The sequence below is a fragment of the Crinia signifera genome, chromosome 5 (assembly GCF_055691185.1).
Source record: "Crinia signifera chromosome 5, ASM5569118v1, whole genome shotgun sequence".
Classification (NCBI taxonomy): Eukaryota; Metazoa; Chordata; class Amphibia; order Anura; family Myobatrachidae; genus Crinia; species Crinia signifera.
The window spans coordinates 91,524,209-91,668,387 of NC_139221.1; the positions used below are offsets into that span (position 1 = coordinate 91,524,209).

The window sequence follows — 144,179 nt, forward strand, 5'->3', positions numbered from 1 at the left end:
TCATTCGCAATGCTTAAATCATTAGTTCCTGTCTCTTGAAACTTCTAACTAAACCTGATGTGTAATATTTAATTTCATAATCAACATTGCTGAAGCTTGCCCGATCTTTAAAATAAGGGAGATCTCGATAGTGGAAAAAAAAGTTATTGGTGAAATGATGTCAGTGAGTGTGTGCCCTGCTTAACTTTTATATACACACTTTAAAATCATTGTTGATATTTTATTAGATTCTCCAAATACTTTTTTGAGATGACACTTATTTTCTAAAATAAAATTGACATTCACAACTTTAATAAGTTATCTTTCTTTAGTACTTTGCTTATGGCTGCTAACAACCATGTACACTGTCCTATCTTATTTGCAATTTTTTGGGGGTTGATTTTTTTTTCCCCCCATTATTTCTTGCAATTTAACGAAGCTGCACCTAGTTGAGTTAACGGGTGACAATGGCGCAATGCTGTTCCTAATTGATTTTCAAAGGAATTCATAGCACGTTTCAAGAAAATATCCCATGAAGCGCTTGTTAATGTAATGTGTAAATTCACACTTTAAATTAGCTGCAAGCTAGGTCTTGAAATGGTTTACAAATTGGTGAAATCATCAAAAAAGTGACTGTGGTTGTTGGACTAACCCAGTTGTTGGAGAGTGAATTTAGGAATACTATTTGCCAAATAAAGGATTAATATAATAAGAAATATAAGATAAGTGAAATTAAAAGTATATGAAATTAAAATCCCATAGACTATCTATCGATCTATCGATCTATCGATCTAGATCTATCGATCTATCTAGAGAAAAGGGGCTCTCCATGGTGCATGTAAATGACCTTTAATAAGGAGATATACGCTCCAATATAACACACAAAAGCAGTTGCTCGTACCAATAAAATATGCACTGTGGACTGGTTACCACATGACACCATAAAATACCCGGGGCAAGCTGCTCCAATATGCTCCTCCACGATGATCAGGACCACGGGAACCACACACGCTGGATTGCGCTAGCAGATCTCTGATACCAGAAGCCGGGGAGGACGCCAGTAGGAGACAGCGCCGGGTCACAGAAAGCACAGGTATCACTAGCCACGCCCTAACGCGTTAAGTCAGAGACTTTGTCAAGCCTATTAAGTGCCTCTCACACAGTGCCGGTAACCACCAGATCCCCTGTGCTGGCTGGCACTGGTGGAGAGGCGCTCCATCTGCCTGAGACGCACAAGCGTCTCATACACTTGTGCGTCTCAGTAATTCTTGTGGCAGGGTACGGCAACCCTGCCCGTGTCCTCTTCAGGGAGACAGGGTTAGGGGTTCGGTAGCGCGTGCGTCTCCTGCACAAAGGGGAGCTGCGGTGCGCAAGTGCATCTCATGCACAATAAAGGACACATTTGCCAGTGCTCAATGTTACATACTGGCAAATGCCTCCATTTCAAACCCCCACTATCCACGTCAGCTGAAAGTGTGGCGAGGGGATGCGGTACGTGTCCTCCCAACCTGTTCACACCCCCACTATCCATGTCACCGTGAAGTTGATTTTATAAAGTGTGGTGAGCGGATGTGGATTACTTGACGTGTAATCCGCGTCCGTTCACCACGCTTTGGACTCGGTGGCTTGCTTCGCACCCCACACTTAATAAATTCAACTCCATGCCGACGTGGATAGTGGGGGTATGAACAGGTTGGGAGGATGCGTACAGCGGGTCTTGCCACGTTTGGGGCAGATGTGGATAGTGGGGGTGTTTTAAGGAACACATTCACACCTGTCATGTCAGGCAGGTCAAAATGGTCAATGGTTCCCACACAATGTAATAAGCGCTGAGACTACGATAACTGCGTAACGCTGACTGAATAACTACGTAAGCTCCGGCTAGCCGTGAACGTACTGGCTGCGGGTACTTGCATAGTTACAAAGTAGGTTACATAGTAGGTAGGCTGAAAAAAGACTTGCGTCCATCTAATTTAACCTGGTATAGATATCCATTGCTGATTTGGTAGGTTCTGGTATTTTACTGACAAATTATATTTCTTATTTGTACCCATGGATGTTTTTCTCCAGTAAATGTTTGTCCAACTTTGCCTTGAACGCATTTAATGAGCCAGCCGTTACCACCTCTCTGGGAAGAGAGTTCCAGAGTTTGAATGTTCTGACCGTAAAGAAATTCTTTCTACTAGCTGAATGAAATCTTTTTTCTTCTAATCTATACTCATGCCCTCATGTCCTAGATTCCTTTCTACTTGATGATGATACTGACAGGGACACTATGCTAACTACGTAATGGGCACCGAGATAATACACAAGTACCAAAAATATATTCCACAAAATTGCCTTAATGTGGGATATTTGTATAACCTTCTACAGGACATGTCAAATAGTGTTTATATTCATATGTTTAAACTAGATTTATTACAGTAGTCTTTTTATGTGGGATTTTAGAAATTAAACATGATCATGTTATATTGTAGTTTGTGTAAGTTGATTGATCCAACTCCAGAATTAATGAGGGAACTCAGGGCCTTATTTTGGTTCATTCTTTCTGACAAAATCCTTCTTAGATGGGCAAAACCATGTGCACTGCAGGTGGGGCAGTTGTAACTTGTGCAGAGAGAATTAGATTTGGGTGGGGTTTTACTTCAAAGTGAGATCTATATTGCAGTGTAAAAATAAAGCAGTCAGTATTTTACCTGCACAGAAACAAAATTACTCACCCAAATCTAATTCTCTCTGCACATGTAACATCTGCCACCCCTGCAGTGCACATGGTTTTGTCCATCTAAGAAGGATTTTGTCAGAAAGAATGAACCAAAATAAGGCCCTCAGTGAGGTGGAAATGGCGAGTGCAGGGAGGTCTGTTGTATATTGACCTGTGGGGTGTGATGGCAAGCTATCGGCACAGCTCGCCATAGGCATTGAATAGACCCCATGGTGTGATTATTGCATGCATTTTGAACTTTGTTTTATTTTATTTTTTTCAAACTGTTTTATTGAAAGGAAAAATGTAACGATCAAAAAAGTACATTAAATACCATTCAAGACCGTAAAATAAAACGCAACAGGATGGTAAATTTGATTACAATGACAGAGTATAAGTACAATAATATAGCCGGGGTTAACTAAAATCAGGCAGTCTCCATATAGTGCTAAAATGGTGGATCAGTACTCAATGATTCTGGAAGGTACCACGAGGTACAGTATGTGAAAAAATTATTTGTAAGGGCCATTTTCAAGGGAGGGGATAAGGTTCGAACATATGGCAACCATGTGCCAAACTTTGACGTCCGTTCCTCTTTATGAAGTGATGTTTCTGTCCAGTCCATCGTCAACAGATGGGAAATTCTGGGAAAAGCTAAGGTCATAGGGGATGGATCGGGTGAAATCCATCGGGATAGGATCGTTTTTTTGGTACTTGTATGTTAGTTCGGCTATTCTGCATAGTGAAATCGCATCGCATCGCATCGGCCATTTTAGAGCCAATGCGATGTGATATTCATTTGTAATTTATTCACTGCTCTGTCAGCCCCGGGCCATCGCATCGCATCTGCTGCAAAATCGCATGCAATTTTAAGATTTTATAGGGTGTGCAATGCCATGACATTAGGTATACAATAATATATTATGTCCTAATAATAGCTTTTACGAACCCCCCCACTATCCACGCCACCCCGAAGCGTGGCTAGCGCAGCGGAATGCGTCCTCCGTCTTTTTCATTACCCCACTATCCACGTCGGCGTGGAGTTTTTTTATATAGTGTGGCGAGCCACCGAGCCCGAAGCGTGGCGAGCGGATGCAGAATACATTTAGAGTAATCCACGGGGGTCGCTACGCTCGCCGCGCTTCGGGCTCGCTGCGCTTGCCACACTATATAAAAAAAAGTCCACGCCGCTCATTTGAATAGTACATTTTGAACTTTGTGGTTCAAAACACATCATGTGTAGATCACATCGCAAAGTGTTTTTGGTACTTGCGTAGTTTCACGGCTGTCAGCATAGCCCACCGGCAGCCTAGCGTAGTGTCCCAACAGCTGCCCTGTGTAGTCAGCTTCGTGTCCCAGGCAGGCATAGTAGTCACTGTACTGTCCCCGCGAGCTGCAGATCTGTACCTGGCAAGCCTAGTCGGACACAATGTAATAAGCGCTGAGCACTGACACAATGCTGACTGACTATGCTAACTGTGTAAGCTCCGGTTAGGCGTGAACATACAGTCGCAGACACAAGCTGACTACACGCTGGCTGCGGGAACATGACACTGATGCTGACAGGGACGCTGACTATGCTGGCCACGGGAAAGTATATACAGACAGTACTTTTTGTTGTAGATGGCATCTAGTTCAAATCGCACGCTGTTTTGGCGCATTGCATGCAATTTGAACAAGATGCGGTCTAGCACAAAACGCATTGAGGGCAAAATGTACGATGTGTGCACACCTTAAGATTTCAGGATATCAAGGTTTTAGAAAACTGCTCAAAAATTTCACACGCCTCATTTTGATTAACACCTGCAGAGCTCTCCCTAAAAAATCAAAAAAATACACCACTGAAGTGGTTAATCAAAATGAGGCGTGTGAAATTTTTTAGCAGTTTTCTAAAACCTTGATATCCTGAAATCTTAAGGTGTGCACACATCGTACATTTTGCCCTCAATGCGTTTTGTGCTAGATCGCATCTTGCAATGCGCCAAAACAGCTGAGTGGCCTGGCCTCGGGTGACATCGTGGAGGGAATACTCACCATAAAAAAAACCTCACCCAATGGGGAGCCCATCTGGTGAGGTTTTTTTATGGGGAGTATTCCCACCACGCTGTCTCCCGAGACCAGGCAGCGCCGCTGAGCACTTTGTCAGTTGCTGCTCGGCAACCTGCCTCTGATTCTGGCGGGACATTTCAGTTCGTCGCAGACTGTAATACAACAGCCAGGGGGGCCGGAGAGGAGGAGGCATGTCCGAGCAGAGGGAGCCGGCTAGCGATGAAGCTAGCTGATTTCAGCTCAGCAGCGCTGTTTGGCTCTAAGCAGTGGCAATCTAGAGAGTTTTCCAGGCTAGCCAGTCTGGACTCTGAAGCATAGTCCGGAAAATTATCGGGATTACCACTGAAGGGGTTAATGCTCTCTATTTGGAAATGCTTGAAAAGCAGGAAAATATTGCCATCTCTTAAAGCTTCTTGTAGGTAGTTAATATCTAGTTCTATGAGCCATATTCATATGTCGTCAAATCGCACTCAATCTCCCTTCTAAAGATAGCCTGGCCAACCTGCGGTTCTTCTGTGGTTGTAAAAACTGTTGCAAGGCATGCTGGGAGTGGTAGTTTAACGCAGTTGTAGAGCCACGGGTTGGCCTATCCTGCTCTAAAGCAACAGGTAATCGTGCAACAGATCATGCTCATTAAGGTTGGATTTAGCCACACATCGTCAAAAATAGATCACACTGTTGCGCATGCAACGAAAAGTCCTATTTGAAGGTCCAATTTCAGACGCAGCTCGCCACCCCTCGCAAACATTTGAATACAGCCCTATGTTTTGCTCATAGATAAATTTTTGTTCTGGTGCTTTTAAAAAACCTCCTTTTTGATTTTATTACCATTCACCAGAAAACGAGATATGTAATTGCATCGTAGGTGTTTCAATTTTATAATTTATTTCTTTTAAATTAGGATGCACATTTGGACACCTCATAAGTGAAGCTACAAAATTGTGTGTTCTCCTTTTTTTGCTTGGTCTGTGGGCTATGTCATGTTATTCGATGGACTCTCTAGTGCACAAATAACCCTCTCGAAGGATTATGTTTAGAGATTGTACAGCAAAGTCAAGATTGCCGCCAAGTGTCACAAGACCTTGTAATCAGAGGTCCATATATTCATTATACTTTTTTTTCTCCTTTGGATAAAAATGCTTTTTTTGAGATTAGACCGGAACCAACACACTTGTATCCCATTATCAGTCATGGGGCTGCTGAAACACGGAACACAGAATACAGTATATACTCATTCACCTTTCCTGCCAGCAAATGCTCCTTTCTTTCTATATACTGTGGAAGGTTTTTGATCTGCACACCAGCCTGATGCTCCCAAAAATTTGTGCTTAATCACAGAACTTAGTGGCAGTAGAATTTTGCCCGGCTGACTGCCTGACAAATATAGCAGGGACGAACACTCCTTAATGTTACTGCTGAATTCCAATATAGTGAAATGGTTCCCCAAAATGAAATTTACTGCAGGTTAATAATTATTAGGTACAGTACTTAGTTTATTATATACAGCGGTTACAATATATTTAGGGTACTGTACAGTACATTGCTTTAGTGTTTATTCTCCAGAAAGACAGCCATACATCTTTTTCTTTTTAACCCTTTGAGTGCCAAGTGAATTTGTCAAAATAGGTGTGAAAATTGCTAAGCAAACCTTTCTATTTTTCATAATGACCTGTAATGTTTACCATATATATATATATATATATATATATATATATATATATATATATATATATATATATATATATATATATATATATATATATATATATATATATATATATATTTATATTTATTTTCTTTGTAGGAAGTCCAGCACATAGTGTGGTTTACCAAAATGAAGAAGGCAAGTGGGTCACTGATCTTGCATACTATAAATCCTTTCAAAATGAACAAGGTGTGAGTTTTGCTGGAGAAGTTAATGAGCTGCTGAGTAATGAAGACTTTGTTGTTGGAAGTAAGTGATGGAAAATTCTAAGCTTAAAAAATTTTTAAAGTACAGTAATGCTTAAAGATAACTTATTGTGTATGTTGACTTTTCCGCGTTACTGCAGAAGTATAGTACAGTGGGTACGGGTCATAGGGTCGACACTATGAAGGTAGACATACATTCGAGTGACCACTAAAGGTCAACAGGGCTTAGGTCAACACATGAAATAGGTTGACATGGCTAAGGTTGGAAGGTCGACACAAGCATTGGCTTGATAATGGGAAGGTATAAAGGTCGATATGAGGGACTTTTTTTCTCCTCCCCTCTCAATTTCAACTTAAGTCGACATGGACACCGTATCGGTGTACCGCGTCCCCTCCCAGGGCTTGCTATTATAACATGCTTGTGGTGGTGTGATAATAAAAAAATATATATCTATCAACCTAGATGGAGTTTAGTGTGGCCTGCTGCATTGGTAACCAATAAAAAGTACAATATCCAAATGGATTGCTGGTTAAAGTGGAAGCAGCATATGCAAAGTGTAATTGTACAGGCGGCAGAGGTTGCATCATAAAATGTTAGACATCCTTTTTTATGCTCTATCTCATGACTGTAAAGTAGGTTCTGCTAGTTGTGTTTTTTTTTTTTTTTGAAATATAATGATGGATTAAAGGCCGTTACTAATAGGTTCTGTGATAATAAGGCGTAGTGCATAACATTATTAATTTTGCATGTTTACTGTTTTTATTCTTGGTATCTTGCGAGTTAATTTTTTGTTTTGTTTTGTAGTGACCATAAACAAATTGGTAGGTTGAATGAACCCTCTTAAGGTGCCCATACACTACTAATATTTATCTTCAGATCTGGCTGGTTGGAACAAAAACATGGTTATGGATGAGTGACAGTTTGTCAGTTTTCCAGCATTTCCAAGCAAATGGTCAACTGTCATTTGCTCTCATCCATAACCATGTCTTTGTTCCAACCAGCCAGATCTGAAGATAAATCTGCGTGTGTATGGCCACCTTTAAAATTACTGTGCCACTATTAAACCTCCCAGATAAAGATCGATGGCCAGTGTAAAGGCCCCCATACACTAGGGCGACTTGTCCTTAGGACAAGTCGCCCCCGACTTCCCCCTGAGCTTCCCCGGCTGCTTCCCGGGGGAGCTTGATTAGACTGGCACTTGATGTGCCATTTTTTACATGTGATAAATCGTCTCGATTTATCACATGTAAAAAAACCCGGGGAGCAGGGGGGGGGGGGCTGGGGACTCTGTGTCCCCCGCTGCTGGGGACGCTGCGGGGAACAGCGTCTGTGTCCCCCCAGCGTCTGTGCGGCGAGGCGGTAGAGGGAGCAGGGGGGCTGGGGACGCTGCGGGTGACACGTCTGTGTCCCCCCAGCGTCTGTGCGGCGAGGCGGTAGAGGGAGCAGGGGGGCTGGGGACGCTGCGGGTGACACGTCTGTGTCCCCCCAGCGTCTGTGCGGCGAGGCGGGAGCAGGGGGGCTGGGGACGCTGCGGGTGACACGTCTGTGTCCCCCCAGCGTCTGTGCGGCGAGGCGGTAGAGGGAGCGGGGGTGGCTGGGGACGCTGCGGGGGACACAGGCGGCATAGAGCCGGGCAGGGGGAGCCGGCGGGAGCTGTCAATGGTAGAAAAAAAAAGCCTATACAATGAATGGGCTGCCTGTGATTGGCTGAGCGCTCTCTCAGCCAATTGCTGACTGGCTGAGAGAGCGCTCAGCCAATCACAGGCCGCCCATGCATTGTATGGGCTTTTTTTTTTTTATTCAATACTGACAGCTCCCGCCGTCTCCCCCTGCGCGGCTCTATGCCGCCTGTGTCCCCCGCAGCGTCCCCAGCCCCCCCTGCTCCCTCTACCGCCGCACTAGGTCCCAAGTCGGGTGGTCGGACGTGCAGCAGGTCCGACCACCCGACGCAGATCCGATGCGCACGGGACCGCGCATCGGATCTGAGGGGACATCCAAACTAGCCGATTTTGGTCCGATTTCTGCCAGATCCGACTGATCTGGCAGAAATCTGACCAAAATCGGCTAGTGTATGGGGGCCATAAGACCCGTAGGGAGCAGCAAGTCAGAGGCATTATGCATACCTGTTCTGTAAAGGCCTGGTTATGGGTGAAAGCACTGCATGCCACCTTTTTAGTACCAGAAGTTCATTGTAAGCGGGTGGCCTCTCGGAAAGCATCTCCTGATCCTTTCCATAGGACACTAGAGGTTTGCACCCTACTTTGTTTTATAAATAGAGCTTGCTAACTTTATTTCTTTTTACATGATCCATAGGAGAGCATATGCAATTTATTTTAATGATTAGGAGCGATTAATTTTGACAGCATATCTACTTTCTGTCAGTCTGGGGATAAATGAAACCGAATTGCAGGCTATTCAGTGATGAGCTGAAGCAGAGTTCAGGCAGATCTCTTGCACCAAGGATAGTGTAGGCGCAAACACGTGCTGAAAGTGATGCTGTCCACTTTGGAACTAAATGATCTTTGGGTATATTCAAACACAGCTTGCATGCTACTTGGAATGCTCTATGAATGTTAATTAAAAGTTTTTAATTAACTTTCATAGATCATTTAATTGAAAACACGACTAATCATGGGTTTGTCCATTGAGGAATCTGCATAATCCTGACCTATTCCACTAAATATAATAATCTGAATGCAGATAAACATGGCAGTATATTTTAGTGATTATTTAGGTAGTGTAACTGAAAAAAAAAATATTAATGCTATATCTAATCTCTGAAAGAAATATGCCAACTGAAATGTGGCCATCAGCAGTAATACGTGTGTACATGTAAGGTATTGCTAAAGGTTCTGGAAGAACCATAACACATACATTGCTAGGTGTGATCTAGATCTTCAAAGTAAAAGTCCAAGCAGAAATGAGCTCTTGTAACTTACCATTTTACTGTACTTTTTTTTTTTTTTTTATTAGCTAATGCTATGGTTATGCTTGATGAAGACCAGAAAGAATTTGAACAAGAGCATCGATTTATTCAGGTAAACCTGCACTCTGTCTCCTAGCTACCAGAGACTTTGTTATTTAAACCCACAAACTAATTCAGAAATAATTGTGTGTGCATATTTTTATTCATTTTAGAGCTGTTGAATTCCCAGTGACTAATTGATGCATCCTTTCTTTTATTGAAGTTTTTGATTTGGTTTGGCTCCAAAAGTAAATCTGTAGCTTGCATCCATTAAAATATTTTTAACTTGTCATTCAGCCCTGCAGCGAGAAAGCATCAAATCCCATTCAGTATTGTTTTCCTTTTGGATGTAAATGAGGGGGAGTTGCATTTCAACTGGAATGTTAGTTTTATAAAAGAATAATTCTCTTTGGCTTTTAGCTTTGTGAAGAGGGTTGACAAAAAAAATTCCGTAAATTGACTTGTATTTTACAGTCACTTAACAATTATTTTGATGTTGCGAAATCAACATTGTGTTGTAGTAAATGTGGATGAATAGAGGTCCACCTTTTTGCTTTTGTTAACTTCATTAACAATGAAGGGCTGCAGGCAAGACCGCATCATTCTCTTTCTCTAATATTGTTTTCTTCCTAGATTTGTTATTTGCCCACACATTAGGTGACCTTTTCTGAGAACTCTGTAAAGTGTCTACTTTTAAACAGAGACTATGTGGGTGATCCTTTGAACAAATGCATGTGTTCTACCCTTTTCCATTTTGTTATAGATTTTTAAGTGTTAAACTGTAATTGATTTACGACAGGAAAAAAACTATCCTATACACACTTACTACTTTTACTTTATTAAACATCTGTTCAGTACAAGTGTGTAGGAGTACTGTAGGTTCATGGAGTTGTAGTTCTAGCCAGAAAAGATCAGTTGAAGAATTATTTTAAATGACTTTGCAAGATAGTAATCGATTCAAGAGTGCCGACAGGCGGTATTTCATGCCTTACCATCCACTTCGGTTTAGAGGGAGAAAATGCAGAGCGTAGCAAGGAAATGCGCCCAAACCAAGGCAAGCCATGCAAGGGGACGTGGTGCCCCGATAATGTGTCCATGTAGACTATGGGTCTTCAACCTGTGGCCCTCCAGATGTTGTGAAACTACATCTCCCAGCATGCATTGCCAAATTTTTTCCTATAAGAGCATGCCAAAACTGTCAGGGCATGCTGGGACATGTAGTTCCACAACATCTGGAGGGCCACAGGTTGAAGACCTGTGATGTAGACCTTCATGAAAAATGTCTACCTTTTGACTGTCGACCTTCCCATTATCGACATAATGTTTGTGTTGACATTTTGACCCTGTTGATCTTAGCACATGTCGACCTTTGTAATGTGTTGTCCTAAGCCCTCTCGACCTTCTGTGTTAGTCCCAATGCATGTTGACCTTAATTTGGTTGACCAAATGACCCATACCCGTTTATCTTGCTATCTTTGCTTAATAAGCGTTTTGGCAATGCAGAGTTTTTCATGGATGCGGTACTGCCATACACTGACTTGACTTGGTCAATCAGGAAGTTGAGATATTGCTCCTACTCTTGGAAAATTTATGTATAAATCTAAAAATGTTACAAATGACTTTGTCTCCATTGCATAGTTAATGTCAGATACATTTCTAGAAATGTGTAGAGTGAAAGGGTATTAGAAAATGTATTATAAAGGACATCATATCGTGATCTTATCCATGTTAGGGTCGTGATGCAAAAATGTCAAATCCTTATTTAACAATTCTATTGTAAAAATAGGTTAAAATAGAAGGGTTGTTATGGTGCCCATCGAGCTTTTTAAACCGGGAATCATGGCATGTTCCCCAACGTGTTGTGTGGTGTAACACTAAAATAGACATAGTGCCTTGGGAATCCACTAGTGGTGTAATATAGTAGAGGTTGTATAGGACCGCTTTCCACATCTGACAGCATGCAATACACATCCTTATATGTGCATAGACTTTGTATTGTATAGGACTATACATGTAATAAGGTTTAACATTTCGTAAGCGGAATTTTGAGTTAAAGTTCATCTTGAGTTATTGCATTACTTTAATATTTGCTGGGGTCATTTTATTATGATCTTAAAGAACTTTTTAAGGTGCGTACACACCTAGCGATCACAGCTGCCTTCTGTATATGTGCAGGCAACAGCAAGTACATACCTGCATGTGTGTGTGTGTGAACTAAATTTATCTTTTATTTTTTATTTTACTAGGATGAAAAAATGGATTTAGAAAATATCTCTCTTGGTATGGGTGACACATCATGGAAGCTGCCAGTCAGTGACATTTTGGTGAAATCCTCTCCTCTCTCTGATTTATGCCAAGAAGAGGCAAGCTACTTACGCCTCTCCTTAGGAGAGTTTTTTGGTCAACGATCTGAAGCACTAGGATGTCTTGGTGGAGGACAAGATGTGAAAAGGGTAAATACTAGACCTTCTCTTTTATATAGTTACTGAACATATTTACTGTAAAATATTTTATCTTGACACAAATTGGCAACTTTTTCCAATTAAAACAAAAATAATTCAATCTCATTCTTAAAACACAAGGGAGGGATTTCAATTAGCTGTTGTATTGTAATGTACAGCAGGCTTATTGATTCCCGGAGGGTTTCTAATTGGCCACTAGTGCTCTGCATTCTTTTTTTTCGTGACCTTAGCAGGCTCAGAAACCCCAACCCGATAACTTTTTTGCACTTGCGGCAGAGTTGTAGTGTAAGACATAGGTCCGCAAACTTATCATGGTTTTTGTGCTAGGGCCTGAAAAGAGATAAATGACAGCCATTTGTTGTGCACAATATGGTATAAGCTCAAAACTAAAAAGTGTGAAAAGGCTCTGGGCTACCCCCTTTTTTACACCTGCTAAATTAGCAGGTTTAAAAATAGAATGAGTGAGGTGGTCGCAACAACCTTCTTTCTGCCCACAAAGCTACACACATTTTTTTTGCACTGTAGGACAAAATGACAGATTTAGTGCATTAAATCTATAGGAGGAATCTTAAAATATGTGGAATTTCTACCTGTGCAGCCCTCTGATAGCACTGGGAATTTTCTAGAAGCTACTTCCAGATTTGTTCACCTCTTCAATTTTCCCTGAGGCTAGGAAGACTCCTGAACTTTCCTCATAGGACATTTCTATGAGGATGCACAATTACCACATGAAAGATCAACAGCTTTTATTATCCTGCAACGTGGACCTCGCATCTGCGGTTTTGGATGATATGCTGCTGTTTAGAGGTACATATCCAACTATACTGGCTAAGCCAGGCATGTCCAAACTATGGCCCTCCAGATGTTCTGAAACTACAAGTCCCATCATGCCTTGCCACAGTTTTGCTATTAGGAAATGCTAAAACTATTGCAAGACCTGCTAGGAGGGCCATAGTTTGGACATGCCTGGGCTAAGCGGAAAGCCTTTACTCCTATTGCTTCAGCTTTACACCGAACGCAAATCCTACAGTATATAGATGGGGCTTCCCAGCTGAACTTCTCGACACACATGCTGGATCCACAAAGGTCCTAATTGCCTCTTCAGATGGTGTTAATCTGTGGACTTCTGGCAGATTCCTTACTCTCCCTTGCATGCTGAATCGCTCCCTCTGTGTGACAAGATAGGGACCGTGCATCGCCATCGCTGGGGGACAAACAGAGCGATCTGTGCTCAATTTCTAAGCAATCTATTCAGATTGCTTATAATTGAGGCTGAAATTGCCCGTGCGGATCCCTTTTCAATACTTTATAACAGATAAATAATAATAGCATAAATTAATCAGAGTTTTATATTGAAGGAAACCGTGCATTCTGGTACACAAATTTAGAGGTGAAATGGCCAGTACTTCAATGTTGGCTCTATACTAGTGGTTTCAAAAACTGTGCCGTAGCACCCTGTATTTGTGGTCCTTGAATAATTCAAATTATGTATGACTAATATAATAGGTAAATTGTGGACCAACAGAAGTGATTCCTGTCCATTACTAAATTACTGACAGTTGAGAGCTAAACACAAGTTACTTTTTTCCTTTGATTTTTATTATTGTAAAGAAACTCTGGGGCTCAGTTATTCAAAAAAGTTTGGAAACCACTGCTCTATACAATTCCTCTGGAGCTAACTTTTACAGCCTAGTTAATACCATGTTCTCATTGTCGCCCCTGCAACATCCCGGGTTTTTATACCTGTTTTTGTTTGGGGCGGGGCACAACATCTCCGCTCTACACACCCCATTCATACTGCACCTTAGACCCGGGAAATTCCAGTGTCTGCCCTGTTCACACTGCTTCCCCTGGTTTGCCTGCCAACAAGTGTGTGGAATCTAAGAGAAGCTTTGATTGGCAGTTTAAAAAGCAGCTTTGAGCAATGCAATGAGCTTGCTTTTTTGCATCTTGTAAGAAAACCCCAGGTCCAGCCTGTTAACACTGCCATACACCCGTGTATTTCCCAGGAAAAACCCTGCAAAAAGACCCGTTAGCATTGAGACACGACACGGGAAATTACCACTTGTCCTGGCAAATACCCAGGTTTTTGCAGCAGTGAGAACGGGGTATTAGTCCATCTCTGCTTCCCTCTGGACAGCTTAGTCCCAAAACCTTATTTTATAATAAAGGATGAAATGTTAGGGAATTTACCCATATGTTGCTTAATGTGGATTATCCCTGGGTCCATAAACCTCCCATTAACTATAATATATAACAGAACGGTGAAAAGTCTATTGCGCTGTCTAGATGATGAGAGGGAATCCTCTATCTTCTTATTCAGCTGACGGTCAACCAAATTACAACGTTAAAGCAATAGGAAAAAGAAGGCATACCTTGAAAAAGGGCCATTTAATGGCACGAAACGCGTTGGTGAGGAGGAACCACCATTACCATTGCCCAGGGACCCTTGTGCCATCACTTCCATCTTGATTGGCAGGACCACCTCAATCTCTACAACCCGGGTGAGTTAAGGTGGTGTCAAGGCTTTTTCCCTGCGTCAGTCTCTGTAATTTTTGAATCATTTTGGATGTTTTTATCTGGATGTTTGTATGCTGAATAAATTCCTGTTTTTTACCCGTGGATCCTTTGGAGTTTGTGACTAATTGGTGACCAGTGGGACCCATGGTGGACAATTAAAGATACCCCTATTTGCATATAGGGCCTAGCTAAAAGGTAAGCCCTGTTCACTTGGGGACGTGGGACCACTGTTGGATCACAAAGATACCTTTTATATGCAATTAGGGCAACAAGACAGGTCAGTAACACAGATTGGGTACTGTGCCTGAATACTTCCTGACCTTGCCTTCTTTTTCCTATTGCTTTAACGTTGTCATTTGATTGACCGTCGGCTGAATAAGAAGATAGAGGATTCCCTCATCATCTAGACAGCGCAATAGACTTTTCACCGTTCTGTTATATATTGTGGTCTGGTCTGGTAATCCTTGGTGAAAAGTGTGCAGCAGTCTAGGGGCACATTCATCCAGTCTCTTTCCATTTCTCCCATTAACCATATCTAGGGTCACATTTGGGGCAAATTTACCTAACCTACTTCAACAGTTTTTGCGCCCAGTAATTTGTTAGTCTAGTCTTTCATGTTACTCGTTTTGATTGTATTTGAGACCCTTAAACCTCTTTTACATTGCTAAACCCCCAGGTTTAAATCTTTTTATAACCTGGGTCGAATTACCAGGTTAGTTGAACCCAGGTCCATACATCACCGACCGGGCAATAACATGGGTTCGAGGTGCAACAAGAAAGAAAGATATACACTTTTTCTCAGCAGAAGGAATACAAGACCAGGATTGAAATGGAGTCATATGTAGCCCATACACTAGGGTGATATTTTTGAACACATCTGTGCAATAAATCGAAGGATGCATGAATAATGGGTGCCGCTCTATTGCCGCTCCACCGCCACCCCTCTTCCAGCACCCGATTTGTCATCCCAGATGCTGGAAAAACACACTGAGAACCACGCATTGCGATGTCCGCTCGCATCCGATCACAGAAGTGTATGGGCACCATTAGAAAGGTTTGAAAATCCTTGCTGTCCCTGCCCATTTTTCTTCTCACCTTTCCTCCACTTATAGCAAAGGTTGTATATAATTTATATAGCACACTTTCTCCAACAGGACTCAAGGCGCTTATATTATTGACCGCTAAGTTGTGGGACAACTCAAATAGAGAAGCGATTTGGATATATTCTAAGACAGGAGGGATGGGTTGTGTCAGTCGCGCAAGATAATGAATATTAGTAAGGACCCCTAAGTACGTGTGGTCTAGTATAATGTATGGAACTTAAAGGGGTGTGCTACCTATGGACACGATGATTAAGGACAAGATTTACAGAGAAAGAAAGAATGTCCTTAGTAAGGTGCACCTCAAAGAAAGTATAATATAAAATTTAACTTTTATTAATTCATATTAAAAGGCTGCGAAAATTTATTAAAATTGACAAATAACATATAACATGGGTGGGGAACATACAATATTTAAAAAGAACTATGGTGGCAGGCAGGAATGGCTGTCCAATGTTGGTATCTGATTGATTGAAACAGGCTACCATACATATATGGTGCCTGATAGGAGTGGGTGAAATGACCTCTTACAACTCCAATGTGCCACTTGGTGAGTGAATGGGTTAACCCGTCCTAAATAAATGCCGTCGGGTCTTTTAATCTCAGCCCGGGGTAAGAGGTCATTTCACCCACTCCTATCAGGCACCATATATGTATGGTAGCCTGTTTCAATCAATCAGATACCAACATTGGACAGCCATTCCTGCCTGCCACCATAGTTCTTTTTAAATATTGTATGTTCCCCACCCATGTTATATGTTATTTGTCAATTTTAATAAATTTTCGCAGCCTTTTAATATGAATTAATAAAAGTTAAATTTTATATTATACTTTCTTTGAGGTGCACCTTACTAAGGACATTCTTTCTTTCTCTGTAAATCTTGATATATTCTAAGATCTTTATTGATGGTCCCAACTGTTTGTTTAGTCTATAAAATGTTTAAATATATTTCTCATATTGTAATGTATATGGAGATGTTCTATCGCATGTTTTTAACTCCTGATTGCTTAAAATCTGACCTTCTCAGTCTAGGATAATTTTGTGGGGATATGACCACATTATGACGTGCCTTTTATTATTTATTTATTAACAGTTTCTTATATAGCGCATACAAATTCCGCAGCGCTTTACAGAGCATAGTTATGAGCAAACACAAATCAAATTACATTAATTAATCTTTTAGGAGATTTTCTAATATCCAACCTATTTGCCTTTTTAAAGAAGCTGGTCTAATTTTCTAAGTTTTCCTCTTAAATGTATAATTATGTCCACAAACTGTTATCCTGCATATATTCCCAGACACAATCCCTAGATCAGACACGTTCAAAGTCCTATATTTGGCAGCCATAGCCCAATCTGAAAGCCAGATAAATCTCCTCTCTTCTTGATGGTATCCAAAATTAAATCTAGCTTTTTGATGGAGACTACCTTCGTTACAATACTTGTTTTAGTTGTGAATGAAGCAAGTTGATTTATATGTGCTTCTAATGTCCAGGTCTTTAGCCCTAAAGTATGGTTAGAACAATCTTTTAATTAATGCCCCTTTCAGACCGCACTTTTAAAACGGTAAATTGCCGTTTTTTTACCGTTTTAAAACGGTAATGTGTGCGGTCTGAAAGGTCCAGTCCCACTTAACCGGTTAGAAAATGCAGTTTTTTCTAACCGGTTAAAATGCAGGGTCCTACCCGTTTCTGAACCGGTATTTTAGCCAAAAAATCGGCTCAGAAACGGTATTTAGGACCCAGCCAATGAGCTGGGTCCTAAATTCAGCACAGTGAATACTTAATGAGCGCTCATTAAGTATTCACAGCACTGGAGCCCCCCCGCGCGTGTCGACGCCCCCCCGCGCGTGTCGGCGCCCCCCCCGCGTGTCGACGCCCCCCCGCGCGTGTCGGCGCCCCCCCCGCGTGTCGACCCCCCCGTGCGTGTCGACGGCCCCCCCGTGTCGACTTACCCCGTGCCGGTATCTCCGTTGTGGTTCCCGGCACTGCAGCTCAGTATGCTCGGAAAGCACTTATGAAAAAAGTGTCTTTCAGAAAATGGCTGCCCCCATACGGAAGACAGTTTTTTTAAACTGGGTTTCCTATGGGGCAGCCATTTTCTGGAAGACACTTTTTTCATAAGTGCTTTCCGAGCATACTGAGCTGCAGTCCACAACGGAGGTACCGGCACGGGGTAAGTCGACACGGGGGGGGGGGGGGCGTCGACACGCGCGGGGGGCGTCGACACGCACGGGGTGTCGACACGCGCGGGGGGCGTCGACACGCGCGGGGTGCGTCGACATGCGCTCGGTCGACACGCGAGGGGGGGGGGGGGGGAGCTGCACGGAGGGGAGTGCTGAAGGCTGCACTGGCTTTAACCCTGTATTTGGAAAGTTTCCAAAAACGGGTCTGCCAGTGTCAAAAAATCGGCACTTAAACGGTAATATACCGTTTAAGTGCTGCGGTCTGAAAGGGGTTTTATCTGGCAGACCCGTTTTTGGAAACGTTTCCAAATACAGGGTCAAAGCCAGTTATGCGGTCTGAAAGCAGCATAAGTGACCAAACTCACAAATTACGCTTACACATGATAGTTTACATACGTCAACACATGTACTTTTTTACAATATTTTTATATTCATAATAGTTTGTGGTACAGTTTTGGATTGAAAAAAATCAACTCTCCATCTAATGTAGCTTTCACATCACATAAAACATTTTGAAACGTTTTGAAAAACTGTAATTTTAAATGGTATTTTAAACGGGTCTAGTGTTCATATTGCAGCAGATTACCATTTAAAAATACCATTTACGTTCCATTCACATCACCAGTCAAGCCATTTAACCTCTGAACACGTTTCTACCCACAGCTTATTTCCTGGTTCAGGGAAGGGACACAAGACAAGGGACAGCCTATCACAGTGCTCTAACCTTTATTTTTTACTAAATACCATTTCAGTGCCATTCAGACAGCACAAAAAACGGCTCTGAATTGGCTTTAAAACGTGTAGGACTCTGCTTTTTAAACGTGTTGAAATACCAGTTAACTTTAAATGGTATTTCAACTATGACACTTTCACACTGCAGCCTTAAACGTTTTAAAAGGCAAAAAAACGGCAATATACCGTTTTAAAAGTGTGATGTGAAAGCTACATTATTAGTTAAAGCATTTTTTCCCCTGGATTTTGGTTCTGTGTTTATTTATTTACATTTTTTCACAGCCCTCTTTTGGCTATCACATAATTTCACCAGAGAAGCAAGAACCTATTGTATTACTGAAAGAATCTGATAATTCTGAAAACTCAGGACATAATGACACCATAATGTTTTGTGATGACACCTTAATGCCAGGTAAGGAATATATATATTTTTTATATATTTTTTTGCAGGTTGTTTTTGTTTTGATTGGGCTGCAATATGTATGTTTTGTACAAACTTTAAATATATAGTTTTTAACTTGTCAAACATAATGTTAAGCTCACATTTAACCCAGTTTATCATAACATGTCCCTAGTGTAGCAAATATGATGAGGAATTCTATTGTAGCTGTTGCTAAGTACTACATTATTTAAAGTGTTATATTAGGGGTCATTCCATTTCACATTATCAACCTAAGGCAGAGAAGTTTGATACGTTTTCTGTTTAAATTGCACCTTAAATTAATGAAAAACTAAAGTGCCTAATAAGTCGTCATGGCATGTCCCAGGGGTTCTGAACTAAATCCTGAGAACTGAGTTTTCCCCAACTTTGCACCTGCTATGAGTAGGTGAAGTGAAATTTTGCTGTAAAATGATTGGCAATTATACAATCGCAGTTTTTCACAAGAAAATGGTACAGGATATAAATGGAAAATAGATATAGAGTACGCTCAGTAGTAGCCACCACCGTTTATAAACAATTTATCAGTGGATAGATTTTTTTTTTTTGTTTTTTTATTATTAAAACATGACAGAAGACAAATATACATCAGACACAATGTCCATTGATCAATTCTTTCAAGATGGAAAAGACCCAAAGCGTTTCGTCATAAATTACATCATCAAGGGTACTGATTCCAAACCATCAAATATAGGGTTAGGGATTATCAGTTGTTTTAATAAGCTCCTTTTAATGGACGTTCGATTTACGTCTGACGGAATCAAAGGGAAATCTTAGGTGTTGGACAGTCCATATATTGTAAAGTGAACAAGAAACTGCAAACCAGTTCTTAAGTCTCTAGTGTCTGAGTGCAGCTCACTGCACAACATGTATGTTCAATATTTTCTTCTTTTAACATAGAGGAGCTGGGGTGTTTACAAGATGATGATCAGAAGTTTGCATGTACTACATTTAACGTAAAGGCACCAGACACTAAGCTGGATACAGATAACCATGTTGAAGAGCACAAAGACTTTTTAACATTAAATGCAAAGGTAAGGTATTTTAAGCATATCGTTTTTAATGTGAAAGTCTACCTCTACAATGTTTTCTTTAGAATTAATATCAATTTTTGTTGCTAGACCTTTGTATGCCTTTTTGGTAGGTGAAGTTTAAGTTCAGTTAATTAGAGCAAATTCATTAGTAGTTTATGTATTTGTCCGGAGAAAACGTTGATGTAGAAGTTACTATTTGGAAAAGATGAGGTTCTTGCCACTTTGTCTTTTTTTTGCATGTGATACAATTTAAAGCAATTGGGAATCTGCAGGATTATTGGCAGGCATGCCATAAGAATTTTCTTTGGCATTGTGAATTTTAATTCAGGTGTTAATTTGAATGCTATTGTTTTCATGTAGGACCACCATGTCGACAAAGGAATCAATGTAAAATCTGAACAAACCCCTGATGCAACATTACTTAATATGAGCACAATTGCATCGGCCATTGCAAATGCATCTTGCAGTGCGAATCCTTCAGAGTTGGCAGCTATGTTGGTAGCGCTTTCAAATAAACATAAACACATGTATTCTGCTGGCGAAACTACAGATCATCGACCGTCCATAAGCACGTTCTTGCATTCATCCCTAGGAAAGAGTAGCTCTGAAAATATTGATATGGAGAGATATCTGAAAGCCACAAATTACGGTGGACAAGACACTGACTGTGAAAGCTTTGCAAACTCGGTTAAGGATTTTACGTGGGATTTTTCTATGGGGCACAAGCAAACTCTGCAAGATTCTGCTGCAGTACTGTGTAATATTACAGATGTTCAAAAGCAAGATTTGCAAGGACCTAAGAATTCCAGGGATGTTCAGTGCATTGATCCTCTGCTTCTAAATGATGTCTGTAAAGGTGCTGCAGTGAAACCTAATGTGTGTCTTGGAAACCAAAGCAAAACTATGGAGAACCAGTCAGGTTTGAGTAACAGTGCATTAAATTCTACAGAAATGTCTGCAAACAGGCTAGGAACCTATAGGCCTTCTGATCCAGTTGGGGCAACTTCCAGTAAAATGACACAAGAACATAACGAAAAGATGCAAAAGAAAACCTGTTCCTCTGCTAATGTTCCTCCTAATATGAATTCTAATACAGCAGAAAGTGACACTAAGAAAGGTTGCCAGCTTTCAAGCTACAAATCCGACCAGCAAGAAAATAGTTGCTTAAAGTCTTGTGACACGAGCCATCAAAAGACCTCAAGATCACCTAGAAGATCTAGTTCTCGTTTGTCAGATAATAGAAACTGCCCACCAGCCTTTAAGAATCCTTATAATGTCCATGAAGGCAATTCCCAAAAGCATGTTACTTTCCAACCATCACCTAATGGAATACAGCAGAAGGATAATGGTGTGTATTACAACTGACAAATTATCTTGTGTTTTATTTTCCTTACGTAAATGGCCTCTAAAACTATTTTTAGGTTTTTACTAATTTAAATGTGTGGAAAATCATATTTTTGTTAGCGCGGCTTAATTACCATAATTTAATGTACTGACAGTCAATTTAGCTCATAAAGTGGTTTTATAACCTGACACTTAATTTTAGTTTTCCTAGGTTTTCTTATAGAAGTAATGATAAATTCCTGCAGGACATATTACATGCATGCGGCATTTACAGAATTAAAAAAAAAAAAAAGCTGTTATACCTTGTGTTGCATTTAAAATTATGTGTGCGCTATGTTGTAGAAATATAACCGTAGGTAGGGAGATGCATTGGATAGACTACGATGAGACCTCTCCAGGCATACAGATTCTTCTTTTAATTTTTTTTTTTTACCTCTAAGGGGGTATTCAATTTCTGCCGATTTTACAAACGTGGATATATCCTGGCTGAAAACTGCCGTGGAATGTCAAATTCGAGCCCGTTTTTGACAATCCATTGAATACCGACTGTCAAGTTGACGTCAGAAGCCGGTGAAAACGGACGTGTTTCCGACTGTCGTGACAGTAGGAATCCAGATTGAATACCCCTATAACACTTTTTTCTTTTGGCACTACCTTGCAAAGTTGTGGACTTCAGCACGCTGACTGTCTTGGCTGTGTGCAAATTTTGGTCACATTATTTTAGAGTGGGTGTGCATGGCCAATTGCATATATTCAATGCGGTGGGCGAGCGGTGACTGCGAGTAGGACTTTTTGCTCGCAGTCACCGCTCACCCTGTCAGTATTCAACTGACCCCCCTCATTCGCAAATTCCCCCTCGCTCCGTTTTTTGAGCGAGGGGGAATTTGCGAATGTGCCTCCAAAAGCTTCGAGAGCCGAGGCTAATTACAGCGAGTTTGCTGCACTAGCCGCGGCTCTCGCAGTTTAGGGGAATCCTCGCCGTTCTGTGACTGCTAGGATTCCCCCGGAACGTTGCATAGTGCGAGCGGCCGGCGCGGGGGTTAAACTGCGAGGATCACTGGTTTTCTGTGATCCTCGCAGTTTAACCCCCTCGCCGGCCGCTCGCACCGGCATTGAATACTGCTGATTGAGTCATGGTACCTTTCTATAATTAGGTAGGATGAAATGGTAGTTAATGCAATCACTACAATGTTTTTCTGGTTCATAGTTGATTAGAACTATTTGCAGTTTTAATTTAAAGCTTTATATGTTTAAGATGCTCTGCAGTCAATGTTATATACACTGCATGTAAAACGTGTCTCCGCAGATAGGAAAGCTTCTTCGGAATATACTGTAAATGCAATGGAAGAGGAGCAGTACAGTTTTAGACCATCTACTTGCCCTTTAATTCATTCTTCTCCTAGCCAGGATTCATTGAAGATACCCGATAACTGGTAACTTATGTTTGATTCCATCATTTTGGGGAAAAGTCGACATTCATTTTCTCAGTTTTATAATTGGGTTATAATTCATGCCAGTGACTAATGCAGAGGTAAAATTATATAAAGGATGCTGTAATCGTCCCTTTGGATGTGCAGCACATTCAGTGAACAACAGCCAGGAATTATGTATTGGGGGTACACTATGTGTATGATATATATAGTGATGTGGCCTTATACATCTAGCCTTAATACACAACGCACTGCAAGAGCTTTCAGTTCCCGCGCAGCTCTATTGGTGGTTTCTGGTTTGGGTTTTAAAGGGCGGGGGGGTTGGTAGAAATTCATCTTATTTGTATTAGTATGCAAATAATATACACAAACAGACCCTGCTGATAAAAATTCCTATATTCTGTTGTAAACCCAGCTTTATCTACATAGCAGCGCACCAATCACATCTATCTGCAGCAGTTACTGGGGTTGTCAGTCCCAAATAGGCCGTATAAGAAAAAAAGCAAGAGTGTACAGCACTGACTGCAATAATATAAATAGGATGCAAAAGGAACGGTATCTTTTACACTGAACAAATAAAAAATGTGTGGATTTCCTTATTATTAAACATGAGTACAAGTGCACATAAAATACTTTTTTAAGATAAAAATGTTGTTAGGCATACTTCCATACAGACATGTTGTTCTGGGCTTTTAGATCTCCAATGTTCAAAATAGCAGAGGATGAGTACCAGGTGACCGATATTATCCCAAAAGCAGAGTTTAATTATGAAGAATGGAGTAATTCCAATTTCTTCTTGAGTGGGAGTAGGTTAACCTGTGTGACTGCTAGTCTGTTGGCGTCTCTGATAGGCTTCTTGATGAAGAAAATAGGAGTGTTGATTTTAGGAGAATTAAATGTCTATATGATATCATCTTTGTGGTAGTAGTGCAGGTAAATAATGGGCTCCACACGTTTCCCTGGGATTAACCTCCCAGCTTCTTCAAGAGCGGAATGAATGGTCTGTTAAACAGAGGATCTAGAATTATACCTCCCAGGTTAATTCAATAATCAAAAGCAGTTGTACAATTACAAAGAGAAAATAAGAAACCATTCCTAATATTTTAAAAATAAAATAATCTTTATTAGACAGATCTATATGTTTGATTATCTGATCATCTAAAATTCCTATTCCTTATAGTGAGACTAATTAGGATTATGCAGGTGTGTGTATAGATTTAATCTGGGTGACTAATACCATGTGACCCAGACTCCGGTTACGTGATCCCTTCACTCACTCCCAACCAGGAAGTATATAGCTTAGAATTAGTCTGCGCGATCAATGCTTAATCTGGGGATCGTGCTCCCCCACATAGCTGCAGGAGCAGTTTTCTACCGCATCCATGGCAACTGCAGGTTATGAGGGGGGCTTCCCCATCGGTCACAGTGTTCTGGTTGCCATGGGTACGAAGTTCCAATCACATGGGTACTGACATCCAATGGGGAGGCATGTCAGCCAGGAATTAGTTCCCTTATATAGCTCTCAATACAGCTATTATTGTGTGGTTAAAAAGGTTACTCTTACTGATTTATATATATATTTAGGAGAGAGGTAATGGACCAGGAAAATATATACATAGCGGTAATGAATAATCTTTATGAAGAAAACCGAATAATGAACTATAGAATTATAGCACAAAAGAGGGGGAATGATGTTGAAACGTAAATTTTTTATAAATGAATAAAAGTAGGAATAAAGATATAGACAGAATATATATATAAAAATAGGTATAGAGCTAATATAAAGACACCAAATAATTAATATTGATAAATTGTATGTTACGTTTTACAGAGTGGAGGGAAACGTATGTGGGGGATGGTGTGCCGTCATCCTGGCTTGATCGTCACAGTACGCAAAACCAGGATTACTGATCACGCCACACACCACAGCCTCTAACTCTGGAAATTTAAAAAACACCATATATATTGACCATATATTCTATCAAAGAAGATGTATGTTACGTGGTTCATATTACAGAATTTTGCTTTATTGATTCATTGAGACCATCTGGATATAGAGAATTACATTGAAGCATCCAGTATACTTCACGTTTACACAATTTATTGTCTGTCCCCACCCCTTTGGGTTGGTGCTATTGTTTCCAGACCAATGAAGGTGAGAGTGGATGGATCACTATTGTGGAAGTGGATAAAATGTTGGGGTATGCTATGTTAATTAATACCGTTTTATTATATTCCTTCTATGTTCCATGAAGTGAATGTGTGCCATAATAGATTAGGGCGTTTGTTTGATTAAGCACATAGAATCACATTAGCGATTGCCTGATATGTAGGCACTCGGGACAGGTACGCTAAGTACTTAGTGCACAGCATTACATCAGCGGTTTAGCTATATTACGGCTAAACTGAAAGACGAGCTGGTGAAGTGTTCACTGATTTATAAGCAAGCACACTGATCAGAGTGCACGGATGATTGAGATCTACCCAGAAATACTGTGACATACTGTAGTGTATCCTGAGAAGCAGCTTAATAGAACATCTAAGACTGAAGCTGTAATAAATCATTTACATTTAATCATAAGATAAAATGCAATGAAAATAGTGTCTCATAAGTATACATACATCTCTGTATTTGAAAAAATAAAGATTGGTAAATACCACTGTGTAAAGTAAAAATTAAATTCTACTAGTAGACTGATAGCTAGTTACAAACACTGCCCAATACGTTAGCACTGTGTATATATAGGCGCTGCAAGACATTTGAGTGAGGACATTGCGTTAGAAAGAGTGATCTGAGTACAATTTACTATAAACCTCAGAGATAATCACACTACTCATTTCATATAGGAGAACGGGCTCCTAATTATAATATAGCTATGCACCGATATGGTCTAATGGTGTACAAGGCTACCTGACACTGTAATCATAAGAAATCAGTGAAAGCTGAACTCTGCGTGATGAACTGTATGAGGACATCGTCCCATAATCATAAATACACTCTTAAACGTGCGCCGCTTTACTATAATACAATAAATGATGTATACTAATTTGGAAGCCAGGACATTCTTCTGCATAAGTAAAGCTATATAAAAGGCACCGCATTCAGCTGTAACACAGCCGTACATTTCTATTGCTCAGTGTGTATTGCCAATATAATTCAAGTATAAACTTTGCATACTTTTAAACAGATTGTACATAACCCAATATAATAGTGTGATATATTTAATATTAATAAACTCCAGTAGCAGAGTGATGAACATACAGAGTGATTAAATAATACAGTAAATTTTAAGGATAGAGAATTCTGGTGAACATTATATCCATTTATGCCCAGCTATATCAAGGTGTATGAACGGCACATTATTCCAGATGAGAGAAATGATACTGTGGGGCATATTCAGGGTCCGTCGTTAGCTGATGTAGTTCCGCCTGTTCTAGCTTTTACATCAGCTAGACAGGCGAATTGTGTTTCACCCTTTCACCATTTAGTGTATTCAGGGTGAAATCAGTTCAGAACACCTCCTGGCGTTAAAAACCAATGAGGCGAAAGGGGGCATGTCCAATTCGCCTGCAGGCCTGGACAGTCACACACACACACACACTCCATTTGCTTTTTTGGAGAGGTGCTATTGTGAATGTAAACTTTTTTATTTTCTTCTAACTCCCCTGCTTCTTTTCATGCACATGCAGGGGAGTTCAATTAACACCAATCCCTCCATCCCACCCTCCCTGCTGGGTCTCCGGGTACAACTGCCTCCGTTCCCGTCCAGCCACCATGCAATGCCGCTGAATCTAGTAATCCCCCACCCACCCTGCATCTACTAATCCCCCGCTGCAAGGTGTCTGCCCACTGACTGGCTGCCGCTCAGCGGGCAGGCACTCCAGGAGGCATCCATGCCGAGATCGCGGCTGTGCTATCACAATCCCATATCACCTCCGTCCCCATCCACCCACCATGCAATGCCCGCTCTGCATCTAGTAATCCCCCACCTGCCCTGCAGCTTCTAATCCCCCGCAAGGTGTCTGCCCGCTGACCGGCTGCGCACAGCGTGCGGGCACTTCAGGTGGCTGAGATCGCGGCTGTGCTGTCCTCCTGCTGTCCGCCCACAGCGTCTACAATCCCCCGTGAGCTTTCCTCCTGCTGTCCGCCCGCTGCCCGGCGGCTGTCTGCCCGGCTGCCACCGCCGGGCAGCGGGCGGACAGCAGGAGGAAAGCTCACGGGGGATTGTAGACGCTGTGGGCGGACAGCAGGAGGACAGCACAGCCGCGATCTCAGCCACCTGAAGTGCCCGCACGCTGTGCGCAGCCGGTCAGCGGGCAGACACCTTGCGGGGGATTAGAAGCTGCAGGGCAGGTGGGGGATTACTAGATGCAGAGCGGGCATTGCATGGTGGGTGGATGGGGACGGAGGTGATATGGGATTGTGATAGCACAGCCGTGATCTCGGCATGGATGCCTCCTGGAGTGCCCGCCTGTATGCTCCCTCCCCTTGTAGCTGTGTACTCTGCCTACCCACCCCCCCCCCCCCCCCCCCGTTTGCTGGCCTCCTTCATCCCCCCCCCCCCCGCCCTGATGGCCCCCTTCACCCCCCCTGCTGGCCTCCTTCACACACACCCCCCCCCCCCCCCTGCTGACCACCTGCACCTGATTTTGTTGACATGTGGATTAGGTTGACATGGTGGAAGGTCGACATGGTTAGGTCGACCATGGGGGTTAGGTTGACAGGTGGAGGGTCGACAGGGTCATTTGGTCGACATGGTGGACGGTCGACGCGTGGGAAGGCCGACATGGTCATTAGGTCGGCATGGTGGTTAGGTCGATAGGTGGAAGGTTGACTGGGTCATTAGGTTGACCATGGGGGTTAGGTTGACCATGGGGGTTAGGTTGACATGTGGATTAGGTCGACATGGTGGAAGGTTGACATGGTGGAAGGTCGACATGGTTAGGTCGACCATGGGGGTTAGGTTGACAGGTGGAGGGTCGACAGGGTCATTAGGTCGACATAGTGGACGGTCGACGTGTGGAAGGCCGACATGGTCATTAGGTCGGCATGGTGGTTAGGTCGATAGGTGGAAGGTTGACCATGGGGGTTAGGTTGACATGTGGATTAGGTCGACATGGTGGAAGGTCGACATGGTTAGGTCGACCATGGGGGTTAGGTTGACAGTCGACGCGTGGAAGGCCGACATGGTCATTAGGTCGGCATGGTGGTTAGGTCGATAGGTGGAAGGTTGACGGGGTCATTAGGTTGACCATGGGGGTTAGGTTGACAGGTGGATTAGGTTGACATGTGGATTAGGTCGACATGGTGGAAGGTTGACATGGTGGAAGGTCGACATGGTTATGTAGACCATGGGGGTTAGGTTGACAGGTGGAGGGTCGACAGGGTCATTAGGTCGACATGGTGGACGGTCGACGCGTGGGAAGGCCGGCATGGTCATTAGGTCGGCATGGTGGTTGGGTCGATAGGTGGAAGGTTGACGGGGTCATTAGGTTGACCATGGGGGTTAGGTTGACATGTGGATTAGGTCGACATGGTGGAAGGTCGACATGGTTAGGTCGACCATGGGGGTTAGGTTGACAGGTGGAGGGTCGACAGGGTCATTAGGTCGACATGGTGGACGGTCGACGTGTGGAAGGCCGACATGGTCATTAGGTCGGCATGGTGGTTAGGTCGATAGGTGGAAGGTTGACGGGGTCATTAGGTTGACCATGGGGGTTAGGTTGACAGGTGGATTAGGTTGACATGTGGATTAGGTCGACATGGTGGAAGGTCGACATGGTTATGTAGACCATGGGGGTTAGGTTGACAGGTGGAGGGTCGACAGGGTCATTAGGTCGACATTGTGGAAGGTCGACATGGTCATTAGGATGACAGGTGGTTATGTCGGCATGGTGGTTACGTAAAAGGTTGACAGTCTCAAAATGGGAGTGAGGGATAACAGAATCTTGGGTAAAAACATCATATGGGTACAACACTGCAGTAAAACACAATGCTACATGGGTAGAGTAAAAAAAAAAATGAAAAAATCTAAATATATTCATATAGACAATAATAAACATACATAATGTATTTATAAGCAAAATGACAATAAATGACATTGATTAATTAAAAAAACTACATAAATTAAATAATATTTTATGTTTTGTAGACTAGTCCCGACAGAAGAAATTGTCTAGTTCACTTTGTCTAAAGCCTGCCTGAAAACTGTAGAATCCATTTAGACAATCAGACACTGAATAGGCTAAATCAGATTATCATGGCTGAGTTTAGACAAAGTGAAACAAAAAGTCTAAATGACTCATTTAGACAGGCGAGGCAAACGAAAAGAGTTGACAGGTGAAATGCTTTAGACTGTCTAGAAAAAATGATAGTGAATACTACAATTCATCTAGACTTTTTTTTCAGGCGTAAAATATGCTGTTTTAGACAGAATGGACCTAACGACCAACAGTGAATACACCCCTGTAGCTCCATCATATTCCTTATACATCCTGAGGCGCACAAACAGTGACCTCTCAGGTCTCCGATGGGAGGTGCTCGCCGGAGATTGAATATCCCCCAAAATTTTTAATTTATAAAGTAGCAGATAAAATGTATCTGTAATATCATTCACTTCACTCTGTTACAATCAATGAAATTAGTAGATCACACAAGAAATTGATGAAATCCCACAGTGGTAATATTTTAATCACAATTTCTTAAAATAAGTTCTCTACAGTAGGAAAGAAATAAACACAGTGCACAATATCTTAATCTTTACTCACCCTTTTTTCTTTTTTCAACACTTTCTTCACATTCTGTTTATATGTCTCTGGCTTTTAGCAATTTCTTAAGTTTATTAATAAAAGTTAACTTTTTTATTTTTTTTATTTAACCCACTCAAGAGGAATTAGCATTATTCCATTCTTCATAATTCTCCTAAAAATCAACACTCCTATTTTCTTCATCTGGAAGCCTATCAGAAACGCCAACAGACTAGCAGTCCTACAGATTAACCTACTCCCACTCAAGAAGAAATTCACATTACTCCATTCTTCATAATTAAACTCTGCATTTGGATAAAATCGACCACCATGTATTCATCCGCTGCTGTTTTGAACATTGGAGATATAACCGTCTAGAACTGGGGTAGCCAACCCTAGTCCTCGAGAGCTACCAACAGTGCATGTTTTGCAGGTCTCCTCACAGAATCACGAGTGAGCTAATTAGCTCCATCTGTGTAGCTTTTAAAATGTGTATGTGATTAATGAGTGCAGCAGCTAGGTTGTCTGGAAAATGTGAACTGTTGGTAGCTCTCGTAGGCTAGGGTTGGCTACCACTGGTCTAGAACAACATGTCTGTATGGTAGAAAAAAGAGAAGATTGTGCCACAATGAGTGTACAATCTATGTCTGTATGGTAGTATGCTCTGCAACATTTTTATCTTAAGTCTTTTACGTGCACTTGTACTCATGTTTAATAATATATAATTCCATACATATTTTTTCATTTATTATATTTGTTCATTGTAAAAGATACCATTCCTTTTGCATCCTATTTTTAATTATTGCAGCCAGCACTGGAACTCCTTGTTGTTGTTTTTTTTTTTTTTTTTTTTCTTACACCACAAGTAGTGTTTTCCAGGAAATCTAATGTTATGTAGCATTTTGCATGCAGATAAAATTACATACAGACTACAGCATGCCAATTATTTTTTGTGGGAAATGCACACAAAGGGGGGTATTCAATGTCAGGGTCACGGCAGTCGAGCTTGCTCGACCGCCGTGACCCAGTCCCGTTCTCGGTCAGCTTGACCGAGAACATGCAGGCGGGATTCAATGTCCCGCCTGCCGGGGAGCGAAAAGGGGGCGTGGCCGCGAGTTGCGGCTGGGAAGAGGCGAGCTGCAGCCGGCAGCTCGTCACTTCCTGGCTGTTCTCGGCAGAACGAGCCCGACAGCTAGAGCTGTCGGGCTCGTTCTGCCGAGATACCCTGCTCAATGCTGTCGGGGAAGACCGCATTGAATAGGGCCCGGCGGGCATCTCCCCGATGGGAGGTGCTCGCCGGAGATTGAATATCCCCCAAAGACAGCTGGGTTGGTAAACAAATGCAGGACTAGAAGGGCTGTTTTTAATAGGACTGCAGAAATGATGAGAGAGGACACTTGTGTAGTTCCGATCCACGCCTGGAGGGTTCCATGTACGTTATACAGGTCGAGTATCCCGTATCCGAATATCCGTTATCCGAATTATTCCGAAATACGGACATTCCAGAAAGTGAAAAAAAAATTTTTTTTTTGCTAGAAACTCACTGGGAACATTTGTAACAGCATCACTGGGGACATGATATGTAACTGGCACTATATATGTGCAAGACAATGATTGCTTGGCATTCAAATTCAGTGCTGAGATAGTACACACATTTTGTTTCACGTTTTGAAACCTTGTTTTTTGAACAATTAAAATATATTTGTGTGTATTTTATGTGGTAATAAAATATATTTGTGTGTATATTATGTGTTTATACAGCATTAATGCAAGATACTTCAAAATACATCATTGAAATATTAAAATATTCCGAAATACGGAATAATCCGTTATCCAAAATTCTCCTGGTCCCGAGCATTTTGGATACGGGATACTCAACCTGTATTTAAAAATGGGGATGGTATTTTATGGAATTATTTGTTGCCTAGAGATTTGTAGTGTTAATAAATATAGAGTAACTTCTATTCCACCCCCCAAGGTCTGGTGTTTCCCCAGAAAGTGAGAAATCGGCCGAGAGACTTTCAAATGCTGGTTTATCCCCTGAATCATCATGCCTCAATCCTAGTCTGAGCAGATTAACGTATGTCTCCGCTACAGAGAGTATTTTACAGAATACCACCATTCAAAGTCCAGAGAAAAAAAAGGTGAGAAAATACAATCCATACTCTTTATACTTCATCTAGAGCAGTGGTTCTCAACCTCGGTCCTCAGGACCCTCACACAGTGCACATTTTCCAGGTCTCCACACAGAATCACAAATGAAATAATTATCTCCACCTGTGGATCTTTTAAAATGTGTCAGTGAGTAATGAGTGACCTGTGCACATGCTGGGTGAACTGTGTGGGGGTCTTGGGGGCCGACGTTGATCTAGAGCATGGTGCTCTACATATAGGAAGTGAGTTTGGTATTGTTAAACATGTACATGGGCTGTGGACCATAGCTAGTGGGCAGTGAAATGCATATTTAGCAGCTGTTATGCACAGCTATATAATGTTGTAATGTATTATTGTTAACATTTAATACATCACAGTAAGAAGAACACAAGTGAATGATGGATAGAATTAAATCCCCTAATCAATATTAGTCAGAACACATTCAAGCCAGTATTGGGTTGCTGCTAGAAAACCTTTATGGAGCAGGTAGCTGTAGGTCATGTCTTTCTGAATACTATCTAAATACAATTTTTTATATACGATACTTCAATGCTACATGGCAGTCATTACGTGGTGTTAGCTAAATTCTAGGTTGGTGAAAACAGGTACTGTTGCTGTGTACATACTACACAGCGTGTGTACTCAAGGACATCATAGAGGGGGGAGCAGGCATTGTCATGTGCATACACACTTGCCAATGCCAGCAGTGATGTTGCTGGGCCATGCTACATACCATAACCTGGCCCTAGCTTGCTGTGTCCTTCATCGTACTACACTTACAGATGACGGAGTATGTCGCTAATGACGCATGGGAGTCTGCATAGTCGGTGACAGTGCATACACACTAGTCCATTGGTTCCCAAACACTGTGTAGACCCTGGGGTGCTGTAAGGCTTTTTGCAGTGGTGCCTCCGGTTGGTGGTCAGGACAAAATTTAATTTATGGTCATAGTGATAGGCAAAACCAGTGCTAGCTGTGCAATCAACTGTACACCACCACATAACTGATCCTAAGGAAGGCACAATGATCATCTAGTGTGTACTCAGCTTTAAAATGCTCCTTAGAGGTTTCTGTATATATTGAGCCCCGGGCTACTCCTTTTTTTATGTTGACAAAATCAAGAAATGCTTTCTACCCTTGTGCACCAGACTGCTAACTTTTTTTTATTGAGCTGTTTTTGGTAGCAAATTAAATTTAATGAAAATGCCTCTTGAGAAGTGGAAAGGTATTCAGTGGCCCCCTTTATTCAATAAGGATAAGCTGTGGTTTTGTTTAAGATCAACAACAAATTTTATTTTTCAAAGCTCAGACACCCTTTCGGATGTTTTTAGGACTAATTGGATTCTCCCCATTCAGTAGGATCGAATAATTCACCACTGCGTATTTTCAACCACTTTTTGTCAAGTCTGCTCGGGTTTTTCAACCTATTTTCATCTGTATTTTCCCCTCAAAAGGGTAAAAGGGCGAAACTACTCCAACGTCGTCCGCATTTCAATACGGAGAGGCTGAAGTAGTGCTTTTTTTTCCGGCTATTTTGTTGGTTGCTCATAGCAACATCCCATCTTCAATAGAACTCCAATCTTAGTGAATTGACACCTTAGCCGGGGGGTTTGGGAGGTGCATCACTGCAAATACAACTTGCACCACACACTGTAAAAGGTATCATTTAAAATGTGTAGTTTTGTTTCAATATGTCAGTAATTTTTTTTATTATTTTTTTTTCTTGTTTGCTATTTTATAGAAATATACTGCTATCTAATTAATACATTTTGCCTAAATTGCTTTTGTTTTGCAGAGTAATAACACCATTGAGCTTAGCACAACAATCGTGAGAGCCAGCCCTACGCCTTCTGAAATACCAAATGCGGAGAGTAGTAATACTTTGTCCTGGCAGCAAGATAAAGGTCAAATGTCCAGTGATATCCCTAAACATATAAGCAGAAGTCCTTCTGGGTTTAGATCTGTTAAAACACACGGCATTGGCCCTAAAATTGGAGAATCTTTAAAACAAGGAGGAGGCAAATCAGAGCCAGAGTTCCCAGTTATAAATTGTAAAGACAAAGTTAATAATCTAAGTTCTGGTTTAATGGTTGATATGAAGGGTTTTCAAGCTCCTATCACTCAAGTAGATAATCCTTTTTCATGGAAAGAGTTTACCGCAGCATCCGGTCAAGGGCTGTCTGGTAATCATCAGTTCGTCTTCCCTCCTGGTTTTAAACCAGTTATGCCATCTTCAGACGTACAGAAATTACCAACTTCTGTTCCTACTCTCCTTACTGGACAACCCCTCTCCAACACGCCATTTGCACAACAGTATCTGGGAAATGTTACCCCTGTCCCACCCTACCCAGTAGGAAGTCATTTAAGCTGCCATAGCTGCACCTATCAAACACAAAATACCCAAAGCACTGGAGTTCCGCAGAGTACACATTTTGGTTCTGGATTACTTGCAACACTACCGATAAGTCATCAACATTCTGGAAACCAGAACATTGGCCACCATATGCACTTCCTAGAATCCCAGGCTGGCACTGCTGGGTTTACTCAGTGGACCACAAGGATGTCCTCTGGGTTTGGTAAGTATTAGAGTGTGTACAGTATATGAAGTATTTATTTTTCTTCGCTTATATTAGAATTATACTTTATTATGTATGATCTGCCCACAGCATTGCATTTTCTATTTATTAACTGAAGACAGATTTTTATCAGTTTTGGTGAAGAGCATTATTTATTTTTCTTTTCTTTTTAGGGCAAGTTTTGGTGACTGAAGAGGTGACCTTTCCTGGTGCATGTTGTGTTGGAATTGCATCTCAAGCTTCACTTAATATATTTAACCCAAATGAAAGGTGGATGCAAGTTAATATTGGAATAATAAGTATTGCCATAGATGGTGAAAAGGTAAGTTCTTTTTTTGTCATTTAAGTGTATGTTAATAGTTTTTTTTAAAGCAACTAAAATATTTGCCACTGCGCCTAGGCTAATCAACAGCACCTCATAGAGTTTAAGCTGGGTACACATATGTACAATTTCATTTTTCTTGCGACCGTTCGTTCGACCGAATACACGTTCGACCGTCCAAAACATACGACCGTTCTGCGCGTACACATATGTACAATTTTACTTGCGACGTCCGATGTACTCCCGTCCAAACAATCGCAAGAAGAAGTATATGAGAGACCTTGTAACCCTTTTCCTGCTGTTTTAACTAATGTGTGTTTAATGCCTCACTGCCCAACACTTTAGAGGCATCACTTTAAGACATTAATCAATGTTGAAGTTTTAATAGTGTGTTATGGTGCCCTGCAAAGAGCTTCCAGCACACTCTATTAAAACTTCAACATTGATTAATGTCTTAAAGTGATGCCTCTAAAGTGTTGGGCAGTGAGGCATTAAACACACATTAGTTAAAACAGCAGGCAAATGGTTACAGGGTCTCTCATAATGCCGGAAGGGAGAGGGTTTTGGGGTGATCGCACAAGACTGAAATATGGAGAGGACCCCTGTGTAGCAAATATATAAGAAGATGTTTGTAGGGGTGTGCTACCTCAGGACAAGATTAATGGACATTTAGAGAAAGAGAAGAATGTCCTTTTGTTAGGTGCACCTTATAGACAAAGAATCTAAAATTTAACTTTTATTGAATCCATTTATAAAAGGCTGCGAATATTTAAAACCATATAACAGACAAGGGTGGGTAGACACACATAAAAAAATGGGGTGGCAGGCAGATGTTTGCTGATACTGTTCTTAAGTGTTCAATTTTTAGTACTTATGCAAGGATGGCAGTGTATAAGGCTAATATAGTAAAAATTGGCCAGATCTCTATCTGGTACCTCAATAAAGATTATAAAGCTCTGCTCAAGGAGTCTGGCTTGTTGCCTTTATTATACAGAGCTCGTTTTTACCAAGTGTGTGCTATGATAATGTGCACTCTCACAGTTGCCGTGTTTATGCTAATCACAGGCATTACTCAATCACTGACATGACTGCAGCTATGAAATTACTAGCTCTACCGACGTATCTGCTCTGTACTATTATCAGAGAGATCTGGACACCCGCGGATCAGTGTACAGTCGGCAGGGAGTGGGGGTATCTCTGGGGTTAAATGGATCGCCCAACAAGTAAGCCTCCAAGAGATAGACTCCCTATATGATAGAGTACCAATCGGGGGTATCTCTAATCTAAGCACACCAGGAGGTAGAAGCCCTGATAAGGGCTATCGAGTCTGTGCACTGCTAAACATCAATCAAAATGCATTATAAGTAAAATAATAAATCTATCAGCAGGAACAATTCTGCCTGCGCACCGCTAGCCGGCACGCGCTTCGCAGTTAAGCTTCTTCAGGGCCAACCTGCCTAGAGGATTGTAAGGGTTTAAATACCTAGTGTTTAATTATGTGGCCAATCACAGCACTGCTTCGTTTGGCGCCAAAAAAGCGCTATTGAGGCAGAGGAACCAATCTCTATCGTATGTTTGGACACACCTATATTGTAACTGGGGTGTCATACAGTGTCATCACCAGTAAAGCCAATAGAAATCAAGTATTGCTGGGTGTGTAGCCACATCATGACGCTAGCGCGTCATCGACGTATCTACGCTGCGGATGTATCGCTCCGTTACTATGGTGACTGGCCGGGTAATGGGAAGGCACGTATTGGTGATGTAGACGCGTCATGACGCTAGCGCGTCTCCGGCGTTTCTACACTGGAGTGTTGTGTGATGCGTTGCTATGGTAGTACGCCGCCTTGATGTCTGATCACGTGGGGTCAATCATGACGTGGCATCTCTCATAATGCAGCATACCACCGTGCTTTGTCAAACTGTCAAGCATATCAATCGAACATGCGTACACACTTCACTTTTGTTCCGATATGGAGCCGTCCTGTCGGATGAAATATTAAGCAGCAAAGAACCTTCGACCGACCGACCGTGGACGGCCAAGAGCGTTTTTGGCCGTTTATCGATCGCACAGCAGCAATTGGGACAGCGTACACACCTATACAATCGAACGGCCGTTTGCCCCCAGATTGGAAGAACGGCCCGACGATTGTATATATGTGTACCTAGCTTAAGGGAAGTGATGAAAGCTGAAATTTATTTTTTTTAATTGGGGGGGGGGGATGTTGGACGTATACACAATATACTTTCTGGGATGACTAACCGGCTGTTTCTTTTTTGCTCTAAGTCAATCTTGCTTTAGAGATGGCACTGAAAAAATTACAGTATATAGTACAAAACTGGCAAAAGTGACCTTGTTGCCTGTTTTTATTTTATTATCTGAAGAAGTCGTGTCTTTAAAAATAATTGTATATTTGTGTGCTAGTGTGTTATATTGAGTTGTTTAAATGTATGCACAGATGTGTGAATGTATTTTTATCTACCTCTGCAAATTGCAGATTGTCTATATGCATGTGATAACAGCAAGTAGTAAATATATTTTATATACAGTAAGTGTATCTTAATCTTTAATTTGTATGAAATACAAGACTGGGCTCACACATAAACGACATTGCAAATGATGCAATGTAGTTGACATTTTCACTTAAGGACCATACACACTGGGCGACTTTCAGCTCAAAGCCGCCCAGTGTGTATGCCCCAGTGATGAGCGGTGAGCACTGCTGTGCGCTTTTACATCATCGCCGGGAAAGCCGCCCTTTTATAGATGATCTAGTTAGTGGCTACATTCCATAAGTATAGATGTCATTGACGATATCTCAAGATTTTGATGCATTACACACACTAAAGAAAATGTGTAACGAGTCACAGAAGTGTGCATCATTAATGATTTAGTGAATACACACTAGATGATATGCACATATGATATCCTGTCTGTACTGTATTGTTACTATTGTATACTGGATTTGTCCTGTCAGGTTGGGAAGGATGTGAACCTACAGAAAGTCCGTTATAGTGGCAAGTGAATAAAGTGGTGATCATGCAGAATTTTTCCATTATATCTTTCATATCTTAATGAATCGAAATTTTCGATCAGGATAAGGCTTGTATCGTTGTAATTCATTATTATATTTATCGCGGTACACTTTCTTACGTGGATCTTCTCTTTCAGATTGACACTGGAGCTGACCAGTGCTTGGTTTTTAAGAACAAAACAATAATTGGCCCACGAGCGTCTGAAGACATAAAAATTCTCATTTTGCCCCAGAGACCAGGGCTTTTCCAGTGTGTACTTAGTGTGTCCTCTTGGCCTGTATCTGCTGATTCGGAGACAATTGTTAGAGCTGAAACCATGGCATCCAAGGTTCTACTGACTGCAATTTCAGAATATCCTGTAATTGAGGTAAATGTGCAAGTTCTAGCATTGAAGTTGCGATTACACATAGATTTTTACAACCAAAATGAAATTGTAACATTTCTATGCAATGCAGTCTGGAAGAGTGGGATTGTTAGTCTGTGTAAAGTAATAATACAAATAATGCATTTTTTTACAACGTTTATTATTTTATACATTTTTGGAACTTGTGTAGTGTCACGGCGGCAGTTACGCCATCAGCGTAGCGTTCCTGTCAGAATCAGCGTAGTGTTTCCGCGGCCGGCGTAGTGTTCCGCGGCCGTTTAAGCGTCCCTGGCTCTGTTATCAACGTAGGCTGCCGCCGTGAAACTACACAAGTAATTACCGTACTGTTGCTGGGAATTGCATCTCTGTCATCGGCGTCCCTGGCAAGAATATTCAGCGCCTCTCACACCGCCGGCGCCAGCATGATCCCCTCTCTTTGACGGAGAGGGGATCATGCTGGTGCCGGCGGGGAGGCACTCCATCGGTTTGACATGCTGGAGTGTCTCCGACGCTCCTGTGTTTGAGTAGCTATAACGTCAGGGTACAGCAACCCTGCCTACAGGGTTTGGGGTATTTTCAAACCCCCACTATCCACAACAGCCCGAAGCCATGGCGAGTAGACGCGTTACGCGTCCTCCCGACCTTTTCGTACCCCCACTATCCACGAAGGTGTGGAGTTAATTTTATATAGTGTGGCGAGCCTGAAATGTGGTGAGTGCAGGGTGCCCCGCGAGGGGATGCGGATGACCCTACATGTAATCCGCGTCTCCTCGCGGGGCCCTCTGCGCTGTCAAACAGATGGAGCGCCTCTCCACCGGCGCCAGCGTGATCCCCTCTCCGCCAAAGAGAGGGGACCATGCTGGCGCCGGCGGTGTGAGAGGCGCTGAGTAGGCATGCGAGATAGCCGGGGACAGATGCAGTTCCCGGCAACAGTACGGTAGTTACTTGTGTAGTTTCACGGCGGCGGCCTACGCTGATAACATAGCTTAGGCTGCAGCCGTGAAACTACACAAGTAAGGCAGCCATTGGGCTACGCTGATAATGTAGCTTATTTTGCCGCCGTGAAACTACACAAGTAAGGCCGCCGTGAAAGTACACAAGTAAGGCAGCCGTTGGGCTATGCTAATAGCGTAGCCTAAGCTGCCGCCGTGAAACTACACAAGTACCAAATTTTTCTTCAGTGCTAGAGATTTCAATTTTTTTTTTAATGTTCAGAACAGAAAAAAAAGTGTTGTGCAGTAAAATAAATACTTTAATTTCCAAGATTGAGGGACAAAAACATTATTTAATATTGGTTTCTCCTATAATGTTTTCAGTGTTTGCCAATTTAAGGCAGTGGTCAGGGAACTCGGTCTTAATTACCCACACAGTGCATGTTTTGCTGGTACTTATTACTCAGACACATATTATAAGGTCCGCAGGTGGAGTTAATTATTTCACTTGTGATTCTGTGAGGAGACCTGCAAAACATGGACTGCGCTCCCTGACCACTGCTTTAAGGAGACTCTACATTATCCTCTTCTTCTTGCTAAATATAAAATTAGTTTTTCAGTCCTTCGTGACTATTGTTACCATGTAATTTACTGTACAGGTTAATTAGAGCTGCCCGTCCCCCACCGCGCAGCAGCTCCCCGGGATCACATGCGATGTATTGCATGTAAAAATGGCACATCAAGTGCCAAATCGCATGTGAGCTTCCCAGGGAGCTGCCGGGGGGCTCTCAAGGGCAAACTGGTCTGACTTGTCCTTAGTGCCAATCGGCCCAGTGTGTTGGGGGCCTTAAGAGGTATTCATATTTGTAATCTTCCAAACAATTTAGAGTATTCACACTTCTATTCTCTTTTGTGGCTTATTGGGACCTCAATGAAGAGCCTAATGCTCTGACTGCCCTGTTTGAATAATACTGGAAGAGTCTCGGAGATATAGAACAGTGGAGGTAGTGTTCTCAGTGACCACAGAAGTGTTACAGAGTAACAACCACTATGTTGTAGAGGGATCACTTGTTAAGTATGTACATGATAAATTGCTTGGAAGAGCCAAGCAAACCGATTTTTGGGGAAATTTGTATCTACTTTTTACATCAAACAATTGACGGTATGGTTTATTCAACCACAATAGGTGTCTAAAAAAGTTGCGTAAACTATAAGCTTCATGTCTCCATGAATGCTCTCATTCACTATGTATTTATCCAAGGCAAAGCACTTTTCTTTATTCTAAAGACTGTGCAGGTCCCAGAAAAGGATATGGGTCATAGGTTGACAGAACCAAGGTCGACATGCATTGGGTTGACAACTGAAGGTCGACATGGGCTTAGGTCAACACACGCATTAGCAAAAGGTCGACATGAGGATTTTCACTTTTTATTTTACCAGAATGTCAACATGGACACCATATTGGCGCACTGCATCCGCTCACCATGTTTCGCCATGCACTATTTTATTCTCCCAACTGTGCGCTAGTGGATGGTAGGGCATGAATACCTCCTGTTGGCAAATGTCAGCTCAAAAAAATAGGTGAAAAAACCCATGTGGACCTTTTTGATGGTCATCCTAGCCCATGTTGACCAAGGCTCATGTTGACCTTCATTGGTTGACCCAGTGCATGTCGACCTTAAGCCCCGTACACACGGGGGGAGATATATTGCTCAGGAATATATTGCTAGCAATATATTCCTGAGCAATATATTGCCCAGTGTCTCCTTTGCATCAGCAACCAGAGATGGTCGCTGATGAAAAGGAACCTCTGCTGGGGGAGCCGCAGAGGTAATTAGCTGGTCGCAGGAGCAAGCTCCTGCGACCAGCGATTACAATGGGGCAGAAAACAGGAGCGCGCACCCGGCGATTTATCGCTGGTGCGCACTCCAATCACTGGCAATATGGTCGCCTGCGACCATATTCCCAGCGATTATAGCCCCTATCGCCCCCGTGTGTACACAGCATTAGTGCTATCGAGTAAAATCTCTGGTTTGTTATGTAGTTACCACCTGATCTATTTTCTATCCATTCTTGACTGCTCTTCCAGGCAGCTCTTTCGGTAAACTCCCTATTCTATTTCTTTGGATTTTATGTTCTTCATATACTAAAGTTATCTAGCCTATGATCTGTGCCTAATCTAGAAGTTATACATTGTAATTTATTCCATGGAGTATTTCTAGCAATTAACTGTAAATATATTTTGTGTGCCCTCCTTCCCCCATAGATGGACAACGGGAAAAGTGATGGTTTAGATTTTGGGGATCTGTCATCTGGTAGTTTGAAAACACTTCCGCTAAAATTGATAAATAAGACTCGTGCTACAGTACCTATCAGACTTACTATTAGTGCTGTAAGTATTCATGTTTGTCTATTACCAGTTATATTTTTATATACAGTAGCGCATACATTCTGCAGTGCTTTACAGAGAATGTTTGCCCGTTCCCATCAGTCTCGGAGCTTACTATTCCCTACCACATGTACATGCACACAAATTAAGACGGGTTGATCTTCTTGGGATCCAGTTAACCTACCAGTTTATTTTTATATCGTGGGAGGAAACCGAAGTAACTGCACAGTTAAGGCCATGATGGGAATCAAACCCGTGCCTTCAGTGCTAACCATTACACCATCACAGTATGTACACACTGTTATTTTGTGTCCCCCCTCCTGCAATACAATTCAGTTCAGGAACTTAATACTTTTAGGCTCTGTAAAGCTGCATTATTAGAGTTTTGGCAGCATATTTATTTGGCAAGGATTGCTTAACTTCAAGAGTTTTTAATAGTAGTTATTCTTTGTCACCAGAATGCCTCTGCATGGCGTTGCTTTAATTTTTCGAAAGATCCGACAAATCTGACGCAAGAGTTCCCTGTACATTCAGACCTAATTTTAAAGATGTCTTCCCCTTCTGTCATAAGCCATGTGATGCGTGCATCCTTTGATGGCCAGGTAAGTACAAATCATTAGTTATTGATAAGCAGCCCAGATAGAATTAAAGGTTTTTTTTTCCATTTGCAAATGAAATGTGTGATTGTGTGTTCTGATGCATTAATGTGTGTGTTTGTGGGTTGACATTGTGCATGTAGACCTAGTGTATTTCTTGTGACAGGGTCTTGTCTGTCTGCCTTTTTCCTTTAGAATGTAAGGTCTCATGAGCAGGGCAAACCAGGAAAGACAATTTGATATTGAGCCTGATTGAAATATTCTGCACTGCAGCTGTACAAAAACATTCAGTGATTTTCAGATTATTTTATGTAAATACAGATCTGCTAATCTAAAAAGGCTCATCAGTTGACTATAAATGGTCTGCAAATCTGCTAATTGTTACCATACACTAGCCCCAATTGATCTGTGGAATCCAGAATGTTTGACAACCTCACTTAACAATATGGCAAGACCTGGCAGCCCTGCCATTCACTCCACTCATGTTTCATAACGTCATACTCAGCATGGCCGTCACTGGCTGCTTGCTTGGCCTGGATAGCTGTGCTACAGGGGACTTGGTGCGCTCAGTAGTCAGACAAATATGTGCAATGTCGATTCACGTGTAGAACGGAATGTGATAGAAGTCAGCGTCCTCATTGCTTGATTTGCAATGCCAAGTTGATTACTTTTAGTCTAGCACCGGCAAAGACTAAAAGGTGCATGGAGATGGAAATACAAGAGCAAAACACTTGCTTAATTCAAGGTGAAGAGCCAGATTCAATGAAAAGGTCACTCTGCCTGTTCTGGGCTTTGTGCCCATCGACAAACTGATCTTAACAGCATCATACGATGTTGCGTACCGGATCGCAAAGCAGGGAAAGCACACACCATTAGTGAAATACTCGTAAAACCAACTGCGTTGAAGATGGCGAATATCATTCTGGGAAAAGCTGCTTAAAATAAGTTGTCCCAAATTCCTCTTTCAAATGCAATGACATCTTGGCTCAAAAAGTTGCAGATCTGATATCAAGCACGCAACTTGACGAAAACACAGATTTTTGTGAAAGGCGACATGATAAAAGAAGTTTTTAATTTTTTATTTTATTTTGTAAGCCGCTTACAACATCTAAGGCAGCCGACATGAAGAAACTTGTGGATGACTTTTTCAGAGAAAATTATCTTTCATTTGATATGGTTTCTGCAATTTGTTCAGATAGAGCTCCAACCATGCTGGGGGGAAAAGCCGCTGCACCACACATTGTTACGCACTGTGTTCTGCACAGGCATGTGTTGGCAACAAAAAACTTCCCTCCAAAACTGGCAGAAGTATTAAAAATTGTAGCGGAATGTGTGAACTATGTGCGAAAAAGTGCTCTGAAGCACCGCATCTTCAAAGAGCTGTGTAATGAAATGGGCTCTTAATTCGAAGTACTTCTGTGCCATTCTAAGGTTCGGTGGTTATACCTGGGAAAGGTGCTGAATAGTGTTTTTGCCATGTGTGTGGAATTAGCCCTGTTTTTGCGAGAGCCCCAACATTGTCATGCAGATTGCTTTTAAAATTCTTAGTTCATTTTCATTTTGGCATACATAGCCGAGATCTTCAATGCTCTCAATCAGCATGCAGGGAGGTGGAGTCAACAACATCAAAGTGGAAGAAAACCTGAAGGTTTTTCTAAAAAAGCTACCGTTATTGAAGCAAGGAACAGGGAATAATAACTTGCAAACTTTCCCCTGCTTGACGACTGTAAGTGAGATTGAAGATAAGTTTGGAGTCTGAGACATTTCTGTATACTGGGAACTGAAGTAAGCAATTGCCATGCACTTAGATGAGCTTGCAAAGTCTCTCAATGGATACTTCCTCACCAGAGGGTCCTAACCAGTATGGGTGAGACAGCTGTTCACGTTTAGTGTTGCGATAGCAGATGTCAGTGAAGAGTACCTCGAGGAAATCATTGAACTTCAGCAGAGCCAGGTTCAGCAGCAACTCTTCAGAATAACAACGGTCAAGTTTTTGTTGTCATCAAATCGTACTGTATCCTCTTATTGCTAAGAGAGCCCTTGAGATACTCATACCATTTGTTACAACGTATCTTAGGGAGCATCTTTTTTGAGGATGGTAAACAAATAAACTTGCCAAGGTGAAGCTGTGCGTTTCTCAATTTCTCTCTAAAAGGCAACCGCAAAAGTCACAATGACTTGCAGTAATTATTCATTGAGTTATGTTATTGTGACATTCATATTTTGTTGGTTTTGTTCTTTGAACACAGTGATTTTATGTGGAGTATGAAGTGGTTTGGGGAATGCATGTATGAAACGTGCAGGGTTCAGTACCTCCAACAAGGTTAAGAACCACTTTTTCAGTTGTTAGTGTTTTATACAACAGTTCTAGTGTTGACTTGCGCCAGTGACTATCTTGTGGATGACTAGGAAATGTGTGATCATGGACAGGAGGAAGCCTTTATCACAGTAGATATAACAAAGAAATGAGTGGTTCTAGTTGCTCTTGAATGTATTGTATTTGTGGTGTCACCCAATGTACAGAAGTATCCAGCCTCATACATGCCACAATGTGTATGCACACGCACTTCTGCATGGCACGCCGAGCTATGAAGTCAAATCTGGTGATTGCCCATATAGGTTAATGGTTCATGCATACACGCAAGCATCATAGACACAAGGCAATATTGCAGCACCTCTACTGTGGTGTTTAGCACTTCTTTAAAAACTTGGGAGCCTTTACAGCCTCTTTTATACGGGATGCAGTTATAATCCCGGCGCCGAAATCCCGACACTAAAATTAGTGTACCGAGTGTAAAGAGGCACCGGGCACGCTGTGTGGCGAGCGCTTGCTGGGATTTTGGCGGTTTTGATTTTGAACGCTGGGATTCCGACTGCCGGGATTTCGTATCAAACCCTCTTATACAGTATATGTTCTCACACCAATGTCCTTCGGTTGTTGCATAGGCAACAAACACTTTTCATCCTAACTGCAAACACCTATCTGATGTGTCTCCGTCCATTTATGTTTGGGATTATCCTTCTCGCATCCTCTGTCAATATCCTATAGTAGCTCATATGGGATGCCAGACATTGTGCATGTCCAATACAAAGATGGCATTGAAAAACATATGCACCTTTCTATTCTCCCTAAAATATATATGTGTGTGTGTATATACACACACACACACACACACACACACACACACACACACACACACACACACACACACACACACACACACACACACACACACACACACACACACACACACACACACACACACACACACACACACACACACACACACACACACACACATATATATATATATATATATATATATATATATATATACACACACACTAAGGGGGGGTACCCCAATCTGCACCTTGATATCCTGGAGCAGCTCTGTTGGATCCCCTGTTAGACGGGACCCGAAATTTAGAGATGAACAAAGAGAGGGTACAGAGTGCGCTTATGATATACTAATATGCATATCATATTAAATCTATTTATTTACAGGTTTTACCTTTATAATATTTTGTATATAAAAGATAAAAACAAACAAATACAATTCAGTTCGTATCCTGTATGTGGTATTATTCACAGCATGTGATCAAAACATATGAATCTGGCCCAATTCATATGTTTTGATCACATGCTGTGAATAATACCACTTTCACATCGCCGACACGTTTTAAAAACCGGTATTTTAAAACGGTAATTAAAACGGGTCAGAGCCTTACATTGCCGCAGATTACGGTTTTAAATACCGGTTTATACCCCTTTCACATCGCACTTTTAAAACGGTAAATTGCCGTTTTTTTCCCCTTTTTAAAATGTTTAAGCCTGCACTGTGAATGCATAGCATTGTACGCATTCACATTGCACAAAAAACGGCAAGGAACCGTGTAGGACTCTGCTTTTTACACGGTTCAAAATGCCAGTTAACTTTAAACGGTAAATCGGCTGTGGTGCATTCACAGTGCAGGCTTAAACGTTTTAAAAAGGGAAAAAAACGGCAATTTACCGTTTTAAAAGTGCGATGTGAAAGGGGTATATACCACATACAGGATACGAACTGAATTGTATTTGTTTGTTTTTATCTTTTGTATACAAAATATTATAAAGGTTATGCCCCCCATACACGGTCCGTTAATCGGATCCGTTGTGTGCTTAAACAGCACACATCGGATCTTATCGCATGCCTAGTGCATGCACTGCGATCCGATCCGATGTATAGCACATACTTTTTGTAACGTACTATGTGATGTGCGGGAGCGCGCATCACATAGTACAGAACGGAGCCATACACAACGGACCGTGTATGGGCTCCTTAAAACCTGTTATAAATAAATATATTTTATATGATATGCATATTAGTATCTGTACCCTCTCTTTGTGTATGTGTGTATATATATATATATATATATATATATATGTGTATATATATGTGTGTGTGTGTATATATATATATATATATATGTGTGTGTGTGTGTGTGTGTGTGTGTGTATGTATGTATGTATATATATATATATATATATAATTATTGGGGGGGGGGGTCTTAGAATGCACACCCTATATCAGTGGTTCCCCAACTGTGTGCCGTGGCTCCCTGGGGTGCCTCGGGACACATGCAGAGGTGCCCTGGGTTGGTAGTCCAGGACCAACTCAAATTATTAATGGTTAATTATTTATGAGCAAAAGCAATGCTGGTGGCTGCCATTAATAAAATGTGTAGAAACAGAAGCAAATCCTGTCCTTTACCACATACCTGACCCAAAGAATCACATATAAACCCAATCTAATAAATTTATTTTTGGCCTAGGGGTGCCGTGAAAAATTTTGATACTCTAGGGTGCCGTGATTCAAAAAAGATTGGGAACCCCTGCCCTATATACATGAGGTGCCATCATGCTGGGACTTGTAGTTTTGCAAAGTAAAGTACATGGTGCAGATGCAAATTCCATATTTTTTTGTATATATATATATACACACACACACATACATACATACATACATACATACATACATACATACATACATACATACATACATGCCAGGTAACACAAGATTGAGAGATAAATATTCAAGTACCAAAAACAAATTGCAGTGTTTTTTATATTCGTATGTTACTCATGGCCTGAATTTTGTGCTTCCCTGTTAGGTAGTGTCTACAGAATTACTGTTTTAGCAAGAAATGTTTTAGCTTTAAAGGTACAACATACTTTTTGTTCAGCATTATTAGAGCCATCATATTTGCACATAAAAAAGCCATTCTAGTGTTCTAGACACTATTTGGTAAAAAAAATATCTTTTAGATTGCTGTACCAGAGATATTGGTGCAAAGTGTTTTTTTGTTTTGTACTCCCTGAAACTTTAAGTTAAATCATCATTCTTTTACAACTGTCTACTAAGAATAAATGTTTTATTCAATGTCTGTTTCAGGAACCAGAAGTTCTTTTGCTCTGGGTTGTGTTTCATGCCCCACAAACATACAATTCTTCAGGTAAATCTACTATTATTATTATTATTATTATTATTTATTATTATGCATTTATACTACTGTATGTTAAAGCTTGTAGTTCCTGTTGAAGCCTTTGTGTTCAACAATCACCTGCAGAGACTATCCTTCAGTCTTCTAAATTATCATAAATAATGATCACCATAGTAATCTATTCATAGGGCAGTATTCAATGAGGGCAATTTGCCATGTTTCACGGCGAATTTGTGCTATTTTCACGTTGGAAGGTGATTTTTTTGTGTCAGAAATTGAATCACCCTATTCAACGTGCACTTTTCGCCGTCTTTCTAAGTGATTTTTGCCGTGTTATTGTGTAGCAAATCGCCAACTTTTCATGGTGAAGTGAAATGTGAACTTTTTAAAATAAAGTTGTTGTTTTTTTTTGGTGTCAAAAAATCAGGAATTTTATTATGTGAAGGGGCATGCTATTTTTATTCATGTGCTCATAGCACATGAATATATATTTAATTTAAAAATGATTATATATTTTTTTACACATAACAGCCAGCAGGGGGCCGAGAGCCGCTCATTAGATATTCATATATTCACTGCTCCCGATCATTACATATGCACGATCAGGAGCAGTGAATACCCGGTCCCCTGCTGGCTCTCCCGGGGGGGCAGCTTGTGCTGCCTGGGTCCTGGGGAGCCCTCCTCCCCTCCACATACATTCTGGGGCAGGCAGGGAGACTTCCATCTCCCTGCCTGCCACCGTCTCCCGGCTCCCTGTGGGACGCCGCAGGGGTTAAGATTCGCCATCAGGGGCAGCGAGCCCCTGCGGCATTGAATACTGGGAGGGCAGGCAGCAAAGGCTCCAGCCCTCCGGAATGCGGCGACAGTGCAGCGAATCCTTAACAGGAATCGCTGCACGCCGTGATTGTTCATTGAATACTGCCCAGTGTAGTGGTCTATATTTTAGAAAGTACAGTGTAAAATTGCACTAAATAGCAGATCTCAAATGAACAAGTTGACCAATCCTAGGAGCCAGCATCTAATACATATCCACAGACATTACATAAAAATTAGGTGCCATTATTTATTTGCCAAATAGATATTACCCAGACTAGATATTCTATATATTTTTCAAAACTTTGGAAGACTGTTATAAGTTTAGGTTCCAGACCACCTTCTACAACCAAACTATATGAAGTTGTACAGACCGGGATGTAGTCCGCTTACTTGCGGTAAGGATGCCGGTGTTAAATATACAGATGCTGGCATACTGACTACCATCAGAAGACCGGCATCGGAAAAGGATGAGGATGCCGACACTGAAATAGACAGCCGGGTTACTGATTATGAACATTTTTTTTTTTGGGGGGGGGGGGTGTGTGTTAGACATTTTAGTGGGTAGGGTTGTAGTCAGTCTGCAGGAAAGGAGGGTTATGCTCCTGCAAGGGATGGTGAGGGGGCTAGGGGGAGTGAATTTGAATTAGACCCAGCCACTTGCTCAGTTCTGGTGCTTAATTTATTTTCTGCCACATGACTGTTCTCTCAATTTTTAACATGTAAGATATAGATCGTCCACATTAATACCACAAGTTACTTTTACATTTGCCCAGTCCTCCTTAAACCATTATTACCACCTTTTCTAAGGCCAGTCATGGCTGTGGAACAAAGATAAATGCAGTAAGAGAGCAGACTCTGACATGACCAACCCCCTTTCTGGGGGTGTCACGGCACACACTTCCTGCTACATGATAGGTAAAGCATGAGCTGCCACCGCAGCGTCTGCTGATCTGTGCTGGGGCTAATAAAACATCTGCTTCCTCCCACTGCTTGACATATCCTGGCCACCAGGTGTCAAATCTTGGTCTCTTGCAGCTGGGATTTATTGAGCTTTGTGTTCACTCTGCACACAAAGAATGCCTTTTAGTATGTCATATTTAACTATTATGTGCAGTCTCAATGTATCATGTATGCTAGTTTCAGCATTTTCTCAAGTAATGTCACAATAGTATCTTTCATCACATGAGGACAGTTTACATGAGCCATAAGCCATATCTAGAACAACTAAAATTTCTTAGTAAAGTAATTGAGCTTAATGCATTTTTGTGAGTGTTTTTTCCTTTATCTTATGCACTGTAACAGGTTTAATTGGTGCACCAGAAGAGTTTTTAGCAAGGGTTGATGTTGAAGTGGATAGCCCAGGTCCTACTTGTTTGTTGAAAAGTATTCCCTTGCGTGCAAGAGCTGGATGTGCAAGGATACATGCTCCAAAGGACCTACAGGTTTGTATCTTTACAAATATGCAATTTATCTAGTGTTTGGGTGATATTGACCATTTCTGGTTATTTTAAGACATTTCACTCCTTTTCACTTGAACATATTATACGTAAACATGGGTCTCCTAAAGGTGCCCATACACGTTACAATTATTGTATACAATATCGCATCTCGGTTTTCTGATTAGATCTAGTACAAAAAGTATGTTCAGCACATACTTTTTGTACTAGAGCTCATCGCAAAATGAGATGCGATATTGTATACATTAATTGTAACGTGTATGGGCACCTTAACTTATTGCACTGTTAGATTTTATTAGTCCTTCTACTCTGTGTCCTTTATGGATCCAACCAATATGCCTTAACCCCTTTCACATTAAGCTCTGTTCTCAGTTGCACAATTGGACAATGGGCAGCACAGAAGGTGTACTGGTTAGCATTACTGTCTCAGAGCACTTAGGTCATGGGTTCAATTCCCACCATGGCCCTAACTACAGAGTTTGTATATTCTCCTCGTACTTGCGTGCGTTTACTCCAATTTCCTCCCACGTTCCAAAAATATACTGGTAGGTTAATTGGCTCCAAATAAATTAACCCTAGAATGTCTGGATGTGTGTGTACATGTGGTAGAGAATGTAAATTGTAAGCTACACTGGAGCAGGGACTGATGTGAATGTGAAATATTCCCTGTAAAGTGTTGTGGAATGTGTGCGCCATATAAATTACTGGTAATTAATAAATAATTGAGTTCCTCACACATAGAATACATCTTGATGGTCATTGGTGGCACTTGGACATGTAGAAGATGACCTACAACAAAATGTCCTATGACCTTAGGCAAACCTTTACAAAACTTTTGAGGAGGCTAGCGTAGTACCAATGTAATGCATGTTCAAACTAATGATGTATAATCCATATTTTTCATGTGTATTCATTCTAATTCCATTTGTTTTTAAATAGACTATTCATTTCAACTGTAGTGTGGGTTCATCAGCCAAACAGTTATTGCCTCTAAAAAATGCAGGGAATATAGCTACACATTTAAAAATAAAGGTAAGAGGTTTTCAATACTTTTCTGTAATGCCTTCATAAGATATTTGCGTTACTGTATTTTATGGGGAAAAAATGAAGACTCCTGTGTAACCTTGCTTTTGTGTGTAGGTGTGTTTTTTACCTGGTCTTTTATAGAGATGTTGTCCCTATGTTCGGAAAGTTATTTGCCGAATATGTTTTCAACAATCCATGTGGATAGTCTGATTATATGATGAAATAGTTTTAGTGGGAGTTTATCAATGGGGACAGAGTACAGCGGAAGATCTGTCAAGCAGTCTGTGCATGCTACTGTCCCAACTTATTTACATTGGTTAGTTGTAATACAGAAGGACAGGAAAGTTTAGGGGGAGTGATAAGTCACGCATGCTACAGATACTAAAACATATTTGTTGTATCTATTAACATGACCTACAATGTTCCACCACATGGACCAAAAAATGTATCCTGTAATATTAGAGTGTTTTCATTGTAAGGGGATGAGGTTGTGCTGGTGCTTGAATCTGGACGGCTACCATCCTGATCATAATTATGTGGGTGAATTAGTGTTGGGCTGTGCGGTGGGAGGATTAGATGGCGGGTACAATGGGGAAGGTTATGCACTTGTGGGGGTTAGGGGTGCAGCAGGGGGTCAACATTTTTTTTCTTAACCCCCTAAATAAATAAAAAAGATTTGAAATAACTAGTTTATACTGTATGTGCATCATTTTATCATTGAATAGCGGAATGTTTCTACATTAAAGGTTTGTTTATGTAATATTACCAGTCTAACCTTCCTGTGTTAATAGACGGGCAGTGCTTGCCCTGTCATCGGGAAGTCCTGCAGTATTGAACGCTACATAGCTGCTAAGAAAATAAGCCGTTACTATCTGCATTAAAGCAGGATTTAGTACATCTGAAATACTGTGTTTTTTATAAGCGATTTTCATATGAGAACATGTGAGTGGGAACCTTTAGAATAATAAAAAATACCTCCTTTTTTGCTTGGTTTTTTATAAAAACATTTTTTTTTTTAAACTCCAAAAAAGGTATTCAAACTTCATAATGATAAAAGGAAAGTTCTCTTTTGTCTACATTATGATATATAGTGGTGGATGGTAACCACTGTTGGTGCTATTTAGAAACACACTGGCCCTTATTCAGATCTGATTGCAGTACAATTTGTTTGGAAAATGGGCAAAACCATGTGCACTGCAGGTAAGGCAGATGTAACCTGTGCAGAGAGAGTTAAATTTGGGTGGGGTGTGTTGAAACTGAAATCTAAATTGCTGTGTAAAAATAATGTAGCCAGTATTTACCCTGCAGATAAACAAAATAACTCACACAAATCTAACTCTCTCTGCACATGTTACATCTGCCCCCCCTGCAGTGCACATGGTTTTGCCCATTTTCCAAACAAATTTGTACTGCGATCAGATCTGAATAAAGGCCACTGTCCATTGTCTTGAATTGGTGGAGCTTATATGGTGAAGGCTGCAAGTGTTTGGATAAGCGCAATTCGTGTTGATTTATATGCGCACAGGGAAACTTAATTTTTGTTTTTCTATACACTTTGGATGGGGAGAAGACTAGTGTTTTATCATTCCGAAGAGGTCTGCTAGCATTCTCATGATCCTGTTCAGTATATTTTGTTTTTGAACTTGTGTACAAAGTTTTGAAAAACAAATGCATAAGATAAGGTAATTTCATAGAAATGCATCTGCACTTGAGTGGCTATACTGTTATTTTTTTTTTTCTTTTTATCTCGCAGTGCATAAATGAAGACAAATGTTTTACTGTGGACCCTGAAGATTTGTTTCTTGTGCCAGGAGAAGAGCAAGTAGTTTCTATTAAATTCATTCCTCAATATTCAAAATCAAAACAGGGGTACTGTTTTTTTTTTATTTCCTTTTTATATATATTTTTTTTTTTTTATTGAAGTCAATGACTCATTGTAATGTATTTTTTTTTTCAGCTTACTGAAAATAATGGTCCAGCCTTCGGGCCCACAGTATGAAGTTACATTAATAGGAGAGGCAGACCTGCAAGTAAATGAGAATTCAATTAAACCAAATCCAACTTATTCTGATGTTCCACCAATTCTTTCCAACCGGCAGTTCATGTCATGGGGAGGCGTTGAATATGGAAGGACAGTGTATGTATTACTTAACTTCTAGTTTAATTAAAGCTGTGCAGTTGCCTCTTGAATAAATGTACTCGCTTTGATGGAGCCCCTAGGCCAAACTTAAAGTCGGTCCTCTGGACCCCACACAGTGCATGTTTTGCAGGTCTCCTCACAGAATCACAAGTGATAGAATTAGCTCCTCCACCTGTGGATCTTTTAAAATGTCATTGAGTAATGAGTGCACCTGCTGGGTGACCTGGAAAACATGAACTGTGTGGGGTCCTGAGGACCAAGTTTGAGAACCACTGGTCTAGAAATTGGTTCCCAAACTTTGTGCTGGGGTTCCATGGTGCACTTACAGGGGTGCCCTGGGTTGGTGGTCCAGGACCAATTCAAATTATTTCTGGAAAATCTAATAGGCAAAACCAGTGCTTGTAGCTTCCAATCATAAAATATGTGGACAAACAGAAGCAAATCCTGTCCCTCACCACATAACTTATTAGAAGGATGACATGTAAAAACAATTAATTAATTTATTTTTTTAAATTCTTTTTTTTTTTTTTTTCTCAGGCAGCAGAAGTTAATATTAAGAAATACTTCAATCACAACAAGCCAGCATTTGCGCCTTTTAATAAGGGGGCAGGATCAAGACTGCTTTCAGGTGATTTTTTTTTTCTTGAGTTTGGCATTTTAAAAGCACCACTTTTTTCTTTTGTATGCTTTATTTAAAGTATGTAATTTAATAAGTGATACACACAGATGACCAGCGGTCAGGATGGCAGTGGTCACAATGCAGACACTGATAGAGAATCCCAACAGGGGTCAGGTAAGTATACTAAACTTCCCACTACAACCCTCTCTCCCCACTAGTGCCTTAAATTAACCCCCCCCACAGCTGCACGCTAGGTAACTCCACGTACTTACTGATCGGGATGCCAGCTATCGGCCTTCCGTCATCGCCGGCCTAATGAGTTTGGAGTTTTGGCACTGGTCTTGTAAGATACCTCATCTCGTTTTTCATTCTGATTAAAGTACAAAGCCTTCCTTTTTGACTATAGTGCTGTCTGAATTCCATCTCAACCAAGATGATTTTCTGCCATTTCTTTCTCAAAATTCTTACTCCTCACAGGACATATTGGCCCTTATTCTAGTTCACTTTTTCTGACAAAATCCTTCTTAGATGGACAAAACCATGTGCACTGCAGCGGGGCAGATGTAAAATGTGCAGAGATGATTAGTTTTGGGTGAGTTATTTAGTTTCTGTGCAGGGTAAATACTGGGTACTTTATTTTTACACGGCAATATAGATCTCACTTTGAAGTATAACCCCACCCAAATCTTATTCTCTCTTCACAAGTAACATCTGCCCCACCTGCCTTGCACATGGTTTTGTCAGAAAGAGTGAACTAGAATAAGGCCCATTGTCACTGGCCTTGTTGGACTGTGTTCCATCTGGTCTACTTGTCTTATAGAAGTTCAGTATGATTACTTGATAGTCAAAATGGTGATGTTTAAAATGTCGATCATCACTATAGAGGTACCTATGTAGACCTGGACACTGTATAATTGTACATTGTGTCCCCTCAAATAGTAAGAACAAGTAGGTTTCAAAGAGAAATCACGAACAATGTCTACGTATGCTTGTTTGTATTTTGACTGTCTGTAACTTGACTTCACCCCTTTTGTATTGCGCTGCACAGAGTTTTTCTTTTTTTAGTCCTTGTGGATGCACAAAAGAGTCGTTTGCCGGCCTCTTAGGATGCCATTTCCCGATGGGTCCCGTCAATTATCAGTCAGGCTTATATGTCTTCGGATTTACCAGTTCCTGCTCCACTTAAGGCTCTTTCACTCAAGCCATAGATGCATTTTGGGCAGTGTGCATTTCTGTAAAAAAAACTGTGCCCTGCATTCTGGTTACCTGTGCACATCTTCCCTAAGTTTTTATCAGTTCCATACCTTTGGTTTAGAGGAATCCCAGTTTGGCTGAACGGTCTTAAGTGCGGCTGCACCGAACATTTTCCCTCCCTCTTTGTTAGCTTGCTTTTGGAATTCCCAGAGGTAATGATGTGGCATTCCCTAGATGAATTCTGAAAACATAGACCGAGGCTCTGCTGGAGATACTGTAGTACTGTGTATGTACTCCATAGCTCACATTCTAACCCAGAGTTAATAACTCAGTGTTCCCAAGATGAATACCGAGGAAGAGATTTTACGGTGTAAAAAATCTTATTTTATTCACAAATTGCTACATTTAAAACACAAAAAAATATAGCAATTGCGTAAAAAATTATCCCATATATGACCTGCAGTGGATGTGGATACTTTTTATTTATTTCCATGTAATGCAGTGCTCATGTGCAGACATTTGTTATACTGTGGTCTGTCACCTTGTAAAAAGCTTTTAAACAAGAGAACACTTTTTGCATGGAGTCTCTTCATGTCCTGAAGAGTTTAATTGTTCACACTCTTGGTATATATTTTTATTGTGTATTTAAAAAAAACAAAAAACTGCAAACTTCGAGTGACAACATATGTAATAAAACATACATTATAAGTGTCCATCAAAGACTAACAGAATTAAATCCATTTAAGCACTAACTATGGCCAGCTTTTTCATTACAATAACATAGTAACATTCTTCCTTTTTTCTCCCTTTCATAATCTGTACTGTACGTGTACAATGTTATGGTAGGATCACTGAGAACTATAATTTCATACCATACACTTTTTTTATGGAAACATTCATAAATAAATATTTTCTTTTATGTTGAGTGGTAGGACCTTAGTTTTTTTGTGTATTTATAATATATTTATTTAAATAAGGTATTGATTTGTGCTCAATAAATCTGAGATCAGCCCTGTCCCTACTTTGCAGTGCTTGTAGTGTGGCCCCCTTTTCCTGGAGCCACGCACCCCATTAAGCCAACTCGTCTGCTCCTTCCTAGAGGGAGCAGCCACACAGTAGCCAGCTAAGTAAATTAGCATGCATTATCTTCTATATTTGTGTCATACTAAGCATTAAAATCAATCAAATTCAGTTTGTGAAAAAAGGATAACTTTCTAGGTATGAATCAAACTAGGGGGGGGGGGTTGCAGGTGCGTGATGTACATTCAAGTAGACTTGTGTATAAATCCTTTAATTTTATAGTCCTTATTCTTTTATTAAACAAGAGATGCCTTTTTAAAACATGTTGGTTTTTAATCAGCTGATGGACTAGTTATTTGTTACAGATAACTATAAATAAACGTACTACTACTACTACAGATAAGTCTTGACAAATTAATCTTGGTGTTCGGTTTTCTTGACAGAAGCCTGATATGTTACTAAATTAATTTCTAATTTCATGCAGTTCCAAAGTACATTTGGCCCAGAAGAACGTTTGACCAGCAATCGTGAACTTACTATTCGTCCAAAAGAAGATGCCGTTATTCAGTTAATGTTTTCCCCTACACGCATAGGTTGCATGTTGGCCAAGCTGGAAATAAAGCAGTCAGGAATTAAATCTTCTCAACCTGGGACTAAATTCACTGTAAGTATGAGGATATAAAGTACAATTTAATAAACATGGAAAACCTTTAGCTAAAACTTTTCTAATAACCAAATGTAAACTTGATGCTAAAAATAAAATTTTCCATCTTCTGCAATTCAGTTCAAAGATTGGCACTTCTTAATATTACATTATACCTTTTTGAATGTGTGCCATTACTATCTTTTTATTTTTATCTTTTCATTTCCTTTGCAAAGTATGACTTCTTAGTATGCTCATTGGTTAATACAGGTCGAGTATCCCTTATCCAAAATGCTCGGGTCTAGAAGAACTTTGGATATCAGATTATTCCATTTTTCGGAATATTTTTATATTTCAATGATATATCTTGAGTGTATCTTGCATTTATGGTGTACAAACAAATGAAATACACACAAATGTACGGTATTTTATTTGTACATAAAACAAGGTTTGAAAACCTGAAACAAAGTTTGTGTATTCATGTACTGAATTTGAATAGCAAGCTATAGTTTTCTTGCAGATATTTAGTGCCAGTTACATACCATGTCCCCAATAGTGTCAGTTACATATCATGTCCTCAGTAGTGTTGTTACAGATGTCCCCAGTAGTGCTTTTAGCAAGAAAAAAAAAGTCCCCACTTTCTGGAATGTATGGTTTTCGGAATGATTTGGCGAATGGATATTTGGATAAGGGATACTCAACCTGTATTGGCTTTTACAACTAAGCTTCCAACTATGTTTTTCCTGACGTTTTTTTTTCTCCCCCCCCTTTAGATACCACTTTCTGGCTATGGTGGAACAAGTAACATAATACTTGAAGGTGCGAAAAAGCTATCGGACCGCTACATGGTGACACTAAATGTGTTAACTCCTGGTAGAGGGAATACAGTTCGTTTCTCCATTAGAAATACTGGTTCCAGAGCTGCCTATGTTAGGGCACTGTGTTTTGCAAACTTTCAACAAAGTATTCTTATGGATCCAAATTTGTGTCGTGTGACCCCTGAGAAGTTTGTACTGAAAGAAGGATCACAAGAGGTAGGTTTTGAACAATTCCTTGTTTGAGAGTATCATTTTTTTTCTTCCCTTATTAATATTATATAACATTTCTGACCCAGGAGAATATTTCAGGATATTTATGCAGTTGCTAACATTTGTTTATTTGTCTGTTACACTGTATAGTGTCAGCAGACCTTCGTCAACTAAGCCAATCTTTGATGAAATTAAATACTTGAACAAATGTTAACTTATGTAGTACAGAGATAAATGTTGTAAGCAGTTACTTTTAATAGAGTAAAAAAAGTAGTCTTTTGAAGGGACTGAGTTATAAAATCCTTTAAGTGTCCATGACGAAGGTTAAGCAAGAGCTGTGCACTGTCCTTGGCGAGACACTGATTCAGTATTTTTTTTTTCTATAGTTTGTTACAATATTCTACAATTCATTGGACAATATCCGTAATCAACTGAACACATTATGTACAGTGTGTTTCTGCTGTGGCGATGAGGTATCCAGACAGCAGTTTCGCAGGTAAGGCATGAAGTAAAAACCATTGCATACTGTAGTTTAACTAAAAACTCTCGCTCTCTGTATATCTATCCATAGTGTATGTATACACTATATAGCAGTACTCCTATTAAATACATCTGATTTATTAAACCATGAATTGTAAATATTTATCTATCCAATGCTTTAGAATTTATATATTTTTTTATATAGCGGTGTCTTCATTCACCGAGCCTCAATACTCCAAGGCTTGTATGAAAACACATCAATGGTGCAAGTACCCTGGCACAAGCGAGCCACCAGGTCTTGTACAGCGTGTCTTTCACCCAAATTTGTGCCCTAATCACACTGCAATGCTACAAGATCGCTTTGCGAGACTGCATTGATGAATTTCATATGATTCCCTTCGTTATATTGACTTAGCATGCCAAGAAGGCTGATTGGTACAATTACAGCACCTATTTTCATTATTGTATTTGTTTCATTATACCCGTGTATAAAATGTTTTATATCGCTGATAATCTGCCACCTGAATGTACTAACTGTTTTAATAGCGCAATTCCACCCCTGGTGTGTGTGTTTTTTTTTTTTTTTACCTGGGTTAATGCCTTGAGGGATTTTGTATGCTGTTTAATCATTTAAAAACCTATCTTCGCATTGTATCAGGGCGTTACTTTACAAGCCTGAATTGGCTCAAAAGAACATTTCAGAAAACACCATTTTAAAAAATACACGATTTGATGAAGAATTTCCTGGTGAGCAGCTTGTGTCTGAAGGTAAGACAACTGCTAAGCTTATATTGGGTAGGAGCATAACTATTATATTCTTTTCATTCTTCTATTACCGCTCATCTTAACTGCTACAACTGTCTCATATCTATAATCACCCTGTAACCCATCTATTCCTGCTTTATTCCATTCTAAATGCTGCCCCAAGAATGTCTGACTGATAGGTCTTGCCAGACCACTCTGAAATCACTGGCCTCCCATATGCTCCAGAATACAATTCAGATTGTTCCCCTTAGTCTACAAATCCCTGGACACCATTCCTACCACTCAATCCTCACAATTTGCCGTGACCACAACATCTGATCACACAGTATGCTGACACACCCAGCTTCCAAATATAGACTCATACCGTAGATATTTGCATGCTGCACATGTATTGTGGAAGGCCGCCACCTGCATGAAAATTTGAATATTCAGCATAAAAATGCTGGATGTGTCCAATTCTATGAGGTTCATTATGCACAACTATTAATACCACTTTTACAACAAGAACATTAACCGTGAAATTGCCGGTTCGACCCGGGTTGGGGCTCGGTGTAAATGGACCCCTTAAAAATAACCTGGGTCTAAAGACCTGGCAATTTAACCCAGGAAATGTTTCAGATTGAATACGGGTGAGACCCACGTTCAGGGGCAGCGTAAAAGGGTAACCCAGGCCATCAAACCCGGGACCTGTTTACAGCAATGAGGGGAGCGTACAGCCTCTGCTGGTGTCTGCTTTACCATGCAGACAGCAGTGGAGCTGGGGAATAGGCGTATGGATGCATATGTGCGCCATCCATTCAACTTACGGATGGAGGCTGAGGACAGTGCAGCAGCTTTCCCTCAGCGTGTCCGATGGTGTCGCTGTAGTCCCGGCTGGCGGATTTCCCGGCATTGAAGATGTCATCTCCAAGGAGGCCTGCGACTCGCCTCTGCTGACATCTCCCGTCTGGGATTATGCCGGGTGGAGAAGGGTTTATGCCGTGTAAAAGGGTTTAAACACCGGCATGCACCCAAGTTGGAATCTGGTCCAAAAACCCAAGTGTGACCTGGCGTTTTGGTATAACACTGGTATAACTGTACTATGTTCTGTGACAGTAGAGAGGGGTTTAGTTCTGCTATTTCAGAGCTTGGAAGGTTCACTAGTTGTAAGTTATGTGATTAAGAACGTGTGTGAAGCTGCTTTGTAAGCCACAGATATTCAACAAAGGTCAAATGTATATGACGGTCTCTCCAGGACTTCTGGGTATTCAGCTTTGTCACTGACTTACCAGGACAAAGATTGTCACTGGATGCACGCATCTACAGTTATATCCTATGTTTAACCTGTCTGTGGTGCTGGACCTTTCCGATAAACACTACCCAGACTAAAAATGTTTAACCGAACAATAATAGTGACCAGCCACATAAACCTATCATGCTAGAAGTGTTGGCACAGGTAGATAAGGAATTAATAGGAACCAGTGTCATGTCAATCACAGTGCCAACATATCCTGCACCTGTCATCTGGATATTTTTTGCCATTACACATCTGCTCTGGTCACAGCACTGAACACTTTGGTACTTATGTATTATCTGGGCTCCCATGTTAAATGCACCCCATTTTTTCATACCCCTACTATCCAACTACGCATGGAGTTGATTTTATATAGTGTGGCGAGCGGACGTGGTCTCATGAGAAAAACGGGAGCCCAGATATTACATAAGTACCATCACTTTTTGAACTATCCTGATCCCAGCTAGTTAGTCAATGAAAAAATTGTGACCTCACTGAGATGGTATTATCAATACTGATTCTCCAAACTGCTTCCCTGGCACAATATACAGACAATATACTAATGCAGTTAGTATTTCCTTCAGCCTTGAAGTTGCTATACCTGTTTTTTTTGTCTTACCTGTAAAATCCATTTTTTCTGAAGCCATTGTGGAACACTGGTACACTGAGTACTCTGGTCTCTTTGAGACCAGGCACCAATGCTTTAACGTCTTCACTCCAGCAGGAGATGCTCCTTCCCTCCCAACCCAGTTTGCCCTTGGCTAGAAAAGTTATTTACTTAACAAGTCTAAGATACAGGAAGGGAGAAGAAAGAAGACAAGCATCCACTCTCAGACTGAAAAGTGCACTCTCCATAAAAGGAAAATCCCGTCTTAGAGGAGCGATGGGGTGGGTGCCCAGTGTTTCACCATGGCTTCCGAAAAAATAATTTTACAGGTAATTCAAAAATCCAGTCATTTCTATTAGCCTCTGGTGGAACACTGGTACATTGTGACATCCCAAAGCAGTCCTGTCATGGGTGGGATTGCTACCATACTGCACTGAGAACACTACTCTCAAAAGCTGCATTGTTGGAGTCGACAGTGTCTAACTGGTAAAATTTGATAAACATATTTACCGAGGCCCACGTAGCTGCCCGACAAAGCTGCTGCACAGAAGCACCCCAGCGCATCGCCCAGGAAGGACCAACCGCCTTAATGGAAGGAGCCCTGATTGATTTAGGAACCGGCCTCCCGGAAAGCAGGGGAGCCTGGTTAAACAGCGTTGCCCCCACAGCCGTTTTGTAAGTTTGCTACTCGCTTATACCTCTGCGCTGCTGGTGGCTGCTCCTGGTGCCTGTCACTGGGCGGCTGAACATGCAGAACATGTACCCGGCTGCAGGCGCTGGTGCAGGGCAGCTTCTTTACAGTGCTAGTAGTACTATGAGCCGTCCTTTTAAAAGTTAAAGTAAACCTAAAATGAATATGAAGTTAAATCCGGGCCATAGGCCTTGCTCTTTCAGTGTGCAAGTAAAAAACTGATCTGGCCTGTGTCAAGCTTGGTATGGGAAGGGAGGAGCCTTACCTTCTGCACTTAGGGAATTCACTTCTTGGTGCCCAGTCTCAAGGGATCAGAAAACTCAATGTACCAATGATACACCAGAGGCCGATAGAAAAAAGTCAACTGCAGCTCACAAAACTGGAGTAAAAATGTGCCGTATATGTTGGCATCTAAAAAAGGTATACATTTGGAAAGTTGAGCCCCCACACAAGGGGCAATGTCTACACAGATTCTCAAAAGGGTTAAGCTTGTAGGACTGAGTTCATGTAGGAAGTGTAAAAAATAGCGAATCTGAAAGCATTCAAAAGAGAAGTACAGTATCTGGGATGTGGTTTTCTGTTGTAGTTCAGGAGTAGGTAATCATTGACCCTGGTCAGGGAATTTAAACTACACCCCAATCCAATTATGTAACCTTGTGGTAGTGGAAAATTTATGGCTAAATGTTTGCATTATATTTTTTTACATTTGCAGTATTTGATTTGCCACAAAGACCGAATGACACCCAGCTTTTCTATGGAAATATGCACAAAATAATGCTTTCTGTTGTTGGAAGTGATCTAGAAAGCAGTAGAAGTGTCGGAACTATACAGCCAAGTTTGAGTGCTAATTTGCCAAAGTAAGTTTCCTTTTGCATTGGAAGGATGAATGTCACTGATATGGGGGTGGGGTCAGTGTTGTGATAAGGAATCGCTGAAATTTACAGGAAACAAGTACATTAGTGGAGGGATTTTGGTTAACACTGGCCTTGCAGACTCACACCCTTCGCCTTCATGCTTTTGTCCAAGATTTGCATAATTCACTTCTAAAGGGTATGGATCATTGGATAGACAGCAACTAGGTCAACGTGACTGAACTTCGACAGGGTCATTAGGTCGACATGGGTAAGGTCAACAGTCAAAAGGTCAACATGAGGTTTTTCACTGTTTCTGTCCCGAATGTCGACACATGGACACTGAAACGTAGCACCGCGTCCCCTCGGGCACATGATTTTCTCACACCACTCCCTAGTGGATGGTAGGGCATGAAATACCACCTGTCGGCATATGTTGGTTTAAAAAAAAAAGTGGAAAACCCCATGTCAACATTTTGATGGTCGAACTTCCCCATGTCGACCTAATGCTTGTGTCGACCTAATAACCCTGTCGACCTTATGCTTGTGTCGACATAATAACCCTGTCGACCTTATGCTTGTGTAGACCTAATAACCCTGTCAACCTTCAGGCATGTTGACCTAATGCTTGTAGACCTAGTGACCGTATACCCTTAGAAATGCCAGTTTGCGCTACTGGTAAAAGACAATGAAAAAAGTGGGGGAAACTTTCCCAGAAAAGTGACCATTTTGTTATCAGGACCATATAGAAGGCTGTTAGCAGCTATATGGAAACCACTGGATGCTTTTAAAAGGTTTCATAAAAAAAGGGGGTATAATAGCTCCGCACTGAACTTTTTTTTTTTTTTTTTCCCCTTTCCTTAAGACAATCTAATAAGTTCCCAATTCAGTAATCTTTTCTTTATATCTGGATAGGTGGTGCTACCTGTCTCCTACAGTAGTATATGACTATCAAAGACTGTTAAAATGAGATCTAGCGGTGCACTCTTGAACTAATGCTAGGCTCTGATGAATGATTTAATTTTCTTATTCTTAAAATTTTATTTGTAATGATACATATAGTATCATTTTTTATTTTTATGCTTTTAAAAGGTACCGTATAGTTGAATTGTGCATTAAATTTAAAAAAAAGAAACTATTAAAAAGCTTAAAGTTTGTTTGATTGAGAAGGAATTATACAAAAAATGCAAAAGAAGTTGTTTGGGACTAATGTGGGGCCACTTTTAAAACAAAACTTAAAAAATGGTAAACGCCCCAAAACCTTTTTATTCTAGTATTCTTGAAAATGTCGAAATTGATAATGGTAATGCATCGTTGGATATACTGCCTGTAAAAGGCCCACAGGGATCGCTTGTGCCAAATGTGCCTACGCAGAATGATGTCATTCCTGGACAAACATGGAGTGTCCAACCTGAGCTTCTAGTGCTCAGAGCTACTACTACTGGTATGTATACTTACATGCTGTGAATGATTACAATAGTAAACTTAAATGACTGCGTTTTTTTTTTCTCTTTCATCCAGCCCGTTGACACAGCTTATGATGGGATGTAGGAGGGGTCCGCAGGAGCCAGGCACCTATGCTGAAAGTCTTTGGGAGCAGGCTCCTCCCTACTGCATCCCACAATGCTCCAGTTCATTTTAGGTGCCCACAGGAGTGGGTGCTATGCTGAGCAGCTGCACTTCTTTTTTCTTTGGATTTTTATTACACTAGTTAGGTTTTTATTGTTTTATTAATTTACTAGTTAGAGCAGGTTTTTGGCCAGTGTGTTACTACTTATGAAGTTCACACACACACTGAGAGCACAGCAGAGGCTGACAGAATTGCGTCCTGTCAGCTGTCTGTGTGTAGAGGGAAGCTGTCTGCTCCCTCTGCACAGCGCTTAACCTCTAGCTAAAAGAGGTTTTTCCTGGGCTCCGGGGGTGTCCTCACCGGCTCCTGGCTTAGAAGGGGATCTTGGCGGATGGACCCCCCGCGATGGAGGCCGCCATCTTGGATGAACTAAAGACTGAAATCCTGCCATGGAGTTGAAGTCTTTTACATGATTCCAGCACTGCTGGACAACTCAAAGTGGTCCCACAGTGAAGGGTAGACACTGGAGGTAAGGAGAAGCACTTGTTGGAGCGGCAAAAGGGGGAAAGGGTGCCAAACAGGCTACCATCCCCGCTGAAGCAGAGACTTGGTCTCTTCCTGCTCTGTGCACTGGCGCCATTTCTCTCCATGCTGCGGAGCTGAAACAGGGTGGATTTCTGGACACAGAGTGCAGTCTCTCCTGTAGAGCGCTTCCCCCGCTGATTGCTGGCAACAGAAAACTACACACAGATAAGTACACTGATACATTATTCTGTGCTTTGCCTGACGTTTTGCATTGTGTTTTTTCAACATGACTGACGGGTACACTTCTGTTGCTTTGGAGGAGGGAGCACGGGACATATTTGTTTTCTGCAAAGTGTGTGGAGTTAAATTTACACGTGAACAGGGGGACCAGGGGGAATTGTGCCCTTCATGTGACTCTGTCCCCAGTGGGTCGCAGGTCCCGAGGTCTGAGCATGCTGAACCAGCATGGGCTGCTGCTTTAGAATGCCTTAACAGAGGCTTTAAACATGCAAAAGGATTCCTTGTTAGGGTCTCCTGGCCATTTTCCATAATCTCAGACTTCTGTGGGGTCTGTTACCCCAGCACAGGGGGACCCTGTTTTACTGCAAGCTATGCAGGACACTGCTCAGGGTGTTCATAAAATGACATCCGTTATGGAGCAGTTTACTAATTCCTCTGAGGATATTATTCATAGACACCCTTTTTCTACACCCCCTCTCTTGAATTTGAATTCTGGTGATGACGGTGTATGTGAGGAGGATTTGGGTTGTGACAGGAGTGAGGATGCTGATGCTTCGGTTCCTGGTATGGAGGATTTAATTTTGGCTGTGAAGCAGGCTTTAAATCTGAGGAAGAAAAAGCCCCTGCGCACTGTGTATATAAAAGAGTCGCAGGGACCCTTTTTATTTTCCTTCTGATGGAGGTATGATGCTGGGTCCTTGCTGGGGGAAGCAGGGAAACTCCTGACAAGAGAATGTTAATGTCTAAGAAATATGCTACATGTAAAGTTATGGGAAAAGGTTCCATTGGTAGATGCATCCGTGACCAGATTATCTAAGTCCACAGCCTTGCCAGTACAAGGGGGTGCAGCCTTTAAGGACCCAGTGGACAAAAAAGTGGAAGGTTGTCTTAAGGCAATTTTTGAAGGCGTGGGTTTCACTCTGCGTCCCATTATTGCTTCTGCTTGGGTTGCTAAAGCAATGATCAAGTGGGCGGAGGCTCTGAGCAGTCAGCTCCACCATGATTCGGAGGCTTTTACATTGGCTGAAAACTTGAGATGTGCTGCAGAGTACATTTGTGAGGCTGGTGAGGAAGGCACTAAGATGGTGTCTAGGGTCTCAGCAACTTCCATTACAGCTAGAAGAGCACTTTAACTAAAAGCATGGGAGGCAGATAGCGATTCAAAAAAGTCCCTTGAAAATTTAACGTTTAAGGGTGAGTTACTATTTGGATGGAACTGAAAGCCATTATAAAACAAGCTACGGGAGGTAAGAGTACATTTCTTCCAACTGCAGCTAAAACTACAGGATCTAAGTTTGGAGTTTTTAAATCTTCCTTTCGCTCCTCCTTTCAGGGCGGAGCGTCTAACAGAGGACAGGAAGGGCATGGTAGATTCCAGGTCAGTAGAGGAAAGACTCCCAAATCCCAGTTTGGGGCCTTTACAAAGAAACATGCAGCAAAAGGTGAGGCCTCCTGCAGTTTTGGGACAGGTGGAAAGATTCCACCAGGAATCCTTGGGTTTATTCCATTGTTTTCTGAAGGTAACCAGATAATTCTCAAGGGCATCCCTCCAAAGAGATTTCTTCCTACTCCTTTACCACGGACCGCATCTCTGAGGTCAGCGCTTCTGGGGGCAGCTTTGTCACTCGAAGAGAAGGGGGTAGTGGTCCCGGTACCTCAGGAGGAAAGGAAGAAGGGATTTTATTCAATCCTTTTTAGTCCCCAAACCAGACGGGTCTTTCAGACCTATTCTAAATTTGACATCTTTAAATCTTCATCTATGGGTGGATAATTTTCGCATGGAGTCTCTGCACTCAGTGCTCTTAAGCATAGAGCCGGGAGAGTTTCTGGCATGTGTGGATATTCAGGATGCGTACCTCCATGTACCCATTTACAAGGAACATCAGTCCCTACTCCGGTTTGCAATAGGAAAGAACCATTGGCTGTTTCAAGCTCTGCCGTTTGGTCTGGCAACGGCTCCGAGGGTATTCACGAAAGTGATAATAAATAATTAGACCTTATCTGGATGACCTTTTATTCAAGGTGGAGAAGCTTCCGGAACATCTGAGCATCGCTACACATTTCTTAAGAGATCAGGGGTGGGTGCTGAATCTCCCCAAGTCTCATTTGACACCCACGCAGAATCAGCAATTTCTAGGTGTGATTTTGGGGACACACCTTCACAGGGTGTTTCTACCAGAACCCAAGGAAGCGGAAATTCGTCAGATGGTGTTGACAATTTTACAAGCGTGACAGGGAGTACGGTTGCTTGGGAACTTGGTGGCAACGTTCGAGACCCTTCAGTTTGCCAGATTCCACTCAAGGATTTTTTAGTGGAACATCCTGTCGTGTTGGTTGGGGAACGCAAAGACTATGAAGCAGGAAAAGTTGGTTCTGTCTCAGGAGTCAAGAGAATCCCTGAACTGGTGGACAGATGTAGAGACTTTTACAGCTGGGACGTTTCCTTTTGCTCCTGGCATTGGCTGGTCATTACGACCGATGCTAGTCTCAGGGGTTGGTGGCGGTAGTTCTTCACCTACAGTTACAGGGTCTCTGGTCCAGTCTGGATTGCTTTGGTACAGGTGTAAGAATTTTTGAAAGGATCACCGCTACAAGTACAGTCCGACAATTCCACAACAGTGGCTTATCTGAACCTCCAGGGCGGAACTCGCAGCAAGATGGCAATGAAGGAAGTATCTCAGATTTCACCTGGGCAGAAATCAATATTCCAGTGTTGTTGGCTGTGTATATTCCGGGGATATGGAATGTGGAAGCGGATTTCCTCAGCAGGGCGGAGCTGCTGGAGGGAGAATGGGCACTTCATCAGGAAGTTTTCAAGAAGATTGTGGACCGCTGGGGGCTACCAGAAATAAACCTAATGGCGTCCAGGAGCAACTGTCAGGTGCCGAGGTTTTGTTTCCGGTCAAGGGACCCGACAGCTTGGGTGGTGGATGCCATGACAATTCCTTGGCGGTTCAACCTGGATTATGTATTTCCCATTTTTCCAATGATCCGAGGGTAATGAAGAGAGTGAAAGGCCAGGGCGTGCAAACTATTGTGATTGCAAGGCCAGGGCGTGCAAACTATTGTGATTACACCAGATTAGCCTAGGAGGTCGTGATACTAAGACATACTGAGATTGTCGACGGAATCTTGGTGTCGTCCTCTTCGACCGGATTTGCTAAAGCAAGGACCGTTTCTACACCTGGACCTAACTCATCTCAATTTGACGGTATGGCTTATGAAACCTCCTTATTTAAAGAAGGGGTTTTCTGATGCAGTTGTACAGACCATGCTCAGGGCTCGTAAACCTGTGTCGGCAGCAAATTACCATCAGGTCCGGAAAATATACATCAGGTGGTGTAAACGTCAGAGGATTCACACTTCTAGGTTCAAAGTTTCGAGACTTTTGGAATTCCTGTAGGATGGTTTCTCTGCCGGTCTTACTCTACAGTCTTTAAAGGTGCAGATATCTGCATTGTCAATTTTCTGTGAAAAGCGGGTATCTCTGTTACCCGAGGTTCAGACCTTACAGGGCGTAACCAGACTTAAACCTCCTTACAGACATCCTGTAGCACCTTGGGATTTGTCTCTAGTTCTATCTGTATTGCAAAATCCTCCTTTTTAACCGTTAAGATCAACTAATCTTAAATATGTCTCTTGGAAACTGACTTTTTTGTTGGCCCATTGCCTCGGCTAGGCATGTGTCAGAGTTGGGAGGGAGACTTGTCCTGTAAGTCACCATTTTTTATTTTTCATGATAGGGCTGTGCTTCGAACAGTACCGAAGTTCCTACCTAAGGTAGTGTCGTCTTTTCATTTAAAACAGGACATTGTTCTTCTGGTGTTTTCTCCTCCTGAGGGAGTGAGGAATAGGGACAAATAAAAGAAATTGGACGTGGTTCGCGCCTTGTGAGTTTACGTGGATAGAGTGAAGGACATTCGCAAATCTGATTTGCTTTTGGTATTGTATGATGTGCATAAGATTGGGTGGCCTGCTTCAAAACAGACCATTGCTCATTGGTTGAGGTCAACAATTGCCTTTGCCTACTGTAAGGCAGGTAGACTGGTTCCTTCACTGATCAATGCCCATACCACCAGGTCAGTTGCTTCCTCGTGCGCTGTGCGCCATGGGGCTACAGCGGAGCAGTTGTGTAGGGCTGCCACCTGGTCCTCTGTTCACACCTTTACCAAATTTTATGAGTTTGCATCTGAGGACGCTTCATTTGGACGGGCAGTGATGAGAACTTTCAGTCTGAGCATACCGTCCCAAAGGACCGGCTCGTGAACGTCCCATCATAAGCTGTGTCACCGGACTGGACGAAAAAGAAAAGGGGATTTTTGTAAGCACTTACCATTTGAACTCCTTTCTCTGAGTTCAGTCCGGTGACACAGCGATCCCTCCCTTACGCTTAAGTTCTACCGTTTATGTGTTGTCATGTTATGGTTCTATGAGTTTGCATATAAGATGTTCAGGCATTGTACTGAGTTTTGTATCCTAGTGTGCTATTGAAGTTGAACTGAAGCATTGTGGGATGCAGTAGGGAGGAGCCTGCTCCCAAAGACTTTCAGCATGGGTGCCTGGCTCCTGCGGACCCCTCCTACATCCCATCATAAGCTGTGTCACCGGACTGGACTCAGAAAAAGGGGTTCGAACGGTAAGTTCTTAGAAAAATCACTTTTTTTTTTTTTTTTGAATGGGGTGGGGATTTACATCCTTAGTATGGACGGTCTTAAGAGGAAGGCCTTCCATCTTATCCTTCCCTTGCATTGTCCATGTCACCAGTGCTCACCCATATGTTGTGTACATGGTCACTGAGAACTGGGTTGCTTTATGCCTTTTTCTCACCACTGCATGCTCCTGCTAGCTGCAGCATTGTCTTTATTTTATGTTACTGTGAAATGTTTCTATGCAATTCATGTTTTTTTTTTCTTTAACATACACATGGCAGGTAGACGTTTTATATATATATTTTTTTTATATCCTCATGTATTTACATGGTCAAATATCACTGTAAAGACATTTTACTGTTCCAAAAATATTGCTGAAGCACACTTCCTGGTAATCATTCTTCCATAACTTATAAAGAGGTGCAAAGAACACTCATATGACAGCATGTGAATGCCTCGGTTACTTAGCTTATGGCCACTAACTACCTTATACATTGTCCTGCTATCTTAACTCTTTGAGTGCCAAGCAAATTTTTCAAAATAAGTGTGAAAATTGGCAAGCAAACCTTTCTATTCTTATCATTTATTTCAAATAATGTTTTATTGCAGTCTCCAGTACGACCTGCCCCTTTTGTGATAGTGTGATATATATTCTTTGTGGGTAGCTGCATCCTAAAAAGGACTCTTCTAAAGTGATTTGTTAAAATAATTGGTTATTGCTGTCTGTTACATATCGCCATATTGTCTGCACTCCTAACAGTGCCTAAAGTAGAATTTTCTATGATTCAGGTACATGCTGCTATAGTTTACAGGAAAGTTTAGCGATTCCTATATAGAGACCTACTGTATTAAGTAGCTAGCAGTGGATGCCGCAAATTGCGCTAGAGCTTTAATACACATTTTTTTTTCCTAGTATTTACATAACACCATTACTGGTTTAGGGTGTGGATATAACTTTATGCAGAAGGGTGAGTGGAAATGTAAAGACGGTGTTTCTTCCACATTAGCAATGAGTAGATCAGGGTGTTATGATGGTAGGGACTTAATTTTGATCATTTAAAAACCTCAGTCTGGCTTGTAATCCAGTATTGCTGACCTTCCATCCGCAGGTTAGCATTTCCCTAAAGACAATAACTTCTTGCTAACTCCAAATGTGTGGAAGTCAGCTTCCAAATGGTAATATGTGCAGTTTGAATGGTCCACAGTGATTTTACAGTTTCCCCCAAAAAAAACGGTATTTGTAAACGGTAAAAAAGCAGGGTCCTACTAGTTTCAGACCCGTTTCTTTTTTTTTTTTGCAGTCTGAATGGGTCTGACACGGTATTTCTAATACCGTTATCTAATGTGCATATTTAATGAGCGGGACCAAGTGCAGTGCAGCCCCCTACCTGGGCAGCGCAGGGAAGGGATCATGCTGGCGGACAGGAAGTACTAGAGACTCCGCTGCTGATCTCACATACGCTGCAGGAACCCCCTGCCCGCCAGCACGATCCCTACCCTGCGCTTCCCGGAATGGGGGGGGATGCCTCAGTGGGGGGGGGGGGGGGTTTGTAAATGCCTTCGGTGGGGGGGGGGGGGAGTGAACCCCCCAGACCTTAATCTGGCCCTGCACGGAGGGCATAGGGTGTACTTTCACCTCAGAACGGTAAACTTTCAGACCACGAAAACCATTGAAACTGAAAAATACCATTTCACATATGTAGTGTGAAAGCGGTTTAAGCGGTCTGACCCGTTTTTAGAAATGTTTAAAAACACCGGGTCAATGCTGTTTTTGCGGTCTGAAAGCAACATTGCTCCTTTCCTTTCTTTCTCTTTTCTCACTGGCTATAGGTTTGGCAAGGCCACCACCAGGTCAGAGAAAGTGGTTATTCATAATGAAAGGTGTGATCCTACTCTTTGCACTTTAGAACTATATCACTTTTATGTGGCTTTGAAAGTCTTTGCAAATATCTTGGCCACTCACCTTTCAAAGATCCTTCATTAGTATATTTAAATCAAGTGGGCTTTATCCTTGGCCTCTAAAAACCATTGCATTCTAACTGACCTTATACATGTTGTCAAATCAAGATCTCTCCCTGCTCTGGTGGTGGCATTGGATGTGAAAAAAAAGACTTTGGCCTTTATGCTTTTTAACCCTGGAGGCCTTTGCTTTTTGAGGAAAATTTATTGTCATTAAAGCCAATGCTTAATTAGGCTATCCTTCTATTATTGTATTGACTAATTGTTTCGCCTCTTCCACCCATGCAAGATCCAAAACTGTACTGGGTACGGCTGAACCCTCTTACCTCTTAGTGTGGTCCTGGAGTTATCTGATCTTTTAAGATAGATTTGGGCTTCCCAGCATGTGCTTTCTTCAATATCTGCAACTCTGCCACTGTTACACTTTGTCACCTTTTCCCTTCCTGTAGCTACATACCCTATACCCCTTAAGAAACATGGTTTTCACCGATGTTGTTCTTAAGGACCTCCTCATATTTTTATGACCACCCTCTATCCCACATCCACCCTCCCAAGAGCCCTATGGGAGGGCCTGAGAACGACTTAAGAGGGTATGATGACTCTAGAGCTGGAGAAATAAATCAAGATTTGTGATAATGTGGCCGGATCCTGTATCTATATTAGAACAAGGGAAAACTCCTAGAAATGCATATACCAGTGGTACTTCGTTCCTACTCGTATCTATCCTATATATTTTCAGGCTTCTGATTGGTGTTGGAGGGACTGTGGAGGCACATTTGCACAGTTCTGGTGGCATTGTCCAAAAATCAATTGGTATTCGAAATAAGGTCCACCACCTCCTTCTCTCCGTTAGAGCCTCTCTCTGTCCTGCGTTGCCCTTCATATTTCCTTTTACTGCATACTATCACGCAGACAATTCTGCCGTAATGGCCTGCTGGAAAAAAAGAACCTCTACACTCCAAAATCCATTTTGACGTGCCTGTCAATAGAGTACGTCAGTGGCTGTTTACACAAACACCCACAAATTCGCTGGTACAGTATCTTGTCTGAACTTCCTACCATTAGGCCTTCAATGATTGGTAGTTTTCATATTATATCTCTGGACAGCTATTCCTTCCTCACTGCCAATCCCAATTAATTTCCTTACCTCACACATTTTTCTTTCACCTCTTTGTCGTTTCCCACCCTTTTATGATTTGAAAACTGAAAAGCTTATTGGTACTCTGGCAGATGTACGAAGTCTGGTGAAGCGATAGTGCCCTATTATAACGCATTAGCCAACCATCTCTGTATTTTTTCAAACCCAGCCTGTAACTTGACAGATAGTGAGCTGATTGGCTGGTGCATTATCACTGGCCACTTTATCACTTCACCTTACTTTTTTTTCTCTTTTGGTCTGACATTTGTTTTTGGTATTACATTTGTGATCTCTATAGCAATGTGTCCTACTGTTTGTTTGTTCAATTCCCATCTTACTATATATACGTATTTTTTTTTTTTTAAGCAATCAAATTTTAATGGATTCCTTTTTTATAGGTGGCTTAGCAGGATCAGGCCAAATACAAATTGTGAACAATTGTCCTAGAGTATTGCAGTTTGATCTGTCCTGGCCCGCTCATTGTCTTACTATTACACCACAGCATGGAAGTATTGAGCCACAGTAAGTGCCACTATCGTTTTTAACAGTTTTTATGTATTAAGAATGTCAAAAATGCTAATCTGTCTTCTTCTGCAGGAGTCGTACTCTAATCCTTGTCAGTCCAAATCCGTCTCTGTCCACAAAGCAGACTTTGCTTCCATGGCATGGGCAGATTTACGTGCATTGTGATAATGGGCAAAAGGTACATTTTTATTAGTGTTCATTTGTTATGATTGTAATTTAGGAATAATGCTTTAAATAAATATATAAAAAAAAAAAAAAAACCAAAGCACTTGTGGATTGTATTTTGAAATAGGCCTAATAACTGTGTGTGTGCGTGCGCCATTTTCCACCAAAGGTACATACGTATATTTTGTCATACCACTCTTGAACACCACTAGCTCAATTACTTCACCTGCTCACTACTGCACCGCCTGTCCAGATAATGAGAAACCATATTATTCTGGATTCCTGTAGTGTCTTTCTTGCAAGGCATTCTGGGGCTTCAAATACCTTGTGTTGGTGATTACATAGTTGGGGAGCTCCTTAAGCTCTCGAACAGCAATCCTCATACTATTGCTACAGCACATACTGTATGGACATATGTTTTTGTAAAATAAATAGTTTGTAGTATGTATGGATTGTATACTGCAGTTGTAAATGTATGTTATACTAATTATATTCCTTCCTCCAACAGATAGTTAAAGTTCAGATAAGTGATTTGGCTGCAGCAAGCATTTCTGAAAATGAAGGAAAACTAAAGTCCCTGCCGGTTTTCTCTCTTCGTCAGGAGCCACCAGTTCATGTGGCTAAACCGCTACCAAAATCTCAATCGGCTAAAATTGAAATAAAAAACCACACCTTAGTATTTTCTAAAACCACAGCTGGAGAAAGTTCAGGTATTTGAATATTCAAATATTTACTTTGGTTAACCATGTTAACCAAAGTAACTAGTAACAGCATTTTTTGTTGTAAATAGAGGATTTTTAGTTATTGGTTAATACCATTGGCTGTCTGGGGGAAGATCGGTGTATATGTGTGTGTATTTTTTATACTGTGTGTGTGTGTGTGTGTGTGTGTGTGTGTGTGTGTGTGTGTGTGTGTGAGATAATCTAGACTAACTATTTCATGTCAGTTTGGGCTTTTGTTGGTGGTTTTATTTTTTTACACTTTTATTCTGTAGAGACCTTTCTGGACATTGGAAATCCAAGTGAACAAGATATGAAGTGGATTCTCTCCTCATTTGCACCTCCTTATGTTAAGGTATTTTTTAATCTAAACTGTATTACTTTTCTCACAACTAATAGTTTCACAGATCCAAGTACTGTAGATCAGTTTTTTTATTTTTAGATTTCTATATTTCCATGCACAATTAATGTGGCTGAAGGTGACACGTTACAATTATTGTATACAATATCGCATCTCATCGAATCTCGGTTTTGCGATGAGATCTAGTACAAAAAGTATGTGCAACACATACTTTTTGTACTAGATCTCATCTCATCGCATCTCTTAGCAAAACAAAGATGCGATGAGATTCAACATTGTATACAATCATTGTAACGTGTATGGGCACCTGTAGTATATTAACCCAATATCTCTGTGATGCCCCTTTCAGACCGCACTTTTTACACAGTATTTTGCCATTTTCTTTTTTACAGTTTCAAAACTGTAATTTGTGCAGTCTGAAAGGTGCAGAGTAAATTTACTGGTTCTATGAAACTGGTATTTCTAAACGGTAATAAAGCAGGGTTCTACCCGTTTTTTGTTGTTGTTTTTTGCTCCCCTGTTTTCTATGAGTTTAAACGAGTTCAGTGTTGTGAAGGGACAAAAACTGCATTGAAATACGATATGCGGTGTGAAAGGGCTTTTAGCTGGCAGACCCGTTTTTAGAAACATTTTAAAATACCTGGTCAAAGCCAGTTTTGCAGCATGAGACAGTGGTCTAGCTTGGTTCCACGGTGCCTGGAGCAAGGGCATGTTCCACCGGATGCTGGGGGCCATCACTGGTCGCTGCCTGATGTGGGGTGCTGCTGTGGGGGGTCAGTTGCTGTGGCCAGGTAGGTGCTGGCTCCCTGCTGCTCTGGCTGTTGCCCAGGTGACACTGGGTACTGCGACCAGGTGCTGGGTGCGAGGCCTGGGCTCTCCTTCACTCCTGTGGCCACCAGGACTTGCGGATCAAGGAGGCCACATATGTCACAGAACATGGCTGGCTGATCAATGTAGAAAAAAGTCATTTGGTTTCAACTCAGCAAATAAAATACCTAGGGGTGCTGATAGACACCCAAAATATGACAGTGAAACTGATGGAAGTCAGAAGGAAGAAAATAGTGCACCAGGTGCACGGTCTGTGCTCAGGAGCGGAGGATGGTCCATTAGGAGATTGTCATTTCATCGGCGGGGGTCCCTGCCGCGAATGGGAAATAGGGGAGCCGTTCATTAAATATGTGCATATTTAATTTGCGTCTCATTAGATATGGGCATATGTAATTTTCAGGCCCGCTATTACCATTCGCGGCAGGGACCCCCGCCGATGACATGACAATCTCCTAATGGACTTTCCTCCACTTCCTCCTCCTGAGCACGACCTGCCCTTATCCCCAGTGCCCCCGCTGTTTGTGCACCAGCTGCAGCCTCCTCCTGAATCATGCTCCTGCATCAGTGGGGGACCTGCCGACTAGGAGCCCTGGCATGCTGCTGCCTGGGCAGCGGGGGGAAGCCAGGGTACCAGCTGGCAGGTACGGGGGGGGGGGGGGGGGGCAGGACAAGTATCGGGGACACGAGGGGATTAAACGGTTTCACTGATGTGAATGGTACTTAAAAGGTATTTAAAACGGTAATCTACTGCAATGTGAAAGCTAATACCGTTTTAAATACCGTTTGAAAATACCGGTTCTTTAAATTGCTTGGCAGTGGGAAAGCAGCATGAGTCTGTATAAGGAGCAGGACAGAACTTATTTTGGAAAAAGCTGTGGCCACTACATTGCAGCACCTTATGTACAGAGTCAGAATCCGTTGTACTCAGATATAGAAGTTTTATATATCAAATATGTTGTAATTCGAACACTTTTTCATAAAAAGTTGCACCTACAGTAAAAAATTCTCACAGACCAAAAGATGTATGAGGATACATCTGTACTATATGACTAGGCCACCATTTAAGGGTTCAAGTTTAACATTTAAAAATAGGTTTCCTTAAATAGGTAAAGTTTTTAAAATTTTGATTTCCGCTTGTTTATTTCCTATATTTTACGATGGTATTTTTCAAATTTTAGTTACCGGTATTTCTGTTTAAAAAAAAAAGTAAATTTCAGATTTTACACCACAGTATATTGTAGTTAAATCTCAAGTTTTGTTTGTTTAAAATGTCTTGTTTTATGTTTTTGTGGATTTCCTTGTGAAAAATTTAAATTTTACTAAAATAACTTGAGCTGGTCTTTTTCAGGGAGTTGACCACAGTGGTGATATGTATCGTGCTACATATGCAGCTTTCAGATGTTCTCGTGTGTCCGGTGTACTTGCAGCATATGACAAACTTAAGGTATTTAGAGTTTTTTAAGATTGTGCATATTGCCATATAATTTTTAACTCCTTTAAAAAAAAAAATACTTTTTTTTCTTTGTTTATGTAGGTAGCCATTACATTTTTCCCCAGAGAGAGGGGTGATTATACTCAGTTTTGGGACCTTGAATGTCATCCAATTTCAGACCCTCATTTGAATCACAAAGTGAGGTTTCAACTTTGTGGAGAAGTAAGTTGCATGATTGTATTTCAACAGGTATTGTGGTGACCATATCCAGTTGTTAGTATTACACTGTAAAAAAAAAAAGTCGTCTTTTTGAATGTGCAGTTAGTTGTCCACCTCTTTATGTTCATAGGTTTGTTCATTTGGCATTCCTTCTCATTGTTGTGTTCCATTTTATTTTTATCTTGAGCAAAAAATTACCAGATGAAAAATTTACTCTACTTGGTTAATGTATGATGATTAAGAAAACAATTCGCTGTTATCCGCATTAAACGTGTGGTGGTGGTTTTTTTTTTTTTTGTCTCCCAAGGGTATCAAGGAGGAAAATGTTTCCATAACCAGTGTAACAAATTCTCTTGTGAAGACTGAAGTTCCAGTCAAGCCAAGGAGAAGATCTGGATCGGAGGCGTCTTCTCTTAAACCTGTGTATGTAAATAAATTACCTTTATGGGCTAGTTGAGAACTTGTAGTCTGCATTACTGTCAGGTATGGTCTCTGGCTTGAGATAGGATTGCTATGCTTCTGACGTTTGCCATGGTTGGACTTGGAGTTTCTTTTATTGGTTCTTGTTATCATAGCAAATATGGTGAGGTCGACATCTGATTACGGAGTTACTTTTAATCTGTGTTATCTGGATAATAATAAAAAAACACCTAAACTATTGCTAGATTCCAATATCTCTGACTATAATAATTAAAGCTTCAGTCCTAGTTTTTACCCAATGTTGAAAAATGACAACCTTAGTACATTAGCAAAAGTCTGGTTTAATGTGGAGTCACAGCTTGTGACTGAGATTGCAAAGGGATGTATAGGACAATATGTGCAGCTTTTTTTCTTTTGCTTAAATTTAGCAGTAATTGCCATTAACCTGGATATACAGCTTTTATGTGTTTTTGGCCAGGTATTTACATATATGCTTTTTGTTTTCATTTTACGTCACAGGCAAGATGGAACAGTACGGGGAGTAATTGCCTCAGAGAAGTTGTATACCTTTCCGCCTACATTGGTCGGTGAATTTAGCGCACTGAAAGTAAATTTACAAAACTCCTCTTTCACTACATATATGGTAAGACTTTTGTCTCTTTCCTGGTAATAACTATTTTGCAGATATACTGTATGAAAATGTAGTAGCTTGAGGTATAAACCATAACACTTTTAGATTTACTGAACAATGCTACAGTTGCTCTGGGATGCGGTCGACAGGAAATAGGTCTACATGAAAAGAGTTTTTCATACATAACTATACACGTGGACATAGAGGAAGAATATAATAGTGTGCCAGAAGCATGGCAAGCGAAGCGGTATACTTATACTGTGTTCATGTTGAATTATGTCAACATAAACTGCCTAATACTTGTCTACGTTTTTCATGTGTCAACAATGACTTTTGGCCAAAAATGGTCGACCTATTAACTATTACTGTCGAACCCATGGCCCATACCCATTGCTCCTACTCAGACCTTTTTGTTTACGATTCTAGACGCTCACTGAGGGCAGAGCGCTGACCACTGGACAGGGCACTTTTTTCATTCGGGAGGGCATATTTTATATTAGAAGTTTACATTAGAAACAAAAAAGAAAACCTATATAAAAAATTGCACACTGCGCTAGGATTATGCCCATTAAACATTGTCATACTCTGCTATTCCCATTACATATTCTGTCGTAATGCCTATTACACATTATACCACACGCCATAATTCCCATTACACATGATGGCATACACCATAATACCCATTACACATGATGGCACACCAAAAGTTCTCAGCGGCATGTCAGTGTGGTGGGGGGCAGTGTAAGGGCACACAAAAAGGGCAGGGTGCATTTTGAGGTTTTAAAAAAACTGACAGGGTGCGGTACCCTGCAAAAGATGCTTAGAGGGAATTTCTTCTTTTGTTTTCTACCAATCAGGGGATTACATTCAGGAGGCAATGGAAGGCAGTCTCCTCCAGGTGCCAGCCCTGAAGGGAGCGGTCTTGGTGAAGGAAGTGAATGATCTGTAGGAGGCAGGGCCCCAGGAGGGACTTACCCCCCCCCCCCCTCCCTTGAGTGAACTTTTCCTCCACCCTAACGTCCCCTCCTCCCATCTGTACCAGTTGCACAGGCAGGTGCACATGGGAAATAATGTCCACCTTAATAGATGGACTACACCCCTCTAACAAGCCTGGACCCAGCTAATTGTTGTGTCCGTCCGTCCCCAAACTCAGCACACCTGGAGAGTGGGTGCTCAGATGGATGCCAGACAGTCGGGATTCCGACAGTCCTTACACCGACGTCCTCATAGGAGAGGATTCGAGCGTAGCGAGTCACTGTGCCCGCAGCATGGCGAGCCCGCAAGGGACTTCGTTGTGCTCCCCCCTGCTGACTAAGTTCGGGCAGTCAGGCTAATGACTGTCCAGGATCCTTACTTTTCTTGTTTATTTTGTGTACAAAGGTATGTATTTGCTCTCCGCTGAATAAAAATTAATTTTCAAACAAATCCTCTGTTAATACAATTTAAAAGAAATGGAAAAATGATTTTACGAGTCTTTGTTTACCACTTAAACCAGTGGTGTAGCAAAATAGTGGGGAATCTGCAGGATGAGGAGCCAAAGGGGCATATGTACTAAGCCTTGGAGAGAGATACATTAACATCCAATCTGCTCATAACTGCCATATTACAGGCTGTATGACATTCACAGTAATTTAGACTCTCCAAGACTTGGTATATCTGCCCAAGAGAGTGTTGGGTGAATATTTCTTCCTCACTCCATAGGGCCTGACACTGGACCGGGCACCAAGCAGTTGAATTTTTAACTCTGGGCAGCCCAGGCTACTCTGCCCCATAAACCCCGCCTCCACCCCATGCAGACAGTTTTTATTTGGTGCTGGAAGAAGCTGGGGCACCTTTTTATACAGGGGCTATCTTATGTCTTTCTTTTATTTTGAGTGGATCTCCAAGGCTCTCAAGCACCGTGGCTAACAGTCCTGGTCGACCAGATGCCTGGACCCTAAGTTAACTGACAAATCTACTGACTGAATGGATGGGCTTCCACTTGTGAGATCCCACTATTGGAGGTCAACTTTTGCTGTTTTAAGACATCGGTCACTTTCAGGCGTTGAAGTCCAAGTCAGTTTTATTTTTTTAACCAGTTTACCGACTGACCCGGAAAAAGATCACTACGAGATGTAATTCGTTCACTTCTAACTTTGCATCATCCTCCTCTCCTCAGGACACAGAGAGGCAGAGGTTTCTATTCCAAATTATTGGTTCATATATCCTGCGGTGTGTTTCGCCCAATCTCAAGTCCCTGAACAAGTACCTTTTGGATCCCAAAGTTCTGCATGGAATCTCTTCGTCTTTCATTTAATCACAGGAACCGGGGGATTTCATGGAGTCACTTGACTTTTAGGAAGCACATGTAGCCATTTGGCTGGAGCATCAGCGGTTTCTTCCCTTTGCTGTCCAGGAGGATCACTATCAGTGTCAGCTCATCTCAGGCTCAGGGGACTCAGGGTTTTACCATACCTAGATGATCTGCTTATCATTGCCCATGATGCATGGGGATTCTGGGGTCGTTGGTTTCCACCTTCAACATGGTGGAATTTGCCAAATTTCACATCAGCGAAATATACTTTTCAGTCCTGTCTCCACATAAGGACTCAGACGATTATTATGTCTCTGGAGGTTCGACTCTCTCTATAGTGGTGGGTTTAAGCGACAAATCTGCAGAATTTGTGTTCATTCTGGAGTGGGTGCTCCTTACCACAGACGCCATCTTGCAGGGTGGGGAGCAATCACTTATCAGCAGTCTTTCCAGGGTCTATGGATGCCTCAGGAGAGGAGTCTCCGAACAACCTCCTGGAGCTCAGGGTGGTGGTCCAAGCACCTTCTCTGGTACTGCCTGGTCCAGGTGCGATAGGAGTTGCCTATATAAACCATCAGGGCAGCACTAAGGCAGTGAGATGCATTTTAAAGTGGGCAGAACGCAATATTCAGACTGTCAGTTGTCTTTATGCTGGGAGTCTAGCTTTGGGAGGTTGACTTCCTAAAGGCCCCCATACACTATGCGATTTTGGGACAATTTCATCCGATTTCGGGTGAAATTGGCCCAAAATCGCAGGTGTGTGATATCTGATCCGATCCGATGCGCGGTCCCGTGTGCATCGGACCGGATCAGGGAGGTCGGACAGTCAGTACATACGATCACGTCCGACCTCCCTGTATGCATATGCCTGCCCACCTTACAAACATATGCATGCAGACACCGGGGGAGCAGTGGGGCGGGCAGCGGGCCCCTGAGTGCTAAGCTAGCGGCGCCGGGGAGTGCTGACCTGGCCGGGCGGTGAAGATCATAGATATCAGCACAGCAGCGCTGCGGGATGGGACGCGCAGTGGCGGGTATTAGATTTTAAAATTCCTGTCAAATGACTAGCCGTTCTGATTGGCTGAGCTCTCAGCCAGCCAATCAGAGAACGGCCAGTCATTTGACAGGTATTTTAAAATCTAAGTGGAGTCTTTCCACAATTGCAAGATTCCTGTTGAAGGTTTGCGGACTAGGGATCTGGAAGGTCTTCTGGTTGATGCCTTGTCCGCTCATTGGCTATTTTCATGTATGTTTTCCATCCAATATCCCTACTTCCACTGGTCCTCGAAGGAGGACAGCACCATGATTCAGGTGATAGCTCCATATTGGCCCAAGACAAGTTTGGTATGCAGACCTTCACGGCCTCTCCATAGATAGTCTCCGTCTTCACTATGATTGGATTTTCTCACTCAAGGCCCATGTCAGACCTCTCTCGACTAGCTTATACGCTGTTGCTCTTGAGACATCCCTGTTAAGAGCTTTAGGGATTTTTTGTCCAGGTTCATTCGTACTATGTTGAATGTCCATAAAACTTCCTCTGCCAGATGATATGCCTGGATGGGCTTACTTTACTTTGTGTTTGACTGCGGGCTATAACCTGAGGGGGTTTCAGCTCTCCCAACTCCTTTCTTTTCTGCAGGCAGGTGTAGATGCAGGATTGCTTTTTTCCCTCTCTGTAGGTACAGTAATCGGCACTCTGTCCTTGTTTAAAAGATAATTGCATTCATGTCTGACATTCACATCTTTTTACTAGGTGTCCTTCCAGTACATACACTGTTTGTTCCTCCAGTGGCTCCATGGGACTTGTCTTTGGTACTTTGGGCTCTCCTGTCTGTAACTTTCGAACCATTGACCTCTGGACTTTCCATGGCTGACATTGAAGACTGTGGTTGTTCTCGCTATTGCGTTAGCATCTGATGCCTTTTTTGTGCCCTAAAACTTACATAAACGGTGTTAACCAGCGTCCAAATAGCGGATGGCTCGGGTTGACCTTTCGCCATCTTACATCGTTATGACAGTCAGGTCCAGACTGTGATGTGAGCACATTCCACTAAATCGGTTTGTGCTTTTTTTGGTTACTCGTGGTGGTGTCACAGCAGAACAAATATGTAAGGCGGTGACCAGGTAGTCTGCTCACACTGCTTCACTTTTATGCTTTTGATACTTTTGCTTCTGAATACTCTGCCTTCAGGCAAAGGGTTCTTAGCACATCTCAGGAGTGTCGCCACCCTTAGGGATTGACACTGGTACATCCTAAAGCAATTCCCCTGTGTCCCCTATGGAGTGAGAAAGAAAATTAGGTTTCTGTTCTTACCTTGTAATATCTTTCTTTGAGATACATAGGGGACAGGGGTAACCCTTCCTGATGCACCTGTTTTTCCATTAGTCTATTGTCTTTCTGTTTTCTCTGTTCTGCGTGTTTGTAACTGTGTGTTTTAGTGGTTTTCTTTCCTCTTCTTACTCCTACATTGGGCTTTTTAACAACTGTCTACCTTAGTTGAAGGCAGGGTATAGGGGAAGGGGATCCTGGGCTACCCAGAGACAAAAGTATAACTGCTTGGTGCCCGTTCCTAATATTACGCCCTATGCCAAGTGAAAAGCCCTCTGTCCCCTATGGATCGCGAATAAAAAGATTTAACCAGCTAAGTACATAAATCTCATTTTCAGTTGCATTGGTCGCCTGGCTTCTGATAGGAGTTCAACCTGTCTACTAATAGTATATTAAATAATGTTGTCTGCTTGATGTGTATGTATAGTTGACACCGACATTTCTCTGCATGCACTTTGCATGATTTGTGTTTTTACTAAGAAAATAATCAGCATGTGTGTGCATTTTAAAAAGCATCTTGTATTGACTTGCAGCTGAAATTTATTAGTCCCAAAGAGCCATTTCATATGAAGTATTCCAAGTTTTCCCTCAGGTAAGGGTTCAAATATTTATTAACATTTAAGTGATATATAATGCAATAAATCAACAATGAGTAATGGTATCTGGCATGTTGTGAGTGACTTTTTTTCAGTTTTAGATTTTTGCAAATTACTTTTGTAATTATTTTTTTATAACATACATTTTTTTATTTGGTTACTTTATTTATATTGAAAGTATAGTTGGCCAAATTAAGGAGCACCACAATGAGTTTGTTATGTTGGTTATAAAGTATTGTATAAATCTAACTTTTTATAGACATTTGTTCAAAATGTTAACTTGAAGTAGAACATTCGTATTTTCAGGGGAGTAACCATTACTATTCAAAACACCGGAACACTTTTTTCGCCAATATTTGTGATTTTCCCCGGGGTGGGTGGCTTTCCATAATGGTATGCTTTGGAAAGTCGTCCACTCCGTCGCTCATCTGCTGGTAATACCAGTTATGTGCAGTATCCAATAAAAAAAAATGTTTGCAGTGCTGAAAACCTGCGGTACATAAAAATTTAAGAAAACAAAATCCTCCGGTGGTCTTATAACCTTCTTCTGTTTATTTTTTTGTAATTTTTATTAAGGTTTTAATAATTTCAAAACCAAGTGACATGGGAATTTTTATATGTATGATGCAAATGAGTATAAGGCAGTGGTTCCCAAACTGTGTGCCGTGGCACCCTGGGGTGCCTCAGGACACTTGCAAGGGTTCCCTGAGTTGGTGGCCCAGGACCAATTAAAATTATTTATGATCAATATCACAGGCAAAACCAGTGCTGTCAATAATAACGTGGAAAAACAGTAGCAAATCCTGTCCCTTACAATGTAACTGACCCTAAGGATGGCATAAACACAATTTAATTTTTTTTTCTGACTTTATCAATAATCACATTCGACCTAGGGCTGCCGTGAAATAGTTTTGATGCTCAAGGGTGCCGTGATTCAAAAAAGTTTGGGAACCACTGGTATAAGGTATCAAACACTTGCAGAAGGATATACACAAAAGGACATACATAAGGGGTGAAGTTTACGTCCATGTGAGGAGTAATATCTGTACACTCCACATACAGGATAGTCAAGGAGCATAAACCCGAAGGCACCATTCGGGCAGATATAGTAGAGATTAGAGCGTATAATGTCCAAACACTATACATTGAAAGAAATATAGCCGGTCTTATAGCCTTCTTACTGGGCAGAAGGTTACTGGGATGCTTCAAGGCTGCTTGTAGATGTAGTTCTCCCTTTGTTTGGCAGACACTCATGTTCGCAGTGCCAGGGTACTAGATGAAGTCATGGTGGTTTTTCCAAAGATTAACGGTTTTATGAAAAATCAGAATGTCTCTGAAGGTGCTGGAATAAAAATCAGCACTTCCCATTTTCAATCCATTCATTGAGTACCAATTTAGTTAGTGGCATTCTTTTGCAAATCCTTTGTTAGTAGATGGCCACAAATAAGTCACAGGAGTAAACTATGACTGGTCTATATGGGAGAGAAGCGGTATCAGCGTCATTATCTGTGCTTATACTGCTTCTACCCTTGTATGAAGTGAGCATGTTTATTGCTCATAGACCTTTCAATACTGGTTTCCATGCTCTCTCAAAAACAGTCGAGTGGTAAGGAAAAGTAAGCTATATGGGCATATGGAACTCATGGTTGACTCTGGCTACATTAGTGTTCTACGGTAAAGGACATTCCACTCTGTTACAGAGCATGCTGTAAAATCAGAAATGTGATTTCTGAAGTTATTTGTACTATGTAGTGAGTTAAGGTGGTCAAAAAAGTACATTTTGGCAAATATTTATCTTAAGATTTCAGAAAAATTTAAACCCCTTTGGGGGTATGCCATCACGGGCTCCCCCAAAATATTTCTGGGGAAAACTAAACAGCCTGAACAGCCAAGCACTGGAGTACCCCGAGCTACCCAACTTCTTAATGCTAAGACGCACACGAATATCTGAGTGCGCCAAGTGCCCCAACTCCCAAATACCCTTCCACCAGAGCACCTGAATGCCCCTGGAAATCTGAGCACCCGATCGCTCCAACACCCAAATTTCCCTAATACACAAGAGCCTTAACGTGCCCATGAGTCCACCCGAATGCACCTGAACGTACAAATATCTTAGTGGCCGAGCGACCCAACTCCCAAATACTTGACTGCACGTGCACCAGAATGCACCCAAAAATCCGAACACCAAAGCACCCCAACTCCTAAAAACCCAACAGTGTCTGATTACCAGAGCTACCCAAATACTCGACTATCCGAGCGCCTGCATACCTTAACGCCCAGGTGCCATAACTCCTAATTGACAGACGGCGCCAATCACCTAAGTGCCCGAACACCTGAGTACCACAGATCTTAAGCTGCATTTCTGATCTTCCCTGCAGCATGGAAGAGAAGAGGATCCAGCTAAAGATCTGTGCGAGTTCGCATCAGATAGTGATCGATTTTTGTAGTTAAATTGCTCAAAAATCAGCCGATCAGCCCAAAAAATCTCTGAATAAATATCTATTATTGTTTCAGTCTGGTTTATAATGGTGTATTGAACAATGTTCTATATCAGGCTATATTATATTTCATTAATTTCCTGTGATTTATTTCTATAGAGCCCACCACTACATCAAACTGCCAGTGAAATTCAAACCATCCACCGCTGGCAAGTTCGAAGGCCTACTGGTTGTTCAGACAGAAGACGGAGATATTTGTATTCAACTTGTTGGTGAAGCACTGGCCAAGTAAAGTGCTGATAGGTCTCTCAAATTGTGCTGCTGTCATTAAGTGACTGAAAACTGTAATGTCAAAGTATTTGACACTAACTTTTTGTACTTGCCATGTGCAGTTCGGTCATCATGTTCTATATAAGTCTCTTTTGTGACGTCCATATTTTGCTTATTTTGAGCACCAGGATTGTTGTGCAGTTTTCTCTCTTAATTTTACACTCCTAATAAAGATCCATTCGATTGTATATTAAGCTATGCAGAAATCCTGAAGTACAAAATTAGCATACTGTATATTCTAAATCTGTGATTTTATTTGACACACTTTCATTTTGCAATGTAGTATCGAGAAGTAGCTAAAGAAACTATTTGTGGGGCTTTTTTAGCCATATCAACTCTTGAATAGTTATTAATTTTTAATTGATCCATTAACTCTCCCTCTCCTGCAGTGAAATGCGGTATACTACAAAGTCTCTCTTTTTTTACGTTTAGGGGGATTTCAGTTCCCCAACATATATTCCAATGTGATGTTCTGGTAGAGCACATACCATCAAAGGCATCAAGTCTTCCCTCACTGTGAGATGTTGGCACTAATATAATTGGATGATATGTGTTACCCGGACATCACACGCAATTGAATTCAGCCTATACAGAATTACATTTTTAAGGATTTTTTTGTCAACATTTGAGCAAATTAAAATTTGCATTAATATTTCTGTAACAGGTGTTAGTTTGGTGGTGCGTGTGTATGTGTATTTAATGTGCGTGCAATATTTGCTAGTCCTAAGACTTGCTTTAATGTGCCTTTTGACTAATGCTGTATTCCATTTTTTTAAACCGTGTAAAGTGTACTGTTTGTATATAGCTTGTAAATGTATTAAGTTAAATAAAATTAGACTTCTGTCATGAGCTCACATCCTTTGTTTGTATATTCAAATGTTCTTAGTTGCATATACCCTCTTTCACAATCTATTAGATGAAAAACACCTGTGTATACTAATCCTCAATAATTGTAAATATGCAGAATATTACATGTCTCCTCCCTTTATATAGAGACTGAGAAACAAAAAAATGAAGAAAAATTGCACTCTAGAGTTTCCCAATGCAAAACCTTTTTATGTTAAGAAATCTTCAGGCATCCACAGTATTTCCAGGATGAGTGACCAAGGGGTTCATAGGCATATTAAGCACATTAACTCAATGTTTAGAACAGAAATATTTACATTTACTTCTAAGGAAATTTTTGTGTCTGGAATGTGTCCATATAAAGTGGACTCGCTATCCATATAGGTAGTCCGCATTTTGGAGAGATAACAGGGGTAGACTAGAATAACGTAAGCATGGCACAACCCTTTTTTTGGGTGTTTCTTATTCAGCAACAACAAATTCCTTGCAGCTGCAAAGACACCGGCATTTTAGAATTTGTATAATCTGAGACAGCATTGAATTGCTCAGCATTCTGATGGTCTTACTGTGCACCCAATGTTTCCACTTATGAGTGGCGGAAGTGAGATGGAGGCAGTGGGCATTTCTCCCTGCAAGATGGCTGCTGAGTAATTTATGTTTCACAAGTCTACTGTGAACTTTATCCCAGCTGGGCATGCAAATGCTTGCACCTTTGATCAGGCCCAGAGCCTGGCTTTCCACTTTGCCTGTTATACTTATGCACTAAATGTGTATTTATATGCATACTGTACAATCAGATATACCACAAATATTTTTTAACACATTAATGATGACAAATTTCTCTTCTGTTTATCAATAAATTTTATAACCGGTAATAGGAAGACCTTTTACACATCTGCAAAATTAGAACACCAAAGGTTTTGATATGTTTACTCCCCCTTTAAACTTCTGGGAGAAGCTGCATTGATTAGTGCTTTCCCCCTCTAATGTGAGTGAGGACACCGGCTGCTTCCAGCTCTATAGCTTGCATTCCCAGGACCTGCCCTGTCCCCCACTGCCTCTCCTGTGTTGCTGGCTGGAGAGAGAGGCACTCCTCTGTTGCTGTGGCCTTGAGCTCTACTTGAGTGGGGGAACAGTCTGCCATCTTGGATTGTCCCTCCCTGCATACAGATACTCCCGGACCCCTTTCTGCCTTTCTGTTGGATCGTGCAACTACCCTAACTGTCCATTTGGATAGGTTGTGGCACTACAAATACCAGCAGTGTTATTGTCTGAATTAAGCTTTGGGATTACGTCTGTTGTGTTGGAACCCCCTTGCTTTCTCCGGCTTTGACTTGTAGTACCATTTTAATATTATTGCTAATTTTGCAATTACATTTCTGAGGGTTCTAGACTTATGACTGCTGCTAATATTTACCAAGTGCTCCCTCTTGATCCATAAGCTCTATACCTGCTGGACTTCTCATTACACCCCTTTCTCACTATAAGCTGTGTTGCATGCCACCAGCTTCCCGTACACTAGGTTCTGGATTGCCACAGCATAGCTTCTCTCCTCCCTGAGTTTTCTGAATATGTGACTGGTCCTGCGGTACCTGGATACACTGCATGAGAATGGACTCCTCTGCTTCAATAATACAACCACTTTTTAGGAGGAATGTATTGACAGTCCCCCTAAATTGATTATACTGTTTTACGCTCTGTGAAGTACTGTAACTTCATGGATACCTATCTTCTCACCTAATTCTTTGTCACCAGGAGTCATTTTCTGTTTTTCGAATGGTGAGGGCAAGAAAAGTTTCCAAATGAACATGAGGAAATCCCAAAAGGGAGACTTTATTTATCACATGGCTACCCCAACATCAAATATATGGCAATTTATCTTCCCTCAGGGATCTCTACCAGCTGCTTATGCACCTCTGCCACCTCTACTCCCATTATCTCTCTGGCCTCAGGCTCTCCCCCACTGGCACACTAGCATTCCATGGACTCCAATGCCAATGACACAGAACTTTAAGCAGTTGGAACATCTCCATGAAACTCAATTTGTAAATTGCTTCAGTCAAAACTGATGTGTCCCAACTTGATTGAGTTCCTAGGAAGAATTCACTTCATATTTTGCTGCTGTTCATAATTGTCTTCATGTGGCTATCCTCGGACAGGCAGTTGCCTTTCAACAGCTCGGACACCCATGGGCAACTGAATAACTTCTGGGTTTAGAGGGATTTCATAAGAAATTCTTCCCCAGGGACTTATTGATTGATGGCCCAGGGGTATTTCTTTGGATGGTCTGATAGATAGTTTGTCCACTATTATTCCCAGAATGAGAATATTCTCTGCAGAGATAGTGAAAGGATTTCCATTGAGATTGAGTTATCAGCTTATTCATCCTTTGCAGTACTGTCTTGGACAACACTACAGAAACGCAGAGGACTGCAAGCCCTGACTTTGGAACATTGCAATTTAGAGGTCAAACACCGGTGGGCTTTCCTTTTCGGCCTCCAAGTTTTGCATATCCGCAAAATATTCACCTGCACTGGGAGTGGTATAGTGGCCCAGTCAGTCAGTATGCCGACATTGAAATCCCGAATGCCTATACTTCGACAAGGGGCAAGCGGTTTTTGCACCTTGTGAGCTTCTTTACTCGCACTCGCCTCCGGTTCTATTCTCCATCTTCTGTGGGGGCCATGGACTCTCAACAGGGAAACTAGCCCCTGTAAGTGGGGATCTCGACTGTTGTGCTTTTAACAGTCAGGATTCTGATTATGGGAGGTCGTCTGGCACCAATTCTGCCCTGTTTGGGAATATCGCAGATTTATTTTCTAGATTGGTAGGAGCCATTGCTTTGCGCTCACCCTAATAAGGTTTAGAAGCTTGTGCAACGCAACCCAAAACAGCCTAGAACACTACATTTGTCTGGAGACGCAGATGAGAGCCGTGTTTGGAGAGAGAAGAATCATGAGTGGCATCCCAAAAACACCATACCCACTGTGAAGCATGGGGGTGGAACCATCATGCTTTGGGGCTGCTTTTCTGCAAAGGGGGACAGGACGACTGATCCGTATTAAAGAGAGGATGAATGGGGCCATGTATCATGGGATTTTGGCCAAAATACTCCTTCCCTCTCTAAAGAGCATTGAAGATGGAACGATGACAATGACCCCAAACACACCGCCCAAGCAACTAAGGAGTGACTTTGTAAGAAGCACTTCAAGGTCCTGGAGTGGCTTAGCCAGTTTCCAGACCTCAACCCAATCAAAAAGCCCCAAATCATGACTGATCTAGAGAAGATCTGCATGGACAAAATACTGCTACGGTGTGCAAACCTGGTCAAGAATTTACAGGAAACGTTTGTAATAAAACCTTGGTTGGCAATTAAAGAGGTCAGAGTATTGAGTTCAACATTTTGATTGTCCAAATATTTATTTTCCACAAGAATATACAAATTGCTTAAAAATCATACAATGTGATTTCCTGTTTTTTTTTTCCTCACAGTTGAAGTGTACCTATGATGGAAATTACAGACCCCTCATCTTAAGTAGGTCAACTTACACAATAGGTGGCTGTTTAAATACTTTTTGCCACACTGTATATGTCTAAAGTCTTTATAAAAGGTCCAAGAGTCCTGAAACGTAGACCACACACCATATTCTGTCTTCCTTTCTTCAATACCTTGAGTGCCTTCCCCATCATTGCTATATAGGGCCTTCTTCTAGTTCACTCTTTCTGACAAAATCCTTCTTAGATGGACAAAACCATGTGCACTCCAGGGGGGCAGATGTTACTTGTGCCGAGAGAATTAGATTTGGGTGAGTTATTTTGTTTCTGTGCAGAGAAAATACTGGCTGCTTTATAGTTACACTGCAATATAGATCTCACTTTAAAGTAAAACCCCACCCAAATCTAATTCTCTCTGCACAAGTTACATCTGCCTACCTGCAGTGCACATGGTTTTGTCCATCTAAGAAGGATTTTGTCAGAGTGAACTAGAATAAGGCCCATAGAGATATTGATATAGTATATCCAAGTGCCAAGGTAAGACCAGTATTAATAAAAAAAGTATTAAATTGAGCTAAGCCATTTATTGGAAGACGTTCTTGACCAGTACTTTAAACGAGGTGGCCCTGGGACATAATGAACAAATTAATATTTATTTAACAATAATGAGGCATGTTAGACACTTCTGTTATTCTTATTATATTTATTTGTATTGACACTCTATATTATTGTTAATACATTGAACAATGATGTCAGATTTCTATCTTTGTAAAATGGAATTTCATGGTGTTTCAATAAAACATTTCAATAAATAATAGGATTTAGAATAAAACTGCAAGGAATGCTCCCTCTAGTGGGAAAAAAAGTGCATTTAATAAAAATAAAATAAAAACGGTATTAAACAAAGGCAGATCAGGCATATGGAATTAATCTTCTAAGAACCAAGTGACTTCCGCCGGTAATACAAAAACCGGAAGTGGAAGTGACAAAGCGGCCGGCAGAACTCAACCGGAGGTGCCGTGTGGCATGCACAGCACTTCCGGCCCGCGAAAATCGCGGCAAGATGATTGGCCTAGGATCTCACGTGGACCCGGGAAGTGGGTTTAAAAGGAGGTCATAGGTCTGACAGTAGATATACCCAGCTTGAAAAAGGAAACTTTTTGGATCTCCGAAATGCGTTGCTGCAATTTGGACTAGATCTACGCTACTGCACTTTCTCATATAAAGCACCTTGGACATGGATTGGATGCACTTTATTGGGACGCACTTGCACTTTTCGATCCTGGGAACAGACCAGAACAAGCCTACTGCGGTGGTGCCGCAGACTTGATCCAATAAGTATAGCCCACCGCAGTACTTATAAATAGTGAGATACCCATTATGTACCCAGGACATGAAGAAATGTTCCTTTTTATAAGTATTGCATATTTTCTTCTTTTTCACTGTTCTTTTTAATTTATTAAATAAATCCTGTTTAAATTCAAATGGTTGTTCTTGTGAACATCATTTAGGAAGAGTGCGCCACACTTAACATAATTTGTTGTCTTAATGTGCATTCAAGCTGGTGCAACACTGTGGAAATCTCTGAATGGTTCCTTGCTGGGTGCCCTCAGTAGATGGTAGCTACTTGCACTTGCAAAAATATAGAGCATATAGCACTGGAATTCTGGACTCAGTAAGACAGTAAGCCATTTATTGCACTTTTTTTAAGAACCGAAATTAAATGCGATTGGCTTGGTGTAACGGACATTCTGACGCAGTGATATCCTCTTGCTGTTTCCAACACTGGGAAATAATTAAGGAAGCAGATGGTTCTGTGCTAAAGGATAAAACAGGAGGTCAGGCTCTGAGTGGATTGGACCTTTGTGGCCTGTGACCAAGGCTGGTTTAACCTTTATGTATGGTAACGTTTATATTAGTAAACTGTATTTTAAACCATTACCTCCATTCTTTTTGAATGTGGTTACCTTCCAAAATATATGGCGTGATTCAGAATGGTCTCTCTCCATCGCCTGCGAGGATCTGATGGATGTTGCTACACTAACATCAACTTTGGAATTTTAACTGGATGATTGAGAATTAAGGGATTTGTGCATGTCCATTTATTACCCATATCATTGCGTGTATTTAGCTATATCTCCCAGAAATATACTTGTAAACATCTGTAGTAAAATCAGCTATGTTTAGTATTAGGGTTTTACTCACGTATATTTTCTCTTACTATGCATGTGTAGAAAGTGTTCCCCAGTTACTAACATCACTGGTGACTAGGTGACCTCTTCAAAGAGTCCATAGCATCAGGGGTAGGAGTGGTAGAGAAGAGCTATCCAAGAGCTTTTCTATTTAAATGTCAAGAAAAAAGAAATCTGCAAAACTAGCTACTCCTTGAGCACTAAAGTGAGAATTGCTCTCGGATTGGTTAGTGGAGGTATGTAGAGGTGAATAGAGAGACTGCAATCAAGTTTTGGATTCACATATAGGAGGACATTTACCAAGATGTGTTTTCTACTTTACCTGTGAAGTTGCTATGGGCAACCAATTGATTGGTTGCTCATAGCAACATCACATGTGAAGTAGATACACATTTTAGTAAATTTCCCCCCTAATGAACAAAGATTAGCATTTTATAGCACACTATGTACATGTAGTCAAAGCTGTACACAAACTGTATAATCCATAAACCGGTAATATATAATACATTGTAGGTACTTGTTTCCTAGCACGGCCACAACGATTTGGATCTCGGGCATCGCAGGTAAAAAAAATTGCGTTGTCGCATCGCACGCGGGCAAAAAAATCGCATGCGATGCGACCAACGCGATTTTCCATAGGGAACAATGTAAAATGCCTCAATTTACCCAAATAAACATAGGGAACAATGTTAAATGGGCCAGAGACCCCAAAAAACACCCCTGAACAGTGAAATGGCCCCCCAAAAATTGTTACCGCCACCCCACGATCAACGTGAACCCGAAGCGTGGCGAGCGCAGCGAGCCCGCTAGGGGCGGCGGTACGCGTCCTCCGACCTTTTCATACCCCCACTATACACGTCGGCGTGGAGTTGAGAATAGAAAGTGTGGTGAGCGCAGCGAGCCCCGGGAGGGGACGCAGATACCTTCACAGGTATCGCGAGGGGACGCGGATACCTTCACAGGTATCCGCGTCCCCTCGCGGGCTTCACAGGTATCCGCGGGGCTCGGTGGCTCGCTGCGCTCGCCACACTTTCTATTCTCAACTCCACGCCGACGTGGATAGTGGGGGTATGAAAAGGTCGGAGGATGCGTACCGCTGCGCTCGCCACGCTTCGGGTTCACGTTGATCGTGGGGTGGCGTTAACAATTTTTTGGGGGGCCATTTCACTGTTATGGGGGGGTTTTTGGGGTCTCTGGCCCATTTAACATTGTTCCCTATGTTTATTTGGGTAAATTGAGGCATTTTACATTGTTCCCTATGGAAAATCGCGGCCAAAAAAAGCATGCGATGCGACCGACGCGATTTTGACATTTTCAATGCATTTCAATGGCAAATCGCGGGCATCGCGTCGGTCGCATCGCATACCATTAAAAATGACCCGCGATTGTGGCCGTGCTAGGAAACAAGTACAACATTTTATCTAAATTAAATGATGTCTGGAAAAGCATAAAGAACAATTGTTTAATGCAGTCCATATCTTAACTATAATTTCATATTTTAATTATTAGTAAAAAAAAAAACAGGAAATTAATGAGTTGGTTTTGTTTCTTGTTACCATTGTATTAATTAGATAGCTATATAAACCTGCAATTATACTGAATGGTGTTTTCCTACCCTTCGTTTTTTGACAACCGAGAACAGCGTGGATTGTGAGGGTTGATAAAGACTCTGCCATGCTCCTTTCTTACTTTTCTTGTGGCTTAAGTATTTGATTTTTTTTATAAGCCTAGTGGTAGGTAATACTTATCCTATATGAAGCTTGTTTCTTATTGTGAGCGCTGTGTCACTAGTGGGAGCTGTCAGGTTTGTCAGTCAATTGGCATTGTGGAGGTGTCAACAATACAATTATAGAGATTACTCGAATATAAAGGGTTGGAATGTGCCCCTGAAATGCATTCAGGACAATAAGTGTTAACAACTTTCTTTTTTGCCAATGTCTGCTAAATCAGTGACAGCTAATATTTAAATTTTGGAACATGTTTATTGTGAATTGGGGATCATTGTGCTTTTTTAATGCCTAATTTATGCCATGTCTGGCAACTAGTTAAAAGCTTTGTGAAGCAGGATTTAAAGGAGAAGCTCAATTAAGCAAAGCTGAAACATGCTTCAGTTTCTGCTAAACTAGGTGGAAGTGATTTCTTCATAAATTAAGTATTGTGAGCTTACTATATAAATTTTGTAGGTTTTCTGCAAGGGTTCCAGTCTATAGATAGACTGTGTCTAGTCAGGTTGACCTTATATAGTCAGGGTGCGTTAGCTCAACAAGGCTAAAAAGTTGACCGGTAAAAGGTTGATGGCGCTAAGGGTCAACAGGTTAAGAGTGGACATGGCAATGGTTCAGTCTTTTAAGGTGGTGTTTTTATATACATGTTTTTCAACTTGTGCTTAGTTTACAATCAACGTGGACTACAACTTGGAACAGTTGATTTGAGATAACCCACTGCCCAGGACTCTGGTTAATCGGTTAATTACTGTGCCTTAATACTAGTTAAAAAAAAAAAAACAGTCATGGTAAATGGGACATGTGCCCAATGTCGGACTGGGGTATTAAGGGCCCACTGGGGCATTTAGTGATAGGGGTCCTTGTTTAGAGATGTGGTCAGTCTATAGAGGGGGTAGTCAGCTGCCAGAAGAAAGTGCATGGTATATAAAAATGTATAGTAAATACTGCTAGTGCATGCATGATAATGTACCAGATTAACAGTGTAGTGCACAACTTCCCAGCATGCCCTGCTACATATTTACTATTTGGCCATGCTAAAACTGATGCATGGGATGTGTAGTACAACAACAGCTGGAGTGTCAAGGTTAGCCATCACTGTTGTAGTTTGTAGGATGTGTGCCCCTCCAGGAATTTTTCCTGTACTTTTCCTACAGTGTTTATCAGTGATATGTTTTGTGCGAGCTTGATGTTGATGCAGAATATTGGCACTTATGCCCGCCCTAAAGCTGCTGCATAACCTGCCATTTCCACTTTCCATCAGTGGCTGCAAGATTCTATCCCTTATGAAGACTATACATACGCTCTCAATGTGCAAAATTAATTTCTGCTAAACCTTACAGCACTCATTCATATGAGCAAAAGTTGTTTTACTGAATTTTGTGATGCTCAATATGGGGGTGGATAATTGTCTCCAATGGGTTTGAACTGTATGTACCAGTGTGGGTCATGTAAGGTCCAGTAAGTACCTGTTTCCCTAGATGTTACAATTCACTGTGAAACACTGAAAGGTATCAAATGACTGAGGGGCATTTGATGTTATTGTTGCAAGTTGTATCCTATATACAGGTTGAGTATCCCGTATCCAAAATGCTCGGGACCAGGAGAATTTTGGATAACGGATTATTCCGTATTTCGGAATATTTTAATATTTCAATGATGTATTTTGAAGTATCTTGCATGTATGCTGTATAAACACATAATATACACACAAATATATTTTATTACCACATAAAATACACACAAATATATTTTAATTGTTCAAAAAACAAGGTTTCAAAACGTGAAACAAAATGTGTGTACTATCTCAGCACTGAATTTGAATGCCAAGCAATCATTGTCTTGCACATATATAGTGCCAGTTACATATCATGTCCCCAGTGATGCTGTTACAAATGTCCCCAGTGAGTTTTTAGCAAAAAAAAAAATTTTTTTTCACTTTCTGGAATGTCCGTATTTCGGAATAATTCGGATAACGGATACTCGGATACGGGATACTCGACCTGTAATAATAGGGAAAGGGCACATGGGCCCTTATTCAGATCTGATCGCAGTACAAATTTGTTCTTAAAATGGACAAAACCATGTGCACTGCAGGTGGGGCAGATGTAACATGTGCAGAGAGAGTTAGATTTGTGTGCGTTATTTTGTTTCTGTGCAGGGAAAATACTGGCTGCATTATTTTCACACTTTCATTTAGATTTCAGTTTCAACACACCCCACCCGAATGTAACTCTCTCTACACATGTTACATCTGCCCCACCTGCAGTGCACATGATTTTGTCCATTTTGAGAACAAATTTGTACTGTGATCAGATCTGAATAAAGGTCATAGTGTAATTGATGTTACTTAATTTTATGTGGTCACATCACTCCTGCAACCCAGCTGTGGTAGTGAAGAGAGCAGCTGGAATAGTGCCTTTTATTTATCCAACATGATGGCATAATTTGAACAGAATGTACTGTACTGCAGTGCTGGGAGTATTTACACCATATGCAGCTGATTCGGATGCAGATCCACCACAACTGCTTCCTATACATATTTTTCTGCATCTTTATGCAAATGCTGTGGCTGATTCTGAGCCTACTGAAATGCAGAAGCAATATTCAGTGACAAATACATTCTCTCCATCATCTACTAGGTTTCACTGAAGTTACACTGGGGAATAGAAGGCGACTACAGGGAGCATGGGCACTTTAAATATAAAATTAGTGTGGCCAACTCCTCCCCTTCTACTTCCCCTCTCAGGCAGTCTTAGATTGTGCCCGCAAGGTATGATAATAATAGATAAAGCAGCAAGTTTTTTTCAATGGGGACAGGCAGATAGTTGCTGCTACTATCTGCCTGCTACATGGGAAGCCTGCCGGAGGGAGCCGTCTGCTGCTGCAGTTTGCACGCCGCGATCCTCCCCAGCCACACCGCAGACGGCAGTGCTGCAACTCTGTGAGTATACCCTGCCTCACGGTTAGCAGCGGAGGTCAGGGCACTTAAAAGGCGGCAAAAGCAGAGGATTTATTTAAATCTGGCGCCATGGAGAAGGAGCTGCCAGGCGGGGGTTGAAATACTGTGCGGTGCTCCCAGCAGCCCCGGCTATCCCCATGGTTACAGGGTGCAGGCGGTGGCCATTTTCTTTGTACTTGGCGCCGCTGGACACGCTGCTGGAGGCTCTGTGTTACACTTGCACGCTCTCCCAAGGCTGCATGTTACAACATCCTTACTCTCCTTCTGACCATCCTGCTACAGCTCTACCCGTTCTGTGAGTTACAGTGGGGGTTTAGAGCTAGGTGAAGACAGTTGGGCTGTGTTAAACATTAGGGCTATAGTGCTCCCTGTATATATATATACCATAGCGCTGTTTAGACCCTGTGGCAGCTTCTCTCGGTCATTGATCTTCTATACCTACTCTCCCTTGGGTGTGTGGTAGTGTGTAGACCAGTGGTAGCCAACTCCAGTCCTCGAGAGCTACCAACAGTTCACATTTTTGCAGAAAACCTAGCTGCTGCACAGGTGCACTTATTACTCACTGATACATTTTAAAAGATCCACAGGTAGAGCTAATTACTTCACTTGTGATTCTGTGAGGAGAAATGGAAAACATTAACTGTTGGTAGCTCTCGAGGACTGGAGTTGGCTACCCCAGGTGTAGACTTGTCTGTGTGCATTATATTTGTAATAATGGCAGGGTGAAGCTCCAAGAGTATTGTTTGTACAAATTGTACTTCTAAATTTACACCTTCCTCAGAGGGGGTTTTATACTGTGATAAATGCACTGACAATCCCCCTCTGACACAAGCCCCAGTGGACCCCCCCTTTCTGGGCTACACAGCTCACAGATCTCGTGTCACGTTTATCTTCTGAACTCTGACTCTCAGAAAGATAGGGAGACATCTAGAAGCCAGCATAGTGATTTAGGGCAGTATTCAATGAAGAAAATTCTCTGTGCATGGTGAGAGATTTTTTCTCTCGCCATGCACTCTCCGTGTTCCGGAGCCTCCTGCTCCCACTATTCAATGTATTTAAGACTCGCCGCCACTCGCGGCGAGTCTTAACCCCTGCAGCGGACGAGCGTCCGCGGCAGGGAGCTGACGGGGAGCCGTGGGACGGTGGCATCCAGGGAGATTAAAGTCTCCCTGGATGCCCCAGAACTATGTGGAGGGTAGGGGGCCCCCCGGGACCCAGGCAGCACAGGCTGCCCCCCCCCCTATAGCCAGCGGGGGACCCAGTATTCACTGCATCCCATCGTGCATATTAACGATCGGGTGCAGTGAATATATGAATATCTAATGAGCGGCTCGAGCGCTCTGGCCCCCTGCTGGCTGCACTGTGTAAAAAAAAAAAAAAATATAAAAAAAAATATATATATTTTTTTAATTAAATATATATTCATGTGCTATAAGCACATGAATAAAAATAACATGCCCCTTCACAGAAAAAAAAACCTGATTTTTTTACACCAAAATTAAAAAAAAAACCCTTTTAGATTAAAAGTTCACATTCCAGCTCTCCATCAAAAGATGGAGAATTTCTACACGGAGAGAGACGGCGAAAATCACTTAGAAAGACGGCGAATATTTCACATTGAATAGTGTGGTTCACTTTTGGAGAGCAAAATGCTCCGTCCAAGGCGAAAAAAGCAAAAATTCTCCATAAAACACAGAGAATTTTTCTCATTGAATACTGCCCTTAGCCTCTGCAGTACAAAGCCTCACTAGAGCGTTGGCTCCTGGGCAATCTGAATCTCACCCTTCCTCCTCTTAAACCCCCCTTTTGCAAAGGAAGAGGGCCCCTCCACAACAGGTGGACTCCCCTGATTCTGATGACATGCCAGAATTAGAAGAGGGTGAATTTGCACCTCCTGAGGAGGAGGAAGAGCTGGCTTTTGACACACAACCCTCTCAGGGGATTGAAGATTTAATTAACATGGTCAAAGTACTTGTAATGTAACGGACGGAGTGGATACTCCTACCCGACCCTCCCTTTTTGGGAAAAGGCAAAAACAGTCATCCAACTTCCCCGCTGTGGAAGAATTAGATGACCATGTTAAGGAGGCCTGGAGTCATTCAGACAATCGTTTTCAAACCCCTCGCAGGTTTCTATTAAATTACACCTTACTTGCAGAAAGAGGGTAGAGATACCCCCTTCGGTGGATTCATCTGTCACAGCTGTCAAAACAAGACGGTCCTCCCGGTTCCTGGGGCCACCACCCTTAAGGACATCTCTCAAACAGATTCAGGGGTCGATCCAGAGGCTACAATATACATTTCCGTTTATCTCCCCCAAACAGGTTCTTCAAGACAGGACTGCCAGTTCCTCCAGAGAAGGGGCAACTGTTATTAGCAGCCATTACCAAATTGAGAAACACAGGAGTGATGGTTCCAGTCCCTGCAGAACAGCGTACCCAGGGCTACTACTCCAGTCTTTTTCTCGTGCCAAAGCCAGATGGCTCAGTACGTCCCATTCTAAATTGAAAGGATTTGAACCCATACTTGCAGGTTGTCAAATTCAAAACTGAGTCCCTGCAGTCAGTGATAGAGGGGTTGGAACAGGGAGAGTTCCTGGTATCTATCGATATCAAGGATGCGTACCTACACATCCCCATCTGGCCCCCTCACCAAGCATTCCTTCGGTTTGCGGTGAAGGATCATCACTGGCAGTTCCATGTACTATCATTTGGACTCTCGTCAGCACCTTGATTTTCATCAAGGTTATGGCGGTGATGATGGAGGTTCTCCGCACTCAAGGTGTGACAATCATACCTTATCTGGAGGACCTTCTGCTGAAGAGTCTTTCTCGGGAGACAGTCCCTGCTGGAGAACATTCTTTTCACTCAGAGAACCCTGAAATCTCATGGGTGGATCTCAACTTCGAAAAATCGCAGCTTCAACCAGCTCAGCGTCTTTTGTTTCTAGGGATGATCTGGACACAGTCCAGATGAGTCTTTTTACCATCCGACAAGATCCAATCCTTACAGGCCTTGGTCAGGCGTGTTCTGCATCGCAGACAGGTGTCCGTTCACCTTTGTACCAGGCTCCTGGGGAAGATGGTCTCCACTTTTGAGGCAATACAGTACGGGCGTATCCACTCTCGACCGTTTCAGCTGTCGCTTCTCCATCAGTGATCGGGATCTCACCTTCACCTACAACAGATGGTGACCCTATCCCCTCGAGCTCGTCTGTCCTTACTGTGGTGGCTCAACACCACCAACCTCCAGCAAGAAAAAAGGTTTGCCATTTTGGGATTGGACCCTCCCACTAGGATTCCGAGCCTACTGAGATGCAGAAGCAATATTCAGTGACAAATACATTTTCTCCTTCATCCACTAGGTGTCACTGGGGTTGCACTGGGGAATAGAAGGTGACTACAGGGAGCATGGGAACTTTAAATATAAAATTAGTGTGGCCAACTCCTCCCCTTCTACTTCCCCTCTCAGGCAGTCTTAGATTGTGCCCGCAAGGGAGCAGGTCACACTTGTGCTCACTCCTGGGCATTTTGATAATATCAGATAAAGCAGCAAGTTTTTTTTAATGAGGACAGGCAGATAGTTGCTGCTACTATCTGCCTGCTACATGGGAAGCCTGCCAGAGGGAGCCGGCTGCTGCTGCAGTTTGTGCCCGGCTCCCTGGCTGCAGATGAAGATGAGATGAACCGGGCACCGCTCACCGAGGCGCATGCCGCGATCCTCCCCCAGATGACAACAGTGCTGCAACTCTGTGAGTATATCTGACCACTGCTGATAGAAGAGCCGTGGCCCCGTGCCTCTTCAGGACGACCTTCTCAGCCAGGGACCCTTCATCTTCCCAGATTTAAGTCTTCATTTGATGGCGTGGCTGCTGAAAGGTCCATTCTGAGGCATGCTGGTATTCCTAGTAGGTACTATGCTACGTGCAAGGAAAGAAGTCCCCTCCGCACACTATCACCGCATTTGGCATTCCTATGTGGTTTGGTGTGAGCGGCATGGCGTTTCCACAACCCTGTTTAAAAAGACGAGACTCCTCCTTTTTCTACAAGAAGGAGTTCGGGTCTGAAGCTGAGTACCCTGAAGGTGCAGGTCTCCGCTCTTTCCATCTTTTTCCAAAAGAAACTGGCCTTCCTTTATGAAGTGCAGACTTTCTTTCAGGGGGTGGTGCGTTTGCAACCATCCATTTGACCTCCAATGGCTCCCTGGGACCTCGACTTGGTTCTCCAGTTCTTACAAACTTCAGTGCTTGAGCCGTTGGAGGAGGTGGATCTTCGCTATCTGACGTGGAAGGTGGTCCTTTTACTGGCACTGGCCTCTGCCAGGCGTGTATCTGAACTGGGGGCTCTCTTGTCGTTCCCCCTTCCTTCAGTTCCATTCTGACAGAGCGGAACTCCACACTAGTCTGTCCTTTCTACCTAAGGTAGTTTCTACCTTTCACTTGAACCAACCCATTGTGGTTCCAGCATTCACAGAGGACTCGCCGGAGGCAAGATCACTAGATGTTGTCAGGGCTCTGCACAGCCTCCATTAGGAAGTCTGATGCTCTGTTTATCACCTACGACCCATTACATTGTGGGTGGCCAGCGTCTAAACAAACACTTTTTAGGTGGATTCGGCTGACCATTTGTCAGGCCTATGTCACCTCTTCTCGGACTCCTCCTGTTTGCATAACAGCACACTCAACCAGATCGGTGGGTCCCTCTTGGGCGGCTGCCCGAGGGGGGATGCGGTCATTTGGTCTACAGCATGATGGTTGACACCATTATGTCGACATGGGTCTAGGTTGACATGGAAAAAGGTCGAAAGGTCATTTGTTTGACAGGTCATTAATTTGACAATGTCTAGGTCGACAGTCACAAGGTCGACATGGGGTTTTTCACTGTTTTTTTGAGCCGACCTGTGCCGACAGGCTGTATTTCATGCCCTACCATCCGCTATTGCATGGCGGGAGAATAAAATAGTGTGCCGAGCCCGACGCATTGCGAGCGATGCGAGGGGATGTGGTGCAATTTAAACTGTGTCCATGTCGATTCAGGTAAAAATACCGCAAAAAAAACCATGTCGACCTATTGACTGTCGACCGAGACATTGTCGAACTAATGACTTTTTGACCTAGAACCAGGTGGACCTAGAACCATGTCGACCTTTTCCCAGGTCGACCTAGACCCATATCGACCTAATGACTGTCGACCATCATGCTGCAGACTAAATGATCCCAACTCGCCCGAGGGGTCTCCCTCCAGCAACTCTGCCGAGCTGCTACATGGTCGGGCAGTAGAACCTTTGTTAGGTTTTACAGGTTTGATACCTTTGCGGCTCCAGAATTATTGTTTGGCCGCATGGTGGTATTACGGGGTTCTCAGCGCTCACCCACCTGGGTTGGAAGCTCTGGGACGTCCCCAGTGTAACTCCAGTGCCACCTAGTGGATGAAGGAGAAAGAGGGATTTTGTACTCAACGTAAATCCTTTTCTCCGAGTTCACAGGTGTCACTGGACACCAGCCTCAGCACTGTTTTCTACCTAGCCCTAGGGCAGGTTACCTTTCAGGGTTCTTACCTTGGAGTTTTCCCTGTTACGGTTTTAATTACTGTATGTTTTTATGTACACATGGTCTGTTGGCTCTGTTTGTGTTGTTTCCAGTGTTTTCTCACTGTTCTTCTCTTCGGTACTCTTTAGCTAGAACGGCGCCCACGATTTTGATCTTAGGCATCGCAAGGTAAAAAATCGCGTCGGTCGCATCGCATGCGGCCAAAAAAATCGCATGCGATGCGACTGACGCGATTACCACGATTTTACATAGGGAACAATGTTAAATGGCCCAATTGACCCGATTTTACATAGGGAACAATGTTAAATGGCCCACAGACCCCAAATAGCCACCCTGAAGTGTGAAATGTCCCCCCCAATTGTTAACGCCACCCCACGATCAACGTCAACCCGAAGCGTGGCGAGCGCAGCGGTACGCGTCCTCCGACCTTTTCATACCCCCACTATCCACGTCGGTGTGGAGTTGAGAATAGAAAGTGTGGCGAGCGCAGCGAGGTGAGCGCAGCGGATACCTTCACAGGTATCCGCGTCCCCTCGCGGGCTTCACAGGTATCTGCGTCCCCTTGCGGGGCTCGCTACGCTCGCCACGCTTTGGGCTCAGTGGCTCGCCACACTTTCTATTCTCAACTCCACGCCGACGTGGATAGTGGGGGTATGAAAAGGTCGGAGGACACGTACCGCCGCACCTGGCGGGCTCGCTGTGCTCGTCACGCTTCGGGTTGACGTTGATCGTGGGGTGCCGTTAACAATTGGGGCGGACATTTCACACTTCAGGGTGGCTATTTGGGGTCTGTGGGCCATTTAACATTGTTCCCTATGGAAAATTCGGGTCAATTGGGCCATCGCGTCGGTCGCATCGCATGCGATTTTTGACCGCATGCGATGCGACCGACGCAATTTACATTTTAACATGCATTTCTATGTAAAATAGCAGGCATCGCATTATAATGGCATGCGATGTACATGCGATGCCCGCCGTTCTAGGTAAAGAGTACCATGTTTTCTTCTATACTTATGTATGAATGATGTTATGTGGTGTTTAACCTCCACTTAAGAAGTGTGTTTTATCTTCCTGCTCCCTTCCGGGCACAATCTTTAGGACTGCCTAAGAGGGGATGTAGAAGGGAGGAGTTGACCACACTAATTTTATATTTAAAGTGCCCATGCTCCCTGTGGTCGCCTTCTATTCCCCAGCGTAACTCCAGTGTCACCTGTGGACTCTGAGAAAAGGATTTACAGTACGTACAAAATCCCTCTTTCAGTGTCACTCCCGTGACACATATCTGTCTAGCTGCCTAAGCAAAGCTCTCTAAAATCCACAGATCTTGTAGCCAAATTAGTTTTGTGTCTCTGTGCCTGACCCAGAATCTGTACATGCCAAAATGTAGTGGGTTTTGGTACTATCATCATGCGCCAAACCCACATGGGCAGTACACAATGACTTAGCTTTTTTTTTAAAACGTATAGTTCATCCTTACTTCCTTCTGATACTATAATACATAATTTTTTTCCCTAACACTTTAAAACCCCATTGTCTTATAATGGGGCATTTTTATTATAGGGTTGGGATCATTTGGTTTACAGCAGGCATGTCCAAACTATGGCCCTCCAGCTGTTGTGAAACTACACATCCCAGCATGCCTTGCAATTGTTTCAGCATTAACTAATAGCAAAACTGTGGCAAGGCATGATGGGTCTTGTAGTTCCGCAACAGCTGGAGGGCCATAGTTTGGACATACCTGGTCCTACAGCATGATGGTCGGCATGGTAAAATTTCGACATGGTTCTAGGTTGAATGGTCATTAGTTCGACAGTGTCGAACAGGTTTTTCACAGTTTTTTTACCTGAATGTCAACACAGTCGACATGGACACCGTTTAAAGTGCACCACATCCCCTTGCATTGCTTGCTGCGCTCACAATGCTTCGGGTACACTATTTTATTCTCCCACCATGCCTTAGAGAATGGTAGGGCATGAAATACCGCCTGTTGGCTCAAAAAAACTGTGAAAACCCCATGTCGACCTTTTGACTGTTGACCTAGACACTGTCGAACTAATGACCTGTCGACCTCGAACCACATCAACCTTTTCCCATGTCGACCTAGACCCATGTCGTCCTAATGACCGTCGACCATCATGCTGTAGACCAAATGACTGCATCCCGTTTTTGGATACCCTACAAAATAATGAATAGTTTTTAAAACGTCTTGTTTTAATACACCTAATTATTCAGAGAGAATTAGATTTGGGTGAGTTACTTTGTTTCTGTCTAGGGAAAATACAGACTGCTTTATTTTTACACTGCAAAGTAGATCTCACTTTGAAGTAAAACCAGACTCAAATCTAATTCTCTCTGCACAAGTTACATCTGCACTGTGTGTACACAGCTAAAATCTTCTTGCACATGATCTGACATTTCAGAATCCTGTTGTAACTCTTCCACTCAAACTCCAAAATAGCAATGAAATTCTGATCCACCGGGGGGCGTGGCCTGGACGTCTATGGAGTAGGCAGCAGGTCTCCTGAGCTCCCTCCAAAAATCCTTGAAAAAATCCTGCTCTGCCGACACAGAAGACCCTGGCCCCTGCTAAAGCTGTGGGATATCCCACATACAGTTCTGCACCTCCGCTGCCAGATCTCCGTGACTGTTTGTCTGCTGGACTGGAGGTGGAGGAGACCGCGGCCTGCAAACACGCTGAGCGCCGGGTGCCGCTGTTAATCTCCTACATCCCTGAGGTATCGTGTGACACTGCCGCTGCCCCTCCGGGTGTTGCAGCTGACGGGAGTGACGGGTGCCGGCAGCTCCCTGTTCACTAAGCGGAGTGAGTGGGAAGCGCTCCCGTGGGCCGCGCAGGGAGAGCCGGCGCCATCTTGCCCGTGCGATCCCGGGGCTGTGGCATTTGCGGTACAATTCTCCTGTGCTTGGCTGAAGTTGATGCTTTGGGCTTCTAAATTCGCACCCTGTACTATATCTGAGGGTGTGTGCCGCGGCTGCTCGGTGACTCCCGTTCCTACTGTGGGAGACGGCTGTGTGCACGGCCATCCTCTTGTGCCACTGGTTACCTGGCTGGGCGCATTGGATTAAGGTGCTCTCTCAGATACCCTGTCTTTCCCTGCTCCTTCACATATGACTATATACTAGGCTGTGTGCTAGCCACAGCCATCTCATTGACGATCATCTGTTGCTATATGCTTGGACTCCCTCTGTATGGTGATATCCTTCCCTTGCAATACTAACTGTACTATGGCCTCGTCTGCAGCAAATACTGCAGGCTATCCATGCCTCCACTCACAGACTCCTCCACGAATTGTATACACTCTCCTGTTCTTATAATCCAGAGACAGGTGATGGAGAGATTACAGATGCTGGACCTGTATGCTATGACCTGGTAGCCTATTCAAATCCTGCTCCTGCACACTTCAATTCACCCTTCTTCTCGTGTACCCCTGAGCACTTTGACAAACATGTCATGGAAGCTGTACATATTTGTCCTATGCCTGAAATATACTCAACTACATCAGCTTCACGGATATCTACAATTGCACCTTTATCTCTATGTCAAGTGGGGATGGGAATACTGAGCCCTTTGGTGGCTATACCACTACATCTGATAATCCGGATCTTGCATACCCGGCTGGAGTGCCTCTCTCCTCTGCCAATAAGACACCTATAGATAGAAGTGAGGTCAATACATTTACTATCTGTTGCCCTATCCTCCTTCTGCATCTCGAATCTGCACCCACTCTGGACCTGTCCACACCCTTGATACTGCCTACAGCAAAGGACTATTATCATAACATGCCTGGCTACAGTGGGACCACCGTGTTTTCACCAAATATCCCCAAACTGCATCCATTGCTGTCTAGCTATTCTGACAGTACCATTGACTACCCTAAAGTGTTTTGGGACTGATGAGAACGACACTGGTTTACTATCCTGGCATGTTGTTGCAAGTTGGCCAGACTAATACCATATATACCTATTACTTGTACTTGTTTCTCTTTGAATGTTCATGTATACTAAGTTGTCCTGTCTATTTTTTTTTTTTTATATAATCTCTAATAAGTGATCTTGTGTACTATACACCATATATGGCAGGTGTAAAATCGTCAGTTATGTTGGCGGGGAAACTGAATTTTGATGTAACTTCATTTGAGGTTTAAGTCCACTGCCCCTGATATATCCTTTCTACAATACCCTGACACTAGGGGGGGGGGAGAGGGGGGAGGGAAGTTTGATAGTTTAGTATAGTCTAGGGTGGGCACAGGGGTAGTTAATGGGATCCAAGTACGCCTCAGTTGGTGGTGGGTTGTAAAGGGTGGGGGGTTTTATGGGAGGTTTGCTTTGGGCTTTTGGGTGGTTTACTTTATTAGATTAGTGGGTTTATGATAGCGCTCCCGACAGATGACTATTTCCTGATTTCTCTTGCTCCTATGGGGTTGTAATGTCATTTTAATCATAATCCTGTATATGTGCTTCAGTATCTCCTGTTGAGGTGTGTGCCCGGATGGCGCCTTCAGGCCGACACATCTCGCGTATAGTGATAAATGGAACAGATGTCAATTCAATTCAAGATATTGCTCATACCTATATGCTATTTGACTATGTTGTCTCTGTCGAGGAATTGCTTATATGTTTCTTTTGAAAAAGCTCAATAAAAACACTGAATTTAAAAAAGAAATTCTGATCCACCTGTGGAACTTTTTAAAATTGTGTCAATGAGTAATGAGTGCACCTGCTGGGTAACCTGGAAAATGTGAGGTGTTGGGGGGTCCTGAGTATGAGAACTCCTGCTCAATTGCATTTTATTATGTTTAAAGTTTATCCTTAACCCCTTATAAAAAAATCTCCTTAAATAAGCCATTCATTTTTTAATAAAAAATAACACTTATCACCACCCGACATCCAGGTGAATAAAATGACGAGAAATTGACCAAGTTCAAATGCCTATTAAAAGGCGTGAAACTTATCACCAAACATTTGAATACGAAGCCCATTGAAAATGACTATGAAATAAAAGCTGTTCAAAAAACTGTCAACTTTTTAAATACGGGGAAGAATTGAATAGCAAACTAATATCACGACATATAAAAGTTGTAGGCGTGAAAAAAAGAACAGACCAACATTTTAATACCCCCCATAATGTTAACAAGATACTACACTACGTTTGGAATTGGGCTCAACCCTAGAATGCTTCTTATTCAGGAACTTAGGAAATCTTACAATCAGTGGTGGGATTTTCCTTGTGGCTGCAGGGTTGCAGAATCCCATGTGAAATCTGCCCCACACTGGCTAATCACAGACAGGCAGTCCCAGAGACAGGTGTGTTCTCCCCCTTGGTCAGCCGGTCTGCAATGTGATAGAAGTGTCTATCACAGATCAAATCAAATATTCAATGTATGGGATCTTGCTGCCTGGGATTGCACTATAACATGCGGTCACATCAGAGGGAAGTATTACTAAGCATTGGAGCCCCTGTTGTGCTGTGAGGGCTGCCAGGGATGCCGCACAACAACAGCTGGCTCTTCCAGGGAAAGCTCCAGTGGAAACCATCTCCATGGCCAGCAACACAGTGAATGTTCCAATGTTTAGATTGTAAGCTCCTCCGAGTAGGGCCCTCTTCCCTCCTGTTGTCAAAGCCCACTTCTCTTCACATTTCACTCACAGCTCTCCTTTACTCCAACACTCAGTGACCATCTTCGTCTGCATACTCATCTCCATCATTGGCCTCAAGCCTCTAGTTGTATGTTGATTGGGTCCTCACTACTTACATTTAAGCTGTAATGTGTATTGAACTGTGGTGCTCTTTCTTTGTACTGTATTTTTGTTATTTATTCAATGTTATGCCAAGTTTTGTCTCCCTGTATTGTTCCTTTGTACGGCGCTGCGAAACACTTGTGGCACCTTATAAATAAAATTATAATAATAATAATAGGCTACAATGGCTACTGCCATCTTCAGATAGTGGTGTCTGTGGGGACCAGACTCACATTCCAAATATTGGAGAATCAGGCAGCAACATGTCATTCAAAGGAACTTATGGTGGATGCGGCTGCATTCGGGAATGGAAAGATTCTTTCATCATACATTTACTATCCTCCCACATTTGGGCCTTAGAATATTAATATTAGTTGGTACCAGGCTACCCAGGCCAAATCCCACCACAAGGTGGAGAGACCTCCCTTGATCTTGCCCACCAGCGGTGGGAAAAACCCAGTGCGGAGCCCAAAAACCATAGCCCCATATTTGTCTCATCTTTCCATAGGATGTTGTTGCAGAACTGTAAAGGCACTCTCATGAAGTCTTCTCCTGATTGTTGACTTTGAAACATATACACCTACCTCCTGGCCAACTGTTGTGAATGGGTTTTTCTTTACCAGGGAAGTAATTATTGTGTCATCCACCATAGTTGTTTTCCGTGGTCTTCTGGGTCTTTTGGTGTTGCTGAGCTCTCCGGTGCGTTCTTGCTTTTTAAGAATGTTTCAAACAGTTGATTTGGCCACACCTAATGTTTTTGTGGCTATCTCTCTGATGAGTTTGTTTTGATTTTTCAGCCTAATCATGGCTTGCTTCACTGATAGTGACAGCTCTTAGGATCTCATATTGAGAGTCAAACCGCAACAGACTCCAAATGCAAATATCACACCTGGAATCAACGCCAGACCTTTTACCTGCTTAATTGATGATGATGACCCTGCACCTGTCCATGAAATAGCTTTTGAGTCAATTGTCCCATTACGTTTGGTCCCTTAAAAAGTGTGAGGCACATATAGAAACCATTTTAATTCCTACACCTGATTTGGATGTAAATACACTTAAATTAAAGCTGAAAGTCTGAAGTTAAAGCATATCTAGTTTGGTTCATTTCAAATGCATTGTGGTGGTGCATAGAGCCGTCGGTCGCATCGCACCCGATTTTTTAGTGCATTCAATGCCCGAGATGGCCATGATGGGCGCCCTTCTAAGTAAAGAGTACCGATTAAACAATACTATCGGCAATTTTAACGTGTTACTTATATGTGTAGGGACTTTTCATTATACTTTATACTGTATGTTCTTTTAATAAAAACTATGTACAGTACTACCTTGGGGCTGGATGTAAAGTGTTGTGGCATCTCACACAGCCATTGTACTTTCAACGCATTGCATCCGGCCCTTGTATAGAGATAGAGTGGACATAGATAAAGTACCATCCAATCAACTTCTAACTACCATGTTACAGGATGTGTAAAAATAACAGTTAGATGCTGATTGGCTGGTATTGTACTTTGGGCCTGATTGAGTAATGCTCGCTTCCTTTGCCACCTGCCAACCAGCCGAACACCCGCCTCACCCACTCACCCCCCCCCCCACAGTGACAAATCCCCTTGGTAATATGCAAGGGGATGTATGCAAACGCAAACCCTCGCATGTGGCAGAAGGGGAGAAGTCCACTGAAGATGGGGCGTGCACTGATGTAATGCAAAGCCAACCGGTCGCCCTGAGCTGGGAACGCCACGCAAACATGTAGGCGAGTGTGATACTTGACAAAGGCGTTCATATAGGGGTTCTGTAGATGCGCAGACCCCCACCATCAGAATGTGGCCAAATTTGGGCCCCTTCCAAGCCTGAATCACCCCCTTTATTTTCATCCACTGTATTTCTCTCCAAGGCTTAGTACACAGACCCTTTCCTTTACTGTTTCACATTTGCAACTGACTAGCAGTGTTGCACTTTAAAATGATTTTCAATCATGAGTCTGGCACGATATTCCCTAAAAGCCTGTCTCACGTTCTAACATTTGCACTACTAACAGACAGTTCCTCTCTGGGGATGCCCTCCCCATAGGGTTACAGTGGCTAATGACATCTAAAGACGACAGCAGCTATGAAGCCAAGCATTCCTTTTAGGAGCTTGCTATAGAGTGCCAGACTGCGAAGCCCTTTCATATTTGATGACGATTCTGCATTCTTTTTAGGAGAAATGAGCATAACAAACAGGCCCATTAAACAGTACTTCCACACATATAGCCGTTTCTCTGTACAATAATAAACACTTTGTTATTACTGTAAATGCACTCAGAGCAAACAAATGCTGAGCACATTATCATCCCCGCTGTTTTGGTTAGCACCAGGCAACATTTGTGTCACTTTTCCTAGTGTAAGTAATAAATTTAATGAAACCTATTTATTTTGAAAGGTAGCAGCTCTCAAACTGTTTCCTGTCAGCAGTGTTAGCCCATTGCCATGCATTGGCTAAAAGGTGTTTGCGCTACAATAAGATGACTTACTTCATTACTGCTCGCAGTCTGTTATTCTAATGGGTGGAGGAAATGGAATAAACAGCCTAAATACTTATTTGTTAGAGTCAAACTCCCTCAGATTTTCCTGGGCGTAAATGACTTTTAGTCTATTAGAGGACTGTTACGTGAACCCTTATTGTGCAGGGTAGTAACACACAATAACAAACATATAATTTATGGAATGTAGAAGGCATTTACTAATTTACATAATAATTGCAAATGTCTTTTGAATGCATTTTAATATGTTAGTCATGATCTCAGGATGGCATTGGAGGGTCAAAGGACAGGGGTGGAATTAGTCACGGATCAGTCTACACGGCATGAGATTTGTATGCAGTGGGGAAGTCTTTCTCATTATCATTCAGTAGGGTACAGTTGAGGCCCCGCATGAGTCATTCCATCAGAGTGAGGACCTCAAACTGAATCATTGATACCTGACAGGGCTTTCGTGTAATCTACTTTATATGTGTTTGTAGAGAAGAAGATAAAACTATGTTTTCTAGAGATAAAAAAAAGTCAACTTTTGGTGTGGTCCGCTCTCAGCAGACTTGTTCAAAGTTACTTTCATGCCAGAGCTACAAAGCATATAATCCTGTTGTGAAATATGTTAGGCACATTCTAATAAACTGGAAACAAATACATGAAATGGACATATTCATGTCAAGAGGTATCACAGACCACAGTTTTGTTTGGTGGGAGTATAGACTTTTACCATACTACAAGAGTTTTCCCTGTTGTGTCATTTAAACATGCATAAGCAATTAGAGGCAGGCACACCATTTGCAATGAAAAAAGAATTTTATAGGTCCAATAAAATAAAAATCATTTTCATTGCAAATAGTGTGCCTGCCTCTAATTGCTTACCTATACCCGCTCTCTGACTCAAAAGTGTGCAAACTGCCTATACCTGGATATATATATATATACACATATATATATATACACAAAGTAATACCCGCACTCACACTTACCGGTAGTCAGCCTAAGGGGTGCCCAGATGGTCACTCCGTGGTGTGCCAATTATAGTCCAGGTATCTACTGAAGGAAATGAGCACTCACCTCAAAGTTTTTTTTTTTAAACTTTTACATTTATTGCAATAAAAAAAATCTGAAAAAAGTTGTCAACATACCAAGTGAAGCTGTCAGTTTTGAAAAAAAGAGCCAGCAATCCTGAGGTCCTTCTGCAACAGCACACAGAGACCTACTGGGAAGCCGCCCTGTCCTGGGTTTATATGCACACAGTGATTGTCAATTAGTCTATGGAGACACCCACTACTACAGGGCTGGGCAATTGCGGCCCTCCAGATGTTAGTGAACTACACATCCCAGGATGCTTTGCATTAGTTTTGCTATGTGGCCATGCTGAAACTGATGCAAGGCATGCTGGGATGTATAGTTCATCAACATCTGGAGGGCCGCAATTGCCCAGCCCTGCACTACTAGATCACATGTCCCCAGCTCTTCCTGGCCGTGGAACGCATGCGCCGCCCAGTCAGGAGGCTGGTGGAACGCATGACGCTTCCTACTGCGTTCAGTGCTTCAAGTCAATGCCATATATTGTAGTACCAGCTGGGTTTCATGCCCGCAGTGCGTGCTCTATTCATTTACATATGTCACATTAGTCATACTTGCCCGTGCAGAATAGTGTATAAGGTTGGGACGTCGCAGTGTGCCGCTAAATGTTTCTTAATATCAAGTGTGAGGAGACTGCGTGTGCTCAGGGCCGGCTCTACCACTAGGCAGCTTTAGGCAGCTGCCTAGGGCGCCAGGATCATGGGGGGCGCCATCAAGTCTACAAATCAAAAAATCAAGGATGTCTATTAGGATCCTTGTTGTCCTTAATGCAGGTGGTGGCTGTGGAACTTCTAAGACCTCTATACTTTCCCTTGAGTCATACTTCCTACATTGCTGCCCCCTCCTCCTTGTACTCTGTTGTGGGTGGCAAAGCAGAGGGTGCAGTGTACCTCAAGGGAAAGCAAGGGACTTGCCCACCTTCCCGGGGGGGGGGGGGAGGGGAGTAAGTTGAAGTTTTGCCTAGGGTGCTGAGAAGCCTTACACCGGCCCTGCGTGTGCTAGAGTGAGGGAGATAAAGTGTGTGAAATTTAACTGTGAAAATAGATCATAGCCATGGTGCATAGATATGTGTGTCTTAACGTGCGAGGTCTATCCTAGGTGTGTGAGTGGAGGGTATTACTATGGTTATACTATACAACTACATCCCAAGTTGCATGTGACATCGTGCGAGTGATATTCAATGTTACTTATAAAAGGGTTGTTCAATTTTGCTTGTGTGTGCAAGACCGGGACAAGAGATGTCACACACCATAGAACCATGAGATTGGTGTGTTATTTAAAGAAATTATCATGATGGAGTTGCTGTACAAAATTTATATACAGTAAACTATATATGTAAATACGATATACAAAAGAGTAATTTACAAAAATATACCAAAATCAAAGAGATGGCTGTGTACATGTACATGTAGTGAGTGCCATACTATATACAGATGTAAAAATAGAAATATTGAGCAAAATTGAAAAACATAAGGTTATATAGATTGGTGTGTAGATATATACTCCCAATCTATGCATCAAAGATAAATCATATTCAATCAAAAAGTCTTATTTAGCGGCCTGTCCATTACAAGTCAGATCTCCAGATTGAGGGTATGGTGGCTTATATACATAAGCATACTCTTGGCTCAGACCCTCTGGACTTATAGATAGTCCAAGTTATGGTCTATTTCATCGCCCAAGTGTGCTGTCTGCACATATTTGTCCTGATTGCATTCGTGGATGGAATGGTAGGATGGAGCTGATAAAGACTATGTCAGTCAATGGGGATGTATAAAGGCAACCAATGTTGTCTTATTCCTCTGATCTTCAGTCTTCTTAGGTTTTAGGTAATGTTCTCAGCTTCATCTCAGGAAATTTGAAAGAGGGTCGTGTTCATTCATCCCCTTTGGGGAGAGTGTCCAGTTCGTAAATCCATCTGCTCTCTGCTTTTTTTAGGAGAAGAGCTCGATCCCCACCTCTGGGATATATTGGAGCTGCCTTTTCTAGCATACTGTGTGTGTATATACTGTATATGTATATGTATATATATATATATATATATATATATATATATACACACACACAGTATATATATATATATATATATATATATATATTGTAGCAGGTTCTCCACTCACATAGGACACAGCAGGTCACTTGGTATTTGTGCATGTATTTAATGACATACAAGCCACAAATCCACTTTACAGCAAACAAGGCTTCATAGAGTATATACAATCAGTGCTCTGTGTGTGTGGAGCCTCAGTGCAGTCCAAGTCCCTGTGGCTTGAGCATCCACCTGTTTCTCCCTCAAGCATACCTCAGAGACCAAGGCTTTTTATAGTGAAATACCATTTTTATGCCATTTACTTCCACAAACACTTGTTGGCCATTAATATTCTGGGGAAGGGGTACTGTAAAAAAATTTTTTTTTTGAAACAGGGGAATGGGTACTCTAACAAAACCTTTTTTGTGGCACAAGCTGTCTCTTTTTGAGTTATGGAAGAGGGGGGGGGGGGGCGCAAAATTTTATTTTGCAGGGGGTGCCAGACAGCCTATCGCCGAGCCTCTTTCAATGTATGCATTTTCATATGCTTCATTATATATTTTTATAATTTTGTCCATTCTATGATTACATTAATATTGAAAAATCTTTGGCCATACTTTAGGAATTATTTGTCCCTTTTTATTTTATTTTTTTATTCTTTTAGTATTGTCTTGATTAAAATGTTTGGTTCTGTGTTTCTTATATCCTGATTTTATCTTAAACATTACTTGCTGTTTTTGTTTCCTGTTATTCTGACTTCCTGCAGTTGGTCTATACCAGTCGTTCTCAACCTCGGTCCTCAAGGACCCCCAACAGTACACGTTTTCCAGGTCACCTAGCAGGTGCATAGGTGCACTCTTTTCTTTTTAAATTAATTTTTATTGCTTTTCCACATAAAAAGACAGTTTTAACATCATACAATACATGTAAATGTCAAACCTAATACATAATTCATACCATTACACAACATCTACAAAAAGGGGGAAAGGGGGGGGGGGGGGAAGGGGGGGGGGGAGTTAGACTAGGATTTCCTGTTCTTATTTCTTATTTGTTATTTGGGTATACCTCTATTTGGTCCCCCCCTTTTTTTTTTTTTTTTTTTTCCTTAGTTTTCTATACCACTTAGTCTTCTATACCACTTCGTTCCCTTAAAGGGGGCTATAATTTGGTGTTGCGTTTGTATTTCCAATGTTTCAATAAAACTTCCCCATCTGTTATAAAATCTCTTTCCTCCTGTTTCAGGCTCCATTACCGCATTATATTTTTCCATAAACAGGGTTTTCATTAAACTGTTTCTCATGGAATCTAATCTGGGGGGGGGCTTTAATTGTCCAATTTCTCAGTATTGTTTTTTTTTGCAAGTGTTACGATTATCGTTAGAATTGGGAATAAATCTCTTCCATGGTGACTTAGGTCCCAACCAGAGAATTCTGCCCATAAAAGTGCTCTATAATCAAGTCCCACATGCAGTCGGAAAATGTGATTTATATAATTTATTACTTTATACCAATATCGTTTAATTTTTGTGCATTCCCAAAAATTGTGTTTAAAAAGTGCGTTTGGTGCTTTACATTTTGGGCATATGCCCTCTTCTTCTTGTGTCATATATTTCCGTTGCCCTTGTGGGATATATGTTCTATGTAGTGTACGGAAGTGCACCTCTTGGAGCATTGCAGAAGGTAGTACTTTCAGTGACTTCCCTATGTGTGTGAGTCTTTCTATTACTTTATTCCCTTCCGGGAAATCTTTTCCCCAAGCCTTTTGTAGTGCTTCCCATACCTTTTGTGTTTTGCCCATAACCAATTCCCAATATAGAAACTTGGTTTTGTAAGGGATATTCATTTTTAATAAATTCTCTATTTTTTTACATTCTAAATTATTCAAATTTGTGTTTAGGGGGTTCATTATACTCTGAGTGTAGTGTCTTAATTGCAAATACATGTAAAATTGTGATGTTTCTAGATTAAATTTCTCTGTCAGGCTTTGATAAGTATATATTTCTCCTCCCGGGTCGTACACGTCTTTGATTTCCATGATTCCCTTTTTTCCCTATTCTTTGAATATTTTATTTTCCATGGCTGGGGTAAAGAGGGGGTTTCCCTGTATTGGAATATATTTCGATTTAGTATATGAAGTTTGTAGGCATTTATGTATTTTTATCCATGCCGAGTGGGCCGATGAGAATATCAGATTTGATTTTATACCCAGCGGGATTTTATTTCTTGGTGTGTGCAATAAAGCACTTAATGAATATGGCGCCACTAGCGTTTCTTCTAGATCGAAGTTTGTGTATGTCGATCTTCGCAAAATCCAGTTTGATATATGTCTAAATGAGACCGCCAAGGCAAACAATTCTATATCAGGGATGGCCAGCCCCCCTTCTTCCCGTTTTAATCGAAGTTTTTTTAGGGCTATTCTTGTTCTTTTTCCCGACCATAGGAATTTTAGGAAAGCTTTATTTCAACTTTGGATATCTCCTTTTGAGATACTCATCGGAATCATCTGGATTAAATATGCCAGTTTAGGGAAGGCCACTGCTTTGATTACGGCCGCTCGGCCCAGAAGGGATATAGGAAGACTTCCAGTTTTTTAATTGTTTTATTATTTTTTTAATTACTGGGGAAAAATTATTCTTATATAGATCTACGTTTTTAGGGGTAACTCTCACTCCCAGGTATTTTATTGCTTTGGAGGCATATTTAAATTGAGGATACGCCTGTTGGAAAACTGTTGGTATAATTGTCCCCCCTAAGCTTAATATCTCAGATTTGCTCTGATTGACCTTATAGCCTGCAAATGTTTCAAATTGCTCGATTGTCTTATATATATTTGGCATTGAAAGTTCTGGGTCTGAGACAAAGAGTAGTAGGTCGTCGGCAAACAGAGAGGTTTTAATCTCCTGATTGCCTATTGTTATCCCTTTAAATTCTTTATTTGTTCTCAGCGCTATGGCCAGAGGCTCTATTGCCAGAGCAAATAGCAGTGGGGACATTGGGCACCCTTGCCTGGTTCCTCTCTTGATGTTAATTGGGTCCGATAAATATCCATTACATAGGATTTGAGATTGCGACCCTCTATATATTCCCAAAAATTGTGTTTAAAAAGTGCGTTTGGTGCTTTACATTTTGGGCATATGCCCTCTTCTTCTTGTGTCATATATTTCCGTTGCCCTTGTGGGATATATGTTCTATGTAGTGTACGGAAGTGCACCTCTTGGAGCATTGCAGAAGGTAGTACTTTCAGTGACTTCCCTATGTGTGTGAGTCTTTCTATTACTTTATTCCCTTCCGGGAAATCTTTTCCCCAAGCCTTTTGTAGTGCTTCCCATACCTTTTGTGTTTTGCCCATAACCAATTGGGTCTGAGACAAAGAGTAGTAGGTCGTCAGCAAACAGAGAGGTTTTAATCTCCTGATTGCCTATTGTTATCCCTTTAAATTCTTTATTTGTTCTCAGCGCTATGGCCAGAGGCTCTATTGCCAGAGCAAATAGCAGTGGGGACATTGGGCACCCTTGCCTGGTTCCTCTCTTGATGTTAATTGGGTCCGATAAATATCCATTACATAGGATTTGAGATTGCGACCCTCTATATATTGCTTTCAAAATTTCTATAAAGCTTTCTGAGAAGCCGAATCTTTTTAATGTTTCCATGAGATGGTCCCAGGACAGCATATCAAAGGCCTTTTCGGCATCTATTGCCATTAATATGTTTGGACTTTTGTTCTGCCTTTGCTCTAGCCATTGAGCCGCTGCCATTACTTTTCTTATATTGCAGGTCGAATGTCTCCCCCAGATGAATCCTGTCTGGTCTTTATTTACTAGGCTTGGCATATATATTTTTATTCTATCTTGCAAGGATTTTAGTAAGAATTTTATAGTCCACATTTAATAATGAAATCGGGCGATATGAGCCTGGTAGAATTGGATCCCTGTCTTTTTTCGGGAGTAATTTTATGAGTGCCATATTAAAAAAATTTGGGACCTTCTGTAGCTTCAGTATTGAGTTCAGGAAATTTGTCAATTCCTCTGAGATATCATCCAACAAGATTTTATAAAATTCTCCCGTAAACCCATCTGGGCCGGGGGCTTTATTTATTTTAAGTGCTTTTATGGACTGCTGTACTTCTGAATTTGTTATCGGAGATACTATTTTATCTGCTAGATCCTGGGGCGCTTGGGGTAGGATTATTTTACTCCAGAATATGTTTTTTTCTATATTATCTGGTTGGTCGTCAGTGTATATTTTTTCGTAGAATTCCCGGAATATTCCTACTATTTGTCTGTTTCCTGTTTTTATTCCTCCTTGACCTTTCAGGGCTGAGATTATTTTTGTTGTCTGTGGGGCCCTAAGGAGGTTGGATAATATCCTTCCTGTTCTGTCTCCCAATTTATGGAATCTAGCGTCTTTTTGGAATGTGTATTTATCTCCTATTTCTTGTAAGTTGTTTTCGAATTTTTGTCTGGCCAATACTAAATCTTGTTTTACTAATGGGGTCGGATTTTCTTTAAATTTTTGGAAGGCTGCTGTCAGATTTTGTTGTACTTCTTTATATGATGTTCTAAATAGTTTTTTCATCTGTGATTCATGTGCTATTATTGTTCCCCTTAACACTGCCTTCGCCGCCTGCCAGAAGTTTTGGATATTTTCCTTTGCTTCTCTTTTGTTGTTTTCCTTGAACTCCACCCACGCTGTTTTTAATTTTTCCCTAAATTTAATTGTTTTACTTAGAGCCACTGGGAATCTCCATTGTCTATATGGACCCTTATCTTGTGTTGCCGCTATTTTAGCCCATACCACCGCATGGTCTGATATAGCTATTGTTTCTATTTCTGTTGCTAGTACTTTCGGGAACAGCGATTCTGAGCATAGTACATAGTCTATCCTTGACAGTGAATCATATACTTTAGAATGGCATGTGAATTCTCTTTCTATTGGATGAACCGCTCTCCAAATATCTATCAATTTTAATTGTTCACAGAACCATTTCATCCCTAAACTAGGTATTGGGTGCCTCTTTGCCCTATATAGATTTCTATCCATATAGTTTGATGTAACTAAATTGAAGTAACCATTAATTATTAGATTACATGTAGTGTACGGGCTCAGAATCGCTATTACCTTAAGTAGAATTTTTTTGTCATATACATTCGGCGCATACAGGGAACACAATATATATCTCATTTTCTCTATACAGATATCAACAATTATATACCTTCCTGCTTTATCAGTTATCACTGTATTTATTTCATATTGCAAATGAGATGCTATTAATATTGCCACTCCTCTAGATTTGGAGTTAAAGGGGGCCGCTGCCACCACTTTTCTCCTCATCATATTTAACTTTTCGATTTCTTTTCCCTTTAAATGTGTCTCTTGCAGACAAGCTATTTCAATATGCAATCTATTCAAATATGTCAGGACCTTTTTCCTTTTTTTCAGGGGAATTTATTCCTCCTACGTTCCATGTGCCAAATTTAAGACCTGGCATGTCTGGGTAGGGTGGGGTATAGCCCTCGGCCTTTACTGCTCTGAATCCTATCTAACTGGGGATGGGAGGACATTAAGGTATTACACATACAAAACATAAGATTATTTTGACAACATTCTCGCTGCAATGAGTTAGGGGTACCCCCCTTGGCATTTTCCCCTCCGGGAGCGTGCCTCCTCATTGTCTGTAATTTCCAACAATAGACTTCCTTGGAGGCGGCAGAGCGGGTGCGGGTTGTGCGTTAGCACTAGATTTTATTCTTATCCTCGCCGCCGCTCTGTCGTCTCGTGGAGTTGAAGCTCCTAACCCTCCCCTCTCTATCCTTTAGTACATTGTTTCCTATTGGGGTTGCCCACCTCCCTTTTTTTTTTTTTTTTTTCCTTTCTCCCCTCATTTCTAGCCAAAACCAACTTATCCCTTTCTTTTATTGCCTTAATATCTGCAGGTGGGGAGTAGTTTATTCTGGCTTTCTCATTTGGCTTAAATAGGCCTTTGCTTCTCCTGGGTTCAGGAAATCTTTATAAGTTCCATCTTCCAAAAGGCGAAGCCGTGCTGGATACATCAATATAAACTTTCTCCTAGTCTTTATCAGATCTGAGCATATCGGGCTGAATTCTCTTCTGGCTTTTGATACGTCGACGGAGTAATCCTGAAACAATAAGATCTGATTTTCTTCCCATTTTAGATCATGTTTTTTCCTTGAAGCTTTCCAGATTATCTCTTTATGCAAGAAATTCAGGCATTTAAAGATTACTGGTCTCGGGCGCGCTTTCCCTTCATCTTCTTCTCTGACTTTCCCCAATCTGTGTGCCCTTTCGATTACCAGGTCTGCACAGCTTGCTTGAATCTCCAGGAGTTCTGGGAGAGTTTTTTTCAGAAAGGAAAAAAGTGGGGGGCCTTTCACAGATTCTGGGATCCCGATAATTCTGAGGTTTTTTCTTCTCGCTCTATTTTCTGAATCCTCTAACTTTGTGCTTATCACTTGGTAGGCCTTCTGCATTTCTGCCATCTGTGTTTTTAGAAGGGCTGTGTCTTGGAATAAGTCTCCCACTTTTTGTTCCATTTCTTGGACCCGGCCAGCAATCTGTGTCACCTGTCCTTTGATTTCTTCCACTGCTTTTTTTTTTATAACTTCTGCTTGTACTTGTAGCAGGGGTTCAAGTGTTTGCTTGATAGCTTGAATCATCATTTGGTAATCCTCTCCATTTTTAACTTGTTTTGGGGTAGGTGAGAGGGATTCCTCGTGGGTGCTAGAGTTCCCCACACCACTTGATTTCCTTGTCGGTTTACTGCCACTAGGGTTATGCATGGCCATGTTTGCTGCCTGGCGAGTCCGTTCCCGCTCTAACCTTTCCTTTTGAGCTTTTGTCGGCATTGTAGGTGAGAGAAATCTCTCCATATAACAATGGCTTATATGGCCCTGGTACCGTGAGTCTTTTGAAAGGGGTAAAGTAGGTATCTATCGGTTTATTATTCTCCCTAGGTGTTCTTCCTACTTCCTACTGTGATTTGTCCGTTTCTACCAGGTTTGGGCAAAGTTCAGATATTACTGGTATTATTATCCTGCCGGGGTTCAGTAACTGCGTTTTTTTTTTTTTATCGGGTGGGTGCTCTCTCTTCCGTTTGCCTCTGATTCTTACAAGCTTCTATGCAGCTCTTTTATAAATTTTGATATCAGCAGAAAGCAGGGCATAAAGATAGTAGTAGTGGCTGTCTGTTTCAACTGTAAGCAGCCGGCGGCAGTTAATTCAAACGTTTTGGATCAGCTGCTGGCTAGCAGGGGTGATTGGGTTAACTATCGGCACTATGTGAGCCTTAGCCGCATGGTGGTCTCACTAGTTCACAGGCTCCCAACCTGACCTCCACCCATGTCTCACCTCTCCCCTCGTACCAGGATATATGTGCGTGCTGGCAGATTGAGGGATACCTGCGGGTTATCTCCGCCTTCGGCTGCTGTTGCTCTGGGCACCGGGAGGTCTCTCCGTTCTCTCGTTCCCGTATGTGGCTCTCCGTGCAGCGCCGCGTCACCACTCTGCGTCACTTCCGGTCGGTGCTGCAGCTTCTCTGCCCGGCGGGAATGCAGTCCCTCGCTGGAGTTCCGCCCGGCTTCAGCCGCCCGCTCTCCGTCTGCTGCCGCTCGCCGTCTCACACCACAACTCCCCGCGTCTCACCCACCGGCAGTCTGTCAGCCCGGACCGTTCTTCAGGTAGAATTGGGCTTGGTCACTGCTGCTTCACTTAGCTGTTGCCGTCAGAGAGCTCAGTCAGTTTTTTTTTTTTTTTCCCCCGCCGTTCTTGGTGCCCTTTTGTTAGAGGGGGGGGGGATATTGTAGATATCCTCTTTATCGCCGCATTACTTGGGAGGTAGGCTTCCTTAGTATCCTTTCGAGAGAGGGGGGGGGATAACGGAGCTCACTCTCCCTGCAGCCTACTCCATGCTACAGGAACCGCAGGTGCACTCATTACTCACTGACACATTTTAAAAGATCACAGGTGGAGCTAATTATTTCACTTGTGATTCTGTTTGGAGACCTGGAAAACGTGCATTGTTGGGGGTCCCTGAGTACCAAGGTTGAGAACCACTGCTCTATAGTATGTTGCTCTGAACCTTAATATAGATATTTTGAAGAAAAAAAGATGAGTGGCTGAGTGGAGGAACAGTAAGATTTGGCTATGAAATAATCATCTGTTATTTTTCCCAGAGTGCCCCTCATGTTGGCCAGTGAAGAGCCATGCACTAAAGTAAAGCTTACATTTTTTTTTTAAAGTGTGTATTTTGTTTTACTTTAGAATATTATATTAAATAAAGTGCAATAATTGTATTATCGGAACTTTTAATAACGTAAAAATCCTAAAATAAAAGAGACTAGGCTTGTACTGCTCAGTATGTACAGGTCAAAGTCCTAATAGGAGGCAACTATTGATAGATGGGGGTCAGAGAATAGTGCAAAGGTCAGGATCAGGCAGCAATTGTTCACAAACAATCCAAGAACATTGCAGGATAGAGCTAGTGAGGTCAAAATGAACAGCCAAGTTCAAATCCAGAAAATCAGACAGAATAAACTTTGCAAAGGACTTCTGTTCCTCAAGCACAGAAGACTGGGAAGGAGCAGTTCTATAAAGAGCTAGAGTGATGTCATTAAAAACGTGTCAGGGTGTTTGCCTCAATGTTAACTCAGAATGACAGAACAAGAGTGGATAAATTGTGTCCAGATGGGCACACATGACTCTAGAGAGCAGTGCAAGCCCGAGTGTGCATGTGGAAAAACTAGTGAAAACATGAGGGGAAACTTGTGACTATATAAAGTTAAGAACAACATTTCTGTTGTCACTCAACTGTGCAACATAGTTAAAAACAGGTATTTCACAAGCAAATATTCAGAGATGAGTTTATTTTGGTAACAAATCAGAGTAAATGTATTTTACTTAATGGCCATTATACAAGAAAAGCAGGTGGGGAGGTGATGGGACTTTTTTATTATTATTATTTTCTTATCTATTGTACATAATGGGTATAATTTACTAAGATGTGAAATACACTTCAAAGGTCATGTTGCTATGGGCAACCAATCACATCCTGTCTACTATCTTCTAGAGGGTGGTACATAAATAAGAAGTAGCTTCTGATTGGTTGCCCATAGCAACATAACCTGTGAAGTGTATTTCACATCTTAGTAAATTTCACCCAATATGTTCAACCAATGAATTATACAAAATATTTTATTTTGTAACATTCGCAGGAAACTAAATGTTTTCACTTTAGTGCATTTACAGTGCAGCATACCACCCAACATTTCCACTTAAGAAATCGGGACAGCCACGCACCCAAAAAAGGGGCATGGCATGTGTCATAGGGGCATGTCCCTGTGTGCAGTCACTGTGTAAACTGCTGGCCATGCCCCCAGCCCCTCTTCCTCTCTGTCTATTCCCAGCTCTGCAGCGCCGGGCAGGGGTTACTCCCACCTGGCCACCCCACTGCAGACACTGCCGGCCCCGGGCAGGACTTGGGACCATCCCAAAACAATGGGACGGTCCCACAATATATTTTGTATTTGTATAGCCCATACATCATACCTGGGAGGTATGATGTATGGGCTATGCAAATACAAAATATATTTTCTTGTCTATGAGATAAGGTCTTAAATGTTTAACCTTATGTTTTAAAAAAAATACCTAAAACCCTTTTATTTTTATTGCTGGCTGTACCTTGGAACACTATGGAAAAGAATCACTATCATTATATTGGATTGTGGTTCTGGTTGATAGATCTACAGTGTTTAGACAGACAGTCAATAGGTCTACTCCAAAAGGTTGACATGGTTGACCTCCAAAAGGTCGGAACACTGAGGCCGGAACACTGTAAAACTGTATACTGCAGGGAACTACAGTCCAACCTAGAACTTAAATGGTGGTGAGGGAGAACAGCGAGGATCCAGGCAGTCAGGGAAGCACTTAAAGACAGAGCAGAGATCACTGAGGAGCCAGAGGTGACTAAAAGCAGGCAGAGACAGAAAACATGGGAGGGGCTGGAAAAGGGAGGTATTAGTCACTCTGCCACCTAGCATTGCTTATTCAGCTGTTCTGGGGACATGCAGGGAACTGTCCACTGTTCAGGTACTGAAACTGACCACATAGCACAGCCAGCATTCCCTCACATTTCCCAGCTTAATTGTTAGAGAGAATGTAATTACCCTTCTACTCCCTCTAATGGACAACGGTTGAGACTTCTGTGCTGATTCAGAGGTACAGCCACTGCTACTTTGCACCTATGCAAAAGCCCCAGTTTTCATGGAACCCCTCCATCAGCACCTCCAAACGGCAGTAGCAAATCAATTAAACATTGAAGAGTAATAGAAATATTAGATTTGTGTACAATACTTAATCAGGCCCTTAAAGCTGGGTACACACTATGCGATTTTTGATAATGATATGCACAATAACGATATAGTTGAAGATATTATCATATTGTCTAGTTTGTACACACTATATGGCTAATGATGCGCACACCCGGGGGTCATTGATGACCCCCCCTATTGTGTGAACGTGCAGTCAAATCTGCCTATATCGTCAGTGTACTTCCAAAACTAGGATTTTCGCCAACTGGGGCAAGGCAGTAATTTAGAGCCCCCCTCCAAAAAAAAATAGCCTTTATACTAATTATACCTTGCAACAGAACCCCTGTTTCAGAGGTCGGAATCTGAGTGACTCAGATTTATTAAGCTTGGAGAAGAGGTAAACTGGAGATAAAGCGGAGAAAGGGTAAAAGGAGATAAAGCACCAGCCAATTAACTCCCAACTGTCTTTTTCAAACACAGCTGATTGGCTGGTGCTTTATCTCCTTTTACCTTTTCTCCGCTTGATCTTCAGTTTATATCTTCTCCAAGCTTAATAAATCTGCCCCTCAGTGACATGTATACACCTACCTGCAGTCCACCCTCACTATATATACTTTATACAGAATACAGTACTGTATATAATGTAGTGAGATTATACATCAGGTAGGTGTATATAGTCAGGGTGGACATCAAGTAGGTGGATATGATATATAGTGAGGGTACACAGTCTGAAGGTGTATACACTATATAATTAGCTGGTAGGTGTATACGGTATATAATGAGGTTATGTAGGTAGGTGTATATAGTGAGGGTATGCAGTAGGTAGGTATATACAATATATAGTGATAGTTTATAGTTGGTAGGTGTATATTGTGAGGGTAGGCAGCAGGTAGGTGTATTTAGTGTATAGTAATGTAGGTGTATACAGTGAGGGTAGACAGCAGGTAGGTGTATACATTATATAGTGACAAGTGTATACAGTATATAGTGATGGTAGACAGCAGGCATCAGCGAGTGCAATGTTCAACAGGCAATATACAGTAGTACATACATGATACAAATGAAGGAAATTACTAAGATTTAAAGATTATGAATGCACCTATTCATGCCCATTAAATGTGAAATATGGCCAGGACCCGGTGCCCAGCTAATTTACAATCAGACGAATTAGTCTGATTTGCTATATTTCTATATGTCAAGGTCAGCTGAATTTGGCTTTATGAATGAATAGAACATGGATAGAACATGGATAGAACATGGCTGTAAATGGCCATTGAGTTCTATTGGATTTGCACATTTACTAACTTTTGTACTGATGAATTCAGCTATGAATTCAGCAGCAAATATGACTGTAAAATACATCTAATTTAAAAAAAAAAGTCGTTATATTCTTAAAAAAAAACGGCACTCGGTCCCCCTACCTGGCAATTACCAGCCTCGGGCTCATTGAGCAGCGAGCATTGTCATGCCACAGCCAGGGGACACTTATTAGATAATGTCCCCAGCCAAAACATGATTGGTCATCCCGGACCGGGTCCCTGGGGGTATGGGGACCCACCAATAAAGGGGTCCCTACTCCAGGGATACCCCAGGCTGAAGCCTGGGGCTGTCCCCAGTGCCCCTGGGTGGTGGGCACCAGGCTGATGGCAGTAAAAGTGTAAAAATTTGAATAAACTATTGGGTTCTGTTGTGGAAGTACAAGTTTCAGCACTTATCTCCCACATGCAGGGACTTGGAGAACCATAATTCCCAGCATGCAGGGACATTATAGGCCCGCTGGGTCTTGTAGTTTAACAACAGAACCAATAGCCCAATAAGCATACTGGCACCTAGAAAAAGAAAACTTTAATACACACCCCACAACATCCATACTTGCCTATAAGGTCCCCCGTATGCCTGTCCTCTTGTCCAGAAGAAATCCATAGGGGAACCTGTGAAAATACATTATACTCACTCATTCCCTCCAGTGGAGATTTCATCCTCTTTGTTCCATAGTAGGCATCTACTGGTATTAAAAATAACAAACCTGCTGACCTGACACCAAATGCATGGAGGAGCTGCAAGGATTCCCCAGTGATGTAATTCATCGGTTCCTCCCTCAGCCAATCAGGAGAGGGCTCCTGGGGTGTCTTTGTGCCTGATTGACTCTGTGCAGCTCCATAGAAGCCCCTGTTAAATTCATTGAACCTGGTGTTATTATTTCCAGGTACCTGGTGTTATTATTTCCAGGTTGTGTGACCGCATGCTATTTTTTAAATTGAATTCTTTATTTTTATATTTTTTTTTACACTGAGAAGCATCGCACGGATCAGTCAGATCCATGCAATGCTCGCGGCTCGTACGTACTTGGTTGCCGTAAATTTGACATCCAATTATGAATCAGGAGAATACGGCAGTTTAGTACAGTAAATCTGCTGTATTCTCCGTACGTATTTTCAGCCAAATACGGCCAATCCTGATCGTTCCCGTTCATACCGCGGATCGGCTGAAATCGAAATCTTAGTAAATTCCCCCAATGTACCCAGGATATACATTTACATTTTAAAAGTAGCAAAAACTCCTCATTACTCACTCTGTGAATGGCAGCCTGCAGCTCTCACACCTCAAAGGCACACAATGCTCATGGCTTCACCTCTTCCCTCCTCCTGGACCTTCCTTGCTTTTTCCTCCTTTCTCCCTCCTCCGACTCCCAGCAGCAGGTCAGCAAACGTCATGCAGCTGTCAGCTTGAATGGTGATGATTAACCTCATCACCCTTCTCTGAATTGCTGTCACCATTACCCACCGCCCGTGAGCACCCCTCCTTCCAACCCTCTATCCCCAGATGTGTTGGATGGCATTTAATGAGTCTGTTTCACTCATTATAACACTACTACTAGGTTTAGGGCCACTTTCCTGCCATGATGCTACTTTGCCTTGCCCTGTGCATGACATTGCACTTCCAAGTGCCTGTGGCTGCTGCTGTCTTTTGAAAATGCTTTACATGACAGGGGGTTATGTGCAGGCATTATCCCCCCTGGATCCACCACTGGCCGCACACAGTGCCGCTGCAGCAGTCAACCAGTCACATGGGGTGCAGTGATTGCTGTGGAAGATCCATCCGCCACCTAAAATCTGGTGCCTGGGTCACATGCCCCCTAAACCCCCTAGTTGAGGGGGTAAATTACAGCATGGGTGGGCTGGGTGAGGCCACTGAACGATATCGTGCAGTGTGAATAAGCTAAACCATTTGTCCAGGAGAACCAAAGATATTGTTCACTATATCGGCAATGCAGCAGATCACATGGTGCAGTGCTCACCCCTACACAGTGTCCCTCCTCCCAGGCACCCTCACCCGTGCTGTGGTCATTACACCCCCTGCGGCAGCACACAATAGGCCCTTATAAAAGCTCCAGGCCCATGGGGACCTTAATCTGGCATTGAGTGAGCAGGCAGGAAGGCGGGTGGAGATTTTTAACCCCTAGCAACAAACATTAACCCCTGGCAACAAGCATTATCCCCAGAAACAAGCATTAATCCCTGGCAATAAGTATTGACTCCTGGCAACAAGCAGGTAATCTTAAATTAATTAGAAGCCTTATGGGACAGTGTGTGTAATACCTCCCAACTGTCTTGATTTTCACAGGCGAGTCCAATTTATTGGGGACCCTCCTGCCTTCCACCCAGTGAATAGACGGTGTGCACATGCGCACAGCATCTATTCAGAAAGGCTGGGGACATGGCCAGCAGCTCCAGGAGCGCTGGCTATGCCCCCAAAGCAGAAAAATGGGGGACGTGGCCTCGCAGGAGTACCACAATAGTAGGTCATGCCCCCTAATTTTGGGCGCAGTGTTGGGAGGTATGTATGCGGCATATTGCAAATTACAGTGTGTGCCATATTGTGTCTGGGGCATTGTGGTGTGTGGCAAAATGTATCAGGGGCATTACAGTGTGTGGTATAATGTGTAAAGGGCATTATTTGGTTATTAGTTAGATTTTTTTTTTTTACACTTTAGTAGCTCTTCGGGTGGTTTATTTTGCCGCGAGTAGCTCACGCCCCAAAAAGGTTGGAGACCACTGGCATAGTCCCAAGAGGGGCAGAAAGGCAGCTAGGTCTGCCGAAGTTCATAGGAAAGAGGCACAACGACTCCACACAAACAGCAGCATACAGTAAAGGAAGGAGGTCCCACAGCTCTATGGGAGTTGAAAAGATTTCCTTAAAATGTCCAGGACCAATCTCCTTCACTGGTTTTTATTGCTTGCATGGCATTTGCATGTTCAGTACAATACCTTTGCTCATGTCCTGGAATAGTCAGAGTGACTTGAACTATAGGGGAAGAATATGATTGCACGAAACACTTAAGGTATCTTATGATCCGGGTCACCCCCACTACTAAATTTTACTAATAAATATATGGGCCATATATCAGTTATAAATGCCTTAGACTGAGTTATTTATAGTGTATGTATAGTGTTATCTTGTGAAATGTAAAGCATCTTCTTAATACATTTTATAAGTTAATTGCCAAATAGAAAATACAGTATATACAGATCTCATTAGGTAAAAATCTTTTTTAGACAGCACCTGTGTTACTCACAGCAGGATCCAAGTGTGACTGCTGCTTTTCCAGTGGAGCTGTGCCCGCTGCTGCTGCAGAATTAACTGGCTCTTTTCCAGTAGCCCTGCCAACCCCTACAATAGAGGACAGGATGGCTCCAGTCTGGTTCAGCAGATGTCTTGGGGCAGTATGGATGGTGTAATGGTTAGCATTACTGCCTCACAGCACTGATGTCATGGGTTTGATTCTATTCTCCCCGTACTTGCGTGGGTTTCCTCCAGGTACTTCGGTTTCCTCCCACAATCAAAAAATATATATACCGGTAGGTTAATTGGCTCCCAACAAATTAACCCTAGAATGTCTGTGTGTGCATGTACACGTGGTAGGGAATATAGATTGTAAGCTCAATTGGGACAGGGACTGATGTGATTGTTCTAATGTTCTCTGTAAAGCGCTGCGGAATATGTGTGTGCTATATAAGAAACTGTTAATAAATAATAATAATAATAATAATAATGTCCAATACAGCAATCACAACAGCAAACTCAGTATCCCTGCCCTTTTCATCAAGAGGCAGAATTATTTTCAGATCTTCCTAGCACTTCTGCAGTTATTGATTTCCTCCAGCTAAAGAGGCTATCTAACCCTGACGGAGTTCAGCTTATATAGGTTGTAGAACTCATTACTAAACTATATAATAGTTCCAAAGTTCAAATTGTAAAATATTATAAATGGTTAAAATAAAACAGTAGGGGGCACTGCATTGGCACTGCCTCAATTTTGAAAGTTGGAAATAGCTTCTAAATACAATGTATAACATGGTTTATATATAAATATGACACAAGGTGAACAACATTGTCCCAGGATTAAGAAGCAAGGACTAAAAATACTTGACTCATATAACCAGCTAATGGCCTTTCCTTTCAGAAATAAATCCATCAGAAACAAAACAGGTTTTAATAAAATACATATATATTTCACCCTTCTTGTCCTATTAAACAGACTCAAATCATATTTTCATCACTCCTGATACACCAGCTCACTAGCTCTCCCACTAGACTTCATATTTTGTAAGGGTATTGCAATCAGATAGTTTGTTGCATAGTGTAGAACCACCAATACATACTGATGGCCTCCATCGGACTTCTTTATGGACCCAACTAAGTCTATGCCGATTCATTCAAAGTGCACCTTTATCAAAGGTAGCGTTACAAGAGTGGCCCAGTATGCGGGTTTTGGGTGGGTTCTCTGACAAATGGGAAACTGGCCAATAAAACTGTTTGTGAATGGCAAAAAGGAGTGCAGAAAGTTTTCACCCCTAGCATTTGGCACACACCCGTCATTAGCTTGGACATAACTGGTGAGTCCTGATCAAGGCAAAAGGGATACATAAGCTCTTATATTCAGATGTCTGTACACTGACCTCTGACTGATTTATATAGTCACATGGGGCCTTATTTTGGTTCATTCTTTCTGACAAAATCCTTCTTAGATGGACAAAACCATGTGCACTGCAGGGGGGGCAGATGTAACATGTGCAGAGAGAATTAGATTTGGGTGAGTAATTTTGTTTCTGTGCAGGCAAAATACCGGCTGCTTTATTTTTACACTGCAATATAGATCTCACTTTGAAGTAAAACCCCACCCAAATCTAATTCTCTCAGCACAAGTAACACCTGCCCCACCTGCAGTGCACATGGTTTTGCCCATCTAAGAAGGATTTTGTCAGAAAGAATGAACCAAAATAAGGCCCATGGTGTCACAATAACAGCATTTATTCAGACTGTGTATAATAAATGAGCGTATAGTCGCCCATACCGTTGCTATCTCAAAGGTTGAAGACTCTTCCCATTTTTGTTTGGCACAAGACTTCTACAGTGATACGAGTAACAATCAAGGCGCCGACATGTTAACAGTTTTCTTAACGTCAAATGCTGCTCATGCTTTGGCTTTCCCTGTGTGTGTTATTACTCCTGCCAAGTTACTCTTTCTGCATCATCGTCTCTATAGAATCAATCTTCACAGCAGGAGGTTTTTTTTTTAGACATTCTAATTTACGTTCAAGCTGATGCTGATGTTGCAACTTCTCTACTGTCTGTAGAAATTTCATTCTCTTTCAGAGAAAGCTTCCTAAACAGCAAGTGAGATCTGCGATGACTGTAGCTGTCACGTTCCACATGCCAAAGGAGCTAAGATTTGAGCAAGAAATTATGTTAACAGACTACTCTGAGTTTTAATGAGCAGGACTGCATGCGGTTTCTTATGCTGTGTGTTGACATGAGAGCTAAATAGAGACACTAGCAGCAAACCTGTCAGGGTTTTGGTTTTTTCTTTAAATGACTGGGGATATTGAAGAGGAAAAAAAAAACCAGTAGGAAGGGATGCAGTAACAAAAACTCTTTTTCCGTGTGAGAAATGAAACAGAAAGGGAATCAGCGTGGTTTCTCCTAGACGGTTGGGCTCCTCACCGAGACTTTTCTTCTGTTTGAGGTTTTTAAACTTGTTTGCACCTTGCTCACTTACTACCCTTTCACATCGCACTTTTAAAACGGTATATTGCCGTTTTTTTTCCATTTTAAAATGTTTAAGGCTGCAATGTGAAAGTGCCAGAGTTAATTTACCGGTTAAAGTTAACCGGTATTTCAACACGGTTAAAAAGCAGAGTCCTACACGTTTTAAAGCCGTTTTTTTGGCAGTTTGAACAGCTCTATTTCAATGGCTTGAAACATGTCCCTTGGGGGTTAAACGGGTTGAATGTTTCAATGGTATTAAATGATTTTTAAAACGGTTTTCACCTGCAATGTGAAAGGTCTCAAGGCTCAGACCCGTTTTAAAGTCCCATTTAAGAATACCGTGTCATTACCCATTTCTGCAATGTGAAAGCAGTATTACAAAACACTCATGGAATTTTCTTGCCTACAGGCCAGTGTTTATTGACAATTTCAGAAAACCAATGACATGTAAAATGTATTATCTTGGCAGTAAACAGAATAATTTACTAGGAAATGTTGAAACGGTTTCTTTGTGCTATGTAGGTTATGTGCCACAAGCAAGAAGGTACCATCATCATTAATGAATTCCATAGAATAAAAAAAAAAAAAAAAATGTGTTGGCATAATTTATATTATAACTACTGGTTCTGCATCCCAGGATATGCACAGAGAATGACAACCACTGTTGGTGGAGCTTCCAGACAGTAAATCAGATGCTGAGATTCCCACAAGTGTTGTGAATCAGAATTATATAGCGCAGTATCTCCCATTGACGTACACAGCACAGCCCATGTGGGACTCCCAGCCAACCAGTCGTCAGTGAAGCCTATAGCTACACACTCATTAAACCGCAGAGACTATGAGACTGCAGATCAAAAGTAGCTTTTCTTACATGCTGCCATTTTTAATGCATACCTATTTAAAAAACATAGTCTCTGGTCTAGATAAAAACATGTACATACAGTGTAGTTTGATGATTCATTCATTAGAAACTTGTGGGAGATCATATATGGGGGCAGAAGTGAATGTATAACAGAATTTTATTCATACATGATACTGGTAACCAGATATTACGCTGTATTTTCACACGTAAGCAAAGCACACAGCTCAGACACAAATATCTTACATATCTACTAACACTTTTCTAATGTTAGTTGGTATGGTGAGCCAGGACTTGGAAGGAATTAGATTCTCTCTAGCTTCTGCCTTTTGTGCAGTATTCCTCTGTGCTGAACAGGATTTTGCACAGTCTAATCCTCCTTTATTCCTTTCCCTCTCTGCATTGGCCATCTAACAAGAACGTGGTGTGCTAGAGATCGAGGGAATGCTTGATTGACAAGCGTCCCCCATTCAGAGGCCCCAAGAAAATTCTTAAGTTCCAAAGAGACCAAATCCGCAAAATGCAAAAGCAAAGCAATTAGTAATTTTATGGCTGTGTCTGTTACAGAGAACGCAAACACATATTTTCAATTGTTAATGGTTTATTTGCCACTGCAGGGTTATACTCTACAATAACAGAGACTTGATCCAATGTTAGAGAGCTGAAAAACATGCAGCAAGTTCTGAAAAATATATACAAAGTGCTGTCAGCGTCCGGGATTAATTAAAGAGCAATAGGCTAGCTAGGAGTACAATTCATCTAATGCAGCATTCACGCAGGATAGCGTTAAGGTATTTGTGCATCCCATAACCCACTATACATACTGACACGATTGCTAGGTTAACCCTTTGCTTACTATCACAGTCAGAATGTAGGACAGAAGAGGACAGATGTCAGCCCTTGCCACATCATTAATCTTGCGTTTTCAGTGAAGATTTTCTCCTCGAAACATGAAATTTCCTGGCAATATCCATTTTAATATGTACTAGCTGCAAAACACCACTTTTTCTGTGGAGTGTATATCCTATGCTGTTCAAGTAGGTACTTGGTGATGGAGAACATAACGTAACTCCCAGAGGCAACAAAGAGGCCTACCTACAGGCAGGGCAGGCAACAGAAATCTTGGGGCCCGGAACACTGATATTTCTGAGGCCCCCCAACACCGAACGCGGATTGTTATTACATTGCATATGAAATGTATTTTATTAATAATAGAAATAAACAGAAAATTAATATTCACAATGCAATATAATAGGGAAGGGCAGATGGGAGGGCACAGCATTGTGCGTTGTGTGGTTTGGTGTGTTGTGTCATTAAACTTATTAGTACGGGTAGCCAGTCATGCTTACAGACCCTGAGTTCCTCAACTGGTCGGGGCCCGGTATGAGTGTCCCCTTTGACCCCCCAGTCACCTGCCCTGCCTACAGGATCCAAGCCCTGCATATACAGCAGCAACCCAGCAGTGGGTTGCCTTCAGCATCCCGGTGGTCAGGATACTGGCGTTCACTATACCAAACGCTCTAGAATCTCATCATCAATTGGAATGCCAGAATCCCAACTGCTAGGATGACAAATGGTGAGCAACCGAGGTAGGTTAGCAATACACCGGGGATGGGGGAGCGGCTACGGATGGAGGAACATGGATAGGGTAAGCATGTGTGTATTTGTGTATAAAAGTTATAGTTTTCTGTGTCTGCCTTTCTTTTTTGTTTTCACAGCAGAACTACAAGTCTAAGCAGGCCCCTTAATGCCCCACATGCTGGGACTTGTTTTCAAAGTCCCAGCATGCGTAGAGGCCTTCTGGGACTTGTAGTTCTACTGTGAAATCCAATGGGTTTTATTTTATTCTTATTTTTACACCCCAAAAAATCAGCCCGCCACTCACCGCTCCAGGGGTGGCGGGGACAGCCTCGGGCTTCAGCTCTGGATGGGTGAAGCGTGGGGGGGGGGAACCACTTCCCCAGGTACCCCATCCATGGCTGACCAGCCACAGTAGTCATGCTTCGGCCGGGTGAACCTTATATAAAAAGTGTTCCCTGGCTGTGGCATGACACCATTTATTTTGTTGGGTGTACTGTATCTGTAGACCTGGTGCTGGGTTCTCTGATGCTCCTCACAGGATGTCAAGTTGTTATCTAGACAATGCCTAGGTTGAAAGTCAATAGGTGAACACTATATGGTTGACATCCTGGACAGGAACAAAAGGTCTACAGCTGAAAAGATAAAAAGGACAGATTCAAAAGGACAACACTCTATGGTCAACACGTGTTTTTTTTACATGTTTTTTCAACATTTGTTTTATTCACTGTCCACAAGGACTTTGATTGAGAATAGTAACCTTGCCTGAAGCGTCTTTAGGGAAGCAAGTCCATTAGGGTATTTGTTTTTTACTGATAGTTGTTACATATTACCAACAACTGGAAAAAAACCTGTGTTGATATTGACATTTCATGTTTTTGACCCTTACGACCTTCTGTACCTGTTGCCTTTACCCACTGTCGACCCTTTATCTGTCAGCCTTTTGTCCCTGTCAAACTAATGCAGTAGGGATGGATATCTATTTCTAAGGGTTTAACACTAGAAATGTTTTCCTTTGATGATAGTGTTTTCCCTATTTGATAGTGGCTTCTGATGGTTGCTGCCATCAAATGGTGTGGAAGTGATGGCCATTCTATGTTAAAATATAGCTGAATTCCACTGTTTTCTATTGAGCATGCATCTTTAAATACAGCACTCAGATCAGCGCGGCACAGTAGGCATCTTTTATCTTACAAATGCCCCCCTCCTGTATTCAAATATAATGGAATAAACAGATAATCACTGGCCAACTCGTACAATGTCTTCCTCCAGGAGAGTTACCGGAGGCAAGATGAAGTAGATCTTGTTCCGGGTGATCTGTCGACCACTATTGTCCACAGGCACTGGGTCGACACATGGAAAGGTTGACATGCAATGGGTCGACATTGACAAAAGGTTGACATGAGTTTTTCATGTTTTTTTCTTAAACGTACTTATCCATCCATATTGGCATAGAGAGATAATAAAATAGTGTTGCCCATTAAACATTTTTACTTATTTCCATGAACTCTTCTTGTAGCAGTTAGTAACCAAATAATATAAGAGAACATGGGCCAAATGTAATAGGGTGAGAGTTTCAGAAAGTGAGAGATTTTGGGAGAGTTTTCCCCTTTTTTTTAAAGCAGCAATCAATTACACTGCAAAACCAGGTGGATTTTGCCATTTAATTGATTGCTGCTTTAAAAAACATGGGAAAACTCTCCCATAATCTCTCACTTTCTGAAACTCTCACACTATTACATTTGGCCCCATGTATTACTGTACTGTGTCTGATTACAGAAGTGTTGTTCCCCAATACAGGGAAATATGACAGCGTCCCATTTTCCACTAGATTTTGTCCCCATAGATAATGCTTTAGCAGTAACACTATTCTGTGAGCTGGCACATTCTGGCTGTACAGTACATAAAGGTTCATTATTTCAATGACAGCTTACAGATCGTGATAGCATAATGAAAAGAAAAGACCAGAACATTATCATTAAGGAGATTTGCTTAATCATTTGTAGTACATATGTTTAGCTTTTGCTGATGGGTTAAGGGCGGCACAGACTATTTTAGCTATAAAGCTAAGCCTACATAATGATAAAGTCATGCGCAATTCAGTCACATATACACTTATGCTGAAGGGGCATTTGTACATAGCACCTTATTCAGGTTGATTCGTTCACACGCACGTTCGCACGCACGTTCGCACACAGCCAAGGGAACGGCCCCCACACGCACACAGCCAGCGAAGGCACACCTATAACACATGGGAACACGGTTGTTCACAATGACTGATAAAGGGGAGTGACCTCAAAGTGCACGCACACTTAATTGTTCTTTCACGACTCACAGTGTGCCTTTCACGCATGCTGTGCGTGCGAGTGAACAGGCTCTGCGGGTGATTTCATTCGCAACTCCAAGAATACGAATGCAGCCAAAGCCAATTCTCAACCATTTATTTAATGAAATGATGTTCCTCATGATGTTGTGTCACTCAACACCATAGAATAAAATTTTAGTTTTTGTTCCTAAAATATTGTACTGAGCAATGTTTTATCAGCTTTTATTAAAATATTATGTGGGGTACTTTTTTTTCATAACTGTAATTGTGTGTGTGGATTAATGCAACAATGCATGGAGATGTTATGCAAATAAATTATTCCTCACACCCACACTTGTAGCTACAGAAACACAGCAGGATGTGAACACAGTATGTCCTGGCTAATGGCATAAATGTAACAATGCATGAAGATGTTAATAATAAACAATATATAACCTGTGTGGAGATGGATGGCAAAACCCCAAATCAGAGAGGACATATACTCCACACTAGGGTGGCCAATCCCGGGATCGGGATCGGCGGGATCCCGGGATCCCGGGATTTGGCCCCTAAAACGCCGGGATTTCAATCCCGGGATTGGAGTTTCCAATCCCAGGATTTCGGGATTAGACTGCGCATGCGCAGTCTAATGCCGGCCAGCGTCTGAGCGTGTGCTCAGACGCTGCCCGGCTTCTCCCTTCCCCGGCAGTGCATCCCTGCGCAGCATGACGAGTACAGAGGTCACGCTGCGCAGGCCAAGCAGCTGCACAGAGCCAGTGTAGCTCTGTGCAGCATTCGTTTGCCCCCGCCCACCAGCCCGGCTGGCTCGCTGCCCGCCCCGCTAGCCGCTACCCGCCCATCCTGTATGGACCCATCGGACAGAACACACTGTATAGTGCACTGAGCCTCCAGTAGCGCCTTGGAAATGCCGGAGGATCGCCAGCTACTGCAGCCTCTGCCCATGATGTCCACAATAACCTATATATACTTCTCTATATATAGAAAGGTAAGATCACTGCTGTCCTGCTGTGCATTCCTCCAGCGTCTGATACAGGTGTGTTAGTGCCTGGCATAGCTGAGGCTCCCGTTTGGGAACAGGACTATGTGTTTATTTATATGCTAATTATCAGTAGACAAACACTTAGAAGCTTACAGTCATAAGGATGAGTCCATAACCAGCCTGTGCTATTTATATAGGCAGTTCAGTTATTTTGAAGAAAAATTCCAGAGGCAGCGCTGATTCAAAAAACAAATTTAAAATTGATTAAATAACACAATTAATACAATTGATATTCAGATACCGGCCGGTACTTCAATATATAAAAAAACAAAAATAAAAATAAATCAGAATTAAGCAATACAATTTGTTAGTGGCTTGCTGCAGTAATTATTAATCCACTCTCTCTCTCTCCAGTTTTCAATGTGGTTTAGTAAGCAGATGGACGGTTAGCTCTCTCACAGCTTAGTCCGGGTTAATGAATTATGGCATGCATGCTTTTATGGTTAGAAGGGGTTAATGATGAAAACATGGAAGAAATGAATGGTGCTCAATTGAGCTATAACCTGCCCGCCTCTGGTTCAGTCACTCAGTCCACCTGTGGGGGATTTTTATCCGGCTGTTGATTCTTTGCTTGGATGCAAAACAGCTCCCAGAGTGAGGTCCACAGGAAGAGGTGCGATCACGGAGGTGGAGAGTATGCAGGAAGGCACAATAAAGTAGTGGTCGGCGTCTGGTCGCCGACCGCTACTTTATTGTGCCTTCCTGCATACTCTCCACCTCCGTGATCGCACCTCTTCCTGTGGACCTCACTCTGGGAGCTGTTTTGCATCCAAGCAAAGAATCAACAGCCGGATAAAAATCCCCCACAGGTGGACTGAGTGACTGAACCAGAGGCGGGCAGGTTATAGCTCAATTGAGCACCATTCATTTCTTCCATGTTTTCATCATTAACCCCTTCTAACCATAAAAGCATGCATGCCATAATTCATTAACCCGGACTAAGCTGTGAGAGAGCTAACCGTCCATCTGCTTACTAAACCACATTGAAAACTGGAGAGAGAGAGAGTGGATTAATAATTACTGCAGCAAGCCACTAAAAAATTTTATTGCTTAATTCTGCTTTATTTTTATTTTTGTTTTTTATATATTGAAGTACCGGCCGGTATCTGATTACCAATTGTATTAATTGTGTTATTTAATAAATTTTAAATTTGTTATTTGAATCAGCGCTGCCTCTGAAATTTTTCTTCTTGTTTCTGTGCCTAAGGGGCTGGGGTGTCCCCTTATCAGAGACAGCAGCAAATTCGTTTATATAGAATTGCGCTCTGCCACCTTTTTTCTTAGTTCAGTTATTTATTTAACCAAGTTCAGTTTCCTTGTGTTGGTGTAATAATAACATGTGTACTGCACCTTGTGTGGGGCTTAATTACTCGCAGTCATGTTTTAATGTATTCTGTCGCATGGGAGAATTGGGAAACGCTTTTGGCTCGCTGCCCGCCCTGCTAGCCACTACCTGCCCATCCACCCACCCTCCAGGCCGGCTCCCCGCCCATCCACCCGGCCGGCTACCCGCCCATCCATCCGCCGGCTCCCCGCCCATCCACCCGCCGGCTCCCCTGACGCCCGCCAACCCACCCGGCTGCCCGGCTCCACAGACACCCGGGCGGCCGGCGGGGCACCCACACACCCGGCCGCACCGCACCCCACATGTAAGTAAATATGCTGGGCGGCCGGGGTGTGTTTTTTAAATTAGGGAAGCCAATCCCGGGATCCCGGGAATCCCGGGATTGGGCATTTTTCAATCCCGAAATCCGGGATTGAAAAAATGCTCCGGGATTGGCTTCCCTACTCCACACAGCAACACTCTAACAGGGATCCACTGAAATACTGAAGGTGGAAAAAACAGCACTATCTCTGTCAGACAGGGTCTGTGTTCATAAAGGGACTCTCAGACTGCAGCAATGGTACACTGGTACAGACAGGACTTCACAAGACACCTGTCAGGAGTGCCTGCTGGAATACACAGGACTATAACAGGACTCTGACAAGACTATAATGAGGCTCAGGCAAGGCTTAAATAAATCTATAACCGGCAGGTTCTCAATGCTGGGAGAATACCTAAATACCCAGAGGCCTAGCAGGCAACCACACCCAAAGACCAAGGTGTGCATCAAACCCAGGCAAGGTGGATCAGCAAAACCCAGAGTGCTGATCCAGGGAACAAATACAAAACCCACACAGAACATATTAACTGCAGAGTCACACTGCCCTGCTGGAGGCGGATCGTAACATAATGCAATGTGTCTTGTTTGTATTTTCTATTTAAAAAGTGAATTGGGTTATTATTCACATACAGATGTGTCCACATACATCGTTGCTGTGTACTGTATAGCACATGCCTCTAATAGCCAACAGACCCTTCTGTCTTTTTGGGCCTTATTCTAGTTCACTCTTTCTGACAAAATCCTTCTTAGATGGACAAAATAGGCCCATTTAGACCTTAATCTGGCACTGGCTATTGGTGACATGTGCACTGCAGGAAGGCAGATGTAACTTGTGCAGAGAGAGTTAGATTTGGGGCGGGGTTTTACTTCAAAGTGAGATCTATATTGCAGTGTAAAAAAAAAGCAGCCAGTATTTTCCCTGCACAGAAACAAAATATCTCACCCAAATCTAATTCTCTCTGCACATTTTACATCTACCCCCCTGCAGTGCACATGGTTTTGTCCATCTAAGAAGGATTTTTCAGAAAGAGTGAACTCGAATAAGGTCCTTTGTCTTTACTCTGTGTACTTAGTTCTGGCTTTTATTCTCAGAAGCAGCTTTATTATTTTTAAAAGTATTCCTGGTTCCATTCTTATTAAATGCAAAGAAACATGTAATCCACTGTAGCACTCGCTCCCTACTTTACAGTATATCATAGATATGACTTCCACATGGTCTACATTGCTGTGAATGGAAATACTGTACAGTAGGGAGCGAGTGCTACAGTGGATTACATGTGTTTTTGCATGTAATAAGAACTGAACCAGGAATACTTTTAAATATAACACAGTTGCTTCTGAGAATAAAAGGCAGAACTTAATATACAGTGTAAAGGCAAAATCAATAGATAACTGGACTCAATAGAGTGATCAAGCGGTAGCGTGGCATTGTATTTTGTTGCACCAGGGATGGGGCTATTCAATCTGCACTAAAAAGGGTCAATTCAGAGGTGGACCCAAGAAAACTATTGGGCATCCCGATGGTTCACACCAGGGGACAAAGATCAGCATTGCCTGGGGATGCATGCAGCTTTGAAGGGCAATCCTGTACAGTGACTTGGGGGTTTAGCTATTAGTTCTGGGTGTGTTAGGAAAGTGCAACTGTCAGGGAGTGCATTGAAAGACTCGGGTAGATTTATTAAGCTCGGTGAAGTGATAAAGTGTCTGGTTTTTATCACCGGCCAATCAGCTCCTCCTACCTGTCATTTTTTTTTCAAACCATGGCTGTAACTTCACAGTTAGGAGCTGATTGGCCGGTGATAAAAACCAGACACTTTGGGAGAAATTTACTAAAGGAAATTTATAAAAAAAATAGGTGTATTTGTATCCAGAAATACACTTATTTTTGACATTTACTATCCCGAAAATATGGCAATTCGTAGTCGTATTGATGTGCTATCAATACGAATTGCCACGCTTCGGGCTCGGACACTTTATAAAATCAACTCCACACCGACATGGATAGTGGGGGTATGAAAAGGTCACACCATTAGGGTGCTTATACAATTTATAATCGCATCCCATCGAATTGTTTGCCATTGTACAACATCGGCCGATATCGCATCGCATGCGATATGGTCTGCGATGCGATGGGCGCCGTGATAGTACACAAGTACCTATTTTTGTATTGTTTAAATAAATAATTTTATTTTGAAAATAACCGTCATTTATATTTTCAAATTATTTGAGAAATGTAGCCAGAGCTGGTTGTCTCCCCATTTTTTGCTTGTTAATTGATTATTTATCGGCTTTTTTAACTGTTTTAGACAATTGTTAGGTCTGTTTGCACACACAGTAATAATTTCCACAATTAATTTACCTGATGGTCATATTTGTCTATATACATTCATGAAATAAAACCACCAACATGTATGATATTCTATTTCATTTCTTTGGGAAATTGGAAAACACATCTATTTCTATCAAATCACAACACATTTTTCCATGTTGGTCTCACCAATAGCCAGTGCCAGATTAAGGTCTAAATGGGCCTATTATGCGCAATAATAGGGGTTGTGGCCAGCGACTAATAATGTGGGGGGTGTGACCAGTGTTCTGGTTGGGTGGTCTGCTCATGGCTGTGTCTCTATTTGTGTCAATACTTTCAACTAATTATATATTACAAATTCCGACACAGGATGCAGGGAGATATTTTGCCGGGTGCCCTCCAAAGGTGCACCCTCAGTAGTACGCCGGTGTCCTAAGATACTTACGGGGTGTGGTGGCATTCCAGTCATAAAAAAAAATACTAAAAGCCAAAACTTGGTAGACAACATTTTAGCACCTTTTATGTGGTCACCTAAGTTTACCACACTATATACCCCTTATACAAATCATGCAACACAATAGTAACCCCCTTATACTGTACTTGCCTCTTACACATTATGCCACATGGAATGAGCCAAAATTCACACTGACTGAGTCATAATTCACGTTATGCCACACAGTTGAAGGAAAAATTCACATTTTGCCACATGGATTGAGCCAAAATACACACTATACCAAACGGATTGAGACAAAATTCACAATATGCTCCCCAGACAGGGACATTGCGCGCCTTCGGCGCGCATTAAAAATTTACACCATAATGCTCATTACATGTTAAACTACACACCATAATTTCCATAATGTATTATGCCAAGCACCATAATGCCAATTAAAAATTATGCTACATAAGTGCTGCTTACCTACGTGCTCATTGCCAGGGGTTCCATGCTCGTTGCCATGTGGGATTACATGCTCATTGCCAAGGGGTAATACATGCTCGCGGTAACGGGGGGACAGCCGCCACCAGGCAGAAGTGACAGCCATTGACAGCCGGGCAGAGAGGGGGGCTGCCCGGCTGTATTCAGAGCACTGCAGGACCCGGCTATTTGAAATAATAGCCCTTTCACACCAGAAAATGCAGGGACTTACCCGGGAATATGGTCCCAGGGTCATGCAGGAACATTCCCAGGCTGGCCCCTTTTACACCAGCCTAGTCCCTGCATTTTCTGGTGTGAAGGGGAGATAAAACTACCCCCCCCCTTAACCGGCTATATTCTTTAACCGGCTTTATCTTTGGAACCAATAGACCCATTTACATGAGACCAGTATCATATTGAAGAACTTTTAAGTGGGCTTCGAATGAATTGGTCCCATAAAACTGGGCCATTTGGTTCCAGAGAAATCTGCCCTCAAAGAACATGAACAGCCAGAAATTACATTTCAGAAGAAAAAGTAAACTTGTCCCTATAAAATTGGAAATAATCAGGGATTGGGTGTAACGACAGAGAAAGTTGTGCGACCTGTGATTCACCAGCTGAAGCTGACGTTATTATCACATGGCTCACTGCATTTTTTGGTACTTATGTAGTATCTGGGCTGCCGATTTTTTGATTGTATGCCTTAAGTTAAGGCATACAATCAGATGCGATGCGATGCGATATCGCATCGCATCGCATACGATGCGATACGATGCGATGCGATGCGATGACCCGATTTTTCCATAGGATTCAATGTTAAAATGGACTGAGTCCATTTTAACATGGAATTCAATGGGAAAAAGGGGTCCTTTTCATACCCCTACTATCCAAGTGGGCATGGAGTTGGATATAAACCTGTGGCGAGCGTAGCGAGCCACCGAGCCCGAAGCGTGGCGAGCGAAGCGAGCCCCGCGAGGGGACGGTATTCTGTGTCCCCTCGCGGGGCTCGCTACGCTCGCCACGCTTCGGGCTCGGTGGCTCGCTACGCTCGCCACAGGTTTATATCCAACTCCATGCCCACTTGGATAGTAGGGGTATGAAAAGGACCCCTTTTCCCATTGAATTCCATGTTGAAATGGACTCAGTCCATTTTAACATTGAATCCTATGGAAAAATCGGGTCCATCGCATCGCATCGCATCGCATCGCATGCGATTTGGTCGGGTGCGATGCGATGCGATGGACCCGATTTCAAAATCGGCAGCCCAGTTACTACATAAGTACCCATTTTTTATTATTTTTTTTTTTGTAAATTCTGCCAGATCGCATTTCACATCCTTTTCATTTTAGTATGGCCTCAATGTATTACCGGGCGATTTTCGTGAAAAACTGCTAGAAACCCTTTAATTTTTTTTTTTTTTTTTAAGTAACCAGATCACATTTCCCATACTTGTAATGGAAAATGCGATCTGACAAGCTCTGTCCCTGCATGTGATAAATGATGTGATAAATTATATGCAATGTACATGCAATGTAATCAACAGAACAATCACTTTGCAAATGGGCTGATAATATCACATGTCATCTGCATCATCTATTGCGGAGGGTGTTTTTTTTTTTAACACTTTTACATCAGTATATTATTATCCCCCTCACTCTGTAAACTATGTAAGAGAATTATTAGCAAAACGTTCCAGCGTGGCAGTCCAGCATCCGTCCAGTAGGTGTCAGTGCAGCCTGTGAATGTGACAGCCAGGGCTGGGCAGGAAGCTTTCCCTCCCCCTCACACCTCCCTCTAGAACTTGTCTCCTCTCCCTGGCTGCTGCTGTAGCTGCTGTTGCTGCTGCTGCTTGTGCTTGTGTCAGAGAGTGAGAGCTAGACTGGCTGTAGACAGTGGTCTGCTGGAGGAGCTACTGTCAGACAAGGAGCTGTCTGTGTGCGCAGACACACTGCAGGGGGAGGTAAGACCCTTCCATTTGCTCTGCATAGGACAAGTCACATCCCCGGCAATGAGGGGTAACTGAGGGGGTGTGAGGGAGGCAAGTGCAGAGTCACAGAGCTGCTGTGGGGTTGCAGCTGGAGCTACTCTGGGAGGAGCTGCTGGAGGCAGAAAAGTGTCAGAGGCCCAAGTTTAATTCTGTGTGTTGGGAGAGCACATCTGCCCTGTGTCTCAGGATGAATGGGATGCTGCAATGTGGCTGTCAGGTGATCATCCCATTACAGGGTGTCAGGGCAGCTGTTGATGCCTAGGGCTGTGATGTTGGCTCTGGGAATGGTGCAGCTGCAGCATATGGGTTCACAATGAGTGAGTGAAATGAAAGTATAAGGCATTCAGAGCTGTGTGCATTTGGTGGAGGGGGTGTGCCCTGTGCACATGCTCCTGCTTCCTCCATCTCTACTTCTCTACACCTACATGATGCATGTAGCACGCAGCATCATGCTCAGCTGGGTACCAGCAACCGTCTGCTCATAGTGATGCCAGATGTTCATTAATGTCTGATTTGTCTTTTTTATATATATATCTTTCTCCTGTAAATTCCCTT

The 144,179-nt window shown here is 42.1% G+C and overlaps 1 protein-coding gene across 3 annotated transcripts in view; it reads left to right on the forward strand.

The window, feature by feature from the left end:
• The first annotated feature begins 143,453 nt into the window (after positions 1–143,453).
• LDLRAD4 (low density lipoprotein receptor class A domain containing 4) overlaps positions 143,454–144,179 on the forward strand; it is a 356,202-nt gene continuing 355,476 nt past the window's right edge. For all 3 annotated transcript variants that reach the window (XM_083187703.1, XM_083187702.1, XM_083187704.1), the window contains exon 1: positions 143,454–143,597. The gene's annotated coding sequence lies outside the window, so the exon portion shown is untranslated. The remainder of the gene's footprint in view (positions 143,598–144,179) is intronic.